At 48.9% G+C, this 140,679-nt stretch overlaps 5 protein-coding genes and 1 pseudogene across 14 annotated transcripts in view; 2 read left to right on the top strand and 4 right to left on the bottom strand.

Annotated features, from left to right (window-relative positions):
* The window catches only part of Lpo (lactoperoxidase), an 18,709-nt gene extending 17,859 nt beyond the window's left edge, over positions 1–850 (top strand). The window contains exons 13-14 of one of the 2 annotated variants that reach the window (XM_040747899.1): positions 1–2; positions 195–850. The exon at positions 1–2 is cut by the window's left edge and continues 236 nt beyond it. In XM_040747899.1, the coding sequence (XP_040603833.1) occupies positions 1–2; positions 195–402 (210 nt within the window). In that variant the 3' untranslated portion in view covers positions 403–850. 2 annotated transcript variants of the gene reach the window in all.
* Positions 851–2,721: 1,871 nt separating this feature from the next.
* On the bottom strand, positions 2,722–12,543 carry Mpo (myeloperoxidase). Of its 2 annotated transcripts, none has more exons than XM_013117644.3 (14): positions 12,404–12,543; positions 12,148–12,261; positions 11,909–12,002; positions 11,431–11,606; positions 10,869–10,992; positions 10,642–10,771; positions 10,356–10,562; positions 9,218–9,536; positions 7,261–7,421; positions 5,812–6,067; positions 5,322–5,492; positions 4,347–4,584; positions 3,478–3,689; positions 2,722–2,810 (listed from the first exon to the last, which is right to left on the bottom strand). In XM_013117644.3, exons 2-13 carry the CDS (start codon positions 12,221–12,223, stop codon positions 3,485–3,487), a joined length of 2,157 nt encoding a protein of 718 aa, XP_012973098.1. In that variant the 5' UTR covers positions 12,224–12,261; positions 12,404–12,543; the 3' UTR covers positions 2,722–2,810; positions 3,478–3,484. The 2 variants fall into 2 exon arrangements, with proteins under 2 accessions (XP_012973098.1, XP_012973099.1); XM_013117645.3 differs by having other exon boundaries at positions 12,148–12,225.
* Positions 12,544–21,179: 8,636 nt separating this feature from the next.
* On the bottom strand, positions 21,180–47,675 carry Tspoap1 (TSPO associated protein 1). 7 transcript variants are annotated; one of them, XM_013117667.3, is made up of 33 exons: positions 47,506–47,675; positions 46,469–46,768; positions 45,672–45,779; positions 45,309–45,437; positions 44,599–44,778; positions 43,890–44,075; positions 42,564–42,641; positions 42,391–42,474; positions 42,067–42,156; positions 41,792–41,914; positions 41,488–41,592; positions 40,131–40,181; positions 39,834–39,854; positions 38,951–39,155; positions 38,265–38,437; positions 37,029–37,144; positions 36,656–36,765; positions 31,667–32,497; positions 31,390–31,541; positions 30,703–31,068; positions 30,380–30,619; positions 29,559–29,747; positions 28,193–29,035; positions 27,489–27,588; positions 27,240–27,391; positions 26,464–26,632; positions 25,893–25,964; positions 25,507–25,536; positions 25,235–25,338; positions 25,080–25,151; positions 24,765–24,869; positions 24,109–24,170; positions 21,180–22,346 (listed from the first exon to the last, which is right to left on the bottom strand). In XM_013117667.3, the coding sequence occupies exons 2-32, from the start codon at positions 46,748–46,750 to the stop codon at positions 24,141–24,143; spliced, it is 5,496 nt and encodes a 1,831-aa protein (XP_012973121.1). In that variant the 5' UTR covers positions 46,751–46,768; positions 47,506–47,675; the 3' UTR covers positions 21,180–22,346; positions 24,109–24,140. The 7 variants fall into 7 exon arrangements, with proteins under 7 accessions (XP_012973121.1, XP_005075845.1, XP_021086157.1 ...); XM_005075788.4 differs by having other exon boundaries at positions 46,469–47,675; XM_021230498.2 differs by having other exon boundaries at positions 25,507–25,533; positions 46,469–47,675.
* A 15,885-nt stretch (positions 47,676–63,560) lies between these two features.
* Positions 63,561–69,523, bottom strand: Supt4h1 (SPT4 homolog, DSIF elongation factor subunit). The gene is made up of 5 exons (XM_005075787.4): positions 69,366–69,523; positions 68,828–68,934; positions 64,839–64,894; positions 64,408–64,461; positions 63,561–63,947 (listed from the first exon to the last, which is right to left on the bottom strand). Exons 1-5 carry the CDS (start codon positions 69,432–69,434, stop codon positions 63,880–63,882), a joined length of 354 nt encoding a protein of 117 aa, XP_005075844.1. The 5' UTR covers positions 69,435–69,523; the 3' UTR covers positions 63,561–63,879.
* A 1,907-nt stretch (positions 69,524–71,430) lies between these two features.
* Positions 71,431–139,847, bottom strand: Rnf43 (ring finger protein 43). Of its 2 annotated transcripts, none has more exons than XM_013117582.3 (9): positions 137,568–139,847; positions 86,641–86,763; positions 79,160–79,234; positions 78,917–79,048; positions 78,296–78,400; positions 77,024–77,185; positions 76,287–76,389; positions 74,332–75,681; positions 71,431–72,768 (listed from the first exon to the last, which is right to left on the bottom strand). In XM_013117582.3, exons 1-9 carry the CDS (start codon positions 137,817–137,819, stop codon positions 72,725–72,727), a joined length of 2,346 nt encoding a protein of 781 aa, XP_012973036.2. In that variant the 5' UTR covers positions 137,820–139,847; the 3' UTR covers positions 71,431–72,724. The 2 variants fall into 2 exon arrangements, with proteins under 2 accessions (XP_012973036.2, XP_040605379.1); XM_040749445.1 differs by lacking the exon at positions 137,568–139,847 and adding an exon at positions 93,953–94,098.
* LOC121141621 lies at positions 108,240–108,340 on the top strand (annotated as a pseudogene).
* Positions 139,848–140,679: the final 832 nt, after the last annotated feature.

The raw sequence follows: 140,679 nt of genomic DNA, 5'->3' as shown, positions 1-140,679 counted from the left end.
AGGTGAGTGGGATCACTGTCTGGGCCAGGGTCAGCCCTTCCCTCCCTTAGGCAGGGTCCCCAATGTGCTTCGTGAGGTCTGACTCCACACCTCACCCTAGGAGGGGTTTTCTGCGTTCCCAAGGGTGTCCTATGGCAGTGCGGGGAGCAGCTAGCCACTGGACTGTGTGACACGACCCTGCTCCATCCCTGTAGGTTCTGGTGGGAGAACCCTGGGGTCTTCACAGAGAAGCAGCGGGACTCTCTACAGAAGATGTCCTTTTCGAGACTGGTCTGTGACAACACTGGCATCAACAAGGTCCCGCTGAACCCATTCCAGCCCAACAGCTACCCCCACAGCTTTGTGGACTGCTCTGCTATCGAGAAGCTTGACCTCACCCCCTGGGCCTCAGTGAAGAAGTAGGAACCTCCTGCCCACGGCTTCCTACACGGCAGATGCCCGTGGTCCAAGATGTCATTTCAAACAAGTTCAATAACCTGTTCCTTTCAAGTTGGGCACCCAAGTTCATTTCTCACACCCTCCAGATAATGATCAGAGGCCACCTCAGCCTTTCTTGCTCTCCCACTCAGGTCCCACCACTTCTAAGCCACCGTCACAGCCTGTGGAAACCACCTGCTCAAGACGCCCCTCCGGCTTGTCAGGTGTCACCTGCCCTCTGCATGAATGAGCACTGGCTGAAGCTGTGACCTCTGACCTTTATGTTTCCTCCTCTCCTCCAGACTAGAGGACAAGTACCCTGAGCCAGAGACTGTCACCTGCTTCTAGGTGTGGCTTGTGGCACTCAGCATGGCGTTCATACAAAGGGCTCAATAAATATCCAACTGTTCCTTCCCAGGGGCAGGCTTTGCAACCACTGCATATGAGTAACTACATGTTTAGAGTCAGACGTGTCTTGTTGCTAAGAGGTCCTGGGCATCAGTCAGTCTGCTGGGGAAGATCAGTAACTGGGTGAGAGGCTAGAGCTCTCAAAGCAGGGAGGAGGTGAGGGACGATGCCACAGAGCAGTAAGAGTGAGCTTGGGGTGACACTGCTGTGGGTACCACGGGTAACCAAGCCTGGATTTCCCAGGAACTAAAGCTGATCTTGTCAGTCATCTAAGAAACACCCTGTTCGGCCTGGACAGTCCTTGGAGTCTGTCAAGCTTCTGGAGCGATGGCTCCAAAGCATTCACTGTTCTGTGGCCCAATGTGTATTTACACAGCCTTTCATTTTTTTTCATAAGGTCTAACTTTATGTCTTAGGTGGACGGTGAACAGACTATGTAGCCCAGAGTAGCCCCAAATTCTCTGTCCACCTAAATTTAGATGATTTCAGCCTTCTTAGTGCTGCAATATACTGCCATGGCCTGGCTGGTAGCCTTTAAAAAAACAAAACAAAACAAAACGAAACGAAACAACCCTCCTGGGGCTGGAGGATGGATCAGGGGCTACTCTCTCAGAGGACTCTGGTTCCATTCCCAGCACCCAAATTGCTGCTCTCAGCTGCCTGAAATGCCAGTCCCAGAAGATCCTCTGCCCCCTTCTGGCCATTGAAAGTACTGCATGAGTGTGGCCTCTAGGCACAGTGCAGGCAAAATACCCATGATGTAAATAAACGAAAATCTATAAATAATAAATAAATAACTGAGACCTTTCGATGTACAAGACCCTAACTCAATACTAGCACTCTAGAAATTAAATAGCTAATGAACAGGTTAGTTGGCTAATTAATCGACTAATCAAATTTACCCTTGTCAGGCCAGATGGTACAGGAGAATCATGAGGTCAAGACTGACCCATGCTACATAGCAAGTTCAAGGTCAGCCTGGTCAACTTAGCAAGACCTTGTCTCAAATAAAAATGGACTGGAGACGGAGCCCAGTGGCAGAGGGCTTGCCTGTTACACACGGGGCCCTGGGTTCCATACCAGCATCACAGGGGGAAGTAGCCAACAGGCAAAGACCAAGCAATCAGAGACTCGTTTCCCCATCTTTGGAGATTCCTGGGGCAGCCTTTGATCATAACCTTGTTCTGCAACCCTCCCCACACCAGCCTGGGATGAGGCTCCCATCTGCGAGCGCACCTCTCCTCCTCAGTAAGTTAGAGAGGGGAGGACTGGTCCTGTTGCTCCCCACAGTGAGCCTTCTTTACCTCACCATCAGCTCCCTCGACGTATGTGAAAAGCCAGGAGAGGAGAAGGTGCATGCCAACCCGATACAGGCCAGCTGTTGGCAAGACCACTGACCAGACACTTCCCTCCCTTCCCGGGATACTGAGGTCTGAACAATGGAAGCCTGGCATGCAGAGACATCTGCCCCCTTGAGGACCCCTGAGCCACTCACTGTGCTAGTCTTCAGGGACACAGGGGCCTCCACTCTTCAGGCAAAGCCTTCCCAGACCTCAGCTTTCCACCCCCCTGGATCTCACTTTCTCCCTCTCCTTCCCAGAGTCTGGGTCGGAATGAGAAAACAGTGAACATGAGCCAGCAAATCTCAGGGCGTGGCCGCCACATTGCTGCTCCACACAGTGGTAGAGGAGGGGGGTGAGGGATGAGTGTCTGCTCTGTGTGGCCTGCCCTCCGAGCTCTAAGACCTAGTTGCCCTCCACACGTGCGCTAGCCAGGGAAGGGCTTCCCAGCACCATCGCTCTAGAAACACAGGGCGACAGATCACACGGGGTCAAGTTCACCGGCCAGAGGGAGCCTCCCCCTGAGGCTGCAGCCCAATCGCAGACACAGAACAGATCCCGTCCAGTGATTTATTCGTGCAGACTTCAGCTACAAACAAATGGTACAGGAAAGCCGATGACCTTAGTTCTCCTCCAGACAGACGCCTGTGAATAGCAAAAGAACAGAGTAAGGAAGAAGGAGACACCATGGGCTGAGCCAGGCTGGCCTAGGCCCAGAACATAACCACACAGGAAAACAGCCAACTGCATCCCTCCAGAGGCCACCTCCTTGGTTCCACTAACCAGAATATGGTCAAGGACTTGGCATTCATTATTTTGCCTCTGTTACCCATGCCTAGTACAGTGTCGGGCACATAGTAGGTGCTTAGTGAGTGGAGAAATGGAGGATGCAATAGGCCCCCTAACAAGCCATGGCTGCTTTTATTTGTAAGGAAAAGAATTCAGACTTAGATTAATTTGCTCCAATTATAGTATATGCTGCAGAGTTTAGACTTGACCCAGTCTGCTGGCTGCCTCCCGTGTTCTTATTATTGTCATAAGCAGTAAGCACAGACTCATGTGATTGACATACATACGGTACATGAGACAATTCCCATGCTCACAGACAATACACACATGAAATGGTAATGTACTTATGTTGCATATACAGACATGTACAAGCATCTATGCAAACACACATGCACACACACACAAGGGAATATCCAGTAATTTCTTTTTTCAGTTGGCACCCACAACATTCTCACTTAGGGAGGAGTTCCCTGTGGTCCCCATTGGCCAACCAACCACACCCTTCAGAATGGCATGCCCTTACCCAGGCTCTAAGCCTCCCTCCAGGAAGCCAGGTTCAGCTTAGGGATGGAGGTACAGTTGACAAAGTCTCGTGGGTATGAGTTGGACATGAAGATGTTGTTCTTGGACACGGTGGTGATTCCAGTGTTGTCACAGATGATGCGGGGCAAGGAGATGCTGGCCAGGGCCTGTCTCTGCTGTGCACTGAACACACCTGGATTCTCCCACCAAAACCTATGGGAGCATCATGGACACCATGTCTGAGGATGTCCCAAGAGACAGTACCCTAGGCTGGGAGGACATCACGTGGCTTGAGCTGCCTCCTGAGTGTGACAGGGCCACAGAAGATTCTGCTCCACAGCTCAGGAGAGCTCAGGAGAGCACGGAAGACACTTGCAAGGCTACTTGGTTATGTCCCTTGCTCCCGCCCAGCACTCTGGGCCCTGTGTCATCCATACAACCACAAGGGTAGAAGGGAATCTGTGCAGCATTTGGCATTTGCTCTCCTTGATAGAGACACAGTTTTATAGTATTCTCAAAGGTGCCATGTGAGTTAGATAAGAACCAGACACAGAGATAGTCAGGACCATGATGGAATGACATCAAAGGGAGACAGTGGGAGAGCGAAACCGTGACTATCCCGTGGTGACCGGCAGCTCCATAGTAACACTGAGAAACCCAGAGGAAACGTTAAGAGTGGCATTTTGAGAACAACAAGATGGTTCAGTGGTTAAAGGCACTTGCCTACCGCCAAGGCTGGCAGGCTGAGTACATCGCTGAACCTCACATGGTGGACCCAACTCCTGAAAGTTGTCCACGTGAGAGCTGTGCCTGTACCTGCCTCCCAGCCCCGCATGTGTGGGCCACCCTGCCAGCCTGTGGCTTCCTTACCGATCGCCGTCACGTAGCTTCCTAAACTGGGTGCCAATAAGACAGGCAAGGAGTTGACCTACTCGGCCATTGGGCTCCAGGGGTTCAGACACGCCACCCATCCAGATGTCGATGTTGTTGGGTGTGCCATACTGTGCCATCAGCTTCCGTGCCAATTCCAGGTTCCTTAGCACCGTGCCAAGCTCGCCCACTGTGCTGGGCTGTGGAAGGCCACAGAAGCGCCGCCAGGCATTGTATCCTGCATGGGGTCAGAGAACAGGTGGCTGTAAAGGGGCCCCTGTCCTGCAAAGTAGAGTGAGTAGTGGGAACAGCAGGGGAGCTCTATAAACGTTCAAAGGCCCTCACCAGTACACAGACCATAAGCAGAATGGATCCCTGAATGAATGAATGACTGGCTCAGACCAAAGCGGACATCTGGGAGTCTCCAGAACTTTCATTCTTTTTTCCTTTCTCCCTCACTCTGAGGCAAGCCCTATATTGCCACAGGTCCTGCCAGATCAAGCATGGAAACAGCATATTGACCCTTAGAACAGCCCGATGCATCTCTCTCTGACCCAGAGAGTGAAAGTGGGTCTGGAGGTGTGGTCATTGTGCTTCTCCACAACACAGGCATGGGCTTTGGGGTTAGGATGATCCACTTGGGTCCAAGCTCCAGCTCTGTCACTGAATTGGCTACATCACCTAGCCAGGCTCTGAGCCTCTAAACCCTAGTTTCCTAATCAGCAAAATGCCAGTGGTATCTCCTGCCCTCGAGTTCATGAATGAGTCAGAAGGAACTGATGAAGGAGATTTCCAGATCATAGAACGACTCCTTCTTCAGCTGCTAGTGCAGGATACAAGAGCCCGGCTCGTGAAGAAGCCAAGAGAGGCTGAAATTTGGCTATGAGAGCCTGAAAGCAGAGCCTGGCCTCAGGTGCCTCCTGAGAGTTGGAGAAAGGGCCCTGGGAGGTGGGTGGGGCTGGGGCTGGCCCTCACCTGGGAGGCCATGATCCCTGCTGCGCTGCATGTTCAGAGCCGGCAGGTCCAGCCCAATCCTCATGACCTGCTCAAAGAGTCGCTCCCGGATCTCATCCACCACAATCTGATTCTGGCGGTTCAGCTTGGCAGGGGTGGCCATGAGACCTCGGAGGATGGGGTCAATGCCACCTGGGCGCCGTCGAGCAAGATGAAAGGAAGATTAGCTTGCTATCAGATTCCAGGCACAGTCTAAGGTTCAGAGAAGAGGTCTAGGCACATGCAACACCTGAGGCCTAGGTGGCCCCAGTGAGCAATCCTCAGCAGCTACTCTCTGACCCTAGGGTTCACAAGGTTGAGGTGATCCCAGCCCTAACGTCCTGGGGCAATGAACTGCAAAACCAGGCCAGATCCCATAAAAGGAAAGGGAAAACTTCTCCCCAGCCTGGCTCCCCAGCACCACCCACGCCATCCCACCCTCCGCTGCTGGCCTCTCTCAGCTTCCACTCACCTTCCAGCACAACTCTCCAGCTGGCAAAAAAGACCTTGCTGAGTGGGACCCGGGGATTGGGCCCTGTGGGCCGGTACCGATTGTCCAGACGGAACATGAAGGGTTGGATGAGGGTGTGGCCATAGCGGAAAGCGTTGGTGAAGACGTTGGCGATGCGAGGGTCTACTGAGTCATTGTAGCCTCGATACCTTGGTAGGTACTTCCTCATGGCTGCTGGCCCTAACACCAAGGGCAGGTAGTCCCGGTATGTGATGATCTAAAACAAAGTCACTTGGAAGAGCTGTCTATTCGCTCCTCCTGCAGTCTCTGGGTCACCCCCACCTGTCTAGGGTCAGGGATTTATATCCCACAGCCTTAGAACTTAACGGAGTGGCACTGGAAGACAAAAAGAGCTCTGCTGTCCCTGGCTATGTGACCTCAGGACAGTCATTAAACTCTCTGAACAGCAGATGTAAACGAGGAATCAATTATACCATTGTGTCTCTCACAAGACTAAACATGTGCCTTGTTAGCCACTGTAATACTGTTTTTGCCTTTAGTTAGTAGTGTCTCCTTTTTCATGGAGAGTCAGGAAAGTTGAAATTACTGGGATAATCCACAGTTCCCTGCAATAACTTGGTGCAGGATTATAGCAGGACAGAGGTCTGCTCTGGTGTGGTGTCTTCCAGTGAAGGGAAGCTGTGGGACAATCTCGCTCTGGATTCAAGGCTAGAATTGCCTCTAGGGCTAAAATGAAAACCACTGTGGGTGTGAGTGTAAACCAAAACCTCGCCTTTAGCCCTTCACCTCTCTCTCTAAATTCAAACGAAGGTGTGTGTGTGTGCATGTGTGCATGCATGAGTGCTGTGTGCCTCTGTGTGTGTCTGTGTGTGAGCACACATGATGTAGATAATTATTTACATTCTTGGGAGAAAGGGAGTAGTCACTGGAACATCAAATGTTAGAAACCAGGTGGAGGAACACTGCCCCAGGGGAGAAAACACATGATGATGAGGGGTAAAAGCCAATAGTGACCGTGAAGTCTCTGCTTAAGACCATCCCTAGTAACAACCTGTAGAAATGATCCTTGAAAGACCATCCCAACACTGTCCCTGGGCCCTCAGGAAAGAAGTCCTGAGAAAACAGAGGGAAGGGAAGTGTACTTCTCAAGTACGTCTCATCTGCCTGCTGTTTCATTGGGTTCCTCTGAGCATTACATTATTGTGGATAAAGAGGCCAGGGTTCGCCGGGCGGTGGTGGCGCACGCCTTTAATCCCAGCACTCGGGAGGCAGAGGCAGGCAGATCTCTGTGAGTTCGAGGCTGGGCTGGACCGATAGCCTCCAAAACAATACAGAGAAACCCTGTCTCGAAAAACCAAAAAAAAAAAAAAAAAAAGAGGCCAGGGTTCAGCAGGGAAAGTAGCCTGCCCAAGAACACATGGCCAGGATGCTTACTGTAGGACAGCCTACCTGAACCATGGCTCCAACAATCTTTCGGGCCTCCTGGTAGAGCCTTTCCCCATTCCAGCGAGGATTCAGGCTCTTGAGCTGTGTGGCCAGCCGGTTATGCTCTCGAACGAAGAGGGTGTGCATGGAGGTGAGTTCAGGCATCTCACTGGAACGCATGTCCCCTGAAGGAAGCAAAGTCTTGTCATGTCTATGGGCCCAGTCCCTGTGCAGCAAAAGCCTTCAGTGACTCCCCTGTGCCTGCTCTCCCCCCCACCTTCTCACACCAGCCTCACATGTCAGCTCCAGGCTGACACAGGAGCTTAGAAACGCTGAAGTCCTTCCTGCAGCCTTGCCCAATAGCCATTATGCTTGATTTAAGGAACTCCTTAAGCACAAGGTCCAAGGCTTGTGCATTTCATATTTTACCCTTATACACACACACCTCACTCATATACATACCCACACCACACACACACACAACCTCACTCACATACATACTCATACCACACCACAGACACACACACCTCACACACATACAGAATCTTTCTCAAAACAGGACCCCAGAACATAGTTGTCAGTATCATACTTACTATAGGCCAATTTGGAGGGCACAGGATTTGTAGAGTCCACATCTAAGACTGTCCAAGGAAACTAAGTCTCTGATTTCTCTAGCTTCCCTAAACCTTCAACAGGGAAGGCCAGAGGGTGAGGCCAGAGCATTTGCTACAAGACATTGACTGGGTCCAGCCCTCACCAGCTCTGGAAAGGAAATTCTAAGAGGAAAAGATATCCCTGAGAGCAGCTTCTCCATCCAATAAACAACAAGAGGTCATGACTAGTCCAGAAGAGAGTGCCCACGCCCAGGAAATCCACCCCTACACTGACTATGACCCTCTTTTGGGACCCTTAGCAGGGAGAAGAGTCAAGAAGAGACCTCTGCCACCATCGTGTTTACATCAAAACATACTGGTCTGGGCTTGGTGGCACAAGTGTGTCATCCCAGCACTTGGAGGATAAGACAGGAAGCTAGCATGGGCTACAAAGCAAGTATCAGACTAGCTAAGGCTAGCTATACAACCCAATCTAAATGGCAGAGAATGGGAATGCATTTCTGGGTGTGACCACAACACCTGTCCCAATCCCATCCCCAAACTGTCTCCATTTGAAAGCCTGTCTTCTGTCTTCCTAAGAAACCAGATTATCACTAGAACTTTCTGGGGTGATTAAAACAATCACTCCTCCACCACCCAGTAGGGGACCATTAGCCCCTGGGACTAGTGAGCCCTTAATAAATGGGGTTACTATAGAAAGTTTGGATTTAGTTTTAAATCATTTATTTATTTATTTTTATTTATAATAAGACAGGGTCTCACTATGTGTAGCTTTGAGTATCTTGGAACTCACTCTAGACCAGAGTGGCCTTGAACTCACAAATACCCTCCAGTCTCTGCCTCCCAAGCGCTGGGATCAAAGGTGTGCACCACCACACCCTGCTAAAAGTAATTAAAATGATTAAATAACTATTAATAATAATTAAAATTATCCTGTGTGGCCACGGGCTCCAGATTGGATGGTATAGGTGGAAAGGGTGAGGCACCACACTCCTCTCTGTTGTTCAGTTCTCTGGTCTCAAGGGAGGACTCAGCTCTGTCCTCATAGTCTAGAGGAGGAAGGGAGAGACAGAGACAGAGACAGAGAATAGAGGCTCCTTGGAAGCCCTGTGTCTTCATCTTAGGCTGATGGGTTAGAAATTTCTGTGTGTGTGTGTGTGTGTGTGTGTGTGTGTGTGTGTGTGTGTGTGGTTTGTTTTTGTGGTTATTGTTTTCCTTTCTGTGTCTATCTATCTTGTTACCAAGGCAACTAAACTAATAAGAAGTTGGTGAGACCAGTGTCGCTCATCACAAACCCACAAGCTGCTCACACACAGGCTACCACAGGGAGCACCTCTATGCCACTCCAGTCCAGGCACCAGGCTTACCTGCCAGGAAACAAGGAATGCGAACAGAGCGGTTGGTGAGGAGGCAGGGGTCATCGTGCAGGTTGTCAAAGGGCATCAGGGCCCTGCCATTGTCTCGGAAGCGGTTATTGACCGCCAGCAGTCCGAGCTGGTTGGTGAGGTTGCGCAGCCTCCTGGCCAGGGGGTCCTCACTGCCATACACAGCGCTGGCATCCACGAAGGAAGTGAGCGCGTTGATCTGGTTTCGAATGGTGATATTGCTCCTGGTGCATGCTGGGCAGGAGCGGAAGAAGGGTATGCAGTCCTTTTGGTTCTTGATTCGAGGGTCATTAGGTGGGATCTGTGGCACAGAGAGAGGCTAGCCTGGCTTTTCTGGGTAGGGACAGTAGGTGGGAGTGGCCTATAACCTGCTGAAGAGAGCTCTGACTACTCTCGGTGGCTCATACAGTTTGTGTGGCTCAGCCAGGGAGATGCTGAGGTTTAGGGGTGAGAAAGAATACACTGAGCTGGAATGCAGAGATCCCCAGGGGTTGGGCAAAGCCCACCGTGCCTCTTAATCCTCTCCTCTCCACTTTCTGCCTTTTCCTCTTATCTGTCACCCTTCCCCGTCAGTCTCCTGTCCCTTTACTTCCCCTCAGTCTCCCCATCTCCTTCCCTACACAGCAGGTCTCTCAACCCTGACCCTGGCTACTGGGCAACCCAAACGCGCGCGCGCGCGCGCGCACACACACACACACACACACACACACGCACGCACGCACGCACGCACATATGCACTCGTGTGCGCCCACACACACAGTGTGAAGCAGGGTGTTAGGTAAAAAACCCCTCAGAGAGGGAGGGAACAGGTCAGTGCTCCTACACTGGGAGGTGTGAAGAAGACAGGTCAGGTCCTCATCCCAGAATTCTCCTAGCTCACAAAGGGCCAGTCACCCCACCACCACCATCACCCAGGGTAATGCCAGGCTAAGGGCACATAGTAGGCTGGGAGAGTGATACCCTGGTTGACAGACGGCTCTGCTGAGGGAGACAAGTATTGATTGACTCTGGACCCAGGAGTCAGGATCAGCAAGCAGGGGCTAGGAAGGAAGCCTAGTTCACCCGGAAGGGGCGTGGCCACTAGCGTGAACCATGCCTGGTGGGTGGAAGGAGGTAGCACCTTGAGGGGAAAGCATGGCGGCTGTTGCAGGCAGCTGGTCTCGCAGTTGAGGCCAGTGAAGAAGGAGGACCGGGTAGCTGGCTCGGGAGTCAGGGTTACATCGTGGTCCAGAAACTGTCCCCACTGCATGAACATGAGAGCACGCTCCTGGTCCCGGGTCAGCTGATCGTTAGGGAAGCGCACAATGGCGTTGGAGACTGCTCGAGCCTGCAGGGACAGCAGCAGTCAGTGGATGCCTGGGTCGCGCCCATCAGGCCAGGCTCTTCTCCCTCTATTGGCAGCTCACCAATGGCACAGTGAAGCCACTGCGCTTGACTCGGGGAGTCCAGCCGAAGGGCAAGGAGAAGCCGTCTTCGTACTCAGCAGGCAGCCAGCGCACAAAGGCACGGTTAGAGGCCCCCAGTGTGGGGCTGCGTCTGTAGGAAAGCACAGAGCACTGGCCCAAGGGATCTCCACAGGCGGGACCTAGCACTGCTACACCACACATCCGTGAACTCCTGCCCTGGGCCGTACCTGTTGTTACAGTGTCCGGTGATGGTGCGATACTTGTCCTGCTCGGGGCACGTCACCCTCACGTCCTGATAGGCGCAGCCACTTGACTTGGACAACAGATTCAGCTGAGCAGGTGTCAGTACATCTGTGAGAGTGAACCAGGATCTTAGACCTGAGCCAGGCCTGAGGAGCCCCGTGAGGGTGAGTGTGGGGTGGGCTCCCTAGCTGGGAAGTAGAAGGAGTGCTGGGTACCTCTGAGAATCTTTGGAGCAGGGGTTCTCATCCTTCCTAACTCTGGGACCCTTTATCACAGCCCTCATGTTGTGGTGACCCCAACCATAACATTATTTTCATTGCTACTTCATAACTGCGGTTTTGCAACTGTTACAAATCGTAATGTAGAGATAGATGTGTGTTTCCCTGTGGTCTTAGGTGACCCCTGTGAAAAGGGTCGTTTAATCCTCAAAGGAGTCGTGACCCACAGGTTGAGAAAGCACCGCATTAGAGGGAGAATTAGGGAGCATCATGGCAGAAGCTTCTAGGGGGTGAGGTGGTGGGGACTACAGGGGAGGGGTTACAGTACCAGTGACATTGAAAGGCCCTGGCCACAGGGGCTGCAACTTCCTCTTCAGCAGGTCTAGGGCCACGTGAAGATAGTCTGCAGCCCTCACAGCTGTTCTGGTGGCTGCCACTGGCTGCTTGAAGTAAGATATGAGCTCCATGGGGCTAGCGATGCCGCTTCGAAGACTCTGCTTGATGCTGCTTAGACAAGGGGGGTCACAGAAGGGGCACAGAGACACTCAGCAGAGCCCAGCCTGTGGTGTGCAGGCAGAACTCTCTATAGAACCACAGAGGAAAAGTGGCTTTCTTTTGTCAAAGGCTATGGACGTGCATGTCCAGACAGAAGCAAGCCATTGAAGGAGTGACTTTGAAGTTGTTCTTACGGCCAGACTCAAGTACAGACAGGCAGGTCCAGCATCACCTGAAGTCCCCACTGTGTGTCCCTTTTCCAAAAGATTAGGAGCAGGTTTGCCCAGGGCTAGCCTGTGCCTGCACCCCACCTTTCTCTCCGCTCCTTGTAGGCCTTGTCCACTAGCTGCTTGGCCTCCTCCATACACGTCAGGACCACCGAGTTCTCCACTTCCCCCAGGATAGCTGCCCGGAGCATAAAACACAAGGTCAGGAGTGGCCTGAGCTCTTCACCAGGCCCCAGAGCAAAGGAGGCCGCCCAGGGGAAAGGCAGACCCTGGGCTGAGAATCTCCCCAGTGGACCCGGTCTCCCTCCTTTTGGCACAAGTACCTGGAGTGGCACCACTGGAGGTCTGAGGCATGGCCAGAGGTGCCAGGAGGCCTGCCAAGGCCAAGAATAACTTCATCTCTGCAAAAGAGCCCAGCCCAGGAGGTATCAGAGCATCTGAGGACAGAGACAAGAGCATTGGGAAAGGCTTTCCACCCCTTGCCTCCCAAAGCCTCTGAGGACAGAGACAAGAGCATTGGGAAAGGCTTTCCATCCCTTGCCTCCCAAAGCCTTCCTCTTAATTCATAGGCAGCCCTACCTCAACGGGTCCAGTCAATGAGGAAGGCCTCTGTGAGGGAGGGGTCTACAGCCCAACCCCCTCCTCCAGCTATAGTCTCCAGTCCCCAAGAGTTCAGATCCACAGCTCACCTGAGGCACTGTCGTCAATGCCTCTCACTAAAACTGGGCTTTTATGTCCTGGAAGCTGGGGGCGGGGCAATGTAAAAAGAGATCAGTCCTAAGACTAGACTCCCCGCCCCAAGGGGGTTAGGAATTTGTAGTGGGAACTTAGGAGGGTCATTGTCTTGTATAGACATCAGAATGAAGCATTTGTTTTTTAGATGTACTCAGGTTTTGAAGAAATCTTTGTAGTAAACAGTGACTGTTTTCTGTGATCTGTTTTCCTGAAGGAGTTTTGCAGCCTTTGCATGCATGTTCTTACTCACAAGACCTTCTTGTAAACCAGGAAGTCTTGCACTATTGAGCACTGCAAATAGTGCACAATTAGAGGTTGAGGTTACAGAGCTGATATGATCTTTAAGAAACATAGATTGCTGGGAGAGAGTGGTGGTGTACGCCTTTAATACCAGCACTCAGGAGGCAAAGGAAGGTAGATCTCTGTGAGTTCGAGGTCAGCCTAGGCTACATAGTGAGTTTCAGGACAGCTAGGGCTGTCACACACAGAAACCCTGTCGAGAGAGAGACAGAGACAGAGACAGAGAAAGACACAGAGAGAGAGAGAGAGAGAGAGAGAGAGAGAGAGAGAGAGAGAGAGAGAGAGAGGTAACACATAGATTAAGGCTCTGTTATAAGGAACTTGTTTCACTCTGAAAATAACTTTTGTGTAGCAGTCAATAAATGTGCTTCTGAAAGGTTGCTTGGGGGTTCAGTCCACCAAGGCTGACCCCCCTCCCCACTCCTTCAAGGCCTCGCTGCATCCTCGAGTGTCTCTCTTCAGTCATCCATCCCTCATGAGTCACTTTATCAACAGGGATGCACAGAGTAGCCCATGAAGAAATGGAGGACATGGACAAGAGATGGATCAGAGCTGTTCCCAGAGAGCACGAAAGCCAGCCCCTCAAGAGTGCTGTTTAAACTGAGTATCCCAGATTCCTCTGGAAGTAACAGAATCCAGGAACCAAAAGTAAGAATTCAGGGGGAGTCGTGTAGCTCTGCACAGGGGGAAGGGAAGGTGGTAGGGAAAATGCAGCAATGCTGACTGACCCCTTAGGTGACCTCAGAGTCACCCCCACTCCAACCCTGGAGCCCAGTTCTCCGTGGGGTCAAGGGAACAGGAAATCTGGCTGGGGACAGTTAGACTTCACAGGAAGGGAGACCCTGGCGGCTGCAGGCTCAGAGCAAAGGCAACTTCCTCCGTCTCTCCACAGCCCCTTCTTGACTTCTGGTGGGGAGGGGTGCATGTCTGCTTCTGCAGGGGTAGAGCTGGTTGTGGTTAATGGTCAGTTGGTGATGCAGCCCAGGGCCTCTCCTAGACGAGAGCAGTCAGTTTTATTCAGGATCGTTAGGAAATAGGAAAGGGGGAGTGTCTTCCTGGAGAAAGGGTAGCTGTAGAACCGCCATTCTCAATCAGGGAAATTACGGTGCCTGTCCGCCTCCTGGGACCTTCCTCAGGTCTCGGGTAGACTGCTTGATGCCTTCTGGTCATCCAGTCTTGTCTATGCTCAGACTCCACCTTGGCTAAGGATTAAGGGACAAGTCCACACCCAAATATCTTCACACTGTGTCCCGGGATCCTGTCACCTGGGAAACTGATCCCAGACTCAGAAGAGAGAGAGAGAGAGAGAGAGAGAGAGAGAGAGAGAGAGAGAGAGAGAGAGAGAGAGAGAGAGAGAGAGAGAGAGAGAGTCATTCTTCTGGTCATGCTATGTGTGCTCTTGGACAAATGGTTTTGAGAATTTGGTTTAGGGTTTTAGAAGCTTTTGAATATACTTTTTAAAAAGAGTTATTTATTTATTATGTATACAGTATTCTGTCTGCCTTCACATCAGAAGAGGACACCAGATCTCATTATAGATGGTTATAAGCTACCATGTGGTTGCTGGGATTTGAACTCAGGACCTATGGACGAGCAGCCAGTGCTCCTAACCTCTGAGCCATCTCTCCAGTCCTTGAGTATACTTTTTAAAATCTACAGGAAACAAATCTTCATCGATGAGAATCTAGAGGTCATGAATAAGGAATAAATGAAAATAAATTGAGCTGGAAATGCTGGCAATGCTTATATTCTGAACACTTGGGAAGCAGAGGCAGGAGGATCAGAGGTCAAAGGCCAACCTCAACTGAATAGCTGACTTAAGGCCAGCCTGACCTGCATGAGACCTAGTCTCAGAAATAAAACAAAGTAAATAAAAATTACTTATAATCAATTGATTTTGTAGTTGATTTGTTTTCAAGATATGTCATTGTTTTTCACATAAATAAGAAATAAGAACAGAATTTCCCATAATTCTAGTACTCACCAATACTTTAATAATTTACTATCCTTTGCAAAAAGAAATGCTATTTCTCTTGAAAGAGTATTAAGAATAATTTTACATTCTCATATAACCTTTTTGACACAGGGTCTAATCGTATTGCCCAGGCTGGTCTTGAACTTGAGTACCTCTCGCCTCAGTCTCTGGATTACTAGGATCACAAACAAAACAACCACCCTGACTGTCACAACTTCTTATGGGACTCAACAGTTTAGTCTACACACCTCTTGTCAATACACATGCATTTGTTTCATTTTTAAAATGTGTTTCATTGAAAAATGGGGTACAGATCTAAACAGGGAATTTTGAAAGACACTGAAGGAGATGCTCAGCATCCTTAGCCATCCAGGAACACAAATCAAAACAACTCTGAGATCCCATCTTACACCTGTCATAATGGCCAAGATCAAAAACTCTGATGACAGCTCATGCTGGAGAGGATGTGGAGAAAAGGGAACAGTCCTCCATTTCTGGTGGGTGCAAACTTATACAGACACTTTGGAAATCAGTATGACCGTTTCTCAGAAAATTGGGAATCAATCTACCTCAAGACCCAGCAATACCACTTTTGGGCATATACCCAAAGGATGCACTCACACCACAAGGATATATTTGTTCAACTATGTTCACAGAAGCATTATTCATAATAGCCAGAACCTGAAAACAACCTAGATGCCCCTCAATCAAAGAATGAATAAAGAAAATATGGTACATTTACACAATGGAGTGCTACTACTCAGCGGTAAAAAACAATGACATTGAAATTTGCAGGCAAATGGACAAAACTAGAAAAAGCCATCCTGAATGAGGTAACCCAGACCCAGAAAGACAAATGTAGTGTGTACTCACTCATAAGTGAATATTAGACAACCAGCAAAGGACAATCAGCCTATACCACAACCCCAGAGAACCTATAGGACCCTAAGAGACACACATGGATTTGCCTAGGAAGGGGAAATAGGCCTCCTGCGTAAATTGGGAGTGTGGGGAGCAAGGGGCAGGGTGGAAGGAGAGGAGGGAAGGGGGTGGGAGAGAAATGTATAGCTCAATTAAAAGTGGCAAAATAAATAAATGCAGTCGTCAGAAGACAATTTTGCAGGTGTCAGTTCTCGCTTTCCCCCATTTGGATCCCAAAGACGGAGCTCGAAGCCTCGGGCTTGGTGTAGGTGCCTTCACCCACTGAGCCGCCCACTGGCCCCTTTGTCTCGGGCCTTTGTGTTTGTTTTGAGACAGGGTTTCTCTGTGTAGCCCTAGCTGTCCTGAAACTCACTATGTACACCAGGCTGGCCTCTAACTTACGTAGAGATCCATCTGCTGGGTTAAAGGTGTGCACCACCATACTGGGCACTATTTGCTTTATTTTTATGCCTGCAGATTCCGTATGAATAACTTATGTGCTTTATTAACTAGCCGTTTCTTGTTAGATACTTGGGTTGTTTCCAGTTTTCATTATTATGGGCAACATTTGGAGGAACGTCCTTGGAGATAAATCTCTAGTCACATCTTCAGTTATTTCCTTAGCAAGAAGTCTTCCCCAGAGGCAGCCCCAAATGCCCTGAATTCCAACACTGGGGATGCTGAGGCAGGTGGAACCTGATCTTGAAGTCAGCCTGTTTGAGATAAAGGAAGACCCATTCTCAATTTATTTTTTCAGAATATCTTAGCAGTAAAATTTGGGTTTGCACAGTTTTAGGACCTTAGAATCTGCTACCAAATGCCCCCCCATGAGGATTACACTCCATGCTCTCAGCAGCCAAGCATGGCAGCACCTGTTCCCCATGGCCCCCGTTAGCCTGTTTTAAGTGATTGGAAGGAAGAGGCAGTTAATGGCTTTAAAAAAAACAGAGATGATAAGAAGAAAGTCCAACAAGGAAATGCTGTTGCCATGGATACCAGTGTGGCACAGTTCAGAATAATCTGTCAGGTTCGCTGGCTTCCAAGCCAAGACTCTGTATCTAATGGCCTCTGCAGTTATTGCTGACCTTTCATCAGTGACTTATTTCATGGGTATTTATTAAGTCCTTGCATATGCTGAGTGTTGGGCTGCACTGGGCGGGGAACACACTCCATGGAGCGAAGTGTGGGCCTTGTCCTCAAGGAGCTCACAGTGAGGAAGCCAATAGACAAGAAAATGGCATCTTATACAGTGGGCACTAGAATGGCTGGGGAGACAGGAAGGACCCAGCATTCTTGTGAATCTTTGTGCTTAAGGGCCCAGGCAGCTCTGAAGGTCGTGAAGCAGGTCGTTGGTCAACCAGGCAACACAGGGCAGCCACACAGAGATTTCAGACCTCTAAACTGAGAGCACTGTGGGTTCCTACCAGCTGGAAGACTGGTCCTGCCTTTCCTTGGGCAGCAAGAAGCAAGGAATACCGCTGCAAATGCCTGAAACTCTCCACCCACAGGAGGGGTGAGTTCTCAAGTAGAAGCCTCTCTGCATCCCCAGCATGCACCTCAGGACATGGCCTAGTGTGCCCAGGGCCTGGAGATGCTCTGTGACTTCCAATGACTCTGACCTTTTCACCCTGCCACATTTGAGGCCACTGCAAGGCCAGCAGCCCCCCCCCGTCAGTTTCTCCCTCGCCTCGCTAGGCCCTGTATGTGTTTGGTGCTCCTAGGCCTCTGAGAACTTGGAAGTTCAGAAGAGGACTCCCTGGGCAGAGGATCCATGCCTCAGCCCCCTGTCCCAGGGGAGATCCCTGGAGGCTCCCTGGAACTGCCCTATCTCAGACTGCAGTCATCATGGGAGGGAGTACCCCACCCAATGCACCTGCCTCTCTGCTCTCCCTTCTCATCCTCAGACTTTCCCAAGCATCCCAGCCTCAGCGTTTAGCCCAGCTTCCTGTGTGATAACTGGGCAGCCACTGCTTGCAAAATAGATTGCTCTTTCTTAACACTGTTTCAGAAACAGTTCAGTTGGAATTAGAGGAAGATTCCTCTGGCCAGTGTGTGTGTGCGAGAGTGTGTGTGTGTCTGTGTGTGTGTGTGTGTGTGTGTGTGTGTGTGTATGCATGTGTGTAAGGAAGTGCCTCCAGCAAGCTATGGAAGCTGGATACCAGGCATTGACAGTGGGGATGCAAACACACCAATTGCTACCAACCTGCAGGAAGCTCTTGCTTTGACTCTCTTCAGAATATTCTTTCATTGAAGATTTAAAATTACACGAGGGGCTGAGGATATGACACAGTTGGTAGAGTGATTGATTGCCTACAACACAGAAGGCCGGGGGTTCAGTCCCCAACACTGCATGAATTTGGCAGAATGTAATGCACCTATAATGCCCAAGACCAGAACGTGGAGATGTTAACTCGAGATCATCCTTGACTACATGGCAGGGTGGCAGCCAGCCTGAAATGCACGGAGCCCTGTGTCAGAAACATTACAGATAAGGTTAAAACTCCCCCGTACAAGGTCACAGTGATGCTCCCGGCTTCAGCCACTTTCCTGCTTTCCTTGTTTATTTTTTGAGACGGGGTTTCTCCGTGTAACTTTGTAGACCAGGCTGGCCTCGAACTCATGGAGATCTGCCTGCTTCAGCATCCTAAGTGCTGGGATTAAAGGTGTGCGCCACCAACGCCCAGGTTCCTTCTCTCTTTAAACATAAACACTATAGCCATCTTTATTTGTCTCTCCAAGCCATTCACTGTACATTCATTCATTTGTGGATCTGTGGGAAATATCTTTCCACAGCTGACATCACTTTAGGTATATTTCTCAGCAACACGTTTCTTGCACTCAACAGCACATTTCGTCTGGGAGAGTAGCTCAGTGGTGGAGTGCTTGCCTGACCAAAGCCCTGGGCTTACTCTTCACCACTGAGGAAGGAGAGGGGGAGGGGAAGAGGGAGAGAGAGGAGGAGGATGAGGAGGGAACAGGAAAAAATAGTTCTTGCAGATTATGTCTTAAGTTACTTAAAAAAAAAAATGCCACTCAGCATGCATAAGCCCAAGCCAGACAAAGTCCCGGCGTGGAGAGGGCGGATGAGCACAAGCCAGACAAAGTCCCGGCGTGGAGAGGGCGGATGAGCACAAATCCTACCTCTAGCTGCTGTTGGCAGCTCACAGCTCCAGGGAGAGGAAGAGGGAGTTTTCATTAAGGGCGCGACCCTGATAGGTAGAACATGCCCAAGAGTGCATAAGCAGTACAAATTAGGCTCAGGAAGTTTAAGAGAGAGAGAGGGTGGTTAAGGAAAGGAACTGTGGCTATGGGAGGAGTCGGGGGAAGGGTGAAGATGATCAAACTACGTTGCATAAATTTCTCAAAGAATCAATAAAGACACTTTAACAACATCACTTTTTAAGTTGCTGTGTTAAGGGCTGGGGCCATGGCTCAGTGGTATAGTACTTGCCTTGCATATATGAGGCCTTAAGTTGAATCCACAGTTTTGCCAAAAGTCCTTTGACTTAATTATTACATTTCCTTCATTGGGCTATATGGCTTTTATGTGACCAAGTTTCTCTTAACATTTTTCCTGTTATTACAGACAATGAAATAGGAAGTCTCTTATGCACACATACCTGTTCTCTGGTGTAAAGCAACCACACGTTTTTAGCATTTGTGTTTTCAGGTTCTGGAGAGTGAACAGATGCCTCAAACATACTAGAGGAGCGCCCTGTGACTGAGCCTTGGTTTTGTGCATTTTAATTTTTTTTAGGGAAGGAGTATTCCCTGTGTATATCCTCTGCCTCTAAGGTATTGTTTTTGAATTTCCATTCCCTAGGTATTTCCAAACTGCTTTCCAGTAAGTTTTGCTTTCTTTCTGCAAAACTGAAATGGGATCACATAATATCGATTCAGTTTCATCTCTTAGATTAGAAGTGAGAGTGGGCATACTTTTATTTGCATTATAAACCACTGTGAGTTTTCCCGCTGGCTTTGTCCATTTTTCTCCTGAATTGTCGCTCTCTTTATTGATTTGTAGGAGTTGTGTTCTGTGTAAACAGTAAACCTTCAGTTCTTATGTATGTTACCATTGGTGAAGAAAAGATTGGCAACATGTTTTCTTCATCACCTGCTTTTCATCTGTTTTTCATGCCATTTGATAATCTTCTCCTCCAGATTTTGCTTTTGTCCCTTCCCCTCTTTAAAGGTAGTAAACATATATTCTTGTGTATGCTTACAAAACCTTAACAGCCTGGTCTACAAAGCGAGTTCCAGGACAGCCTCCAAAACAATACAGAGAAACCCTGTCTTGAAAAACCAAAAACCAAAAACCTTAACAGTTAATATTTAGGTTTTTAACTAATCTTAAAGTTCTGTGCATATGAACAGAGAGATAATCATAAAGATTTCTTTCTTCTTTCTTCCTTCCTTCCTTTCTTTATTTGTTTTGCTTTTTTGAGACAGGGTCTCACTAAGTAGCCATTGGCTGGCCTGGATCTCACTGAGTAGTCAAACTCATAGAGATCCTTCTGCCTCTGCCTTGAAAGTGCTGAGATCAAAGATGTGCATCTCCACACCCAGCAAGACCTCTTAATACTGATCTGTCATCTCTCTGTTGACTTGAGATACCACTTCTGTAACTTACCTATAAATTGAGTATTTCTAGATTGTTCTAACCTACAAGTCTCCTGGTTCATTTACCTATCCTATGTTAATATGTCACCATTGCAGTTACTATAGTTGCCTAATATTTTTTTTTTTTACGAGACAGGGTTTCTCTGTATTGTTTTGGAGGCTGTCGGTCCAGCCTGGCCTCGAACTCACAGAGATCCGCCTGCCTCTGCCTCCCGAGTGCTGGGATTAAAGGCGTGCGCCACCACCGCCCGGCTTAATATTTTTTAAGGATGGCGATTTGGGTTTGTTGCTGCTGCTGTTGTCTGTCTAGCCCGTCTCTCGGGAATGGGGTAGTGTGCTGAACTCTCCCACACACACCCTGCTCTGAGGTTTCTCAACATGATCCCCACCCATCCTGTCTTCTTACAATCCTGTTGTCTGTTTCCAGCCTAAGATGCCTGCTTCTTGCTTTCAAATAGGTCTCCGTGAGGTGCTTGCTGGTTGGTTCCATTTTCCTTGTGCCTGTTATTTCTGTGGATCTGGTGGAGGGGCAGGGAAGCAGTGCGTGGCCAGCCCACTGTCTTGCAATGGATGCCTTCTCTCTTCTGTTTCTGTGTGATAACTCAAGATGTCTCTCCCCCAGCCTTCCCTGTCTCATACCTGGCCCAGGGACTCAGGAAGGATGAAGAGGCACTTGGTGCTGACTAGCTTTTGCCTCAGCCACCCTTCAAGGAATGCTTCTGGGGACTGGCATCATGAATCCAAAGCCATCACCATGACCCATCACTCTTAGGAGTCTTTTGCCCAGGCAGAGGCCACCATCAATTTTGTGAAAATAGACTTTATTATAATAAAATGTCTTTTTAAACAAATGCCCCCACCATCCCACATCCCTGGAGACCAGGGTAGGGGTGGGGGTTCAATCAAACATCTCCCACCACAGCAAAGGAAACATGCAAAGAGACTCGCCTAGACAAGGGGTGAAGGATGGGATGGTTAGAGTTAGGGTAAAGAAACCCCTACCCACTCTGAACATGGGATGTATGAAAATAGCTGCATAAATCTGTCCTTTCCCTCAGCCCCTGGCCCCCAACAGGAACTGGAAGAAAATGATGCAAAAGAGAAGTTGAATCCAATGAGCAAAATAAGGCAAACCCAACTCCTGCTTTCTGCCCCCTGGTCCCCTGGGTTTGGGGGAACGGGATGACACAGAGGCCAGGTGGCCTGGGCAGGGAGGGGTGGAGCACTATGGGCGGGGTCAGGCAGGCTTTGGCATGGCCTTTCTCCTCCCCTGACTTGTGTGGTGAAGCAGATGGGAGGAGCTGGACTGAGGCACTGAGTATGTACATATATACATGGGTCTGCCCCCCGCCCCAGGGGACTCTCCAGTGCAAACGTTCCTTCAGGGGAGGGAAGACAGAGGGAAGACAGCCAGAGCCATTATTAGAATGGCCCATGTCTCCACCCAGGGAACCTGGGGAGGCCAAGAAAAGACCAGCAGAGCATGACAGGAAGCCAGGAGGAGGTTGGGGGTGGGGGCGACTGGGAATCCAGAGGCACGGGTCCAGCCCTGATCTGAAGGGGCTTGGTGCTTGGTTACTTACTCTGTGGCTCAGTTCCCTCCTGGAAGAGTCCATCTAGAGGACCCTCACTAAGGATGCATGTAACCCCACCCTCGCCAAGTCCCCTGGATCCCTCTGAGTGCCAGTGTCTTCTCAGAGAACAGGAGTTCTGGACTGGCTAGGTTTCACTGTCCAGCCATCCAGTTGATCTGGAGCTTATAGGGGCCACTTCCACCTGCAGAATCGATGACAGTCACTCTTTTCTGGAGCCCAGCTTTTTGAGGAGTTCCTTTCCTTTGGAGAGGAGACCCTGCTTCTTCTCAGCTATGCCCTGTGGCTCCCCCTGTTTGGTCCTGGAAGAACTCCCAGAGCTGAGGCCATAGTGCCAGTCAGGGGGCACTGGAGGCCTTTGGATGGTACTCCCAGGGTCCTGGAACATAAGACAGAGGGTAAGGCCAGGCCTGGCTCCCTCCCAGCAACGCCTTTGCTCCTTCATTCTTCTGTCACAGACCTTGCTGCTGTCCCAGGCACACAGACACACTCAAACACACACACACACACACACACACACACACACACATACACAGACATACACACACAGACATACATACACACAGAGACATACATACACACAGACACACACACAGAGACATTCATACACACAGACACACACACACAGACATACACACACACAGACATGCACACACACACACACACACACACACACACACAGCATGGAGGTGAAGGGAAGTGAAATGAGAGCCCTGCTTAAGGAAGGAAGTCCCATGGGACAGAGTTTGAGCTCTGCTCTGTCACTGGTCCTGGGTGTGTCCCTCCCCTTCCTGGGGCCTCACTGTAGGTGCCAAGATGGCTTCCATTTCCCACACATCATCTCTCTGCCCAGGGAGGAAGAGCAAGGACAAAGACACTTAGAGGCGGCACCTGCAGCACTTCACAAACAAAAACAGGGAGCATCCCCATCAAGGCAGTGAGCACAATGCCCCAGAGGTCTGAGGGAGTCATGGCACTCATGGAAAGAGAGACTGACACTCTACCCTGAATGGCCGCTGAGGGACTCTCAGACACTCCTCCCTGAGCACCTTCTTGCCATCCCTCCTCCCTGCTCCTCCTGTCTCAAGCCCACCAGGCAGAGCTTTTTGATGACCTAAGGGTGGGGAATTGGGCAAACATGGTAATTTCCAGGAAGCTACTCCCAACTGAACCTCACCTGGACCTGCCCACAGTCATGTCAACTCTTGCCAAACTGCATTTCCTGTCACCTCTCCCTCCAGCCCCCACTGCTGCCAAGAGTCTGGCAATCTCCTGGCCAAACCAACCACAGAGGCCAGGGCCTGGGAGCAAAACCAACCACAGAGGCCAGACCAGAGGCCAGGGCCTGGGAGCATAAACAAACCTATCACTGCTGCCACCACTATGGCCCTGTGGCCACCACTGTGACCCTGCTGCCACCACTGTGGCCCTGGGTGAGTTGGCAGAGGAAAAAAGGACAACCACAGAGGAGTCTCTGCCCAGGCCTAGAAGTCAATATGTTCACCGCCAAGGTTCATGGCCACTGGGAAGTCCAAGCCTTTCCCAGGAGGGAGAGGTGGCTGAGGAAACAAAATGAGGGGTTCCCTGAGCCCCAAGGAATAGCTGAACATGCCTGTTGATTTCAACTATTCAAGGCGTTCCTTTTACTCTCTAAGGAGAGAAACATAAGCTACAGGGATAAAAGCATTTGTCTGATATTGTAACGGTTCACATCACAGAGGACTAGGGTGGGAAGACTATTATTACTGGTGACATTACTGTGTCACCTCCTTGTCACCAATAATAATCATAATATTATAATACCACAGCCATACAGTATCATAATACCACTGAGTCGTAACATGAATGTCACATAATGTTCCATAAGTTGCATGTTACAGATTTGAGGCATCAGCTAAGGTACAATGTCATATATGAAGATGACATGTTATCCTATGACAACTAGCTGGCACTGCCCAGGGTAAAGGCAAGGCAGGAAGAGTGGAGGTCCCTCACCCACATCTGGCTCATGGCAAGATCTCCCTCCCCCATTCCTTGAAGGAAGTAGAAAAGCCAAGTCAACTCCATTTGAGACAAAGTCTAATCACGGTAAGGTGGGGAATGGAGGTTACATGAGACACGAGTGACAGTCCCCCACTTACATGTTGCTCTCTCTACAAATATCTATGTCCATCTAGCACTGGACTCTTCTCCTCCTCGTTCTCTGAGAACAGGGAACAAAGAGAGGAGATGGGTTACCAACAGACCTGCATACTCTCCGTCAGTCACCAAGTGGCCCGGGCAGCTGGTGGCTGCTGCTTGACATAGCCTTTGTGCTTGTGGCTGCTGTGTGGGGTTTCTGGCTGGAACTTGGTCTCTTGGTGCCCTTCCTGCTATCTGAGTCTGGATACGTAACTGTATCCCACCCATCCCAAGGAGAGGCACTTAAAGAGAACCCAGAAAACGGAGGCCTTGCAGGCCAACTGGATTCAAAAGTCACCTTGGAGACAGGAGGACATAGCAGGGTAGGAGAATCCTAATGATTGGCTAGTAGCAGGGGCCCTTTCCCATGAGGTTCCTCACTTGCATTGGTCCCTGAGTAGCATCAGTTGGGTCAGATGGCCTGGGAGTCAGGGTCTCTGCCAGCAGGGGCATACACTAGGTAAGAGTGGCCTAGTGGAACCCTCTCTGCTGGGACATACAGTGTTCCTCTGTGTCATAGACTCGGCCTCTGAGACTCTCCCAACATAACGTCCCAGTTCTAGAACACCCGCAGGGTAGGTAAAATGCTGAGTTGGTAAGCCCGCTCCTCACTGACCTGACTCTCAGCTTGGGATGTCCCAGACTCTAGGCCACCTGCCTCAGGCCCAGGGCCCTCCAGGAAGTTGGATGGAACCAGGCCCCTTTGTCCATTCAGCTCCCCCTGAGGAGGAGATGCTGATGAGATTGAGACTGAGAGGGCCCCAGCCCTGTCCCCTTGACCCTGAAACCCTGGGGAGCAGCCTGAGGCCAGCATCTCCGCAAGGAACCCAGTTCATTCCTCCAGCCTTCCATCAGACTCTCCTGCCTGTATGTCTGCCCAGCTGTCAAAGCCAAGTATAATACACCTTCCTTCCCCCCACCGGGGTCTTACATAGTAGAAACCATCGTCATCCATATTTCCAAACACAGTAATGACATCTCCTGCCCTGAAGGGCAGCTCTGCCTGTGGAGGGAGCAAGAAGCAGAGGTCAGACCTGGGAAGGCCTTGTCACCCCATCCCCCATCACTGGGTATGAAGGTCCTCACCTCCACGTCCATATTGGGGGAGTTCTCCCGGGGGTTGTAGTCAAACGCAGCCACCATAGGTCGGGAGGTTTTCAGGACAGCAGCATGGACCAGCTTAGGAGGACCTGTAGAGAGGAGGAAGGAAGAAGCTGCTCCTGAACCCCTCCATATACTGTCCTCTATACTGAAGCCCCATGGCCACCACACCAAATTCCCCACCACTCCTGACAAGCGGGGCCTCCCCATGCCAGCCCTTTCCCCAGACACCCTTGCCCAGAGATGGTTTTCCTCACCTGGACAGGGCTGTGGGTCTTCCAGCTCTGCTGTGGAAAGAATATGTCTCTGAGTCCTGCCTGCCTGTCCCTCTTTGTCACAGGCTGGGGTTGGGGTGGAGGGCAGAGAGGATGCTCACCCTCCCACGAAGGACTCAGCAAGAATACCAGAACAGACCTTTGGCTCAGTACTGAACAGAGACCCAGAGCCAGTAAGCAACACGCTTTGGTGTGCACAGAACTTACAGACAGAGCAAAGACCCCATTGGAAGTGATAGATGTGGATGGGAGTCGGCCATGATCCCTTTATCTGCCCAAAATCCTACAGGTGTCTCTTCAGAGAGTCACACACTGCCACCCCACCACCAATCCACACAAGCGGTCACAGAAACCACAGGATGTCTTACCTTTCTTAGACCGGCGAGGCTTGGGGGGAGGCCCAGTCATATGGACTGAGGAATATACAGAGGGACCATTCCCTGATGGAGGAAGACAGATAGATCTAAGAGAGAAACTGAGGCAAGAGTCGGAGAATAGGCCGTTCTATAGATTTTTCCCAGGGTTTGCTGTTTTTTTTTTTTTTTTTTTGTAGCGCTGGGAACCAAATGCAGGACCAAGTACAATAAGCAAGTGCTCTAAGCCATGCCCCTAGCCCTGAGCTTTCTCAGCCTCCTTCCTTTTTATTTTATGTTTTGCATTTCGTAGTGAGCTCGTTTAAGGGCCTGCACCTCTATTTGCAATAAGAGCGAAGTTGGCCCTCAGGACTTAAGTTATGTCTTTGCAATCTCTTCAACGGGCCATACCCTGGGGCCAGCTGCAGAAGGGTGGGGGCAGGGGTGGCTGCCAGGCTTGAGTGACCCTACTACACCCAGGACAAACGAGGCACCGGGAGCACCCAGACATACAAATTTCTTAGGATGGGGCTGGGTTAAAGCCAAGGGTGGGTGGCGATGGGTGAGGGACAGCAGCGGCTCATACCGGAGCCCTCAGTGAGAACATCTGGGGGCAAGAAACCCCACTGGAGCAGCTGTTGTCTCCCTGCTGGACTGTCCACCGCCACCTCAGTCACCATGTTGCAGGGGATGTAGCCTGTGCGGCCTCCACTTTCACCCCGGTAGAAGCCATCAGAGTCTTTGTCTCCAAACACCTGGAAGCAAAGAGCGGTTGTCTCAACACTAGTTCTGCTTATTCCTTTCACCCTGGCCCTGAGTCCTGGGAGCACCCCGCTGGAAACTGCAGAAGAATTCTCTCTTCTGAAGACTGGACAGGAGGGGGAAACAGGAAAAACTCGAAACTAAGAGGAATTAAGTTGCCTCTTCTGTACCCCGCCCCCCTACCTGCTGTCTATATGGTCTTTCCTGCAAAGTATCTGTGACTGAATCTCTCCAGCCCCAGAGGAAAGCAAAAAGCTTCCTGTCGATGCTTGCAGGAATAATGAAAATGCTAATATTAACAAGCAGATAGTCCCACCGTGCAAGCCGTGTGGCAGGAAGAATCATTCACTCTACAAGCTACCCTGTGAGGTGACAAGGACCATTCCCATTCTGCCAGAGAGGAAACTGAGGCCCAGGGAGGTTCTACAACCTACTCAAAGCTACACGGGAGGAAGCAGAAGAAGCAGGGTCAGAATCCCATGGTCCAGATCTAGAAGCTATGTCCTCTGACCCTCCCCCAGTTCTATGCAAGAGGAGTTAAGACAGGGCAAGACGATGGCTGGAGACTAGAGCTGTGGGCCCAGAGGGTGAGTTGGTCACCTTGAGGATCTGGCCCTCCCGGAAGGGTAGTTCCTCTTCTCCAGCGTCAGGGTTGGGTGACATTGAGACAGGGTCATAGTCAAACAGAGCCACAAAGACCCTCACAGGTAGGCTCTGGTGAGCTGGTGCTTCTGGTGGGCTCCTTGATGGGGCTGTGGAAGGTTGGGGACAGAGCAGTGACTCAGTGAGCTCCGTCCAAGGTGGAGAAAAGTTCCCTTGGATCTGGCCCAGCTGCTATTAAGTGCTCACCCAACTCAGTGGTAGCAGGCCTAGGCACCCGGGCCCCTCTCCTCTGGGGTCCTCTACGCCCAGAGTTGTCCTGTCCTCTGGACTCCCCAGTTTCTACTGCCTGCAAAGAGAGGGCAACAGATGGCAGAAGTGACCCACCATCCCCGTGGTGGCCCGCGTTCCCTGGCTCTGGCCCCGGGCGTCAGCGTAAGCAACACAGCAGAACAGAAAGGAGCACAGCATTCCTCTCCAGGGACCTGGCCCAGCCTCACTGAGCACCGGACATCCCCATGTGGGGGGCGGAGGGCGGGGGGCGGGCAGGAGGCCCTGGCTCCCCAATAGATGAGTGCAAGGAGGTGGCCAAGGAGAATGTGAGAGGACAGTCTCCCATCAGCATCGGGGCTGGTGACTCTCTGGATATGGCATCACAGTCAAGTGTCCTGAAGATAGAACTAGCTAGTCAGAGGAAAGGGCCACCCTGCCCAAGGTGGCATGTGGCGGCCAATAATAACAGAATATTGTGCATCCCAGTTCCGTTCAGCAGAAGCAGAAAGCAGTGGAATGTAGGTGGGGGGGAGATAGGTGAGGGAGCCCAGAGGCCCGGCCCCACCTCTGCTGATGGAGGTGGCAGCGTGGAATGGGATTGGCTGGTGGGCAGCAAGCAGAGCCACCAGGCGGCAGCAGCAGGCAGAGGGGGCCACCCAAAGCAGGAAGTGGGCACAGACCCGGGAGGGTGGCTCCTTGGTTCTGCCAGTCGCGCTGCGGCCTCTCCGCTCTGGCTCCCCTTTCTCCCAGGCTGGGAGGCGCAGGTAGGGGTTGGGCCCTGAATTGACCTTCAGAGGTCCCCTGGACCTTCCTACAGCTGCTGTGCCCCAGGGCTCCCCATCTGTGGGGTAGCAGGAGCTGGTGATGCCGATACCCCCGCTGCCCGCCTCCAGCTCATCCTCAGAATCATACTCGATGCTGATCTCCAAACACTTTGGAGAGAGGCAGCTGACCAAGCTGGATTCTGGAGCAGGGCCACGGGGACACCTCCGAGAAAGACCCGGCCGCCCTCTCCCACCAGCCTCCTGTCCAACCCTGATGCCCTCGATCACAGGGAGGCTGCCCCTCTCCCGTGGGGGGCCTGGCCGTGCAATGATCTGGGGCCCGCCATTGCCAAGAAGCCGGCTGCAATGTTCTCGGGGATCCTGAGGCCGCTTGCGGTTTGGGGGCTTCTCAGGGGAGCCACCGCCTCTCCTCCGACTGTTTCCACCAGATACTCCCAGCACATCCTCCGGGTGCTCCCTGGCCCCAGAGGGCTCAGCAGACAAAGGGCACAGGCTAGGTCCCTGGGACTGACTGCTGTCACAGTCCAGCCCTAGCAACGCAAGTTCAGGCTGGCTAGGGTCTTGGGAAGAGCTGGCAGGCTCTGATTGCTCCTGCCCTTCCTCTTCCTCCTCCTCCTCCTCTTCTTCCTCCTCAGGGATGCTGAACAGCTTCTTGCTGCAGAGCTGGACAGGGAGCTCCAAGATCTGCTCCAAGATCTCCTCATCGCTGTCAGTCTCACAAAGGGGGTCAGGCTGGGGCTGGGAGTGAGGAGAAGAGAGCAGCGAGAAGTCCACGAGGAAGACAAAGAGGTAGGTCTGGGACCTTTGCCCTCAGATGAGGACATGGGATTGGGGCCACACACCCAGCCCTCCCTCAGCTTCCTGCCAAGAAGAAAGAACCAGAGGGACAATGGCTGGACCAAAGTTACACACGTGTCTGGGCTGAACTGAGGATGATAACATTGGTCCCTGTCGGACAGGAGCCTGAGGGAGCAAACCGGGATGGTCAGATAGAGAAGTCTCCATCCCCTCCCCCAAGCCTCCTAGCAGAAAGCTCTGAGAAGGCTTCCCAGGGCTAGGGAGCTATATCTGGGAGACTGAGGGGAAGTGTAGAAAGTGTCCCCCCTCTGCCCAGCAGGGCCAAAGCCCCGAGCCCCTTCACATCCATTTCTTAGGATGGGACTCAGACCACACACCTAGACTTGCTGGAGCAGCCGCCATGGGAGTGGAGGCCCTTGGAGCCTCAGGTCTTGGGTCCAGCAGCTCCTCCCCACCCCATTACCTTGGCTCCATTCTCCCTGATGCTGTTGCCAGCAACCTGCTTCTGGGGGGAACAAGGCCTGGAACCCAGGTCCTCTTCCTCATCTTCCTCCTCTTCCTCTTCCTCCTGGATGTCTGATAGGTCTGAGTTGCGGCCATGATCTACAAGGGAATTCACCAGGCGAACTCCAAGCTCTGCCACATCTTCTTTCTAGCAAAGGCAAGACAGGTGCTTATGTCTGGATCTCAGTGTTCTGAAGGGTAAGGCAGGAGGATGATGGCCCACCTAAGCTTCAGAGTGAGTTCAGACCAGGCTGGGCCACACAATGAGCCCCTGTCTCAAAACAGGAATGTCAAATTAAAAGAGGAGAGGGAAGAAAGAAAGACAGGAGGGGTCAACCCCAGACAGAATCAGGAAGGACCCCTTAACAGAGGAGGAGAGAGCCATGGCCAGAAAGCACAATGGTAGTGGTGGAAGGTAAGGGAGAGAGTCAAACAGGACACACACACACACGCACACACACACTCACACACACACACACACACACACACACACGCACGCACGCACATACACACATTCACGCACTCACGTGCGCTCACGTACACGCACTCATGCACACACACATGCACGCACGCATACACACACGCACATACACACATGCACGCACTCATGCACACACACACGCGCACGCACACACATACACACATGCACACATGCGTGTGCACACGGGCACACACACACGAGAAAGAGAGAGACAGACACAACGCAAAGGTGTTGAGCAGAAGATGAGCACAGGGGGCTGGTGAAGTGTAGATTCTACACAGCGTGTCTCCCACCCCTACCTCAGCTCTGAGTTTGAGTCCCGAGCCCACATCTCCTCCATGGCAGGTCTCAGTACTCGGCGCTTTCTGGGCTGGCTCTCCTTGGGTGGAGCAAGGTACAGGGCCAGCCTCTCCTGAAGTCCACTCTACTTCCTGCTTAGCCAGGGAGGAAGCCACAGGGCCAGGGCCTTCCCAGCCCAGGGCTGGCTCAATAGCCCTCTTCTCCTCTGAGATGCCTGGCACAGCTGCCCCAGACTCTTCCTGGAATAGATGGCACTGAGGATGAGCCCAAACTCTAACCCTTCCTTCAACTTGAGCCTGCTCCCACCACACAGACAAAGCACCTGAGAGCAAGGGACTGGAGGCTCCTCCTGGGATCCTTTAGACGTCTCCATGGGAAGGCTTGTGGGGGGATCTTGAGTTCCATGGGGGGCAGGATGCCGGAGGGGAAAACTGGGATCCCCAAGCCCTGGGGAGACTGAAGCAAGGGGTGCTCGGACCTCTGGGCTTGGTCGCGGTGAGAGACAGGACATCCTGGCTGAGTGGCAGGCAGGAGCCAGGGCTGGGGCAACAGGGGCTGGGATGGAGTCAGTGGACTCGCCATGGGGTGACATAGTGCGCACAGTCACCTCGCGGCAGGCCTGCAGCAGCTGTAGCTGGGACACCTCCACCAGCACACTGCCTGCTGTGGGGGAAGCCACCTCCATAATCTATAGGGAAGAGAGAAGACAGGGAAGAGAGGCTAAGATAGCCAAGTGTGAGGTCAGGATGACTGGCGGCTGGCATCCTGCCGGCATTTTTCCAAGCACTCTTCTTAAGTCTTCTTGACCACATGGCTTCAGAGTAGAAGCAATTCAATTCTCCATGGGCTGCCAAGACTCATGCTCTTAACCAGTTTACTACGCAGTGCCCCAAAGCCAGGGGCTGAGCATCTCTGCCAGGCCAGGAAGACAGGCTTCTAACTAAGCATGGCAAGGAAGGGCCCACATGCTGCCAGATGGCTTTAAGTAGCTGGAGTCGCCAAGCCATACCTTCTGTCCATCGGCGTAGATGGTGTAGCCTGTGACCCGGACACCATTGGAGGTACCAGCAGCATCAATGGTGACAGGGAGCCAACTGATCATCAAGATCCCAGGAGAGGGCCCTGGTTCAACCTGTACATCCAGTGGGGCATCCGGTAGACCTGGGAGACATGGAGCACACGGAAAACAGAGAAGGGAGCGTGTAAACAAAGTCAGTCTCCCTGCCATGAGCCCTCGGGCAGGGCCCTCCTCGGTTTGGGAGACATCGTTGTCCACACCTACACACCTGCTGGAAGTGTGGTGAACTGCAAGGTGGCGGCTCGCTGCTCTGGTCTCTCCCAGCCTGGTTCCCAAGGCCCCTGAGATGGGATCTGAGCCTCCACTCGGGCCTGGTAGAGCGTGCCAGGCCGCAGGTGACCAAAGGTTGCCCAGTAGGTGCTGGGGCGAGCGGGTGCACATTCTTCTCCATTGAGGTAGATGGCATGGGCCAAGTTGCTGTTCCCTGGTACCCAGGTGATCTCAGCAGATGTGGCTGTCAACCGATGGATCCGTAGCTGGCTGGGTACCACCCCAGCCCGGGCCCCCACAGCCAGGCAACAGCGCAGAGGATCTGAGCTGCCCCGGCTGGTTAGGGCCTGGACAGACACATGGAGGGGCCCAGCCTGCAGGTCCATATTTTCAAGCACAGCCTTGGGGGGCACCCCGGGCCCCAAGACCTGACGAAGTTCCCCGTTGACAAAGATATGGAAGCCACGTAGATCTACTCTCTCAGGAGGTAACTCCCAGGCCATCACCACACTGCGGGCTAACTGCTTGAGGACCGTGAGACGTCGGGGGTAAGGCACAGCCAGAGACTCTCCCAGTCCCTCGGGTGGGGGGCTCAGACTGAGTTCATCTCCTGTAGCCTCCTCCTCTGGTCTGGGCTGGCTACGTCCCCCGCTGCTCTGGCCCCCACTACTGCAGCCACCCCCGCCTCCACTCAGGAAACTGAGTTCAGGACCCGAGCTGTGCGATAGATCAGCCAGCTCCCGAGGGAGGGAGGTCAAGAGGTCATCATCAGACACACGCTCTACAAAATTGGAAGGGACCAGGCCCCTGCGGCCATCCATGAGCTCCCCTAGCAGAAGGAGGACAGGAAAGATGGGGGAAAGGAAGAGGACAGAGATGTAAAGAAAAGCTTATCCGGCAACGCATTTTTCTCAGTGGCTACCTCATAAGCACCTAGTTCCAGTCAACCTTTACCTGTTGGTGATTTTAAGACAAAAGGGCAGTCAAGATTTTAATTAGAGAACTACCATCGGGTTTAATAACGGGGTTTTTTGTCATACAGGACAGTGCCTCTTAAATCTTAATGTGCATCAGAATCACCCACAGATTTTTTTTTTAATGCAGGTTTTTAATCAGTCCACTCTGGGACATATTGAGTGACAGACAGTATTTCTAACCAGCTCCCAGGTGATGCTGGTGCCACAAGAACCTATAGGAACACCCACATTCTAAAACAATGAATATTGCAGTATTTCTAGGGGAAATGCCATGATGTCCACAATCCATTTTTTTTTTTTTTTTGGTTTTACAAGACAGGGTTTCTCTGTATTGTTTTGGAGGCTGTCGGTCCAGCCTGGCCTCGAACTCACAGAGATCCGGCTGCCTCTGCCTCCCAAGTGCTGGGATTAAAGGTGTGCGCTACCACCGCCCGGCTCCATTTTAAAATGGTTTTCTTTCCCCCACCTATATACGGATCAAGCAAACATGGCAGGGTAAAATCTAGGCATGTAGACATTGGCCTTCGATTCTCTGTTTCACTTTCTCTGTTGTGATTTCATGTTGCACGGGTTGGCCTTGAACTCACTGTGTAGCCAATGATGATCCTGAGCTTCTGATCCCTCTCCCTCCAGCTCACAAATGCTAGGATAACAAATGTGCACCACCTACGGTTTTACACAGTGATGGGGGTTGAACCCAAGACTATGCACTTGGTTGGCAGGTGCACTACCAAATGAGACACACCCCTAACCCCTCTTGACGTGTTCTACATATTTAGAAACATTCGCACTAAAAATATGGGGATGCTGGTATATGCAATCTTGGCTCTCAGCAGGTCAGAGACAGGCAAGCAGGAAGTTGGGGCAAGCCTGGATTACACAGTGAGAATTTATCCCAAGCATAAGGGTGACTTATCAGTTAAGAGCACTTTCCTGCTCTTGCAGAGGACTCGCATTCAGTTCCCAGAACACACATCAGCTCCAGAGACTCTGCTGTCATCTTCCAGCCCCTGCAGGTTGAGCACGCCCGCGTACTCATACACACGCACACACAGAAGCATTAAATTTCTTGGGTCACAGATGGATGCTGGAGGATAGGAAGCCCCTGTCTCCAGTGGTGTAGCCACTGGTGAGTTACTCATATGCTGGTGGATAGGGTCACACCCATGCCAACGTGAGTGGCCCTGGCTAAACACAGTGGGCCACAAAGTGAAAAGAAAAAGACACGAAAGTGAGATAGAGACTTGGAAGACGGAAGTGGGGATTGGTGGGGACAGGAGGAGGAAAGGGTGTGGCCAAAGAGTATTGCATGTATGTATTAATTGTCCAAGAATAAATCAGTATGTATATATTTTAAGATCTGGGTACAAGTCTCTAAGACAGTATATGAGAAGTGAAAGCAAGAGGATTAGGAGTCCAAGGCTGCCCTGAGCTATTGGAATGCATCGGAGGCCAGCTTGGGCTACAGGAGATCCCGCATCAGAAGGGAGGGAGGGAGGAAACCGTTCAACTGTAGTAAATTTTACACAGGCCTGAAGAAGAGAGGCTGTGGAGCCCCTCAGCTGCTCTTTGTGAAAAGACATATCCACAGGGGTAGGGAGAAACCCATCAAAGAAGTGACAGGGAAGAGCACTTGGGGGACCTAGAAAGGGGCAGGAGCTCCAAACATCTATCCAGGAGCACAGCTGGCATCAATCCAGGCAGTGACCAGTGTGCCTTTGTTATGGGCATCAGTCCTGAAGACATGATGAGTTAAAAAACATTTGTCACCCACTTAATCAACTTGTGGGGTACACACATGGCATATAAAAGAAGAAGCAACTCTCGGGGAATAGGCAGTGGGCGGCTGTAGGTTCTCTCTCTCTCTCTCTCTTTTTTTTTGGTTTTTACGAGACAGGGTTTCTCTGTATTGTTTTCGAGGCTGTCGGTCCAGCCCAGCCTCAAACTCACAGAGATCCGCCTGCCTCTGCCTCCCGAGTGCTGGGATTAAAGGCGTGTGCCACCACCGCTTGTAGGTTCTCTTTGTGACAAAGTTGGAACACAGAGTAAGCTGAACTTCGGGGTGCCAGGGGGATGCCCCAGCCCCTTTCCCTCTTCTCTTTTCTGCTTATATTAGAAAAAAAGGATACTTGAAAAAACAGGGATTCCCCATAAGTAGATATAAGTAAATAATTTGTTCCAATATTATCTGCATGGGCCCTAATTTAACAGCAAGTATCCTTATAAAAGACACAGGACAACAGAGAAGAGGAGGCAATGTGACTGCAGATGCAGACATTGGAGTGGTGTGGTCACAGAAAGTGAGTCGGAGGCCAGCCTGGTCCACATAGTGAATTCTAGGCAAGCCTGGGCTACCCAGTGAGCCTCTGTCTCACAACCAACAAACATCCTATCTCAATCTCCTGGAGACTGTGTAATTTAAAGTCTAGTAAACTAGCGTAAAATGTTTGTTTGTGCTTTTACTATCCCCTTTAAAAAACTGCTAGTGTGGACTTGGAGAGGTGGTTCAGTGGTTAGAACCCTTGCTGCATTCTGCTGGCTGCTCTTGCAGAAGACCCAGGTTTGGTTCCCAACACCCACGTGCTGGCTCACAGCCACCTGGAACTCCAGCTCCAGGGGATCTGTTCTCCTCCATGCATGTACAGACATGCAGGCAGGCACATACACACAATTACAAAGTTACAATTTGTATGTGTATATATATTTATAATACATAAATATGTATAATATATGTATATAATTCCTAACATTTGTTCTCATTAAAACACATAACAGCCAGGTCTGGTGGCACAGGCCTGAAATCTCAGCTACTTAGGAGGCTGAGTCAGGAGGATTAAGAGTTCAAGGCCAGCGTGCATACAAACTAAGTTCAAAGCTGGGCAGTGGTGGCGCACACCTTTAATCCCAGCAATTGGGAGGCAGAAGCAGGCGGATCTCTGTGAGTTTGAGACCAGCCTGGTCTACAAGAGCTAGTTCCAGGACAGCCTCCAAAGTCACAGAAAAACCCTGTCTCAAAAAACAAAAACAAAAGCAAACGAGCAAACAAAAAAACAAGTTCAAGTCAGTCTGGAAACAGTAGTGAGACCCTGTATCAAAAAACAAAAAGAGGGCTAGGTTTATACTCAGTGCTAAAGCACCTGCACACACAAGATTCTAGGTGCAAACCCCAGTAACAACAAATATCAAAGCAAGCAAACAAATGAAGACACAAATTAAGTGCCACCCTCCTGGAAGTCACTAGTCTAGCTCTTCAGCGTGTACCCTTAAGTGGAGTTTAGCTGTTTGGGATACAATGGCAGATACCAACATTTCCAGAAGCTGCTATGGGGTTCCAGGAAAGGAACCAGGCAGGCGCCAAAGCTCTTGACGTTCACTCAATCTGATCCATTCCCTAAACCTCTAGACACAGCTGTGGTCTTCACCATGCTCCAAGACCCCTCCCCACTGTCAAAGGATGCGGCTCAGAGCACCAGCCAGGAGCACGCCGAAGGAGGCTCCTGCGGCCACACACTCCTTCTCCAGGATCTACCAGCTGGCCTAGTGTCGGTGACACATGTGTCTGCTGCATGCTGCGCCCTGTGACTCCCTTCAGGACCTAGACAACCTCCCTGAAGCTCAATCCTGCCCTGGCCCTGGTACCTACCTACCACCTGCTCAGACTGCAGGATATGAACATGAAGACCTCCTCCTCCTCATATCTGACTGGAGTCCAGCACCCAATACAGACAGATGCCTAACTGCAAATAGTGTCATTCTCTATTATCACAAAAATGAGTCTAGCCAAAGTATCCTGTGACATTCTTTCTAGCATCTGGACTTGTTAGACCCTGACCTTCTCCAGGCCAGTCACTTTTTCTTTCCCTGCTGGCTGTCCCAAATCTCAGAGCACCCCTTAGCTGAGTGTGCTGGGGTGGACGAAGCGTGCTAAGGAACAGGACTGGAAGGACCTAGGTCTTTGGGAACAGTAAAAGGCTGGAGAATGGACAGGGTGATCCCTGCTACTCTCCTACCTTCAAAAAAGCCATCCTCATCCATGTCACCATAGATGTAAATATACTCGCCAGCTGTCAGTGGGAGCTCAGCCTCCGGATTCTCATTGGGACCCTCAAGAGGGTTGTAGCTGTTGGCAGAGTAGCAGAGGAGGAAGAACACAGTGGCTGGCATCTCACATCCATACTTAGCTTCTTGAGGTCACACCTCAAGTCGTTCTGGAGATGCGGTTACTATGGTAGCCAAGTAGAGCACTCATGGTACCCACCTTGGCTCAACCCTGCTATAATCAGTGTTCAGCCAAGACCCTTGTACCACCCTCCACTATGTCCAGGGGTCTCCACACCTGTCCTCTGTGTATGCCAATGCTGAGGGTGGCAGAGTGGGACCCACCTATAGCGCGCTAGGAAGACCTGGACCCTGGCTCCTCCTGAGTTGCCCTCTGGAGCTGCTGGAAGCAGGGAGACACTGTCTACCTCCAACTCCTCCACCTCACTGGCTGTGTCCACCTGGGTCAGGAAGAAAGTAGGTTCCTCTCAGGGTCTGTGGTCCAAGGTCCAAAGCTAAAGACACTGTAGGCAGGAGTAGCTGGGGCTTTGAGAAGGGAACAGGAGACACACCCTGCAAGGCCAGTGGCAACAAGGCCTGGCATTTTCCAAACCACACTTGAGACAGAAGGTCTGCGATGCACACAGATGTCCTAATTTGGGGGTGTGAGGACAACTTGGACCCTTCCCTGAGTCCTGGCTCCAACCCAAGAAATAAGACAGTATTCCCCAACCTGACTGACAACCAGGTCAGAGGGCAGCAGGCATCAGTGACAGTCTGGCTCCCGAAGGTAGAAGCTCAGTGAAGCATCTTAGTTGTAAAGAGGTGGACGCAAGGAGGAGGAGGGTCTGGAGACTCCTCCGTTTTAGCACTGTGCCTGAACCTCCCGCTTCAACCCTACTGGAACTCAGCGCTTCAGATCCACTGAGGCCAGCCCAAAGCCAGCACCATCAGTATATCCCAGCAGGGGGCAGCAGAGGCCCAGAGCTGGGTTGTATCGCTTTGTGATGGTGATTGGTTTGCTCCTGGCCTGCCACCTCCACTTGGCAGGGTTCACAGGTAGAAAGAGGGACAAGGTGATCGGAAGAACTGCGAGTAAAGTTAGTAGTGACTACAGCTGCCACAGGTTGGGCATCTCCTGCATGCCCCTCGCTGAGACATAACCCTCACAGCAATTTTATAAGGCCTGTGTGTAACCCCCGGGCAAACAGATAAGGAAACCAAAGCTTAGAGACATCGTGAGTGACTTCCCTAAGACAAGGCTGGGATCGGAATCCAGGAACCTGTGCTCTTTACACACAAGCAACTGCTTCCACTGCCGCTGTTCCTATGAACAGACTCATTATGCCGATCAGGCGCCAAACCGTCTCCTCCATCCTGCTCAAGACTCTAGGGCCTCCCTGGACCCCAGAGAGATGCAGCTGGCAGGCGAGCCCTGGAGAGCAGGCTCCACTTCAGCTCCTGGCCACACGAGGAATTCACAGGCCTTCTATGTCCCAGCTTGGGATCAATAGTCACCTAACTCCTTCCACCTCTGCCCCTCCCCTAAGCCAACACCCGAGTCCCCGGCCCAGAACTCACCTCTGGTGTGGGACATGACTTGGGGCTGTTATGGACGGACTCCGAGCGAGAAGAGTTGGAAAGAGACTCCACCTTCTTAGCCGTCCTTCGGGGGACCCCAGCAAGGGTAGCAAGAGCAGGCTCAGAAGATTTGGGGGTACAGCGTCCTGGGGAGCCTGGCGGGAGGTCAAGGTCTAAAGAGAAGATGCCAAGTGGGCTTGGGATCTGTGGTCTGAAGGGACTGGGGAGATAGGAGGAGCTTCTTGTATATGGGCGGCTGGCCTTTCTACCCAGATTTCTTAACAATAAGGGAAATATTTGGGGAGAAACTCATTGTGATTCATATTTATAAGAATCCTCCGAGCATTTGATGAAATGCATTAAGATTTTCTGGCTTAGGAAATTGACACTTGGAGAGGTTAAGCAACATGCTAACTTCAATTGGCAGGTAAGAGAATAGAGTTGGGACCACCAGATGTGACTGACCTTTAATTCTCAACTCTTCCTAAGACCCTGATACTGACCGCTAGGGCCTGACTCTCAGTTAGAGGCAGAACAGCGGCCTGAGGTCTTGACTTTAATGAGTTGTGTCTTTAACTTGCTCTGTGACTTTGGATGACTGGCTGCCTGTAATCTTGAACACCTTGCACTATACAAAAGTTCCAGATCTGAGGATTCCAGACCATCGTCATTAGGGGACACCTTACCTTTGGGGCCAGATCCCTGGCAGGGCTGAGGGGCAGAGCAGCAGCAGTGGGGTGGTGGGTGATCCCCAAGGGCACTACAGCCCAGGGCAGAAGTAAGCAGATCCAGGGGGCCTGGGTGCAGTCGGAAGGCCTGGAGCTCCTGTGCCAGAAGGCTGAAGCGCTCAGTCTGGCTGCGGCACTGGCCCTCCAGCTCTCGAACCCGGGCCTACAAGAAGACCCATGGTGGAGCTGTGCAGCCCTAGCCAGCTCCACACAGCCCCACAATGGACTTTAGTTTACACACTGCGCCCCCCCACCAGCCTGGGCACCAACCTATGGCACCGGACCCAGGCCAGCGCGCCTGGGCACCAACCTATGGCACCGGACCCAGGCCAGCGCCACTCTCGCCTCAGAATACTTTATAGGATAGGGACTTCCTCAGCCCACCAACAACTCAGAATTTTCTTAGCTCTGGCCACTAGTTATTCTCCCACAGGCAGTGGCCCTGTCCTCAGAGACGGGGATAAGAGGTTCCATGGCAGGCTAGGGATGGCTTTGGAGAGAATGAGCCAGTTCTCATGACCTTTTCTCAATTACCAGGCAAGTTTCTAGACTACGGGCTCTCCACTGACAATGTCATAAGGAACGTGAGTCAATGGGTGATGAACTTCCTCATGGTCTAAGACAACAGGAGTGAAGGCCCTGGGTCTGCCAAGCTCAGATGCAGGTTCGGGAGGAGGGGATAGCCCATGTGTCCTGTAAGTTGTCCAGATATCTGTGGAGTCCCAGGTCTGCCATCAGTGATGGCCCCTCTGTGGGAAATCAGAGTTGGTCCCTGAGGGAAGAGATGTGAGCGGGTTGGGGAGCGGACACCCAGGAGATAGAAGGCATAAGTAGACTGTACCTGCATGGAATCCAACGTAGACTGGTGGGGAAGAAAAGCACAGGGGTTAGAGCATTTAGCTCTGTTGGTCAATAACCCAGGGGGAGGGGATGAGGATGGACGCCACCCATCAGTGCCTTGAGCGGAAAAAGAATATAAAGGACATCTCAAGGTAAAAGCAGCCTCTGAGATGGGTGGCACTGGGGGACCACTGCCGCAAAGACTCAGGAGCCCCGCCCCTGTGTAACCCAGCCTAAAAAATAGGCCACATTTAAGGTCCCTCCTTCCACTGTCTCCTGTACAGGTCGAGGCCCCTACCTCCAGCAACTGCACAGCTCCTTCATGTTCCCTCTTGGCTTCCGCCTGCGCCTACAAACAGGAAGAGGCAAATGCTGGAAGGGAGGTTGCACAGCAGAACCAGGGTGCAGAATAAAGGTATGTGACAGAGGAAAAGAAGGAGGGGCTGGAAAGACAGCGGGGACAAAGAGCAGGGAGGAAAAGAGGGGTCTGGGGAGCCAGAGACCAAAGGGTTTCCTTCAGACCCCCACCCTGAGCTATGCCTTAAACAGGAAGGCAGAAGGGACAAGAAGAGGTGGGACCAGGTGCGGTTTCTCTCTGGGACGTCTACCCTTCTTCTAGATGAATCTTATTATCCTACCCATCTATGGCTCTTTCTGAGCCTTTTCTCTGCCCCCTGCCTTCTGTACCTTGGAATGTCAAGGTGCCCCTGGACACAGGCCTCTCTGCAATCTTCGGGGCATTGATGACCCCAAGTACCTCTAAGGCAAGCTACCTCACAGCTCCAGACTCATGAGCAATTGTCTGGCACGTGTCCATTTGAATGTTTTACCAAACCCCTCAAATTTCCAAACAGAACTTGAAACTCAAGGTGCCCCGTCTCCCAGAGCTGTTGCTCTGTCCTGGTTAGTTTTCGTCAACTTGACACAACCAAGAGTCACTTGGAAAGAGAGACTCTCAACTGAAGGATTGCCTTGATCAGATCTCGTGGTCTCATGTCTGTGAGGGGCATTTTTGCTTAATGATTGATGTAGGAGGCCCAGCCCACTGTGGACAGCACCTGCCCTAGGCAGGTGGCCCTGGGCTGTATAAGACAGTTAGCTTAGGGTCGAGCAGGGTAGTGCCCACCTTTAATCCCAGCATTCCAAGGACAGCCCCAAGAGGTCTTTGTAAATTTGAGGCTATGCTGATTTACATAGAACATTCTAACCAGCCAGAGTAATGCAGTAAGATGTCTCAAAAACAAAAACAAAAACAAACAGGGGGATGGTGGTGCATGACTTTAATCCCAGCACTTGGGATGCAGAGGCAGGTGAATCTCTGTGAGTTCAAGGCCAGCCTGGTCTACAGAGCGAATTCCAGGACAGCCTCCGGCCTTTGGAAATTATGAGTTGTATCATGTCATTCTCTTGCATAGAATCAATCTTACTTTCCTACCTTTTGCTTTCTGAGACAGGGTCGCACTACACTGGTCTCAGACTCAGGATTGTCTGGTCGGTCGCTTGACCGGTCAGGAAGTCATACTTTCTTTCCTGCAATCTCCCCGGTGCTTAGCGTACAGTAGTGGGTAAACCACATACGCTTGTTGGATGAATGAGTGGCAAAGCTGGGGTTCGGCCGCCCAATGCTCCTCCCCCCCTCTTGCTCCTGCTCCCACCTGCTGCAGCCTCCGGACCTCCTCCTGCTTCTCCTGCAGGCTGAGCCTCGCCTGGTCATGCTCCACCTGCAGCTGCTGCCGCCGCTGGGCCACCTCCCGCATATGCTGAAACACAAGACTGTGGGTCAAGGCCAGAGACCGGAACCTCAACTACCACCTGCTGCAGGCACCCTCCGCTAAAAAGAAAACCAAGGCTGGAAGTGACAAAGGTCTGGTAGCACCAGCACCAGCACTCCCTCAGGCCCTGCCACTCCACATCCAGCTTCCCCGCCTTCTCCTCAGGCCGCCTACATGAGCCTCTCACCTTCAGCACCTGCTCCAGGCTCTCCAGCTTGCTTTGCAGGCCCTGGCTTCTTTGAAGGGCTGAGTCCCTCTCCTGCTTCACTCCCAGGAGCTGTCCCTTCAGCTCCGCATTCTCCCACTCCACCTGGAGACAGGGCATTGACAGGGAGGAGTGTGTGTGAGCTTTGTCCCACCTGCAACATGCCAAAGGGGGACAGCTCCCTTCAAACCACACCCCAAGAGGAGGCCTTCAGGCCTCGCTGGGGGCACAGCTCTCTCTGGGGACGTGGCAGAAACCTGCTCCTTCTCTGTGGCTCTCCCACTGAGCCGGGAGTTCTCTTCCACCAGGCGGGCATTCTCGTGCTGGGCTGCTCTTAGCTGTAGCTCCTGTGGGGTGAGGTCAGACAAGCTCTGAGCACCACTCTCACATGAAGGACCCAGCCCTCCCAGGCCAGGCCTCCCATGGAACCCTGCTGTGACCAGGAAACGAAAGCTTAAGAACAAATGGAAACTGGTGTTCCTGAGGATGGGAAGATGCCAGGGGAGCGAGGGAGCCCACCACCATCTGGCTGGCCTGGGAGAAAGAAGGGAGCTGGCTCTTGGGCGGCCTTAAGAGCTCACCAGTTCCTCACATCGCCTCTGCTTTTTCCGGGCTTCCTGCTCTAAGCTCTCACATTTCTTTCGCTTCTTGCAGAGCTCGGACTCCTGTGGAGGTCAGAATGGACAGCTTCTCATGGGGAAAGGTAGAGCTGCCCATGTGGTAGGCTGCCTCCAGCCCTCAGTCTAGGACTTACCAGCTGCTGTACCCTCCGCTGTTTCTCTGGTTCCCCTAGGACTACCTGTGGGCTGTCCACATCATCCTGGAGTACGGCCTGCAAATACCCAGGAGCAAGGAGATGGTACCAGAGAACAGGGCCCCGGAGCAGCCTGCCCCCAGCCTACCCTACCCATGGGAAGATCTCACTTCATGACCAGGTCAGCAATGGCCTATGGGTGAGGAGGGGTGCTATCTGCCCACCCCTCCCAATATCTCCAGCTGACACAGAAGGATAAAGGTTGCACCCCTGTATCTGTGAGCCATAGTGCTTTGAGATCCCAGGACCCACGTGTGCCCTGGGAGATGGGTCCTTTATCCAGGCCAAAGCTTTCCCTTTTTAGCTCTCAGCAGCCGCCCTGCTCTGCACTCAATAACTGTCCTGGACGTCCTTCAGTGACTAGCAGAGAATTAGGAGGCTGCTTGGATCCCCAGAGATATATGTGTGGTGTTCCTAGGGCTAGGGTTCTGGATCATCCTGTCTGAGCTTGGCCTATGGTAGTGTAAACCTAGCCAGACCTCTGCCCAGACCACCCCCATCAGCTTCCCATTTATTCCTGCAAACTTTGGAGGACAGGTCTTGATGGCAGGAGCATCTTCCTCCATGGATCAGTCAGACTGAGGGGCAGAGTCTGAGCAAAGCACCACCACCCCTTCCTGCACCCCCACCCAGCGAGGTTTGTGTCACTATCAGATCCCTCCTCCCTCCCAGGCTTCTTCCCAAGAGGCTAGTCTAAACGCTGCCCACCTAGAATGAAGGAAGAGGAACCAGGCCCCTAGATTCCGGGGAAGTGGGGGAAGGGCGGGGGGGGGGGTTCAGGCACTCTGGCCTGGAGCTGCCTAGTCCCAGCTCAATGAAGGTCGCCCGTACCTGGAACTGAGTCGTATTCACCGCCCCCCAGGGTAACCCGGGCCAGGTCTGGCCCCCGGGTGGACGCTGAAGGGGGCGTCCCCGCTCTACCGCAGCTGCGGGAGGAGGCGGCGCGGGCTGGGCCCCGGGCGGCTGCCAGGGCAACGAGGGATTTGCGGCCGGGCCGTACCACTAAAGACACGGCAGGGGCGGCCAGGCTGGCCCCGTGGGGTGCAGGCCTGCTGAGGGAGAAACTCCGAAACCCCCAAGGATAGAGCGCGGCACAGGTATGAGCGCGGGAGTCTTGGACAAGTCCCGGCTCCCTGGTCAGGAAAGCTCCCTACACCCTGGGAGAGCGTGCATGTCACTCTGAGCATCGTACAGGGGGTGATCCCCGGATTGCCCCGACCCCGCATCTGATTACACTCACACACCTGCCCTTACGCAGGCGCTCACCTCTCCCGGGGCCCCGGGGGCCGGCGCCCCTACTCTGGAAAGGGCAGTGGGACCCGGGGGCCGGGCTGACCGGAGCGGCTCCCGCTGGTTGCGCAGGGCGATCTGCCTTTGCAGCCGCAGCACCTCCCGTTGGGACTCCCGCAGCAATCGGTCGAAGTCCCGCACATGCAGCCACTGGGGACCTTCCTGGGGTGGGGCGACCAGGAGCCGAGTCAGTCCCAACCCCTGCGTGGCTCCTGATCATCTCCAGCTGTCTACGGTACTGGATTGGTTCGGCTGCGCGGGAAAGTGCGCATTTCCCATGCATATATGGTTGGTCATATAAGCATGAGTATGCAGCCACATGCCTTCCCTGGCTCGTGGGCAGACATTCACCACAGCTCGTTCCCTGGGCGCTCGCAGTGTGCCTGCCCTGTGCTAAATGCCTGTGTGAACTATGTGTGGATTCCTACAGTCAGGTCCACTGGCACACAGCCTCAAGCCTGGAGCACAAAAATGTCCACCTCTGAGACTCACGGCTCCACCCCCTTCGGTTCAGTCGCCCTCTCGGCTCTCCCACCTGGGCCGTTGCCAGGGGAACCTACTCCCCAGCAGCCTCCACCTCTCCGTTTCAGTTGCATCTCATTAACATCTGGTCCGCATCCCACACTCTAAGCAGACGTACTTGTGTAGGGTCGAGCAAGAAGAGACGCCCAGGTCCCCTTCACACCTTGCCCACCAGAGCGAGTCTGGCCTGCAGCTCCCTGCACTCCCGCTGCAAGGCAGCAATCTGTTTGTCCTTGGCCAGCAGTGCACTGGCTGTCTCACTGAGGTCCCGGGCTCGCTGGCGGGCGAGGGCCTTACGACACAACTCCAAACTGGATCCAGGTCGGGGCACCGGGGCACTCACCTAACCAGAGGAGGGGTAAAGGCTGTGGTCATATGAGGACTGGGGGCACACACACCCCCCACTCCTCATCTCCCAGAGGGAGAATTAGGATGAAACCCAGTCTGGGGCCTCAGAGGAACTGCACCCTCTCGCATCCCGGCAGTCCCCCAAGCAGGACGGAAGGCGTTAACTCAACATCTTAGTTTACCCCCAAAGGACACTAATTCAGGGCTGCCACTATGATGGGACTTCTCCCTGCCCCCACTCCCGCTCCACACCCCAGATGAGCTCAGCAGGAGGCTGCAAACAGCTCCAGCACATGTTAATCCGTAATATTGCTTCCTGACTGTTCAGGAGCCTCCCCACCGACCCTTTCCCCCTGATAGCTCCAGACACCTCCAACCTCCTCCAGGCCAGCATTTGGCCTTACACAGCCCCTGGACTCTTGCTTTCTGGATAGTAAGTCTATGACTCTCAAGCCCACTTCCTGTGGCCTAGCCTTGGTTCTCCTCCCAAGTCACCCAAGCCTCCACCCAGCAGTCTGTCCTCACCACCCTCATGTTCGTTTCCTGCAGCTTCTGGGCCCTCTCCTCCAGGCGCTTGGCAATGACCGCCAGCTCCGCGTTCTTCCTCTTTAGCCTCCGCACCTTCTCCTCAGTCTCTGGGAAGCTGCTTTTTCTCTGACAAGGGGTCAGCCAGAATTGGACTGTGTAGGAAGCACCCCACAGCCCCATTTCTACTCCCCAGACCCTAAGTTAGAGCCCGGGCACACAGCGAGACCCTTGGCAGTGCTTAAGCAAGGGTCTTCAGGGTGTGGGGTGCATGATTATGTCTCCCTTGGGTACCTCCCTCCTGGAAGAGATGTTTATGGGGTGATCAGGGTGCTGAGGGAGACCCCACTCTCCAGGCCTCACCAGCATCTGGTTTTCCTCCTTAAGGATGGTACAGCGCTGCTGCAGCTCCCCGAGGGCCCTCAGCAGCTCCAGATTGGACCTGACCCCGAAGCCCACGTTCCACTTGGCCTGGCATGGGGGAAGGACCAGTACAGTGCCTCAGAAACCTGCTCAAACTTGCCAGGATCATCCACATGAAAAATGTCTTCCCTCTACAGTCCAAGGCGTTAAGAAGGTTCCCTCTCATGACCCAGGCCTTTAGAGAGGGGTACTACCAGGACCTAAGGAGAAGGGGTGCCCAGTGCTCATGCCTTCAGTGGCAGCCCGGCATGCACCACCATACACCATTCTGGGGGCATTTCCTGCTGCTCCTCCATCCTTACCATTCTGCCCACTTCCTGGGTAACGCCAGACCAAATCCCTTCCCTGTCCCTCTAGACATCCTGGGTCCATGGAGTCCCCTGCCCTCCCCAAAAGTCCTGTTTCCTCCACAGTAGATCACTTACTCCCACCCACATCAAGGTCTTCCTTGGCTCAACCCAGCACCGAGCCCACCTCCACACCCCAACATACCCAAGGCCCCCCAAACCAGACAGATTCATGCAGGAGGACACCTAACATAATCAGAGAAGCATGCAGACACACTGAGGGCAGGGGCACAGAGAGAATGAAGCCACTGAGATTCCTGCCCAGTGAAGGGAGGACAGATAATCACATAGACAGACTCACAGACGGAGTCAGGCCCAGACAAGAAATGTGGGCAGTGGGGCTACAGGTTCTGGCTGGCTAATCTTACAGCCCTTCTCAGCCTCCCTTACCTTACAGACCTGTGCCTCCTCATCTTCTGGTCGGGGGCAGCTGTACCCACGGCTCTCTGCTTGCTGTCCCAGCTTAGGCAGCCCAGCGGCCGTTTCTTCAGGGTCAGTATTCCCAACAGGCCCAGGACTATGGGCTCCCTCAGGCTCAGAACTCTCTTCAGACGTCAGTCCTCTAACCTGCGGAGCTGTCGGAGTACCAGCAACGCTTGGAGCTGCATCTTCAGGTTCGCACCCCCGGCCCTGAGTCCAGCATGGCCAGGCAGGCAGTGCCCACGGCTCCATAGCTCCAGGGTCTCCAAGCTGTGGAAGGGTTGTCAGTTGCTCCATGGTTTCGGCAAGGGGACCCAGAACCTGGACCTGGGGACATCACCCAGCCAAGTGGGGAGACTGACAAGGGTCATGCCAGGCTAGACCCTCCTCCCCGTAAGCGCTTGGCTCCACCGAGGCTCCATCAGAGAGAGATTAGCTGAGCTCTTCCCACCCACGAAGGAGGCTTCAGAAGGTATCGGGGTTGCCAGACTGGAGCTGGGAGGGTATGTCAGGTATGTTTGCTCATGGTTCCGTGTGTGAGAGGGAGTATGTAGAGAAGCAAGGGTGTCCCTTGTGGAGGGAGGGAGGGTCCAGAGGCTACTACCAGCAGAGCCTGGCTGAAGGTATGTGTATCCAGGTCTGTCCCTGCAGGTCAGTGATGTCTTATATGTGTTTGGAGGATGGGTAACCCCACTTGTGTGTGTTGAGGAGGGTGGTGCTGTGTGTCCCTGTCTGTGCCTGTTTTAGAGTTACCAGTTGTTCCTGCGTGGGGTGGGGGGTGTCTGTATTGCAGGGCTATGGCAGTGTGTGATGCTGTCGCTGGTCCTATCTCAGTGTTGTAAAGCCCTGTGTATCCGCAATGGTGTCTGTCTGTCAGTGTCTGTGAGTCTGGCTATCCATCATGACCCCTCAGCCTGGATGGGGTCCTCAGGAGTTGCCGGGGGTGATGCCCAGTGGTCCACTGTGGTCCTTTATCTCCAGCTTTTCTTTCGGCTGCCGCTGCTCACTTGCTTGCTGGGTGGCTGGGCGGTCCTAAGGAGGCCTGGGTCGATGAGCTGCTTGCCTCATAGTCTCTGCCCCAGCTAGTCTCAGCTCGAGGGACTGCGGGGGTCCCTCATGGTCCCAGAGCTCCCAAATGAGATGGTGGGCACGAAGGAGGGCTGAGCTTCAGAGTGGGGTGGGGGGAGCAGGGGAAAAAAATCATCAGCCCTCCCTTCCCCCTCCTCCTCCCCTCCTGCCCACCAATAGGAAGTCAGCTGCTGGTTTCCATGGCGATGGCGCTGGACTGGTGGGCTGGACCGGCTGGCAGGGTCGGGACAGGGAAGAGCAGGTTCTTAGACAACACCCCCCGCCCCCAATGTGTCCTCTTCATCCCTTGATTCCACACCCCCTCATCTGCCAGGGTCCAGAGGAAAGGGAGCGGGGCAGTCCTCGCCTGTCAGGCAAGGCTGATGGAGACAGAACAATGTGACAGAGACCTAGCCGGAGAGAAGGGCAGAGCTGGAAAAGATGGGGCTTGGGGTAAAACAAAGAAATGAAAGGCTCAAAACAGAAAAAGAGAGAAGAGACAGAGGCAGAAATAACCTGAAAGATCACGTCAGCTTCGCCATGTAGACATCATATTGGGGACAACCCAGCCTTCCCAGGCTAGCAGACCACATTTGGGGGACATCCAGCCTTCTCAGGCCAGCAGGGTAAACCACAAGACGTGACCTGTTGGGCTGGATTTTCCCTCAATTGCTTGGAAGTTCATCTTCAGTCTAGCCTTAGGTTTTGTTTGCTTATTTATTTGCTTATTTAGTTATTTATTTTAGCTATGAGAAATGGCTTTTGGGAACAAGGACATAGGAAGTGCCCCACCCAGATGCCTACCTGTATGTGGGGCACCTAGATCCCTAGAGGTAAGAGTGTTGGGGAGAGGCAGCCCCTGTTCCCTGGACTCAGCAAGACAAGCAGTCTCAAGCCAAGGTCGGGGGCCCTCGTGTGGCACCCCTCTGGAATAGCAGCTAAACCATAGAAAACACTCCCCCAACCCAGACTGTAGGCTCCAAGGCCAGAGCTGGTGAAACTAGGGGAAGGGGGGGGTGACACATTCATTTTTCTCAAGCAGTGTATACATCAGTATGCATGTCACTATGTGATGTGTGTCACGTAACTTTAGGTCAGCATGCATATGCATGCCATTATGTATATAGTATGCATGTATAAGAGATCTATTTATGTCTGTGTATATGTGGAGAGGGTCATTGTATGCATGTGTACTATTTCATGTCTATGAATCTCATTGTGTATTTATCTGTGTGAGTTTCTGTGTCACTGGAATGTCTATTTGACACGTTTGTATGATTTTATTATTGTAAGTTTGCAAATTATAACATCATAAGTCATGCATGTCTAATGCCATTATAACCCATTGTCATGTAATGATGTGTAATGGCATAAAATGACATATGTATATAATCATATACTCCCCAGGTCTGATAGTGCATGCCTTTAATCCCAGCATTTGAGAAGCAAAGGCAGGTGGATCACTGAGCGTTTAAGGTTAGCTTGGTCTACACAGTAAGTTCCAGGATAGACAGTGTTGTTGGAATTTCCTGGTCCCACCACCCTTCAGCCCTAAATAAGCACACAGATACATATATTAATTATTAAACTGTTGGCTAGGGCTTCTTATTGGCTAGCTCTGTCTTAATTTTTAACCCATTCCTATAAATCTATGTATTTCCACATGGTCTTGGCTTATCGTAGAATGTCTGGACCTGTTACTCCTTTGCTGGCTACATGGCATCTCTCACGCTCCCTCTGCCTACCTTTCCCAGAATTCTGGTTTCCTAGTCCCACCTATCTTTCTGTCTCTATTGGTCAAACAGTGTTTTATTCATCAACCAATAAGAGAAACATATACAGAAGGACATCTCCCATCAAGACAGGGCTACACAAAGAAACTGTCTCAAAAAAACTAAAACCAATCTTTAAAAAAGATGATATGGAGATGTATATATACATGCCTTTTCTTTCCGCTCTTCTATGCCTAAGGGTGATTGGTACTAGGATCATCTCTGGATACCTCACCAAGTTCTCAGACATTTAAGTCCTTTATATAACATTGTGAAATATCTGCACACAACTTATACACATCCTCCCGTTTACTCAAGGTCTCTTGAGTGCCAGGTGAGCACCCTACCACTGAGCTATATCCTCAGCCCTCTCATATGCTTTAAATTGTCTCTAATTGTAATACCTATTTTATTTGTTTGTTTTTTACGAGACAGGGTTTCTCTGTATTGTTTTGGAGGCTATCAGTCCAGCCCGGCCTCGAACTCACAGAGATCCGCCTGCCTCTGCCTCCCGAGTGCTGGGGATTAAAGGCGTGCACCACCACCGCCCGGCAATAATACCTATTTTATAATACAATGTAAATGCTAAGCAAATAATTACTGGGGAAACCATGAGAATAATGACCAAAACCAAAAATGTCTGTAAGTTAAGATACAGCTTCCAGCCGGGCAGTGGTGGTACATGCCTTTAATCCCAGCACTCGGGAGGCAGAGGCAGGCAGATCTCTGTGAGTTCGAGACCAGACTGGTCACAAGAGCTAGTTCCAGGACAGCCTCCAAAGCCATAAAGAAACCCTGTCTCAAAAACAAAACAAAAAAAACTTCCTTTCTTAGATCACAGACATCCTGACTCTGTGTTTGGAAGTGGCATTTTATATTATCATCTATAAAAGTGTCACTATGTCCATGGAGACACTGTATTCACATGAGTGTCATTACATATTCTTGGGCATGACATGTATATATACCATTGTATGTGTAAGTACTATGAGCATGTGTTTGTCCTAGGTAACTATATACCCATGTGATATGCCAGCCATTTCACATGTCTGTCTTGGTTTGTACCTGTTGCTGGCATCTGTGTACAGGGCCTGGTAAAATGCATATGGATGGTGATGCATGTGTGCTTTGCTAATGAGTACCTGTGACCTGTCACTGTGGAAGGTGCTGGTGGGTGCAGTGTGCCATAGTGGTTTTGCCCAACCCTTATGCTACCAAGGATCCTCTAGACCCGTGGTTCTCAACCTGTGGGTTGCGACCCCTCTGGGGATTGAATTATCCTTTCACAGAGGTCACCTAAGACCACCGGAAAACAGATATTTACATTGCAATTCATAACAGTAGCAACTCTACAGTTATGAAGTATGCAGGAAAATAAATGTATGATTGGGGCATCACCGCAACTGTCTCAAAGGGTGAAGCACTGGGAAGGCTGAGAACCACTGCTCTAGGCTTTCTTAGACCAGAACCGGAGGCAAGCAGCCTTCATTTGGAGCTGGAGAGAGTAAACAGAAGCTGGAGCAGGAATTAGGATCAAAAGCAGAGGCCCCCTCACCCTAGCCCTCTGATCACTGCCAGGAGGTCTGCTTCCAGTGACCCGAGCTTTTCCATCCCCAGGCTGTGGCCTAGTCTAGCCTAAGTGTTCTTGTATGTCAGCAGTCTCTTAGGTGGTGATTCTGTTCCCAGGCACCCGGGGACCCCACCAACCCCGAACCCCCAATAACAGAGTCTCAGACAAAGGCGAAACAAGTCCATTCTTTATTAGAATCGAGGGTCCTGTGACCGCTGCAGGTTCCCGTCCATCTGGCCTGCCCTCTGGAACTCCCCCCCGTCTGCCTGCAGGTGTGGCACCAGGTCCCACACACCCGGCCCCACCCCATCTCCTCGGACTTGAATGCCGGGAGAGCTGCTGTGGTGTCTCCCCAGTTGTCTGGGGTCAGGAAGCACAGTGCGTGGGAAGCAGTGAAAGTCTCTGGGGGCTGGCAAAATGGGGGAGGCAAAAGAGATGCTCACCCGTCTCCTAGATCCTGGGTGGGGGCGGCCGGTGGCAGGTGGCCGCTGCGTGGCGCGGTCTCCGAAGCCCACAGTACACTCATCCATAAAGTAGGAAACACTACACCCTCCAGTGCTGTTAGTAGTGCTTTCTACTTTATGGGTGACTGCACTGTCTGTCTGTCCACAGGCATTCTTCAGGCCACCTGCTTTTCCTGCTGACTCCTGCTTTGAAAAGCCCTCTGCCCCCCCCCACCTTCCTTGTAGTTTCCCAAGGACCCCTACACCCGCTGTGGCCCCTAGAGGGCCCGCCCTGGGCCTTGTGGGTGGTGACTCAGCATGGCGCCAGACTAGTCTCTTCCCCGCCACCAACAACTTCCTCTTTAGGTCCTTCTTTCCCCCCCCCCCCAGGTTTCCACCCTATTCTCTCCCTTCTGGGGACACTCAGGTGGAGACCACGGCTACTCCAGAGGCTCAATCCTATCTTTACAACGCAACCCCCTGGGTGGTGCCTCCCAACCCTATGACCCACGCGGTCTTGAACCCACCTGGGGCAGCCACGGCCTCCTCCCTCCCGTAAAAGCCTTGGTGCCCGGCCTGAGCATTAGATAGAGGCTCTGCCTCCCAGAGGCCCGTGTGCCTCCCGTCAGACCAAGGCCCTGGGCCCCTCACTCGTGGCTGCTCCCCACGCTGGAGTCCTAGGATGTGCCGGTGGAAATGGAGGCCATGTTGGGCGGAAAAAACACCTGGGCACAAATCGCTGAGACCGGCCCCGCTTTTCAGCCTTCGCCCCCTCTCCCGTTCCCACCCCGCTCTCCAGCCTTCCTTCTTCAGAGCCTTGGGTGCCTCTCTTTTTTTTCGGCGGGGGGCTGCAGAAGTCATTTTACCCTTTAACCTTGCCTTAGAGGATTTAAAAGGTTTTGAAAGCTGTTCCTAATGAAGGCCGGGGATCCTAGCGTCATTGCTCCTCTGCCTGAAGCTTTCAACGGAGCCCTGGTACCCACGCCCTTGGCCTCCTGCCGTCCGAGCCTCCACTTAGAATCTGAACCTCAAACCCTTCACCATCCTTTAGGCCCAGAGTTAAGGAGCCCTGGTTGGGGCTGGAGTGAAGAAGACTTAGGCCCTTACCTGAAGCTGTAGAGCTGAGAGGAACAGGCTCCAAAGTGGGGTTCCCTTCAGGGTGGGCAGGGCTTATAACCCCGAGGCCACGTGGGTCAGATCTCAGGGCGCCCAACGGTCTTGGAGCCCGCCTCCACAACGCATCAGAGATTAGCTACCCCTCCCCTCCCTGGGGAGTGCAGACTGACAGGAAGCCAGAGACAAGGCTGGGTATTGGCGGGAGGGGGCCTGAAGAGGCCATCTCGCATGCCCTGGGCAGGTGGCTTCCTGAATCCCAGACCTGCCCTTCCCCAATGGAACCAGCCACAGGAGATGGTTCAAGAGTTGAGACTGACTCATTGGAGGTGACTCCTGGAGACAGCAGTTCCCTGCTAGGACCTTCAGTGACTGCTCAGAGGAGCCCTGAACCCCAGCACTAGAAAAATACCATTCCCTAGCCCTACCCCCACCCCCACCGACAAGCCCTTTCTCTAGGCACTGAGACGCAGTAAGGCATGGCTGTCTATCTGATCTCCTGAGGGGCCACAGAAGTACAAAGACAAGAAGGGCGGTCAGAACCTATACACCAGCCAGTCAGTGTCCTCAGTGCCCCAGAAAGCCCACCTCCCCAGCCTGGCCCTCAGCATCATGGGCTGTGTGTGTCACCACAGGGTTGAGTCTTCACTCTGTTTTTAGGGCCTATAAGGACAGAATTCTGGACAGGCCATGTCAGTGAGAATGAGGGTCCTTGGGCAGGGCATAGGTACCGTGGAGCCTTGGGGGAGGGGAGGAAGAGAGGCTCTGACAGGAGGTTCTCTAGGCCACCGGATGTGGGCATGGCCCGCCCACCTGCATGTCACCCCCACTTTCCCCATGGGGAAGGCAGGAAACTACCCAGCCTAGGGCCCCTAGCTGGGGGATGGGAGCAAGGTGGGAGTCTGGGCAGGAGTTTAGGGGACTGAGTGTGGACCCCATATTTTCTCCAGGCTTCCCTCCTCAGTGAGCTTGGTGCTGGAATCCAGAATGGCCTTGAGGGACAGTTAGAAGAGGCAGGAGACAGGAAGGCCATGAGAGTCTTCTCTGGGTATCCCATCTAGCCACAGGTCCACATGGGCTTCAGGGAATACAGATTCAGGGCCCAGGAAGGAACTGGGGGGAGGCAGATTGCTCCACATCCCTTCCTTCTGCAAGAGGCACTGCCAACCTGGAAAAGTTACCAGTCCCAGTCCCCACAAATGGAAAATAGGAAAGCAAAACCTGACCCTTACCCCTAAGGTCTAAAGAAACAGTGGTGGACAGCCTTGCAAGGCTAGCTGCCCCCAATAGGACAGTGTTCCTTTAAGAGACCACCACCAAGCCTTAGACCTGGGTGGAGGGGAAGTGGCTGTCCCAGGAGATAAGAGGCTAAGAATATCAAAGTTGTGCAGTAACCGGGGTCCCTGGACCCCTATCCCTCAAGGACTTCACAGCCCTACACCTATCTATCACTGGGGGGGGCACTCTGCCCTCAGGAAGACGTGCCATGGGAAGCCAGGCGCCTGGCTTCTGAGACGTGCTATGGATGTCTTGAGTATGTGACAACCTGAAACAAGTCAGACCTGAGAGTCCAAGGGGCACTCCAGGCCCTCTTCTGTCCTGAGCAGGGTGTGGGTGCCACTGACACCTACCCCATTCTGAGAAGCTGTACTGCATTCCCTCAGCAGCCAATCATTAGTGCCCCAGACCACAGGGGGCCCGGCCTCTACCCATAGAGTTTTTGGGGTCAGGAAGTTTCTTGGAGGATCTGGAATTTTCTGTGGTTCCCATCTTGAGACTGGGGCTGAAGAACAAAGGAACCGAGGAGGATATTTTTCAGCAGAATTTAAATGGTGGCCTCATGTGCCTCGCTATGTCTAGAGGTGCTGCCAATGGTGGAGTTTGAATCAACTACTTGAACTCTCCTCACCTGAGGGAGACATTAAGACCTTCCCTTTCAGCCCCAGACCACCACTGATGGTTTTATTTCTCTCTTCCTGAGGAGCACAGGCAACAGGAAACTTCAGGGGCAGTGGTGGGGCTTAGGCCTGTCCTTCAGAAGTGCAGGTATGCTCCGGGACTTCTGTCAGTCACCTCCAAGTGAGGCTGCCTGTGTCCTTGCAGGTGGCAGATATGTCCAGGCATGGGGAGGAGGCCTTCCAGGGGAGCTGTCGGCCTGCGCTGGTTGTGTCTACCCTGTACAGCCCTAGCAAGTGCCGCGTCTCAACCGCTCACAGGCTCCCCAGGGAGAGAGAAATAAAACCATCAGTGGTGGTCTGGGGCTGAAAAATATCCTCCAAGGTTTTTTTCTGGTTTTGACTTTTTGTTTTTCAAGACATGGTTTCTCTTTGTAATACTGCCTGTCCTGTAACTCACTGTGTAGACCTCCGACTCTACCCACCCACCCCTGTTTCTTTGTGTGTGTGTGTGTGTGTGGTGTGTGTGTGTGTGTGTTTTAAGGCAGGATCCCGTGTAGCTCAAACTGGCCTTGAACTTGCTATTTAACCACAGATGACCTAGACTTTGGTCCTCTTGCCTCTCCTCCCTTCAGTGACGGGATGCGCTCCCATCACCACTCCGCCTAAGGCATGCTAGGCAAGCATTCTCCCAGTGCAGATGCATCTCCAGCCCCCCGTTCTGTCATTATTTCCTGGGTATCTCTGCTTAGTGGAAGCATGGCTGGAGATAACGGGTGACGGAAACAAAACCCTATTCACTTAAGGGATGAGTCCAGACCTGGGCTAGTGATTGCGGAGGGCTCAACAGTCTTTTCTCCCAACCCTTCCTAACTAACCCTGGGGGTAGCCATCTTGTCTGCTGAGATGTGTGCTGGTAAAGTTAGCCTGAAGGGAAGACATGGGACCCGCTGTGGGGTGCTCTCATTTCTGAGAAGGATGGGGTTGAGAAGGAACTCGGGGTCACTGTAGGAGGATGCAGGGGAATTCTGTGTACTGGTGTGCATGAATGGTATGGATAGGCACCAGGTAGTCCTCCCTTGGTGCTGAGGGGGCCAGAGTCACAGGGCGGAGGGCAGATGTCAGCAAAGGTAGAAGTACAAGTGGAAGAGAGTTTGGAAGGGGCAACTGGGCAGAGAAGCAACAGGGAGAAACGCCTTTTGAAGGCCTTTGCCTTACTAGGAGTGCAGGCCCAAAATGTGGAAGAATTGAGCCAAAAACCAAGACTTTACTTCAGCTGCACGGGCCTGGGGCCTCACTCAGTGGGCAGGCAGGCAGGCAGGCAGGCAGAGATGGCAGGCCAGATAACCTGCCTTCTGAAGAGAGAAGCCACAGGCGCTAACCACTCACAAACAGGAAGTCAGAAGGTCGAGAGGCCCACCCTTCAGTGCACTAGCGTTGGGACGGGCCTGCCACAAAGGAGGGAAACTGATCCCCCAGCATCGCAAAACCGGGTAAAGCAGATCACAATCAATAGTACCAAAAAACGTTGAGACCCTTCCCTGGAGGGGCAGTCAAAAGAAAGACAGGGTCAATGGAGGAATGCCACAAAGACCTTAGACTGCCAAGTCCCCAGTGGATTCCATTCCACCTCAGTGCCCTGGGAGCACAAATGATGCTTCCTACTGGACCAGGAGGGTTGGCAGGCCGTCTCCCTTGGCCTCTGCCTCCTCTGTTCTCCTGTCAGACAAGGGGAAGCTCCAACACGCCCGGTTCATTCTGGGAGACTTTTACAGGGAGGGCTCTGGCCCAGCTGTCCTGAGATGGGTTCTAAGATAGGGATTCGAGCAGCAAACTGACCCTTTGGAAGCCATGCTGCAAGCACAGAGACATGCAGAAGGCAGACTGAGTGAGGGCCAAAGGCAGGTTCTCTTCCTGCATGGGGAGAAGCAGAAAGTCTGGGTAAGCAAAAGGGGTGTTTGTGGAAGGGCCAAAGCCACCCTGACCACCCCTGTGGGAGTGGTAATGAAACTGGAAGTATTCCCCTCTGGGATCTCCTGGGGACACAGACAGGAAAAAGAAAGTTCCCTCTGATCATGTGTGCCAGGCCTAACAAGCATAGCTGTTCCAGCTCCCAGCTCCCAGCCTAAATCCCCCTCCCTTTTTCCCTTTCTTTCCCACTGTGTGTGTGTGTGTGTGAGAGAGAGAGAGAGAGAGAGAGAGAGAGAGAGAGAGAGAGAGAGAGAGAGAGAGAGAGAGAGAGAGAGAGATTGCCATGTGTGGGAGCTAGCCTGGGCTCCACACGTGCACCTCTTCATCTCTTCATGCTGGAAGAAAGTTCAGAGCGTGTACACAGTGCATGTGAGGGTATACGTGGTCTGCATCTCCATTGATCATGCTGACCCAGGAAAGCAAATCAAGAGTGAGGTTGGGGAGAGAGGGAAAGTGTGTTGCCCACTATGATCTCTCAGTCACCTGAATCCTACCCCATATAAGGACAAAACGGAGAGACAAGATTCTTAGGCCTCTTTATAGTGTAACTTTGAGCCTGTTACTGAATCTGCCCCAAGCCCCCATCCACCCGCTGCTTCAGCTATAGAATGGAAGTGATAGTTGACCAAAGGACCTGTTTTTACTCTAGGGTATCCACAAGGACAAAGGTCCAAGGACCTTGGTGGTAGGAGGAAGCAACAGTGCCATGTTCTAGAAACTGCCAAGGCACAGGGCAGCTGAACATCTCCCTGGATGGATCCAGGGAAGACATCCTAAAGACCAGAGAGGGCTCCTTAGCAGAACTCTCCTCTTACCTAGAACAAGGGACAAAGGGATTGTCTAGTGCTCCTGTCTCCTCCTGGCCCCCATAGGGTTCCTCATACCCAGGCACAGCTGGAAACACAAGATAAGATGTGGGAAGAGGAGACGGTTAGTGGGGGAGCTAGCCTGGGAGACCATCAGTGCTGCAGGAGCTAGCCTGGGCTCCACGTATTCACCTCTCCATGCCACCGAGGTTCCAGCGGGGCACCCAGTAAACGGTCCGCATCTCATTTGATCGTGCTGACCCAGTAAGGCAAATGTCAGTAACCCCATGTTGGACTGAGGAACCAGAATCTCAGCCAGGCTGTTTCTTCTTCCTAAATATCGGCCAACAGTCTGCACCCCGTTTCTTTTATTCCTCCAGAGAAGTCAATTCTAGCTGCCCCCCAAAGAAGCAGCTCTTCCATGAGGACCTATCTGCCCCCGAAATCCCCGAAGTCTGAGGAAGGAGCTGGAAGAGGCTGTGGAAGGGACTCAGGGCCACTTCCCTGCCCCAGGCTTGTGGGGAGGAGCAGGAGATGTGACTAAATGGGTCACCAAGTGGTCTGCAAAACCTGTCCAAGGTCACCGTTCACCCAGCCCTCTTCAGCAATTCAGGAGGGGGAGGGTTAGCCACCAAGACTAGAGGGCGTCCAGGAGCGGAGCAAACAGCCACAGTAGCAGCTCACAGCACTGGAGCCGTTAAAAGTGACTCAACCAGAAAGTGACGCCCACTGGGCCCCACAGCCAAACCTCAAAAAGACGAAGTGAGAGAGAGAGAGGCCTGTGGGGGCTGGGCTGGAGATGGAGGCCCAGCTTAGAGCTGGCCTGGCCAAATATGGGCAAATGTTCTCCACATAGACCAATGGAGCCTGAGTGTCAGGGTCATGGGGCTGTGGTTCCACGCGGGGGAGGTGAGAGGCTGGGGACAGATGGAAGTACGAGATGGGGGCAGGGGACCCAGACCCTCCTCTTCTAAGGGTCTAAGGGTTAGTGAACACAGTGGGACATTAAGGACATCACTCCCAAAGGGACCTTGGTGCTGAGGTCTGTGAACTTGCATTCACATACTCCTCCAGCCCCGCCTGCCTGCTGAGGTTTCAGGAAGCAAAAGGAACACATGGAGGGCTGCCCTCCCCTAACCCTGTCCCTGCCCCTTGGGTGGACATAAGCATAACAGTGACAGGCAAAAGAAAGGTCAATCCAGTGCTCAGGGTTCCTATCTGTGAGAGGGGAACAATGCCTCAGGAGATACCAGTGGGGACCAATGATGCAATGATGACTCCAGCCAGTTTTGAACCTGGAAATCACCGTATAATTGCTAGGCTAGAACCACAGGCCACCAGAACTGTTGCAAGGACATCAGTTCAATTCTGGGCCCTGGTACTGCCAAGGGGGTAGAGGAGGCGCTTCCTCTCTCCTGCTGTAGAAGAGCAGACAGTTGCCTGTTCCAGGGACACGCCACCTCCGCCTCATCTTCCCCAGCAGGAACCTGGATCCCACACGCCACACCTCTCTGTCTGAGTCCTGCCCTCCATCTTCCTGCTTCTCTAGGGTGCAGGGTTGAGGAAGTGAGTCTACTCAGCTGCCCAGAGAAAGTGCTGCAGCTGCCTTCATGGGGTGAGGAAGGTGCCAGCTTGTCTCTGGGTTTCCGATCACTTCATTGTCACTGCTAGGATCAGAGTTCCTGAGGAAACTAGGTCGTTACTGGCACCCTCTTCCTCCCAGAGCACTTTTCCCTCCCAAGTACGGATTTGTGCTCCCCCCCTCTGACTTTTGCTATTCAACCCCCCCCCCCATGCCCCGGAAACAATCAACAGTTAGGTAATACCATCATCACAATCACACCTTTCTGGCTAATGGCCCTACAGAGCGCACTCCCAGGTATTTTCCAAAGCAAGAAAGGATTCAGAGGGTGGTGGGTGCTGGGTTTGAGAAGGAATGATACCTGGAAAGCATCTAGGGGCCCTGCCCTGTGACTGAAACTGCTCCCCCTCAGTTTTCAGGGAGGAGGCATACATGGAAACAACAGAGCTCTGGAAATGGGCCTGCTAGAGCCCCGACATGTATGCACAGGCATCCATCGACCATGGGATGGACCCAAGGAAAGCTCTGTGGGTCTCAAGTCCTCTGTATCATGCTGCCCATCCTCTCCCCAAAGGGACTGTTGAGACAGTGCCAAAAGACAAAGGGACAATAGTTTTCACCACAATCCCAGGATCTAGTCATCTTGGTGTCAACAGTACAGGGCAATTTGGTGTACACTCGGTTCCTGTTCCCAGGGACATTCACAGAGCTCAGCAGCACCTTGAGGCCAGAAGCCCTGAGCCAAATCTGTAGGACACACCTCGAAGCCGTGGTTCCTCTTGGAGTAGGCTGATGTGGTCTTCCTGTCACTCTGAAGGTGGTGGCCTTAATATGATCCCACCAGCGCCAGTGTTTTGCCAGCCTTCCTGCTCCAGCGCGCCAGTCGTCAGGAGCGTGCCTTCCCACAGGTGGAGGCCTCTGCGGCCAACCAAAGACCCAGCAAGCAGCCATGTGCTCTCACTCATTCACCAGCCACGCTACAGTAAGGACCAGATGTAGCTGTCGCTTCCTTCAGCTCAAGCAAGACTAGAAGGGAGACGGCCGTGAGCAAATGACAGACGTGACAGCTGGCAGGCTATGATTCCAAGAGGTAGAAAAATAATTAGTTCTAAAGCCATTTTACCAAAGGATATAAAACTGAAGGCTCATAACAATGACTTAGAGCTAAGTAGAGGTTAAGTCATATCCTGACTGTTGTGGGTGGATAGCAAAGTGGGTAATACATTAAAAAATAAGACCAGGCATATATCTCAATGTAGAACAGTGCCTATTATGTATGAAGCCCTTGGTTCAATCACACACACACACACACACCACACAGGGAGGGAGGGAGGGAGGGAGAGAAAGACAGAGAGAGAGAGAGAGAGAGAGAGAGAGAGAGAGAGAGAGAGAGAGAGAGAGAGAGAGAGAGAGAGAGAACAGGCAAGTCTAGTCGTGTTATGAGTTCAAAGCACACACCTTTAATCCCAGCACTCAGGAGGCTGAGGCAGTTGGATTTTTGTGAGTTTGAGGCCAGACTGGTCTACAGAGTGAGTTCCAGGATAGCCAGTTTGTCTCGAAAAAAATAAAACAAACAAATCAAAACCAAACAAAGAGTTTAAAGCTTGCCTGGGCTACAGAATAAGTTTCTAGATCAGTATGAATAATTTGGTGAACTGTCTCAAAGTTTAATAAGAGGGGGTTGGGGATGTAGTTCAGCAGAGTGCTTGGCTGAGAAAAAGGAAGAAGGAAGGAAGGAGGGAGGGAGGGAGGTAAGGAAGGAAGGAAGGAAGGAAGACAGGCAGGCAACCGTAGACAAGATGATTTAAAGTCAGAGGCAGCAGGCCTGGGGTGCAGCACTGGTGCCCTTAGCAGGAACACGTTTTCGTGGCACACAAGCATCTGTTCCGTCAGAGTGTGATGGGGCCACTACCAGGCCACAGGTGGAGGGAGGTAGGGAGGACAATGTGAAGAGGATTGGAAATGTGGGGCACAGGCTGGCGGGTGCCTAGGGCTTGGGGATGAGTGGACAATGGGGCTGGAGAGAACTGAAGGGCTGGCCCCATTTCCTTTTGACCTCCTTCCTGGACCATCACCCCCCACTGTCTCATGTGGCTAAGTTTAGATCGGGGACTGGAGGCGTTAAGAGTGGGGTGGTTAGCAGGGTCCAGTGCAGAGGTGTTATGACTTCAAACAAAAAGCTAATGCCTCACAATTCTGTGCAGCCCTCACATGAGAAACAGCAGCCCTCAACTGTGGACATTGTATCGCTCCACTCTTAATCATGGCTAATTTAACCCTTAGAGAGTGTCTCCTTGTTGCTAAATAAGGATATGTCCCAGGAGTTTTGTAAAGATCAAATGAGACAGTGGGTGTCAAAGACCTCTGTCAACTACCAAATACTATTGACATGAAAACCTTTACTAAGTGGGAGCTAGATTTCCAAAGTAAGGTATTATTGGTCTCTTTTCACCATTACCCACCTGCCTCTTATATGCTCAGAGATTGGGAGTCTGAGAGGTTCCAGACCTGAGCAGCTGGCTATCACAGGTTGAGGGGAACAACGCAGTGGCGACGTCAAGAACAGTCTCAGCCCCCAACCTGGCAAGCCCAGCCTGCGGCCAGAACGTCACCAGCCTATCACCCTATTCTTAGAGAACTGCTCTGTGGAGACACCAGACTCATGCTGTATCAGCTACCAGCCTCACTGCGCTGTTGCTTAGCGCCTTGGTTATGGGATACCAACACCAGGGGGAGAAAATGAGGACAAGGCAGCATTCTGAAAGCGGCTCAGCTGCTGCTGTTTCTAGTGTTTTGTCTGAGTTGAATCTGTCCTGTTGAACAGGAAGGGTATTGTCCCCCTGAGGGACAGAAGTCAAACCACTGAACAAGAGGCCAGGAGGATCTAGGCCTCATGGTGTACACCTGTAATTCTAGTTATTCATGAGACAGGGGGATCACAAGTTCAAAGTCAGCCTGGGTTGCAGGGTGACTTTCAAAATGCCAGAGTATAAAATTAGTGCGATCTGATTCAGAAAGTGTGGGGGCCGGGGATAGCTCAGTGGAAAACTGCATGTCTAGCATGGAGGCTGGAGTTCAGTCCTGAGCACTTAAGTGGGGACGGGGAGGTCGTAAGACCTGGGCTGACTCAAACCTAAGCTGGGACAGTCTAAACTTCAGCAAGCCCTGGACTGAGCCTTACTACCCTGAGGTAGAGTGCAGACAGCAGTCCCTGCCACAGGACAGCCCACCCTGAGAGCTGGTCCTGTCTCAAGGACCTTTCGGCTCACAGACAGGGTGGGACTCTAGCACTTTCTTGCCTGTCCGGGCTGCTACGTTTCAGCACCAGAAAATCGAATAGCAGCTCTCCAGTGGAGGGGGCTGCAACAAGACCCCTGCCCTGCCCCCAACACTGACAGTGGTGTGCCTTCCACTTCCTGTGAGATTGACAGTTGGGGCCCAGCTAGGTGTGGGACTCAAGCAGCCCCAGTGTGGTTATTGGTGCAGCTCTTTTGCCTCCCCTCCCCACAACTGTTTCCATTCTCACCACGCAGTCACGTCCGGGTCATGCACACAGGACAGCGGCTGGGGCTTTCCAAGGGACTTCTGAGAAAGCCAGTGAAAGCTTAGGCGTTGGCTCCACAGACTAGGCACACTCTTGGGGAAACCTTGCTCCCTCCCGGAGTTGCTATGGCCATCCACCAGGGTCCCTGACTGAAACTCGGCTAAAGAACTCAGCATCCATGAAACTCTATGGCTAGAGAATGCCTTCAACAGCGCAGTCTGGAATCGAAGATAATGAATTCCATTCCCTCAGAGCACAGGTCTCCTAGTGGGGACTTGAGTGGATGTGAGCGGCCTGGTCACTACCAGCTTGCTTCCCACAGGCTGGGCCGAGACAAGAGGAGTCAGGAGACAACCACAGGGTCAGCTACCCTTCCTTCTCACACTTTATACCTGAGACAGTAGCTCTGACAGAGCCTGGCACAGGTGTCTCTGCTAGAAGGTGATGCTCCCCCAACAGGGAGGCTCTGGGCATCACAGACAATTTTGACTAATTGTGAAGATGGTGTAAATATCAAAGAATAGCTAATAGCTGGAGAGCAAATTTTACATGTTACTCTTTATTATTATTTGGTTTTTTTGAGACAGAGTCTCACTATGGAGACCAGACTGGCCTTGAGCTAACCCTACCTCAGCTTCTGGGTGCTGGGATTTCAGGCATGCACCACATCTGGCCCTTTTAGACCAGCTACATAATTTTCTTATTTTTCATTTCTAGTCCTTACAACCCTGAAGCCAACAGACAGGGCGAACAGGAGTTCACTCATATTTTACGGATGGAAACTAAAACAAGAGATACAATTTCTCTGATTTACATGAGAACATATGGTAAACTTTTTATTATAAAAACTACCCATCTTGGTCAATGTGACATTACCTATGGCTCCCTCCTAGGCCAGAGAAGGGCCTGCCTTCCTCGGAAACACGAAGACCCAGACCAAGACCCACAGTCACAAAGGCTAGCAAGGGAAGTGTGAGATTGGCAAAAGTACAGCAAGGGTGGAGAAATGGGCAGAAAGTGAGGAAGAGAAGTAAAAGCAGGGTCAAGGGGTAAAAGGCACTAAGGCGTCCTGGGACTCCTTCAGAGGAGATTGTTGCATCAGGTGTAGACGGACACTTGACTTCCAGAGGGGTGACCCTGCCTCAGGACAGCAGGCCTTCCCACAATACACCAGCTAGCTCACAGAAAGGCTGTGCCCTGCAGCCTCAAGGCATCACTCAGCAGAACTGCCTCAGCACTCACAGGGCAAGTGAGCCCTCACTTTGAGAGAGACAGGAACACAAGGCATGGGCCACATCTTTGAGCACACCCCAAAAAGTTCATTTTATTGGTATTGAACTAAGTCCTGCCCAGGGACAAAGGCAAAGCATTGGGCAGAGGCATGAAAATCAGCATGTTACTCTCTCCTTCAGTCTCTTCAGTCCACCAGCCCAGACACTCACACTTCACCAGTCACCAGAGGAAGCGGAATGACTCAAGGGCCGATGTGCTGCTTTCACACGAGTTTGCTGATCCTGAGAGGAGGGCGGGGAGTACTTGGAGCTCTGCCTCTTTAGCTCCACAAGAAAATGAACACAGGCCAGAAGTAGAAGGCAAGACACTGTGGGCTGCACCTAGCTACGTCTTTATAGCTGTGTCTCTCGATTTGTAGGCCACTCCTCGACTTTTCAGCTCCCGAACAATTCCTGTGACAGGAAAAGAACAATCCTGTGAGAGTCACAAGGATAAAGCCACCCCACCTGTCTGCTGCTGTGAAGTGGGGTTCCATGAGTATTACCTAAGATCCAAGAAAAGTGTCTGGCAAAGCTTCCAGGGAAGAACAAACAGCAGGGCTCACACTCATCAAAACCAAAGGTCTGGCCGGGCAGTGGTGGCGCACGCCTTTAATCCCAGCATTCGGGAGGCACAGGCGGGCGGATCTCTGCGAGTTCAAGGCCAGCCTATCTACAGAGCAAGTTCTAGGACAAGCTCTAAAGCCATATGGAGAAACACTGCCTCAATACACTCCCCCCAAAATAAACAAAACAAAGAAAAAACAAAACTCAAAGGTCTGGAGTCAAATGTCTGGGTGGTATCAGTCAAGTTATTGTTGTCAATTCACATAAAAGACTGGCCCCCACAGAACCACTGCTACACTGTTATTACCTTGAGGTAGGCGACCAGTGACTGACACAGCATATACGCCTGGTTTAAAGTTACCTGAGGAAGAAAGGAGATTACAATGGGAATGAGTTAAGACTGGAGACCTGGAGACCAATGGAGAATTAAGCCAAAATGGAAGAGGGGTAGAGAGGAAGCTTAAGAGTGAGTGAGTGTGTGTTGCGAGCGCATGCATGTATAGGTGAGAAGTCAACCTGTGAAGTCAGTTCTTTCCTCCACCACATGGTTCCCCAGGATCACTCAAGCTGTCCAGCCTGGCACTGCTGAGCCATCTTGCCAGCCCCAAAAGACTGGACTTTCCTATAACTCCATCTTTCCATCATGGGAGTGCATCCCCTGCTGATTTAAGGGCCCCTGCAGACTCTTAGGCACATTCCCAACACTGCACAAGCCAGGATAAGAAGACCAACACTTACTGACTCGCTGCCACTTGGAGACCCAGCTGTCTTCTGGACTCATCATCGCAATGATTCTAGAGAGAGAAAATGCAGAGTTAGCCTGAGCTTACCCTATAAAGAGGGCTCTGAGCAAGCAACAGCCCAGGAGGGCAGTCTTTGGTGACAGCTGTCACCAGAAAGCTGGGAAGTAGTTCTAATGCTGGGAAGGAGCTGACTTAGGGAGGGAATGACAATGGTTCATGTCCCTGGCCAGCCAGTAAGAAGAGCTTTACACATGGATGATCAGTACTGACTATGACCAGCACAATCACGAGGTGCTGGAGCCTGGGGCAAAGGAATCAAAACAATGGATCATAGATCTCACTGGAAATGAGGGAGACTTGACCAAGCCCGTCCTCTAAGGAGCTGTGCAGTCTAAAATACACATGGAGACATTTCACAGATTTTCACCAGTGAGACTTGGAGGCTGAGGTAACATGCAAAGCAGCCAGTACAGAGACTAACAGAGTAGACCAAGGGTTGCTTCGTATCCAACAATCCCTTGGCAGGTGGCTCTGACCCATGCTCTGGTGGTGAGCAGAGAGCTGACTCAGGGCGAGGAGGGCACTGTGAGTAGGGAGGCGCCATGAGGAGCAACAGAGGCTATCTCTGTTACTCACCCATAGTTCCCAGAGTCTACACTGTCAGGTCTGCTCTAGGAACTGAAACGTCTGTGCTGACTGCCTCCCCAAGGCCATTTTGTTTTCCTGGCAACAACACTGGAGTCTATGTTTTCATTCATGGTTTGAGTGGAACTGAACTCACATCCAGGAGTGGCAAGAAGGGCAAGGACGGACCCCTGGCTCTGTAGACTGGTCCAGGATAGTTACAAAGAAAAGCTCTCCTCCCCCCAGCTGTACTTTCTGCCCTTCACAATCTACCCGTTCAGTCTACAGTCCGTTACCTAAATAACTGCATCTTTGACAGAGAATGTCCACACTTCTCCAAACATACCCAGGTGTTCCTACCCTACGCCTCTGCTTCAGTCATATGCCTTTATTTGAAATGTGATTTTTACCTCATCCTCCAAAATCCTGTAGTTCTAGTCAGGCCTGAGCAGGCAAGCCTACCATCCAAGCTACTCTGGAGGCTGAGACAGGAAGATTTCAAGTCCAAGGTCTCTTTGCCCAACTTAAAATGATGTTGTTTCAAAAATAAAAAAGTAAAAGGGAGTGTGCTGAAGATATTCTCCCTCTCTCTCTGAGGTAGAAAATTAGTTTGGCATTCACAAAGGTCCTATATTCAATTATCAACTTATATATAAAGTAATAAGCAAAAATGAAAAAAGAATCTTATAGTTCTTTAAGATTAACAGCTTAGCCAAGCAGTGGTGGCACATGTCTTTAATCCCAGCACTCGGGAGGCAGAGGCAGGCGAATCTCTGTGAGTTCAAGGCCAGCCTGCTCTATATATGGAGTTCCAGGAAGCCAGAGAAAATCTGTCTCAAAAAACAAAAACAACCAACCAAAAAAACACAAGAACAAAAAAACCCAGAAAGTAACAGGAGGTAGTGAGGAGGAGGGACATTGAAACCTTCAACTACTGTTTTTTTGTTCCACAAACAACTAAATAGTTGTTACATTATGATATAACAATTCTATTCATGGGCAAACAACCAAAAGCACCAAAGCAGAGACTTTAGCAAGTATGTGTAGATCATCTTCATAATGGCCAAAAGGTAAGAAACCATGGCACCAACAGATAACAAATTTTAAAATCTGTATTATACACATACATGTATAAAAATAGCCAATTTCAAAAAAAAAAGTAAAAAAAGAAAGAAACTTTTGGGAGACAGAGAGCAGCTCAGTGATTAAGAGTACATACTGTTCTCAAAGGACCCGCGTATAGTCCCCACACCCACACAGGGCAGCTCACAACCGCCTGTAATTCTAGCTCCAGGGCTCTGAGGACTTTGATCTTCTTGAGCACCTGCACTCATGTGCACATACCCATACACATACATGTAACTCCAAAAGAAAAAATGAATCTTTAAAACAATTTTAAAAGGTTAATCTGGTAAGAATTCAAAGTGTTTCCCTTTCTCATCTTACTATTTAATTCTCATCATCTTTCAAAGCAGCTAGCACAGACTTTCACTTATAGATGGAAGCACCTCCAGTTTAGACTTTATTTTCAGACAGGGTCTCATATGATACAACCAAGGGCTCCATGACACTTATGTCACCCCCTAACTCAGCTTGAGTGTTAGGACTGGAGGAAGTATATCAACACACCCAGCTTTCTCATAATCATCAATCTTGAATGGCTAATGAAGAAACGAAGGGGAGAGAGCACATGAGCGTGTATTTGGATGCACAGGAACTAAGGATTCCAAATCAACATCTTTTTTGGCCCAATGTTTTATTCTTCCCTAAAGAAATCAGGCCCACCTTCACTGAACTTTAACAAATACCAGGCTCAAGCCCAATTAATATGTAAATCTTTAACTGGCTTGCAGTCCAAAAATTCAGCAATGCCGCTGCCTTGGAGAAGACCAGGCCATCCATGCTTCTCTCTTTGTCCTTTGTCCACACTGGACCATGTTGCCAACAGGAAAGTCCTCTTACAGGTCTCTTCAAGATTATCAAATTTATTTTATTATTATTTTTCTGCTTTGTTTTGGTTTTTTGTTTGTTTTTTTCCTCGAGACAGGGTTTCTCTGCAACTTTGGAGCCTGTCCTGGAACTTACTCTATAGACCAGACTAGTCTGAAACTCATGGAGATCCGTCTGGCTCTGTCTCCCGGATTGCTGGGATTAAAGATGTATGCCACCACAGATCAGTGTCATTTTATTATTGTTTTTTAGTTGACTTATTTCAGGGGGGTGGGGAGGGTGGGGGTGGGTGCCCTTTCCTCACAGACGAATGCATACCAGGGCACATGCATTTCGGTCAGAAAAACAACTCTAGGAACTCAGTTCTCTCCTGCCACCTTGTGGGATCCAGGATTGAAGTCAAAGTTATCAGGCCTGCTATCAGGCATCTTCACCAATAAGCCATCTAGCTAATCTTGTTTGAAACAGGGTCTCACATAGTACAGACTGGCCTCAAACACATTATGTAGTTAAGACTTGGCCTGAACTCTTGATTCTCTGGCTTCTCCCCCCCCCTCAGGTGATGAGATCGGATGCAAGCCACCATACTGACTAAGATAATGTTGGAGGGCATAATTTACTGTAACCATACCTTCCTTTCCCTTCACTTTGAAAATGGATCTCCACGAATCTGCTTTGGGGGAAGCATCAGGAATTAAACTGAGGGCTTGGTTTATGGTAATCACATGTTCCAGGCTGGATTACCCTTCCAACCCTTCAACATTAAGGATCTACCACCACCTACTGTGCCAGCAGTAGTGTTCAAGATAAACACAGAGAGTGTCAGCTACCACTGAGCTGACAATGGTGGGGAAGCACTGTTAAATAAATACAGAAAAAGGGCACACCGTTTTGAATTTTCTCCTGGTCACTGTTTAAAACAGTAAAGACAAGATTAATTTCAGTATTTAACCAAATAAATCCAAAACATTATCTCAACATCTAACTAATCTTAAAAATTAAGATCTGGCATTCTTTTCCTTCAATTTGAATCTTTGCTCTCTGGTGTATATTTGACACTTAAACATATTCTTTGTTTGTTTGTTCTGAAGCCGGGGTTTCTCTGTGTAACAACTGTCTGTCCTGGAACTGGCTCTGTAGACCAGGCCTGCCTCTGCCCCCACCCCGGTGCTGGGATTAAAGGCGTGAACCACCACTGCCCGGCACGTAAACGTGTTCTAATTTGAACTAACAACATGCCAAGTACTCAGCAGCTACGGGCAGTTGGGCAGTTAACAGCTACTGCTCTGAATCACAGAATCAGTGGGTCTCAAAAGAACTGCTGGGACCAGCTAGTCTTAGGACTTCAAAAGTCTGCCCCACACTTACTTCTTGGGTCAGAAGCGAGCAAAGGAACACGAAGGGGCTTACCCGTCAAACGAAGAGCTGGTGCAGTCATACACCATCTCTCTGTTACCCTTCATTTGTAGGTAAGCTTCACAATTGTCGCACCCGTCATATTCGAACTGGTCTATAGTCTGGAGAGGAAAAACCATGGGGGAGCATGAGCAAGGTCTTCATATTTCAGCGAAGACAACCTCTCGGTTCTCTATGTAGTCCAACACCTACCGCTCTCCACTCCTGTTCCTAAACCCCACCCTCACAGCCTTTCTTCTGTCATCCCTAACCAGCTTATATGCCTTTTCTAGTCTCCGTGGGGCCGGCTACTCTCTCAGCTGCTTTGGCTCCTGGCGTCTTCCCAGTAAGTTCACCGAACTGCCCGTTGGGGAGCCTGGTGCGATCACCCCGCTCTCGTCCTTCTGACCTAAACAAAGGCTACCTCAGGCTTCCCACTCCCCTGGCGATCCCCGGGACCTCAGCTCTTCCTTTTCCGTCTGTGGCCCCATCTCCCCTCTTCCTCTCATTTTGCCTCCTCAGTCGCTCCTATAGCCAGGTCCCCGACCCACACCTTGACTAATGAACACAGCAAACAAGCCCGCAGATGCCGCAGGTCCTTCGGCACCGTCTCCAGGGCCATCCCCAGCGACACGACAAAATCCAGGGAAAGATGGTCTCAGGCTCCACAGCCGCAGGAAGTAAACAGACCATTACCCAGAATGCCCGCCACCTGCTGACGTAACTTCCTCTTCCGGTGCAGCGGTCGCCGGCCCCGCCCCTCTCCCCCCTGAAGGAGATGGTTTCTCCCGTGGGGCACGTGGGCGGGGCAGCCGGCAGCCACCTGGGCCGCGCGCGCCCGTCACCTGGACTCGAGTGAGCGAGCGGAAGACGGTGCCGCAGGGGGTGGTTGGGCCCGTAGGGGCGGGACAGTGGGGTGCGGTCAGCGCATGCGCAGGGGGTGTGGAGCGAACGGGCTTGCGGAACTGAGCTCTGCAACGCGGGACTTTTGATGTAGACGCCTGGCGGCAGGCCCCGGTTTTCTCAGGATCCCCGATGAGAACCTAGATTGCTCTGTCTGCTTGTTCTAGTTTGCTAATTCATTGCGACTGTAAATGGCAATTCCTAAGCTGGTCTCTCGGCCTGCAGGACGGTGACCTTGATCTTCCTGCCTTCCCCTTCCGAGTGCTGGGATTAGGGGCGCGTGCCACAGCGGCTGGGTATTTTACTCTCTCGAGACAAGGCTCTCGTGTCTCGGCCTCCCGAATGCTCAGAATACAAGCCTGCAGCTTCACGCTGGGTTGCTTTAAACCCGAGACAGTGAGTCCTTGGCTTTCTGGGTCGTCAGCAGAGGCAGAAATCAAACCCGGCAAGGCCCCGCCCCTTCTCGTAACTGCAAGAGCGTGATGGGTTTCGTTTGCGGTCCACAGGAATGCTAGCCCGAGCCGTGCCCACAGGGGCGGGGCAACGCATATGCACTTCCTCCTGAAAGCCTGTCGTTTGCGCGTCCCGCCTGATAATTTACGCTTTGTGAAACTCTTGGCACATTTAGACGTAATTCCATGAGAACCTCTGGAGATCAGGTATCTCACTTCTCATACACTCCCCCACCTCAGCCGCCATTGAATAGTGTATGACGCAAAATTCCTTGCCTTCGGAACTGGGCACCCAGACTGAGCAAACCACACAGAGAAGCACGAGGTATGGTGCGATGTGAACAGAGCCAAAGCCCCCTGCCGACCCCAGGGAATTTGTAGAGGGCACGAGATACACATGCCCTTGGAAGGGACCCCCACAGGAATTCATACAAAGTACCAGTTCTCTGGGAGTGTAGACCAAGTGCAGTCGTGTTTATCTGAATTGGAGTGCTGGGATATAAATAGTCGCAATCCCTGCTGTTCTGTCCTTCCAACCCTTCGAATTGAAACAACCACCGCAAGACTGACTTGTGGCTGTCCCACGCTGCGTTCAAAAGTGTGTAACTGGCTTTTAGATGGTTTCTAGCACTAGGAAATTAGCTTTCCAGTTTGGCAGACATTTTCACTGAGCTATCTCATGTAAGCCTTGTATCACCTCTGAAGGAGGATCCTTTTATTGATGGAAAGAGCTAGGTACCCTGCTGGGGAACTGGCTCGGGACCCACGGCATAAAAGCTGGGCCTGATGGTATGCAACTATAATCGCAGCACTGGGGGCCAGAGACAGGCAGATCCCAGGGGCTTCAGGGCCAGCCAGTCTAGTCAAAGCAGAAAGTTCCAGGTTCAGTGAGAGACAGAGTCTATTATGTAGCTCTGGCTGTCCTGGAACTTGACCTCAAACTCACATCTGAATACACATGTGTACACACACATACATACACTATATACATATTTGAGAACCCATGTTGCTCTCTCTGATCTTACGAAGCCCTATCCTTATGGGTTTTTGATGTCACAAGTAACATACAAAGCCAGACCTAATGACAGTACAAGCCTATAATCCCAGTAATTGGGAGGTGGAAGCAGGAGGGCCAGGAGTTCAAGGCTAGTGTCAGCTATGAAGTGAATTTGAGTCAGGCTGGGTCTCAAAAATCCGACAAAATGAAACAGAGAAGATGAAATTGTTATCCTGAGTGGAAAATCATAATGAAACAAGACCAGATCAGATTTATGGATAAATATATTAGCAAATAAATACATTTCTCAACATAGTGCCTGATTCAAGCATCTTTCTGTCTGGTTCAGATATAAATACCCATGTGGGTGCCTGGGTGCCAGTCTCCCCACTGACTTTGAGGAGAGAAGGTTCCCGTGCCCTTTTTGCCCCCACATTCACATTCCAGGCAAGGACAGTGCCTGAGGGGCTAACAGTGTTCAGGAGGCCCTGGGAGGAAGAGCTGCAGGAGGCCCCTCAGCCCTTGCCCACTTGGTACAAGTGGCCCAGGTCAACTTGTTGCTCCAATTCCAGGTGCACACCTTCTGTTGGGTTGTTGGTTTGTATGGCTTATAGGGGGAAGGGGGCCTCTGGGCCCTGCAAACCCTTGAGGTCACTTGTTTTTCTCCAACTTTGCTCTGAGAAGCTCCCCGAGAAGAATTCTGTCCTCGCTCAGCTCTACCTTAGCTCTCCCTGCCTTCGTTTCATCTTCCCCAGATGAAGTTCAGTGGAGATTCCTTTCTGCCTGCTGTGGGATTTTAGAGACAGGAGAGCTTCAAGGAGGAGTTATTCTCTCTAGTCCTGTTCTCTCTCAGATGAACTGGAGTTGCTGGAGTGACAAGGAGTTTGATAATCAAAAGATTCATCCCAGGTTTGTCCAAGTCCCCACCTCTGGAACCAAACCTGCACCCTGGCTCCCGAAGCTTGCAACTTAAGATCAGTTTAAGAACAGGGAGGAAGAACAGCTCCTCCCTGAGCACCAGGGCAGGCACCGGCTAGAGAAGGTGCAGAGACCTCCCTAGGGACGGGGCTCACCTCATCTCCTTGTTCTTTTGTGAAGAAGGAAAATGATGGAGCTGAAATAGCCTCCATAAAGCCCTGAAACGGTCATGAACTCAGCTGAACCCACAGACTTGTGTGAACCTGAAGTCAGGGGCGAAGGGGACCCAGCAGGGGGCCCGTCTGGGCTTGGGGAAAGAGCAGCACCTAGACATTCACCCTAGCTTCCTGTCAACAACTCAGCCTTTAGGGACCCACCCACAATTGCATAGTGGCTGGTGGTCTGGCTGGACACAAGACTTTCTGCCCAGTGGGTGTGTGTGTTCTACAGACGAGACCGGGAGCTGGCGGCAGGAAACAGCACCTCCCCGCCACCCACCATCACCACTCTTCTTCCAGTGGTCCCAGGAAGTGTGGCAAACAGAGATGCTTGCTTCCTAGGAGAAGCAGAACCCTGTGCCGGGTAGAGCCCTGAGTCATCTGGAGCACACTCTTGGTTGGAGCTACGTCTGATCACCTCACATCACACAGCCTGTTCACACAGCTCCTCGAGCTCCTCCTCCGAGCCTGCATGAGGAGAGAGGGGAGAAAAGAGGTCACTGAGGGTCCATCTGGTCTCCTGCTTCTCCCACCTGTGGAGACTGTGGCTGGGAAGGGACCACAGAGCGGGAGAAGTGGGGAATATGTCTGGAAAGGTGATTAGGTTGAAAGCTGAGAGGGGTCCTTTGGGAAACGGGAGAAAAACAAACCTAGAGAAATACTTAACAGCAACCGCTGCGTGACCAGCACTTACTATTCATTCATTCACCCAATTAATATTTATTAAGCATTCATTGTGAACTTGGCTTGCTATCATTTGCTGGACAGAATCTCCAGAAGGATAAGCGAGGAGAGGAAGCATGCATGCACAGGATATTATGACGACGGACAGAGCTAGGGACAAAGAGATGCATCATGGGAGGAGAGAGCACACCCAGACACAGCAGTGAGGAGTTGGAGTTACAGGACTGGTAAGAATGGGGTTTGTGGGGACAGGGGAGTCAGTGGGATACTCTGCACAGCAGGAACTATGATTAGTGTTTACCCAACATGACTGAAGCAGAGGGCAGGGGAAGGGACGGGGATGGAGCTACCTGGTGCTGGAGCCCCGAAGGCCACCTTAGCTTAGATTTTTCCTTCCTGAGAACCTAAGCAAGCATTTGACTCTAGACAGTTCATTGAAAGCTGGTGACCCTGGCAGTAGCGTGGAGGGGCCCAGGGAGCTGTGCTACACAACTGGATGGGACAGAATGGGGCAGAGCACTAGGTGTGCAGCCCTCATGCCTTCATGGCCCTGTCAGGGGAGGCTCCTGCTGTAACCTTCCGACTGTACTCCATGTGGGTGGGGACCATCAGTGGACTGGAGGAGGAGGTGACAGAGCAAGCACAGGCACAGGGAGCAGCGATGTGAGGATCAAGGAAAGGGGAGGCAAAAAGTGGCCCGACTCAGGCAACACTCAAAGCACATATGACAGAGTCCAAGGGGAACGCTGCTCACACCACACGACCGTGGACACTTTCATCCTACACACTGTTTGCATGCATGCCTTCCCATAGACCAGGGTCTCCTGCATGGCAAGCTCCGTGTCCACAGAAGCCTGCCTAGAATCTAACATATAACACGCATGTAATCAGGAGAAAATGGATAAATGGATGCCAGCAGCTCTCAGGCTCTGCCTGTAGGATCCCAGGCCCTCTGGGGGATTTCAGGACCTCTGGGGTCCTCCTTTGAGGTAGAAGGGTTCTTCTGGCAATGGCTATACTGTCTCCCAAAGGTGGGAGGGAGTAGAAGGCAGGCCACTTGGAAAGGGAGGATGGTTTGGGCAAATACATGTGCAAAGCTTTGGCTTAGAGCCAAGGATTTACAGTGGTGCCATTGGTTGAGACACAGACAAGCCAAGTTCCCATGAAAACGTGGCTGACCTTATTCACAAGGGTGTTTGGAAGAGAAGGGCCCCAAGGGAGGCTGGGAACGACCTCTGCTTTCTGTGCTTCACATAAGCTACATCCTCAGCTTTCAGCAACCCCTTGGCTGTTCCCATCCAGGTGCAGCCTCCTCTCCCCAGGACACCTGCTACCCTGGAAACTCACCAGGCTGGCCTGGTAGCACCTGGCAGTGTGGGTAAGGGCATGGTCTGCCCTCTGGCGTGTCAGAACTCCACTCGGAATGCCCCTCTCCAGGAGAGCATGGTCCCAGAGGCCGGCGAGGGGGCAGATACAACCACACTGGCTGTGAACTTGAGTAACAGGGGCCCCGAGCTTCATGTAACAGCCTCCTATCCAGGCCTGGAGGTCTGAAGATCAATGGACGAGTCTCTGGGGGCCACGGGTATGCTAGGCTGGGGCTATAGTGGGGAAAAACCTGGCATGCCGGGTGCACAGTCAAGGCCTGAGGCCGAGAGGTTGGCAAGGGTTCTGAGGGGCCACCCCGCCGTTTTCTCTGTGGGTGTCGGACAGGGAGGCTGGATTTCTGCAAGTTCAAAGGACTGTTGGGGTTGGGGCTGGGGCTGGGGCTGGGGCTGGGGCTGGCAGCTTCTGCTAGGCCAGGAGCTGGCTCTGTAAGGGACCTGGGCCGTTGTGTGTTGGGGAACATTGAAGAAGCTGATGGGTTGGGTGTGGTGAACTTCTTCTCCAACAAAGATGGCTCCAGCTGAGTCTGAGAAGCAGTAGGCCTGGGCTGAGTGACCCCAGTTTCTGGGCCGGGCTTCCTGCCATGCCACTGGAACCGCTTTTTGTAGTGGTGGTGGCGGTGGCGGTGATAGTGGATGGAAACCCGAGTCTCCCCTGTGGGCACCACCGAGTCCAGGGAACGGGGTCGAGGTTGCGTTCCTTTCCCTTGGAGATCCGCCTCAGGGCTGCAGTATACCAAGGGGTCGAAGTCACTGCTCAGGGAGCTGCGGAAGGTAGAGCTGCTGCCATGGATGCCCTGCAGACTGATGTCGGTGCAGTTGACCACCGAGTCACTGGAAGAGCCATGACAGGGCCCAGAGCTGGAGTCACTGGCTGGCCCGTCTGCCAAGTAGCCGCTGCGTTCTGTACAGTAACTTTCTCCAGACCCGCTGCTGTCATGAGGCCTGGCCCGGCGTAGGGCCACTGGGCATCCTGTGGGGTGCTGAGCAGCGCATCGGAGGTGGCTCAGCCCCCAGCCCCGTGGTGCGTAGGGGTGCTGAGGTACTGCCAGGTGTTGTTGTTCTTCTGGTGCCCGGAGGTGTGAAGCCCTAGGGAGCCGTTGATGCCGAGAGCCCATACTCGGCTCCTGGGAGGGTAGGAAGGGTCTAGGTCTTGGGGGCCTGTTCACTGAATTCCTGGAAGGGCCCAGCAGGTAGGCAGAGGGGAGATGATAGTGGGCATGACCAGGATGCTGGCGAATAAGGTGGAGTCTCCTGCCTGGTTCCTGGTAAGATGGAGAGGCTCCCAGGGCCTGGGAAAATGAATCTCCCTCTGGGAAAAAGAACAAAGAACATGGACATTTGACTTCACAGACACAGGCTTCATACAGAGAATGAACTCAGAAAGGAGTAGCTACCCTATCCAATCCTGCATCGCCTCTGAACTCAGTTTGGGGAACCAAGAACATCTAATCTAAAATTTACCCATGCCTGGACTTCACTCCTTTCCCTCCGGCTGCCAATCCCTGCTCCTCCTGGCAGCCATCCGGGGCGTTTCACCCAGGGCCACCATCAGCTCACATTGTCCCTTTGAACGGACAAGCACAAGGTTCTTTTTCCTCAAGATGCTGACTTCACATCCATCTTTTAGAAAATTGTCATACTAATTTTATTAGAATAGGGCCCTTTGTTGCAAGAACATTAGAATAATGAACTTGTAAATAACCCAGATTTAGAATCAACAATACTGTTACAAAAACACACTCTTTAAGAAAGTGAAGATGGCTTCCATATGGATTGCCCTCCCCAACAGACAAGGAGCTCTTGAGCAGTGCCAAGCTGAAGCCACCATGGTGGCAGCTCCTCCTCCTCAGCCTCACAGCAGAAACCCTATGTTCTGGATCCATCTGTGTGTGGAGCCCTTGGTACACCTCCTACCTACGATGTTGAACATGCAGAGCGGGCAAGTCCGATGCTGGTACAGCCAAGGGTCCACACAGGTACGATGGAACTCATGGAGGCAGGAAATGACCCGGAGCTCCTGAAGCAAACAAGAGTGTCCCAATGAAAGTTTACAAAGCTCTCCCTAACTCCCCTTGGCCTGGCCTTCTCGCAGTCACCTACTTGCAAAAGAACAGGGCAGTAATGGAGTAGCCATCCTATCCAATCCTGTAAAGCCCAAGGTGTGGGCTTTGGTAGTCGGTGGATTTGTGTTAAGCTGCCTGACTTTGGGTGAGTCTCTCTCTCTCTCCTCTCTCTCTCCTCTCTCTCTCTCCTCTCTCCTCCCCCCCTCTCTCCCTTCCTCTCTCCTCTGTTTTTGGCTTTACTTTTTTTTTTTTTGAGATAGTCTCACACAGTCCTTGAACCCTGGACCCTCCTTTTCCTATGGCCCGAATGCTGGATTAGAGTCATGCACCACAATGCTCAGCTCAAATTTCTCAACAGTTTCTGCTGTCAGTGAAGATAAGAACCCAGTCCACTCCCCACCCTCCTCTGCCACGGGGCTAACATGAGATAATGTGTTTGAAGTGCCACTGTGGCCTGACGTGAGGCGCCCTCTCAACGATACTGGTGCTTTTTCTTAGAAGCCAACAAAATGACCAAAGTTAGGATCGACACATGGGACCTCGATGTAGTCATACCCCCTCCTCCATCTCCAGCCTGGCCCACCTCACCTGCCCCTCTGAGAACTCCTCCAGGCAGATGGCACATATGGGGGCCGAGCCGCAGCTACTCCCTGAGTCTGGCCACTCAGCTCGAGCCCGCCTACAGCTGGCTTGGTACCTCCTGGTAGCCAGTTGGCTGATGGCCCAGGCTGTCCGTTGCTGAAGAGGGTCCTGGGAAGAGGAATGGGGTTCAGATTGAAGCAAGGGCTCTGTTTCCCTCTCCCCTGGGCCCCGGTTTGGACTCAGTTCCACCTTCCGCAGTCAAATGACTGCCCTTGAGGATGTATCCCTTCAAAGCCCATGCATAGCTGTGACCTTACATCCCAACACCTTTCTTCCTTTAATGACTCATGAGAGAAACCTTAAAAATTATTATTATTCGAGTCTGTGTGTATGGGCGTTTTGTCTGCATGTACGTCTGTGCCCCGTGTGCCTGCCTAGTGCCCACAGAGACCAGAGAGGTACTGATCCCCTGGAACTGGACTTAGACAGTGACTCCCATGCTCACCCACTCTGGTCTGTACTATTCTGTCATTTTCTCCATGCAGACTCACCTAGACTAGTTTAGAAAAGGCTAACCCTGTCTCCCCTGCCTGCTGGCTCCTCTGCTGTTTTGCTGTTCTCTGTGGCAAGCACGTGTTGCTGTCAAAAATATTACACATTTTACTTCTTTTATTGCCTGCTTCCTCCCACTAGAATGAAAGCTTTTTAGAAAGAATGGTTGGTGCTGAAGAGATGGCTCAGTGATTAAGATCATGGACTGTTCTTCCAGAGGGCATGAGTCCAATTCCCAGCAACCACATGGTGGCTCACAACCACCTGTAATGAGAGCTGGTGCCCTCTTCTGGCCTCCAAGGACACATGCAGGCAGAATACTGTGTACACTCTTTTTAAAAAGAGTAAAGAGTTGTCATTTTTACTCACAGTGCTGTTTCCAGAACCTGAAACTGATATATATTACTCAGTATATTGGATGGATGGATGGATGGATGGATGGATGAATGGATGGATGGGTGGGTGGGTGGGTGGGTGGATGGATGGATGGGTGGATGGATGGATGGATGGGTGGGTGGGTGGATGGATGGGTGGATGGATGGGTGGGTGGGTGGATGGGTGGGTGGGTGAGATATGAGGAAAGGTGACCTCAAACCATCAGTGAGCCTACAGTTTATCTAGATGGAGGCTGATTCAAGGGCATAAAGACACCTGTCTGCCTCACATTCTTTCCACCTCCATATCTGCACCCAAGCCCTCTTGGATCAGGCAGCTCACACTGCTCACCGGTCTGCTGTGGCGGGGGCGACACCTGATGCGCAGCACTGAAGCCAGGATGATGACAAAGATGGTGCCCACCACAGTCAGGAGGATCCACACATCATAGTCTGGCTGGGGATGTGGGGAGAAGTAGAGAGGAGAAAAGGTCATACTCTAGAAAGAGCCAGGCCAAGCTGGGAGGGAAGAGATGGGGCTGAAAGGTTCCCACCTAAGGGATGAAGGGAGGGAAATGGAAGGACCAGGTAGTCTCTCTGCCTTGGGCTGCAGAAAAGGGAACTCTAGATGCAGCTGTGGGAAGTCTCATTCAGGGAGACCTATGTGTTTGCAGGCAGAGGAGGAAAGGGTCCCTTTGTAAGGTGGGGGCTACTTGCTGGAGAGCAACAGGGAGTGGAGAGACACCCACCAGGGGTCAGAGCCTGGGACAGGCCGGCAGGCTTCTCTACTCTATGCCATGAAACCACAGAGCTGAAAACAACCTCAGGACTCACCAGACCCAATCTGCTCACCCTTTAGACGAGGCTGTGAGGGCAGGAGGAACTCCCAGACACATGGCTAGGGGCTGAAGTGGACTAGAGGGTTTCCATGGGGCTGGTAGACAGATGCAAGGCTGAGGCCAGATGTGCTTACCCAGGCTGGGGGCTCCTTCAGCTCGATCCTCACATGGGCCTTCCGATTCTTGTACACAAACTCCATCAGCTTCTGGGCATCATTACCCCAGATCAGCACCACTGGCCAAGTCAGCCCCAGGGGCTGCTGCAGCTGCAGAGAACAAAGCCCACAAGGGTTCTTGTGATTTCTGCTTCCTTCCCCTAGGAGCCCTACCTCCCTCCATCCCGACCCTCCCTGGAGCGCCCGCCTGTCCCTGGGCACCTGCTCAGCAGCTGATCGGTCCTCGGTGATGTCAAAGAGCACTGCACTGGCTCCCCGCTCGCCAGCCATTCGGGCCTGCAGAAACACAGCAGAGAGTAGTCTGAAGCCAGACAAGATCACAGCCCAGCTGCAGGTTGCTCTCAACCCTGAACACACACACACCTCCCTAGGATGTGCACCCCGTACACTACTCCCATGTATGAGGGCAAGGAGTCAGGGAGCCTGGGGCCCCTGGCTGGCCCAGTCCACTGCCTTCAAAGAACAGCATTCGGCCTTTCATTTTGAAATGGAACACTCACCCAGGTTTTACTGGGTGCCAGTAAACCAGCTTTGACTCTAGGGTAAGATAAGTTCCTGCTCAGGGGTCAAGCCCCACAGGGCAGGAGTGACCAGCAGTTGGAGGGAGACAGACTGGAAGCTGGGAGAGCGGAGGAGGACCCAGCCCTGTCTATCCAGAGGTGGCTGAGGAATGCCACCCGTCAGGAGTGGGGCTCAGGCACAATGCTGAGAGCCTGGGACACTGCTCTGACCCAAAGCCTCCATGGCAGATCCCCCACCTCAGGGGATCACACAGGGGCGCTCTGCCCGCCACCCACCCTCTAGCTTGCCAAGCTCTTTGGTTCCAATGCAGGACCTTAAGGAGACCTTGTCCAGTGCTTGGTCCCTTCATCCTCTCCCTTGGGATTACTGGACTGGGGAGGGACTAAATGGGCTGCTCCCACAAGGGCGTAACTGTGCACAGGTGCAGTGCACTCTTGGAGCCAAGGCAGAGAGTAGCCAAAGGCTCCAAGAGTGCATAGATGCTGTGCAATCTAGCCAGCATGCAGCAGCAGCAGGAACACAGCAGCGGTGCAGATAACAGCCAAAGACAGACAAGAGGAGGGAATCTGGGGCCTGTGTGGGGGTGACAGGAGGAAGATAAGAGCACAAGAGCAACAACTAACGGACAAGTAGGGCACTGGGCAGGTGCTGTTCCCAGCCTGGAATCAGACCCTCCAGACCAGAGGCTCACCAGGCTCAGATGGCCTCCCACCCAGGGACCCTGAGGAATCTCTGGGGTCTTCCTGCAGGCAGTGAAGGAGTTAACCCTTCTGCAAGTCACAGTGGCAGGAAGAGGAGCCAGGGCTAGGACTTAGTCACAGTCCCAGTGCTTTGATCTAAGCTGTCTTCCCTGGGAGAGCCTGTTGGGGCAGGCCCCCTGCCAGGCAGGCTGGGAGCAACTTGGGCCTCTGCTCTCTGCTCTCCACTCCCCAAGCAGTGGCAGGGGCTAACGGGCCCCTCAGAACCAGTTGCCTGCAGGGAGGGGACAAGGAGAGGGCAGTGAGGTCTTATGCAGGGCTCTCTTTTTGGGTAGGATAACTTTTCTTTCTTGCCTCTTGCTCCAGGGAGCTGGGCTGGTCCCTCTTCTGGGCCTGCCCAGAATAAATGACTACCACCCCAAGCCCTGAGGAAATTCATGGACTCCACAACGGACTGGGGAAGAAACTGAGAAGTTGCAGCTTCCGCTGTCCTCTTAACCACTTCCTCCCAGAAAGCACAGCCTACTCAAACAAGTCTTCAGGGCTTCCAAATTACGGCTTTCAAGAAGTGTTGGCGCCAACAAGTGGTGGTGGCCACAGTGCACACCTGTCTTTAATCCCAGCACTCAGGAGGCAGAGGCAGACACACCTCTGGGTTCAGGGCCAGCCTGGTCTACAGAGCAAGATCTAGGACATCCAGGGCTACACAGAAAAATCCTGTCTCATAAATAAATAAATAAACAACAACAACAACAACAAAAAGAAGTGTTGAGAAAGGAACCCAACAGGGGAATCCTACTGGTAATCTCATAGTCCGGGTGGGGAGGTGTGGGTTGGGTACCCAGGAGTCACAGAATGAGATTCCTAGAGCCTCAAGTTTCCCATACCCAAGATTCTGGGCTCAGTGTGGCCTAGAAGAGCATGGGGCTCCCTTCTTTGGAGATTTTTTTACTTCTTCACCCTGCTCTCTTTGAAGAATTGGGGTAGGAACAGTAGAAAGCAATTACTGTGAGGTTCAAACACCCTAGCCCATTACAGCCCATAATTACAAAGTTGTAAAAGTGATCAAAGAGCCCAGAGAGTTTGCCAACAGGAGAAAATAAACAGGACTTTTTGGCAGTGGGTTCCTGTGTCCGGAGTTCTAGAGACAGAAAGCAAGATTTGGGGATAGATGGCTCTCTGAACCTCCTGCCCATTTGCACCCAACTGTAGGAGCTTCGGAGTATCTCTGAGGAGTGGAATCTGGAAGGCAGGGAGGATGGGTAAACTCCCACAACCAGAAACCCAGCCTCATAAAGCTAGCACAGTAGCTCTCTGGATGCTACAGGGTGGGCCAGCAAGCAGCAGCTGCAACAGGAGCCAGTTCGGAGCATGAGGAAGGGGGGCTGGAAGCCTGTCTCTTGGTAAACTAGTAAGCTGTTAAATTTTCCTCTACAGACCGTGGTGGCTGTTTCTGTATATCATCTGCTCATCCATAATACAACAGTACCCACTATGCCTGAGCTACTAAGCCAGGAAGGTCTGGACTTTGTGTGCACATAAAACTAGAAAAGCAGCCGGGCGTTGGTGGTGCACACCTTTAATCCCAGCACTTGGGAGGCAGAGGCAGGCGGATGGATCTCTGTGAGTTCGAGGCCAGCCTGGTCTACAGAGTGAGTTCCAGGATAGCCTCCGAAACAATACAGAGAAACCCTGTCTTGAAAAACCAAAACCAACCAAACAAAAAAAAACAAGCTTGCTCTGGAGAGATGGCTCAGTGGTTAAGAGCACTGGCTGCTCTTCCAGAGGTCCTGAGTTCAATTCCCAGCAACCACATGGTGGCTCACAACCCTCTGTAATGATGCCCTCTTCTGGCCTGCAGGCATACATGCAGACAGAACACTGTATACATAACAAATAAATAAATCTTTAAAAACAAAACAAAACACCAGGAACAGACAATAGTCAACACTGTTCACTTCAGAATGGCCTCTCCTCTGCCATCTGGTCCCTAATCTGACACACTCAACACACAAAGCAGCAACTGAAGGGGGCCTGAGGGGACAGTGTCTTCTCCCCCCACTGACGCCCTCCCACTCCCCACCCCCACTCCTGGCACCTCCAAGAAACACAGACTTAGCAGAACACTTAGTTAAAAGTCCTTTTGGCCAAAGACTCCCATCTGCTGGGAGGGATGCTGGAGGGAGGGATTTCCTCTCCCACAGGGCTGGGTCAGGCAGGAAAGGTCCAGTGAGAGTGGCACTAGGCTGCTTGAGAGCAACTGGAGAAGGAAGGAGGGAGAAGGCGAACGATCCTTACTGAGATCTGCCCAGAGTGCCCAAGTGGGAATCCCAGCTCTGCTCCCACTATAAGCTGTGAGACTTTGGTGCAACACTTCCATGCTTCTGTTTTCTTTTCTGTAAACTGGGACAATAACAGACCGTGCCTCATAGAGCTACTGTGAGAACCACATTAATTAATCCATATAAAGTACTTGAGTATGTGTCTGGCACATGGTGTTATTATATGTGGTTTGCATACATGAGTTCACTTATTCCTTAATATTCCCTAAGACAGTAGGGAAACCAAGACTTAGAGGGCCTGAACTGGTCCATGGACACCAACTGAGAAACAGTGAAAATTGTACATCATCCGGGACTTCAGCACCCAGAGCATCTACTCTTTCTGTCTTATCTTGTTTTGTCTTAAAGCGAGGTCTCACTATGTGGCTCAGGCTGGCCTCATACTCACCACCCTACCCCTTCAGTATTCCTGCATGCTGTGACAAGCGTGTGCCACCATGTCCAGCTCTAGAGTGCCTTCCCTTAACCACTGGGTGGTGGCCATCTTGGTGCCCAGCCGCTTGTCTCTCTTTCGAATTCCTTCCGTTAGGCAAAAGGCCTCTGGACTTGTCCAGGCATGATAGGGGAATTGGAGCTGCTAAAAAGGCAGACACCAGTGCAGGTGACTGGGATGGAACAGTTACAAGAATGGAAAAGTCCAAAAGAATTACGGTGAGGGTTTCAGAGAAGAACAAATGAGGTAAGTATGGAAAAAAAAAAACCAGCTCTGTGAGCTGTAAAGCACGTGAGGAAGACTGGTGAGTGGTGGAACACACTTAGCATGTGCAAGGCTCTAGGTGCAATCCCCAGAAAAACCAAGCCAAGACGAAACAACAGAAACAAACACCTGGTAGTGAACTCAAAGCCTGTGACGACACAATCATGTCTGTCGTCATTTACTGAACAACTACTATTGTGCTGAGCACTGGACTACGAGTTGCATCTGTACTGTCTCAGTAAATCCTCATAACTAGGGCAGGAGAGATGACTCAGTGGTTAAGAACACTGGCAGCTTTCAGAGGACCCAGGTTCAAATTCTTGCACCCTCATGGTGGGTCACAAAGATCTTTAACTTCAGTTCCAAGGACCTGACGATCTCTTCTGGCCTCTGAGGTTACCAGGCACGCTTGTAGTACACAGACATTAGGCAGACAAGATACTAATACGCATAAAATACTCCTTCCTTCCCTGCCCCCATGCCTTCTTCTTTTCATTTATTCATTTTTTGAGAGGGTCTCTTCTATTCTAGGCTAGACTTGTACGGGATATGCAGCCAAGGATGACCTTGAACTCCTAACCCTCCTGCCTCCACTTCCTAAGTGCTGGGATTACAAGCATGTACCACCACTCTTGATTTACCATTAACATTAAGGGAAAACCAGAACAGAAACCAATTTGGGTCAATGACTTTGAATTTCTTTTCTTTACCAAAGATCTTATTTTTCCTTTACACTTCCTAGGAACCGTTATGTAGTGTGTGTGTATGTGCGTGCATATGCATGTGTGTGTTTGTGTGCGTGTGTATGTGTGTGCGTGTGTGTGCATGCGTGTGGGGGTGGTGCAAAGCTTCCTGGGCCACTGTAATCTGAACTTCTCTACCCACCATGCTCTCCTACATGACGCGCCACTTCAGAACAGGCATAGCAACACTGAAGCAGTCTACTATGTTCTAAAGCTTCTGGAAGCATGAGCCAAAACAAATCCTCTTTCTCCCAAATGGTTCTCTTAAGGTATTTTGCCACAGCAACCAAAAGTCTAATGCACTAGATAAGGGTCGCATACAGGGAAGGACAAGAGCCATGGTCACCAAGCAGTAGGCAAGGCACTCCGTTTAAGCCAACCATGCTTGTTGCTGCTGTTTAATTTTACCTTTCTTTGGGCATGGTCTTATGTAGCTCATGGTCTTGACCTTGCTATGTAGCTACAGCTGGAACTATAGGTGTGCACCTTCATGCCTGGTTTTTGTGGTGATAGGATCAAATCCGGGGTTTCATGCATATTAGGCAAACCCTCTACCAAGTGAGTTATCCATCCCCAGCCCTGGTCTTCTTTGCTTTTTGAGACAAAATCTCAGCATGGAGCTTTGGTTAACCTGAAATTTGCAATGTAGAACAGACTAGTTTTGAATTTGTAGCCGATCTTCCTGCCTGTGCCTCTTGAGTACTGAGATTACAGGCCTGTGCCTCATGCCTGGCTTAGTTTTGATTTTATGCTTGTTTTAGTTCAAGCACTGCTGATACTTGAAGCACATTACTTTTCATGCTTACAGTAATCACAGGGAAGAGCAGAGCCCTAACAAGCACTCCAAAGGGTAGCCCTCAGTACAGTGTCTATGCACGCTTGGGGCTGGAGAGATGATGGCTCAGTGATGAAGAGGACTCGCTGCTTTTGCAGAGCAACCCAGGATTGGACAAAGGCATCCACATAGCAGTCTACAACAATCTGTAACTGGCTCCAGGGAACTGGATGCCCTCTTTTGGTCTCCAAAAACATCAGGCAAGCTTGTAGTGTACACATATATACATGCAGGCAAGACACAAAAGATAAAAATAAATAGCTTTCTTGTTGCTTGAGATAAGTTCTCTCTCTATAGGTCTGACAATGCTAGAACTCACAGAGATCTGCCTGCCTATGTCTCCCAAATGCTGGGACTAAAGGCAAGAGCCACAATGCCCAGCTAAAATAAATATTAAAAAAAAAAGGTACCGTGTTCCTACAGAGGTCAAGGAGAAATCCTCCTGCACTGAAGCACCCTTAAAGTTGGCCACATGTGCACGGACAGTGCAATCACATACTCTGTTACAAGAACTGCAGGAAGCTGGGCATGGTGCGGGCCTGTTCTTCAGCCAGTCTGGGTTGTGAGGACCGGGACGGACCTGTGTCTTCTGCTTGAATGTTATTTTAAGTTTTTATTTTGTTGTTGTTGTTTGTTTTTCCCTGAGACAGGGTTTCTCTGTGTAGTCTTGGCTGTAGACCAGGTTGGCTTTGAACTCAGAGATCTGCCTCTCTATGTCTCCCGGTACAAGTACATCAACACTGTCTGGTTTATTTTCACTGTTTAAATGTGGCAATTAATTTGCATTTTAGTGGGAGGTATTTTGTTTTGTTGTTTGAGTATTTGTTTTGTTTTTCTTTTGAGACCATATCTCATACACCATAGGTTGGCCTCCCACTCACCAGGTGACAGAGGTGACTTTGAATTTCTAGTTATCTTGCCTTCATCCTGGAGGGCGGGGATTATAAGCATGTACCACCAAGCCTGACTTTATGAATGTTAGAGAACAAACCCAGAGCCTGTGCAGTCTGGGCCAGCTCAGCCATATCCCCAGTTCTAATTTACATATGACCCTTGTGCAAGTCGGAGTCATCTTGCAGGCCCAAAGTTAACAAACCTCACAGGAAATGTGCAAACACTGCGGGGAGGTTAATCGCTTCCGCCTGGCTGTTTTGTTTGAGTCAGGATTTTGTTATACAGCACTGGCTGACCTGGTACTTACTATACAGCCCAAGCTGTCCTCAAATGCCAGCTCAGCCTCTTGAGTGCTGAAAGCGCAGGCAGGAGCCCCAAGGCTTGGCTGTTTTGCTGTTGTGAAAATGTTCAGCAGATGTTTGTGACATGTGGAAAAAATCCTTCAAGTGACACCCCACACTGTACCTCCTCCCTGACTTGTTCTTGTGCTGAGGAAGGGAAAGTCCTCATAGATTTCTAAGAGATGGCGTTGGGTGATGGGGTGGAAACTCAGGCTACAATGAAGCTCAAAATCCTGGCACTGCTCCGTGGAGTAAGAAAAAGGTTGAGAGCTAACGGAACTTGAGGGAACCAGGCTTAGCATTCTTAAGAAATGTATTATTATTTTATGTGTATGGGGGTTTTGCCTGAATGTGTGTCTGTGTACCATCTTTGTTCCTACACCTGTGAAGGCCAGAAGAAAGCGTCGGGTCCCCTGGAACTGAGTTACAGATGGTTGTGAGAGACCATGTGGGTGCTAGGAATCAAATCCGGATCTTCTGGAAGAGCAGCCAAAGCTCTTCACCAACAAGCCATCTCTCCAACCTCAAAAGGATTATCATTTGAAGACACAAGGGGACAAGAGAGCACAGGGGCCCTGCAGCCCAGTGCTGAGTGCAGCTGAGAATCTACCTTACTGGCCAGTGACAGGCAGGGGCGCGGGGCCCGTCGAGGACTCTCCAGCTTGACGATGCTGATGAATCCAGGCTCCAGGTTGTCATCATCACTGGCATTACACAGGTACAGCGGGTGGGACTGCAGAGAGAGGAAGACCTGGATTAGAGGAGCCCTGGGGAGCGAGTGTGAGCTAGGGACAAGGACCAATTGTCTACATTATTGTCTACATTATTCAGGTTCCAGGGTGGTCTCTGAAAAAAACGTTTAGAAACAGTGTGTGTGTGTGTGTGTGTGTGTGTGTGATGATGTGTAAGTGGGGGTCAGAGGACAAGTTTCAGGGATTGTTGTTTTCCTTTCACCGAGGGATCTAGGGAATCAAACTCAGGTTGCCAGGCTTACACTGCAAGTACTTTTACCTGCTGAGCCATCTTGCTGGCCCCCAGTAAGTCTCTTGGAGCTATAAAAGAGCAGACCTCCCCTGGATATGGTGACTGATGCCTGTAACTCCAGAACCCAGAAAGCAGAGGCAGGAAGTTCACCAGAAGTATGACGCCAGCCTGGGTTACACAGTGAGTTTCAGGCCACCGTATCTCAAAAAGAGCGAGTCTTATTACTAGATAGTCTCATCATAAACTAGTAATCATTAGGTACTTTAAAGGTGCTGGGGTACAGGGGTGGGGTGGGTGGGGAGGAGGGGTGTGGCAGACAGGATCTAAGTGAAGAATCTGCTGTGGCATAGCTGCAGAACCCTTAAGACTTTTCCAAACGAACCAAGGCCAGATGGTCCCTCTCCTGACCAGTGTCTCCTGATCCATCTACTTGCTCCCAAACCTCCAGACTCTGAGAGTGCTCCCAAACCTCCAGACTCTGAGGATGCTCAAGTGCTCCCAAACCTCCAGACTCAAGAATGCTCCTGTGTGCCCCAACCTCAGTGCTCTGAGAATGCTCCCAAACCTCCAGGTTCTGAGAGCACTCCTGTAAGCTCCAGGCTCCAAGAGTGTTCCTTTAATCTTCAAGCTCCAAGAATGCTCCCAAACCTCCAGACTCTGAGAGTGCTCCCAAACCTCCAGACATGGGACCATCTCTGTCCATCAGCTCTGGGACTATGGAAGGTCTAATCCAAGACTGTAATGACTGAAGAGAAAGTGGGCCAACGGTGTGGACAGAGATCCTAAGACTCCTTCATCACAGAAATGAGACGGTTTACTAAACAATCTTATTCTACATTATTCTTTTAAAATTTATAGCATTTTATTTACTTTTGTGTGCATGTGTGGGATGCATGCCATGGTATACTGGAGGGAACCCATTCTCTCCTTCCACCATGGAGATCCAGGGGATTGAACTTGGGTCATCAGGCTAGGTGACAATCCCTATTGAGCCATTTCACCAGCCCTTCATCCAAGACAATTCTAAGATATATTCAAAACTAATTTTCCCAAAGTGGTAGGAAAACAAAGTGGTGTTTGTTTGTCCTTGGATAATCCTACAGGCCAGGGATTCCCATGTCTTGGCAAGAGAGTGATTTCCTACAGAGCAGTAGTAGATACTTCCCTCTCCAGTGATACTGAAGTTTGAAGTACTTCAGAAAGACCCATGAGAGGAACCGCAGAGAATTTGATGATGATGATGTCCACTATGGGTTTAAAACCACAGTCACTTCCTGGAAGCTTTCCCAGACTCATCTCTTACTGACTCAAACATAGTAGGTTCTCAATCCGTGTGTGCTATGCTGCTTTGCATCAAGGCCTTGATAGTGACATCTCTGGGTAAGTAGAAGGAGTTCTACTCTTATTTCCACAGCCTAAGGGTTACTGGCTGGTGGTAACAGAGGCTCAGTGTGGGAGAAAAGTTAAACACCCTTGTCTCCAGAAAATGAATGGCATGAGGCCCTGCCTTTACCTATCCAATCATTCATCCATTCCCTTCTCACGAGAGAACGCGCGCGCGCGCGCATGTGTGTGTGTGTTACACATATTTGTTTTTGTGTGTATGTACACATGCCAGTGAAGGTCACAGACTGATGCTGGTAATTTCAATCAATTGCTTTCTACCTTACTTTTATAGATTGGGTCTCTCACCGAACCTGAAGCTTGTCAGTTAGGCTAAACTGACTTGCCTTCCCAGCACTGGGATTACAGGTGTGCACTGCCATACCTAGCTTTTTTTTTTTTTTAAGGTTTATTATTTCTGTTTTTGCCTGTATGAGTGGTTGTCTGAGTGCACACAACTTGTGTACCTGGTGCCTGAGGAGGCCAGAAGAGGGCATCAGATCCCCTAAAACTAGAGTGATAGACAGCTGTGAACTGCCAGGTGGGTGTTAGAAACCAAACCCAGGTCCTCTGAACAGTGCTCTAAACTGTTCTCTCTAAACTAAACCCAGGTCCTCTGAACAGTGCTCTAAACTGTTCTCTCTAAACTAAACCCAGGTCCTCTGAACAGTGCTCTAAACTGTTCTCTCTAAACTAAACCCAGGTCCTCTGAACAGTGTCTAAACTGTTCTCTCTAAACTAAACCCAGGTCCTCTGAACAGTGCTCTAAACTGTTCTCTCTAAACTAGTCCTCTCTTCAGCCAGTGCCCAGCTTTTTACCATGGTGCTGGGGACCAAACTCCAGCCCTCACTTTGCATGGCAAGAACTTTACTGGCCAAGTCATCAACCCTGAAAGCTCCCACCGTGCCATGTAAACACACTGTGCTGTGGTGCTCTGCTTCTAGCGTGTTCAAGAGACTATTGGAAGATATGAGAAGCAGAGACCAGTCATTCCATATGAGGAACAGAATATTTATTGCAAGGCTGACTTGATAGCTTTATCAGGGGCCAACTAAGTATATGTTCACCTGGAAGACCAACAGAAGAGAAGAGAATGGAGAGGCCATTCCTGGCAGAGGAAGCCCCCTGTACTGAGAACACAGGTTGAGATGAGATTGTGGGAAGATGGGGCAGGCATGGGCAGGAAGGCAGGGGACGAGGCTGGGAAGAGCAGCAGGAGGCAGACCACGGTGGAGCCCACAGGCTCGTACACAGGGGGGTTCCCCTGCCGATTCAGAGGAGCGTCTGTGTGGAGCATGATCGGACAAGCTGTGCCCACAGAACAGAAACTCCTAGGACATAGAGATTGTCTGATTCTGAACCAGAAACCAAGGGTCTGAGCATGGGAGGCGATTGGCCATTGTCAGTGTCTCCGGCCTTCCAGGACTTCAGGCCTGGCATCACTGTGAGGCAGGCATTGCCTCCACGTATAAAGAGACTCAGAGAAGTCAAGGTGACACAACAGCAGAGCTTAGCATGTCAGACTCCATCCCCTGCAGTCATGGAGCTCAATATGAATGCGGAGGCAGCTTCACTTGTCTCTGCAACGGCAATCATGAGGAGGACAGCAGTGTGGATCCATTGTTCTGAGCGCACGCTGCTGGGCCATACGTCCTCTCACCTGTGGACCGCTATGAGGTCGAAGCTATTATTGTCCCCACTTTGAAGATGAGGAACTGAGGCACCAAAAGGTTAACAGCACCACAGCTGGTGACTGACAATGGGATCAGAGGAAACCGAGTAGGAGAATAAGTTAAAGGAAAAAAGGGGGGGCTGGGTATAGTGTCACATGCCTGTAATCACAGCACTCAGAGGGCAGGGACGAAAGGAAAGCCATGGGTTCCAGGTCAGCTTGGGATCCAATAGTGAGTTTCAGGCCAGCCTGAGCTACAGTGTTTACATTTGACTTTGAAAGCATGATATTCCTCCCCAACTCATAACCAAAGTATTTGTCTTGCCAATTATATGGGGCACTTTCTGTTGTTTGACATAGCAGCTGACTATGTAGACCAGAAACTTGTAGTAAGCCTCCTGTCCCTGTCTCCCAAGTCCTGAGATTATAAGTGTGTACTATCATGGCCAACTAATTCTATGTTTGTGAAGTCAAAAGGCCCAAGTACAAGTCTCCAGAGTGCTGGTGACCCAGGGTGTGGTCCTGGGTACTCTTCACATTGTTTGTGTGACCCAACAACCCCACAACCATGGCTCTTCACTTGCAGCCCCACCTTGAGGGCCAAATCCCTATGTCCAGTTCCTACATCCTTCTGTGCCTAGAATCTTAAATGAGATACCTCAAACCCAGCCTGCTCAAGACGGACCATATCACTGTATAATCTAGCACTGGGTCTCCCTTTCTCTGGTATCAGAAACAGTCAGGGGCTACCCACCCAGTCTCCTCCATTCCTTCAAACATCAACATGTAAGAAATCAACAAATGAGCCGGGCATGGTGGCACATGTCTTTAATCCCAGGACTCAGCAGGCAGGGGCAGGAGGATCTGTGAGTTCGAGGACAGCCAGAGGTACACATTGAGGCCCTGTCCCAGAAAAAGAAAGAAAGAAATCAAGAAAGAGAGAAAAAAAAAGAAAAGGAAGAGATAGGAAGACACCAGACTCAGTCAGTTCCTTACAAACACTTCTCCATTATGACCCTTCTCACTGACGCTGTTCTGAGATCCCTCTCCTGCAGCCACTAGGTATAGAGGAACCATCAAGTCATCATTCCAGGGAGGCACAGGGGTCCAGCTGTCTGTCTCTTTACTCCTGTTTCTTCCCAACTCTGCCAGCTCCTTAGTTAACAGTTGCCATTGTCATTGCTGCCTGAGTCACTAGAACTTAACTACCCCTACTCGTCTACCCACTGGTCCCTTTATACTGTGGCAAAGTGGGTTAAGTGCTAACTTGAGCTTGCATGCCTCTATGGAAAGCTCTCGCCAGGCTCCTCACAGCTCTTGGGGTGAAGTCTGCACTCTTAAATGCCTGGCCTGGGATTGGGGGTAGGGCTCAATGAGTAAAAGCACTTGCTGTGTGGGCCTTGATCTTGGAGCCCATATAAACCACATAAAAGTAGGAGGAGATAATCAAGTCTACAAAGTTCATTATCTGACATCCACATGTGTGCTATGACACGCATTCCCACACATACAGATCATGTGTGTGTGTGTGCACACCAGACACACACGGGCACAGTTTTTAAAAGCTGTCTCTGGGTTGGGCTTGCCTCATGACTTACTCTCTTCTTATTACCCCCGCCCCCGCACTCCATGTCCAAAAATAACAGTCTGATCCACTTCCCTAAACACACTTTTGGCATCTGCAGATCTGCTCTGCATTTCCCTAACCATAGTCTTACCACACTGTGGTGCATTTGTCTGCTGTCTTCCCTACCCATCCCTCAGGCCACCTGTCGTCCCCCAAGCCCCAAACAGTCCAGTCAGTGCCTGACAGATGTGGGGTACTCGGGATTTATTGATTAGTTAATTAGTTATCAAGGGTCTACAACAAGATGACTGGCAGATGCGGGGGGGGGGAGGACTCTGGAATTGGAAGAAGAAACAATGGCTTTCTGTATTTCCTTTTCCATCTTTTCTCTCCTTCATCTCTTTGCCTTAGGAGCATTTGCCAAAAGCCAACACTGGCTAAGAGATCCTTTCCTGGCTTTGGTGAAAAGTGAACTCTCTGAGGAAGTGCAAGTGTCCTGAAGGCAGAAAGAAGGTTCTAGAAGTGCCTCTAGAACTTTAAAGGGAGGAGGAGTCTAAGCTGGACCAAGAGTGAGAGAGAACCTGAAGCCTGTGCCCCAGAAGGAGCATGGCCTCTGCAGAAAGACTCAACTGTAGGTATGGGGAGACTGGACCCCCATAGAAAGGATGTATCCTCTCGGATTTCCCTCCTTCCCTTCCTCCTCCTCTCCTGTTTCTCCTTTCTTTTCAGAGACAGGGTCTCATGTAGCCCAGGTTAGCCTCAAATTCAATACGTAGTGGAGGATGACTACATTTCCAATCCTCCTCCTCCTTCTGCTGAGTGCTGAGATTACAGGCATATGCCCCCCACTGCCCCCCCACCCCCTACTGCTCTGGATGATTCAGGACTGGGGTGGAACCCAGGGCTTCATGCTGCTATGTGAGCACTTTACCTACTGAGCTACATCTGCATTTGCAGACAAGAAATACATACAAACTTTTTTCCCTTCAGTGCTGGAGATAGAGCCCAGGATCATGTGCATGCTAGACAAACACTCTTCCACTCAGCGACAGCCCCAGTGCTTCCTCCTCCGATCTCAAAGAGCACCTGCATCTGGATAACAGGCATCTGTGGTGCTGAGCGTGGGCATCGGGGTTCCCTGGGTGTTTGTGCTCCTTCCTTTGTGAAGGGAAGCTCCCTTGCACCAAATTTATGCTCACCTTGAGAGATGGGCCTTGGAAACAGATTTAACAGAAAATACTCGAGTTTCTTATACAGTCCAAGTGGTAGTGTAAGAAACACACTCATCACACTCTTGCATGGTTTGACTTGGTTACGATGAGAGCTTTGCAAGTAGCCTCAGATTAAACACGCAAACCAGTCATTCTGACCAAGACTGTTCATTACCTAGCTAGGAGGCTTGTTGCTGGGTGGGCACAGAGGCAGCCTTCACCCTTTACCCATCCTCCCAGGCATTCCAGCCAAAAGCAAGGCTCCCAGGGAGAGAGCAATCTAGGGGCACTTGTCTCCTTAGAATGCAAGGGCTGCTAATCACAGAAGAAACTGTTGGCCCACCCATTCTTTCAGTGGTACCAGAGGAGGATCATCAAGTGCTTTTAAAATTCAGTGAGGGTGTGACTGGGCAGGGCTCCCAGAATCTGGAGGAATTTAAGGTCTGGTGGGTGGTGTGTGTTTCCTAGAGAAGTCATGGGTTGGGATACCCCATCCCAGAGGTACCATGAGGGCGGTTCAGATCACGCAGGTTTAGAATTGGCTTTACATGCACTTAGAGACCTTAGCAAAGAAGTGAAAACTGGTGTGTGTGTGTGTGTGTGTGTGTGTGTGTGTGTGTGTGTGTGTCTCAAATGGACCTTCTGCTTCAGCCTCTGGAAGAGCTAGGACGTCAGCTGTGGACTCCAGCTCCTGGCTCCCATTTTCATACTTTGTTTTAGAGATAGGGTCTTGCTGTGTAGCTTAGGTTAAACTCCTGTCACACTTGCTTCAACCTGCTCAGTGATAGGAATACAGGCATGAATGCAGCACCCAGCTGTGCTTCACGATTCTAAGTCCATTGTTCTTCCTTTAACTTGCTCATTCTGGTTTAATTCCCTTCCAAGATACAGGCACAGTTCAAATTCACACGATCTCACTATTTACCTGGGGGACCTTGGGCAAGTTATTTTCTGAGCATCATATCACCTCAGGATGGGCACAACAACAAAAGAATGGTTCCTGCTCATCCCGAAGACTAGAGATAATGACTCGTAAGCACCCAGCACCGACCAACACCTAGCAAGTGCTCACTAAATGGGAACTGGCTTTATTATTGTACTTACGATAACAATTCTCTTTTTATTCCTGGAAGAGACAAGGCCCTTTCTGACTCCTTCCTCCCTTGGCGGTCAACAGTGCCTCTGAATGCCAGCAATTTGCAGGGCACAGTCTGGGACAGCTCATTATCCACGGTCACTTCCCTCCTGTTCTCAGCCCTCCAAACCCCACTGAACAAGCTCTTCCAGTTTCCAGCCCGCCTCCTTCCCATGTGACCTCATTGCCGCCACACAAAGGGCATTCCAGGGCTCAAGTGAGTTCTCCGGGCATCTATCACCTCCTCTTGGGCGTGGGCTTTTGCAAGCCATTCTGCGCCAGCTCCCATTTCCCAGCCTCTCCTGCCCCACCTCCGCTGCAATCACCTTTCAGTTCTCTGACTCCACATTCAGACCTTCACCCAGGCCTTGGACAGGTAACTTTACTGCCTGCTACAATTTTACCTTTGTAATCAGAAGCACTGGTCAGACATCAAAGGCGCCCTTCTCCCTATTTCCTCTTTCCAGATTTTATAGTCATCCTCTCCGGTGCACCCTCCATTACTTGAACTTAGAACTACCTGACTTTTATCTCGCGGCAGGACACACCAGCATCATAAAATAAAGCTCTTGCTACTTGGGGAAAAGCAGACCAGCATGCTAGTCTGGCTCCTGGCTCCCAGCTCCCAACTCCTGATTTTTCGAGTCAGGGTTTCTCTGTGTAGAACTGGCTGTCCTAAAACTCACTCTGTAGACCAGGCTGGCCTCAGAGATCGGCCTGCCTCTGCTTCTTGAGTATTGGGAGTAAAGGTGTGTGCCACCACTGTCCAGCTTATTCATCTATCTATGTATCTATCTATGTATCTATGTATGTATGTATGTATGTATGTATGTATGTATGTATGTATCTATCTATCTATCTATCTATCTATCTATCTATCTATCTATCTATCTATCTGAAACAAGGTCTTACATAGCCTAGGCTGACTGGCAAAGCAGAAAAGTCTGAGGAAAAGCCCAGGTCAAAGGAAGTCTGCTTAGGGGTTCTGCATAGCACAGGCCTAGTGCTTTGTGAAAGAGTGAAACACGGGGCTGGAGAGATGACTCAGTGGCTGAGAGCACTGGCTGCTCTTCCACAGGACCTGGGTGTGTTGGCCAGCACCCACATCAGGTAGCTCACAATGCCTGTAGCTACAGTTCCAGGGAATCCGACACATGTAGTGCCCGTATATACATGCAGACAAAACACCCATACACACAAGTGATAATTTTTTTTAATGAAGGAAGGAATGAACTGGATTTGAATCCAGTTGCCATACAGTTTATAGAAGAGATATGAATTGCTAAATGCCTAGCCTGGCTCGTACCTATCAGAGATTTTCAAAACTTGCTTTCAGCTTGGTGTGGCACATGTCTATAGTTCCAATTACCCGGGAGGATAGAGTGGGGGTATTACTTGGGTCTGAGTAATACAGCAAGATCCTACCTCAAAAACAAGCGCTTTTTCACAGAAGAAGAAAATGGAACTCTAGCTAAAGGAGGTTGAATTCTCCTGGACTGAGCCCCCACGTGCACCACCATGCCTCTGTAATACAAGCTAGAGAGGCATATGGTACGGAACAAAGCACGTCAGTCCGCCTTCCCGGGTGAGCACACAGCTCCTCACAGGTGCAGTACAGGCACCTGGGCCAGAAATGCTCCAGAATCCATCACTGTTTCTAGGATTCTCAACGTAGCCAGCCAGAGCCTGACCTACCTGCTCCTTTGTCTGTGGGCCTTTACACTCTCTGCCTCAGCTCCCCTCTTCCTGAATGGGATTTAATAACATCTCTTCTTACTTATTATGGGTTTTCAATTTGAGACAGGGTTTCTCTGTGTATCCCTGGCTGTCCTGGAACTCGCTCTGTAGACCAGGCTGGCCTTGAACTCAGAGATCCACCCGCCTCCTGGGTTTTGGGATTAAAGGCGTGCCCAGTTTGCTTCTAGCCACAGTGGTGACGAATGAGACTTAGTGCAGAGGTATTTTTTCAGTAAATAGCCCCTGTTCGTTTGGGGAGAGAAAAGATGTGTCCAGAAACCAGAGGCCACAATGGTTCTTCTGCCAGGCTTCCATCCCGGGTCCCTTGCCCCATAGGAAAGATGTCATTCTTCCATTTGGGAATGTACCTGCCCTCTTCTCAGACAGTAACAAAGCTCCTCGAGGTACTTGGACCTCTTGCTGTGAAAACAGCTTCCGTGGGATTTCCTCACTCCATACTCTGTCTAGCTTCTTTGTTTGGAAGATTCAGAAGAATCAAGAGCTGACTACTCGGGGTTGCTTCAGAAACGCCCTGATCTCAGTGGAGAAAGTACGGCGGTGCCCGATAGAGGCGGAGAACTCTCAGCTGCCCCTGGCATGCAGATCTTTTATACCGTTACTTAGCTGTCCACCCACACACTGATGCTTTCATCACCGATGACTGCTGTGTGACAGTCATTCAATGAGACGGCAGTGGAGGTTACACAGTTGGAGCACAGCCCATTCTGGTGTTCCTTGTAATGCAGACGGGAACAAGACTACTGTGCTGACAGCTGTAAAAGGTGTAGCGCACATAGGCTGACACTGATGATAAACCACTATGCTAATGTAGCTACAATGCACTGGGTTGGGTTTTTTGTTTGTTTGTTTGTTTGCTTGCTTTGTTTTTTAATCATTGTTTTAACATCTTCTACTTACAGAAAGTTCAACCGTGTTACACTGGCAGCAGCTTGCTATATTTTGGGTTTACCTTGTCTCGCTCGAATGCATCAAGAAGCCATGGTGAGCAGGGCATGGTGGTTCATGCCTGTAGACTCCTCGAGAGACCTTGTCAGAAAACACAACACAAAGAAAGACAGAGATTGGAGGTGAGGCAGGGGGAGGAAGAGGAGGAGGAAGAGGAAGAGGGGGAGGAGGAAGAAAAGAATGTACCTCAAGGGACTGGCTTGGGTAACCATGTAGTTGTATAAGTGCATTCTGACGTTGGCACAGTGACAAAATTGCCATCACACTTCTCAGAATAGGCCCTCTGCTAGGAATGATCCCCAGGCCCAGGGACACTAGGAAGTTACAGAGTTATGAATAAAGAAGAGGGACCCATCAAGGACCAGTGGTTACATAAAGTACCTTTGGAAGGAAGGCTGAGAAAGAATACCAAAAATTAGAAGCTCACAAAGGTTAAAATCTGATACCGGTAGTGGCACACATCTTTAATCCCAGCACTTGGGAAGCAGAGACAGGCGGATCTCTGTGAGTTCAAGGCCAGCCTGGTCTAGAAAGTGAGTTCCATCCAGGACAGCCAGGACTGTTACACAGAGAAACAAACAAACAAACAAACAAAAAAGTCAAAATCTTTAAAGATGCTGGGCTCTTGCTGAGCAAGAGGATGGTTAGGTTTGAGGCCAGTCTGAGCTATACAGCAAGGCACTTTTTTCAACACACCCTAGTCATGTTATTTGGACGCCTGTCCTCCACCAGGAGAAGTACTCAAGGCTCAGCCTCCAAGAATCCCAGGAAGCCCTGCAGATGACCTGAGTTCTGACACTGTCCCATGGTTTCACTGTATAGAAAGCACCACTGAGGCCTGGTGGGTCTATTCAACTCTTAATCCAAGAAGCCCTTGCAGAGAAGCCAAGGTCTAGACAGATGACTGTCCTTTCCAAGGTAAGAGTTCTGGAAGTTCTGCCCAAGGTCCTTCTGCAGTGAGATAACTAATTGTCCTTTACACTTAACCCAATAAACTATTTTACAAAATAAACTATTTTACAAACAGCTTTGGCATGGTCTGCCTTATGCTTTTACTATTTCTATTCTGGCCAAACTGATGTTCAAGATGGTAGGGATTTAGAAACCTGATAGAAGCAGGTAATGTTTGCCTCCAAGCCATCATTAAGGTTAAGACTCTGAAGTTTAAAAGGCCCAAGACTAAAGTCAGACAGTTCTTAGGAAAATACCAAAAGAGCAGAGCATGGCGATGAGCATCTCTAATCCTAGCAGGGGCAGGGGCAGGGACAGGGGCAGGGGCAGGGGCAGGGGCAGGGGTAGGGGCAGGGGCAGGGGCAAGCAGATCTTTGGAAGTTCCAGGGCAGCCATAGTTACACAGAGAAATTCTGTCTTGAAAAGATGAAAAAACAGAGAAAAAGGAGAAAGAAAGAAAAGAAAAGAGGAATGAAGCCTAAGGAAAGTAGAGTATTTATCTAAATATGCCACAGGCTCGTCGGCACCACCGGTGGAGGCAGCCAACATCGCTGGTTGATGACTTCAATGCAAAGTTACACACGCTCAGGTCTTTCGGCCTTGTCTCCAGCTCAGACCTCAGGGAACATCAAGTTGTCCTGCCAACCCTGTGCCACGCTGCTGTCTTCCACAGCTGGCTTGTTTTGCAGCTGAAAAGCCCCACAAGAGCAGATACTGTCTGCAAAAGGGCCAGTCCAACTGAGTCTTCTCAGCCCAGGCTCTAAATGCCCAGGAGAGGGAGGACGGGTGAAACTCTGCAGCTTGCTTGGTTGATCACAGTCCCTGACTCCTGGCAGTTAACACGGATTACACTTAAATTCAAAAGTGGAAGAACTGTGAGCCATGGGATTGTGCTCACATAAAGAAACAATAGTTGGAACACAGGGTGGTTGCACTCAGAAGTTACATCAGGAGGAAATAAATACAATTATTCAAGTCACTGGTCAACTTGGATGCTCACTCTATCCTCGGAAGCTGGGGCGGGGGTAACAACAGGCCAAAAAGGCTTCCGAAGAGGCCGATAGCCAAAAAAAAAAAAAAAAAAAAAAAAAAAAGGCTCGTGCTGGCGACAGCCCAAAGCCTCCAGCATGACTGCTGACAGTCTTTGACCATAGCTCCGATTCCTCGTCCATGGGGTGGCCCTGGGGAAGAGGCCTGCTTTGGGGGGACTGTTTAATGATTTGCCAGCAAAGGACAAGGCAAACAGACAGCTGGCAGCTGTGTGGATGCAACAGGAGAGTAGATACTTTATTCCCACCCACAAAATAACCTTCCAGGCAGGGAGTAAAGAAGAAAGTGAGATGGTGTTGGGAAAGCCTGGGGTGTGGAGGCCATTTGGGGCTCAGCGTTTCACTGGGTCTCTGCACTTGGTGCCTGGCATACATCATAGCATTCATCCCAGCTAGTGTTTCCATCTTGTGAATATTTCAATAATGTTTAAGGGCATCTCTGCAGCTCCTAGAACTCAAATGTAACAAGCAAAAAGTTTTTACTTATTTACCCATCCCTAAGATGGCTCTTGTTTTTAAAAAGTGATGTGTGTGTAAGTGTGCATGAGGTCAGAGGCATTACATCCCCTTTCGGACGCCTTGTGAGCTGCCTGCTGTGGGTGCTGGAGATTGAACCTGGGTCTTCTGGAAGGGCAGTATGTGTTTTTAACCTTTGAGGCATCTCTCCAGCCCTGTGGATTTTTGTTTGTTTTTAATGGTAGAATCCTAAGCACTAAGGAGAATAAAACCAGAAAAAACCCTTAACTCACGTGTACAGAAATATATGTGAGGACTAGAAATGTCTCTGGAGTTAAGAGCACTTGTTGCTCTTGCAAAAGACCCAGGTTTGGTTCCCTGCACCCACAGGGTTAGTAGCTAAATAAGCACCTGTAATGCCAGTTCCAAAGCACCTGATGCCCTTTTTCTGACCTCTCCAGGAACTTGCATTCATTCGAACCAGAGATGCTGACCCATATGCATAAACTTAGATTATCTTTTGTTTTTTGAGGTAGAATGGGAGAGTTTGCTGTATAGTAAATTCCTTTTTCTTTGTCTTCCCAGGTATCTTTCCCTGACTCCTTTTGTCTACAGATCAGGGGACAAATGGCACCTCTGTTACATCCTATGAGTCAAAGACTCTAAGATCTTTAATCTTACACTGCTTTTTGCCCCCAACTCCTCAAAACAGGTTCCTTCTCTAACCCTCTGATGAACTCTCAGCTCCTAGGTTTAAGCACTTTCGCATTTATTTCCCGAGAGCCATCTATTTAAGATTCTTGGAGGACAGAAGGCATTGGCTCTCCTGGAGTTGGAGTTACAGGCCATTACAAACCACCTGGATGGATGCTGGAAGTTGAACTTGGGTCCTTTAAAAGAACACTTAACCACTGAGCCACCTGCCCAGCCCCTATGCAACATCCTTAAGTGACTATTAGTATTAATCAGCATTCCATTGTGGCCCCTCCCTTGAGTGACTTCCTCTGTGAGAGTGCCTGATTATAGTAGGTGCTCAATAAAAGATTAGTCATGCTCTCCTTCCTGCAAAGTGTACCCTGAGCTCCTAATATCAGAGGCAAGGTCTCCTCACTGCTTTCATAATACCAAGCAGTTAGGGGAAATGCACGTTAAGTCACATTTTAACAAGCAAATACGAAATAAATTTGGTGATTGCATTTTCATTTGACCAGGGAATAACTATTTTCAGATTTCTGCTTTCTCTTCAGAAACCTTGTGCAAATCTCCCCAACACTCCACATTGGTGTCTGGCCTTGCCCTCCTCCCCAATGCTGGGATACAAGCACATGCATGATGTCTAGCTCTACAAACGCCTCAGTCACAGATGTTTGACCTCATAAAAAGGGAGAGTTCTTGTCCTTTCTTTTACCCATCATGCCTAAGCTACACCTCCTTTGTTATGTTGAGGAAGACTCACCTTTTCCAGAAAACCTCCATCCTCAATCAGTTCAGGGAACCAACAAACATTCCAAAAAGCCCTCCCACCACCATCTGCCAAAAGAACTACTCTGCTCACCAAAGACTAAAGTCAGCTACGACAGCTCAGCATATGCATGCATGCACACAAACAAGTTCTTACAGTCACATGTCAATAGCACAGGGAATGCAAATTCACAGTGTTACCCACTGAGGAATGTGGAATGTGTCCATACACCATTTGCTCTCAAGACATGACTTTTGGGAGGATGCTCTACTGTCATCTGGGGCCCTGATATGAATCTTCAGATTTGAAAAACAGTTATTTTTAAGAAGTCATTTAGATATTATTGAAACTAAGAAAACATCAGCCTTTAATCCCAGAGCTTGGGAGTCAGAGACAAGTGGATCTCTGAGTTCAAGACCAGCCTAGTCTACAGAGCAAGTTCTAGCAGGACAGCCAAGACTATACAGAGAAACCCTGTCTCAGTGCCCCCCCCCCCAAAAGCAGGGGAAAGAAAACCCCCCTTTAATATTACACCAAAGAAGTGCTTGCTTCTTTGGTGGGGATTGACTGGCTTTAGCTTTTGGTGCCTCAGTATTTCCAGTTAACTTCAATCCCTACCAAGGTTTCACTGTGATCAGGCCCAGGGGTCTGTACAGAGAAGTTCTGGGAAAATTCAGAGTAAATTCGGTCCCAGTGAGATTCTGTATTTTTTTTTCTGAGTAGCTCTTTTTGCTTCCTTTTGAGAGGTGAATTAATTTCTTTTCTCTATCCTTTATACTCAGAAAAGTTGATACACATGAAGCCCATGATTACCACTACTGTTCTTTGTTCCAGCTTCCCAAGGACCTCCTGACCAGGGTGCAGCCTACTCCATCCCTGAGGGTGTCTGTAAGCTGCCTCACACCAAAGGCACATGTGCGTCCAACTATTCCAAACATCCCTTGACTCACTCTTTGTGGACTATGAGCTCTTTGTTATTTCCTAATTGCACAGACCTCTTTGTTTTTCTTGCTGGGCATGGATAGTTAAGGGACACTGAAAAGATAATCGAGGGCTGATAAATGGAAGAAGACTCCTCGGTTATCAAATTGACAATGCAAAGAAGTCCCTATTGACATTGCCCCAGAGACACCGAGAAACGCCATGGGCACACTGAGTGGGTTGGAGAAGTACTTGAAGAGCCAGGGAGGGGAGTCAGATTCCTAGGTTGGAGAGTTCACAGGGCAACCACGATCAATACAGCGCTTTTGAACTGCACGGTTATCAAGGTACAAAGCACCACTACCCTTTGTCCTTTTTCTTTTTCATTCCGCTAATGGAACTCTTTGCCCTAAATTAAGATTATTACTTAGCTTTGATGTTGCTTTTATGTTTGCAAAATGTTTTACAATCCTTCATTAGCTGTTTTATTCTCATCTCATTAGCATCACCCATTTCACAAAGCAGGTAACTCAAGACTCAAGAGACAAACAACACAACCGGTGCTGAGCTTGTGACCTGAGTCCTGGCCATAGACTTTACAGACCCAAGCTAATGGAGACTTGGTAGACCACAGGGAAACTGGAGCAAAAGAGCCAAAGTCTTTACAAGAGTTTGCTTGGAGGGGGAGAGACCCAAAGACCAACTGCTCTCCAATGACTTGATGAAAGCAGCACGTTGTTAGGTTAATTTGTTGGCAATAAAATTGAAAATTCTCACTAGCTCAAATTAAAAGTGTGGCAACTAAACGTTTCTTTAATAGGAAAACAGTCTTCTTGATTGACTAACGGCCTCTATAAGCAGGGCTGAGGAGAGGAAAAAAGAAAGGGTCTGAACTTAATGGCGTCTGCCATTTCTCAAGGAGAGGATCTACACTAAAAAAGCAGTGTCCCTCAGTGACCCTGCCCTGGGCAGTCTCTACTCTCCTTACTGCGTGTGACACACCGCTGTACAGTGCTTCGCTTCTGACTCCTCCATTTGCCATGGTTTCCTCCTCTTCTCGTCCTTTGCCTCTCATCTAATGTGTACACATTTCCTAAGAATATATTCTGTCACCTCTCTTCTGGAGCTCCTATACACTCTAGGATTTTCAGATGATCCCTAAATCAGGTCTCTAAAGTCAGATTGACCTGTAATTCCATAGGCCCATTAGACATTATTTCTCTGTTGTCCTAAGGGTACTCCCCAAACTCAAAATATATGGAACCGAAATATCACCTTCTGCCAGCATGAATCCTAAGCTAATACCCATTTTTAAGTTGTTGTTTTGTTTTGTTTTTTTGAGACATAGTTTCTCTGTGTAGCCCTGGCTGTTCTGGAACTCACTCTGTAGACCAGACTGGCCTTAACTCATAGATCTGTCTGCCTCTGCCTCCCAAGTTCTGGGATTAAAGGTGTGCACTGCCGCCGCCACCACCACCTGGCGCCAATAGCCCTTCTTATCTGACTTATCTTTGTTGGGGTCACCACACCCCAGAGTCACTATGAATCCTTGCTATATGTAATCACTAGTCTTAGAAAGCTACCTTCCCTGTTGCTAGAGTCAGAGGCATTAGAACAGACTTCTAACTCCTCTCTCATCATTCTAACTCTCTCTGGGAATTCTGTAAGGACAATATTCCTAAACAAAATGCTGTTATCATCGTTCTGTTCAGAAATGGACAGTTTTCTGAATTAAATTCACTCTTTGGCCTATTAAATGGAGACACTTCTACACAGCCTTTGGGAACAGTAAACTTGGTTTTGCATTTCAACCCTGGCACTTCTAAGATGTGAGTGACCTAAATGGGAAAACAGGGATGGAGAGATGTTCTAACAGTTAAAAAGTCTGTATTGCTCTTGTAGAGAATCTGAATTAAGTTCCTAGCACTAGCTGAGTGGCTCACACAGCTCAAGGGAGATCCGATGCCTCTGGTCTCAGACAGAATCTGCACTCACATCTATGTACCCTAGCACATACATACAATTAAAAATAAAGTTATCTGGTTAGAAGTGGTGGCGAAAACCTTTAATCCAAGTACTGAGGAGGAAGAAGCAGGTGGAGCTCTGTGAGTTCAAGGCTAGCCTGATCTACATAGTGAATTCCTGGCCTGTTTCAAGTAAAACAACAACAATAATAAATGATAGTAGCAATAATATATTTTAAAAAAAGAACACTATCTAAAAAGATGAGCGTAGAGATGAAATTGCATATTTAAAACATTCTCTATTCTTACACATAGTATCAACACAAAGTATGACTTCTACTCATCTCTTCAGTGTGGTCCCTGTTTCTCTGCTAAATGCAGATTGTTCAAAACAAACAGCATCACTGTTTGAATGTTCTCTTGGACTATGCATCATTCCCGTTCTACAACATATGCAAATCCATGCCACTTAGCCATCAAGGACACCTGTACATGCTGTTTCTTTCATGGAGAATCTCTTCTTTAAAGAAATGCCAAAAACATCTCCTTGTGCCCTTTGTCAATTACACGAGAGTATAATTGTCTTCATATCTCACAAAGCACAATGTCCTAGCACAACAATCCATAAATGGGTGCTTTATTGATAATAAAAGCTTGAGCTTTTGGTATCCCAAGAGAGTGTTTGGTTGAATTACACACTAAGCACTTTTAAATAGCAGACAACTGAAAAAGAAGCTGAGTGACTCTGGAATTAGATCCATTCCTAATTCAGCCAACAGGGATTGTCCAGACCTTGTTCCTACTTAAGACACAGTAAGGTGGCTATTGGGTGAGCCACAGAAATCCATTTGCATACTTTTACTTTTATTTTACTTTACTTTGTGTGTCAAGGTCAGAGGTCAATCTTGGGTACCTTCCTTGGTTACTCAAACCTTATTTTTTGAAACAACATCTCTCACTGAACCTGGAGCTAGACTGGCTGGTAAGTGACCTTCAAGACGTACATTGGTGGTGCATGTCTTTAATCCCAGCTTTCAGGAGGCAGAGGCAGACAGATCTCTGTGAGTTCGAAGCTAGCCTGGTCTACAGAGCGAGTGCCAGGATAGGCTCCAAGGCTACACAGAGAAACTCTGTCTCCGGAAAAAAAAAAAAAAAGAATTTACCCCTCTCAGCTCCCACCTCGTCTTCTGGTGCTGGGTTCTAGAAGCATACCGCTGCATGCTGCATTTCATTGATGCTGGCATCCACCGTCAGGTTCTTATATTAGTGGGTAAGTCACTTTCCCTACCAAGCTATCTACCCAGCTCTACTTGGATATATTAAAAAACTATTTTTTAGATTTACTTTGTATGAGTGTTTTGCTTGCATATATGTATGTGTACCATGTGTGTCTGGTGCTCATGGAGGTCCCCTGGAATTGGAGTTTGGAGGGTTGTGAATAACTGTGTGGGTTTGGGGAACTGAATGCTCTTAACCACTGAGCCATCTCTCCAGCAACTCTCTCCCATTTGAATACATTTAAATGAAAACATATTTGTCGTAGAAATAAGCAAGACAAGTCACACAACACCTATATTAGGAATCAACCTCTATTAGGCTGACAATGACTCCAACAGTCATGTATTTCATGGGTTCTGATGGTGGTGGCTCAGCAAAGATGTAAGTATACCTTCCTCTGGCTTTCTTCCAATGCGTCTCTCTTGGCCCAGCTAACAAATGGGTAATGATATGACATCAGCCATCATGGAGTGGCTGGGACATAAGGTGGCCTCATAGTGCCATATAATGTGGCACCAAGTCTCTGAATCATCAACCGCAGGTGCATCGACCCCCCCCACATCCCTGCTTCATAAAAACCGCCTTATCTGCTATGTGTGTTGACACAGTGACTGTGCTAAGAGCACTTTCCTTTGCTCTTCTTAGTGTTTGTTCTCTGTTCGGGTGGGTACTCCAGTGTGGAAGCCTATAAAGGAGTTCATGGGGTGTAAGACTGACACCCGGCCACTAGACAGTGTCTCTGTCCTCGGGTAGGCTCACCTCAGAAAACAGCAGCAGATCTAATTGCTAAGCCAACACCTACCTAGAATACTTCAAAGGTTGAATCCCCCTTCCTAGCCAAATAACTAACTACTGTCTGTCACTAAGCCTGGGCATTATCAGACCTGTGCCTGGGGCTGCTTTTCTCCCCAAAATAAGAGCTGCTACACTTTCCTCCAAACCCTTTGTAGTAGACAGAATCAATGGCACCCAGAGCTCTTTGTCAAGATACAGGGAATCCCTTGATGTGACCCCTGAACATGTAGAGATGGATAGACATGCATAGATACATTCCTTCTGGATGCATCAGAATGGTACTGAAATATGGCCTTTTATAAAGTTGGCAAGAAGCCGCGCGGTGGTGGAGCACGCCTTTAATCCCAACACTCGGGAGGCAGAGGCAGGCGGATCTCTGTGAGTTCGAGGCTGGGCTGGACCGATAGCCTCCAAAACAATACAGAGAAACCCTGTCTCGAAAAACAATAATAAAAAAAAAAGTTGGCAAGAGCCGGGAAGCTGTGGTTCATGCCTTTAACTCCTGCACTCGGGAGGCAGAGGCAGGCAGATCTTTCTGAGTTCGAGGTCTATTGAGTGAGTTCCAGAACAACCAGGGTTGTTTCACAGAGAAACTCTGTCTTGAAAAAAAATAAGATATTATAAAGTTGGAACATATTTGATGAACAACTACTTTCTTCCTAAAATTGTGGTAGGTTGCTCATTGAGGAGAACACACACACACACATACACACAAGGCTAACCGTGATATAAAAGGGTATGTTAAGTGTTACACTGTGTTTCAGGCCCTGTGGATTGTGAGTGTCTTCAAATAGCTTTTACAGAGGGCAGGGTTTAGACAGGAGAAAAATAGCCACATTTGAGGGGGGATAAAAAGCGGGACCTTTCAAATGAGGTTTTTGGAACTTCTTAGTTTCAGCCTTGAGATGAAACGGAGAACTAGGTGAGGGAAGTGACTTTGAAGGCTGTTTCCCTCAGTCTTCAAAGAGCAGGGAGACCTGTCTGACTGAAAACCAGATCTGAAAGCAGCTTGGCTAGGCCCCTGAGATGGCTGTGTAGGTAAAGCCATTTGCCATGCAGGCCTGACTACCTGAGCCTGACCCCCAGAGTCCCCAAGCGGAAGGAGAGAACTGACGCTTGAAAGCAGTCCTCTGACCTCCAGACACTTGCCGTGTGTGCGTGTACACACACACATATGCACACTTACACACACACACACAGTTACTCTTTGGCTCTCACACACACTCACTCACACATGTGTACACACATGCACAGTCACTCTTACACTCACACACTCTCACACACACTCATACATATTCATACACACTCAGTAGTAATAATAAAAGTAATAATAAGTAATTTCTAGAGTTTGGAGAGCTGAGAGAGGGTCAGAGTTTGACCTGCACATGAAGAGTCAGAGTTAGCTTGTGGAGACAGTGAGAAGCCCTGGAGCACTCCCTCCTAAAAGGGATGCCTTCATCAACGCCCTCCCCTCAGGGCTCAAGGACCAGTGTGCAAGAGGAGGCAGAAAGATCGTAGGAACCAGAGGTGATGGGTGATTTCCAAGGCAACAATGTATTCCAGACACAACAGGGCAGATGCACATACAAACTCACAGACGGTGCAGCATGCACAGGACATGCAGGGGTTCAAGTCAAAGGGTGTCCCAGCTCTGAGAGGAGGAAGTAGACATGGGCTCCCATTCCTAATTAAGAAGCTATCTGCAATGAACAACTGCTTGCAAGGGAAAAATTAGTTTTCTCCAATGAAGTCTCACTGGCATATCAGCCGCACTTCAAGGCAGGGCCCACACTCATTAGCTGGCCAACACAAAATGAACTAATCGGAGTTTTTGTAGATTTTCATCTCATTTTGCTTCATTTGGGCATGTTTTTGTCCTATTTCGCTTGTATATTTTGTTTTCCACTTCTGTGGAGTTTTGCATTTATTGGGTTCTTGTGTTTTAAAGAAAGAGGGAGGGCAAGGAACTAGGGAGGTGGGGGAGGGCCTGGGAAGAGCTGGGGTAAAGAAAGGCAAGTGTGTCTTTCTATATGAGGAAAAAGACTCAGCCTAAACTTCTGAACAAAACAGTGTTGTGAAGGGCGATGTGGCTCATGCCTGCAATCTCAGCACTCTGGAGGCTGAGGGAGGAAGGCTGACCATGAGCTGGAGGCCAGCCCAAGCAACATAATGGGTTCAAGGCTAGCCTGGGTGCATACAGCAAAATTCTGTCCCAAACAAACAAACATCCCCTCCAAAAACAAACAAGCCCTCAATATTGTAAGCATCTTTTTAAATTAATTAACTTATTTATTGCGTATACATAATTCCTGTCTGCACACCAGATCTCTCTCGTTGACAGTTGTGAGCCACCATGTGGTGCTGGGACTTGAACTCAAGACCTCAGGAAGAGCAGCCAGGGCTCTTAACCTCTGAGCCATCTCTCCAGCCCCTATTGTAAGCATCTTAATTTTACTCTGAAGAAACACTGGTGTCAGAAAGAAACAAAACAGCTATCCCAAGACTCTAGGCTGGCTCCATGATGGTGTGACCTCTGACAGCGGCCATTATAAGGGGTGAATTGAAGACATTATGGAGGAAATGGTGAAAGTATTTGCTGACAGACTGGGTCATAGGGGTGAAGGAGAGGCAGAGCTGATGTTCTAAACCTGAGAACTAGGGTGCACGGGGAATGTTTGTCTCACTTCAGTAGCTCATACACTAAAATTGGACCGATGCAGAGAAGATTGGCCTCTGTGCAAGGATGTCACGCATATTCGTGAAGCATCCCACGTTTTTAAACCAAAACAAAAGACGTTCATTAACAAACAGGGAAACTGAAGGTGGAAGTTAGCTTTAACCAGGGAAAAGCTAAGTCAGTCTTGAAAGACACGGAACAAGAGATGAACACTTAAACCTGGTGGGCAGCTGGAAATGAGAAGGGAGTTTGAGCCAGGTATAGTGACTCATGCTTGTAGGACTCATGGGGGTGAAGCAGGAGGATTGTCAGCCTGGGCTACCTGGGCTACGTAGTGAGTTCTAGGCCAACCAGGACTACATAGTGATGTACTATCTCATAGTGATGTACTATCTCAACAGCAACAAAGAACAAATGAAAGAGATGAAGGTATACATTTGCAAAAACACTGTTTATATCTTTAGATCTGGCCGCAGGATGGAGCATTTTTTTAAGGATGGAACACTTTAAATGCTAAGATTCATATATGGAAATGCTCAGAAGGAAAAACATGCCAGGAGTCTGTGGCTAATTCTTGGTTCATCCGAGCTGGTTTCACCACAGTAAGTCCAGAGAGATGATGCTGTGCTGCTTGCCATGCCACAATGTGACTCAGACTGGCTTAGTTTTTATTTTAAAAATTTAATGTAATTTATTTTTATGATGATTGTGGTGATGACGTGTGTGTGTGTGTGTGTGTGTGGTGTGTGTGTATGTGCGTGCGCGCAGTCACATATCATGGTACTCATGCAATGGTCAGAGACTGACTTTGAGGGATCAGTTATCTCCCTCTACCTTCATGTGGGTTCTGGGGACAGGACCCGGGTGCCAGGCTTATAATATCAAGTGCCTTTCCCCACTGAGCCTTCTCACTGGCCCCAACTAGGTTTTATTTATTTATTTATTTATTTTTGAGTCAGAATCTCACCAAATAGCTCTGCTATTCTGGGACTCAATGTGGAACAATCTGACTGCCCAAATACTGGGATTGCAGGTATATGCCATCATGCCCAGCCATCCAGTTGGTTTTAATATAACCTAATGTACATACTAAGGGGGTCATTAGTTCAGGAAAATGGAAACACCCGAAGCCAGGGTAAACTGCATGCCTACTCTCTAAAGATGCCAAAGAAACTGAGCAGGAACCCTGGTTTTACTCGCTCCCTGGGCCACACCGCCTGTTCTGTAGTCAACTAACTTTTTTTCCTAAAGCAAGCTCCTACCAGCTGTTTCAGAGCTAGTAAAACATTGAATGCCTGTTGGTTGGAAGTAGGAGACTGACCTAGCCTCAGGAACACGACCTTATGGCTGCATTTTGTCTTTTCAAGCAAGACAAAAATCTCCCATAATCAAGTGGTCACGTATGAAAAATTAAAGTCAATCTTCACATAAGCTCTGTTTGTCTGTTCTGGCCATGTGGTGACAGCTGCAACTGTTAATGTCACAATGACCATAGGTAGGAAGTAGCCTAGAGCAGTGTTTCTTAACAGGTAGACCAGGAGCACCAATGACACCTGGGAAGTTTCAGAAGAGCAAGTTTCAAGCCCTACATCAGACACACTCAAAAATCATTGAGGGGAGCCTTGCTGTCTGCATTTTAGTGAACCTAAAGCTGATTCTGATACACTTGTGCAGCATTGACTGGAGGGAGAAAACAATTCCAGGGGTTTTCTCCAGTATTCACAGAAGAAAAGCAACCAGAATGGGAAGCCAAAAGTCGAGATGGATCATGTCTCAAAAGGCAGATTCTATATTCATGAAGAAAACTGGAGGCTTCCTCTGTTGCCTCCCCATCACATTTGGGTTGTACGTGACCTCAGAATTAACCAGTGCGTTCAACTGAGCCAGTCAGAGAGCACACCTCAGTGCTTCCGTGTACGAGGACGGTGTGGAGTCTGTATTTCCATGACTCTGCTCCACAAATAGGATCTAACGCGTGCTTTCAGATAACCACCCTCCATCCACCATGAACAAATAACAATGCTGAGCAAACTGGATTTGTTTGCTTTAGTGCCTGTGTTCTTTCTTCTCAAGGGACGAATTTCTTAAAGATTGAATCACCACTTTTTCCATTAAGTGGGGGAAATGCTAGTTGTCTGGGATGAAAGGACAGACACCCTGCTCTTCCTCAGCAAGTCAGTGAGCTGGAGGCTGAGCCCATGAGGGACGCTAATGCTAAACATCTCCTCCCCCACACACCCCCCCCACATTTACCGAGTACACCACAGGGCAGTGCTCTCTCTCTCTGTCTCTCTCTGTCTCTCTCTATCTCTCTCTCTCTCTGACACACACACACACACACACACACACTGTGTACACCCAAGGCTCTAACAAGAACACTGTCAGCAGCCCTCTCTGCCTTCTTTTTTTTTTTTTTTTTATCTCAGTTCCCCAAAGCTACCTTCAGAATCCACACAGAAAATTCAGATGGGGAGAAACAGACAAACCTCAAATCCAAAATAAATAAGATGACCCAGAAATCCGAGCAAAAAGCTAAGTAAACAACGGAAACAGGAGGCATCGGATCAGGAGCTGCTGGTCTAAAGGCAGCCTGGCCTTACCCAGGAAGGGTGTCTTCATGACTCTCGTTAATTTCCTTTAGTTAGGAGGGTAAGGTAAATGCTGTAATACTGTTTTGTTGAGGAAGAATCCAGCCGCTTACACTTGGGATGTAGAAGAGGCAAAACCTGGAGATGTTGTTCAGCTTGAATGACACTGATGTGGAATTTTATTACACATTTACACAAAACTTCTGGCTAGAGCAGGTATGTAGCTGGGTCGGTAGAAGTTCAAGATCACCCTTGGCTACATAGAAAGTTTGAGGCATAGGCTAGAGACTCTCAAAACAAAACAAAATAATAAGCAAACAGAAACTATGGTCTAATCTAAATTCTAGTACTCGACTTTACCAAATAAACTGTTTCTGCCAACATTAGCCTTTATATTTAATTATCTTCAAAAACATTAACCAGGAAAGGGTTTTCTACATTGGGCATTGTGGCTCAAAACAATAATGCCAGCCTTTGGGGCATAGGCAGGAGGACTGCCTTGAGTTTAAGGCTAACCTGTGCAATGCAGTGAGTTCCAAACCGGCCTAGGCTACGATGCGAGTCTCTGTCTAAAATTGAAGAGATGAGGCAGGGGCATAGTGTCATTGATAAAACACTTTGGTAAATCCGGTTGGTATTCCTATACCATTTAGGGACCAGAACACTCAGTGGGAAAACAGGCCTCACAACTGTACCTCTACAAAACTCTAGCCCATGCTCTGAAGGCTAAGACAGGGTTAGGGGCTGCTTGAGGCAGCTCAACTGATAGAGTGCTCCCTTAGCACGAACAAAACCCTAGACCTGATCACCGGCACTGCACACCTGTGTGTGGTGGGCCACATCACACCAGTGACTCCAGCGCTGGGGAGAAGGAGGCAGAGGATCAGGAGCTCAAAGTCATTCCCAGACTGGACTCGGTGAGACCTGGTCTTATAAAACAAACACCTCACAAGTTTAATGATTCCAGTGAAGTGGCTAAAACAGCCCATTGCTCAGAGATTTTCGTTAGAAAAGGGAAGGAAGTGAAAGAGAAACCAGTTTTTTAAACACACTGAAACATATTTTACTTTTCACAGAATGCGAAGGGGTTTCCCCTCTCCCTTGTGAGTACGGCGGCTCTCACTGTGGGCGTCTGCAGAAACCCATTGTACAGTTCACTTGGCACTTATAATAAACTCGGACAGCTTATCTCTCCTGTATATCTAGCATTATCTTAAGGTCTCAGTCGGCAAGCACCTTCGGGGCAGGAATGTTTGTTATCTTCGGCTCCTGGCCGGATGGGGGCTCGCTAGTGCCGTATGCCCTGAACTAGGGTCTGGGAATATTGAGCAATTGTGTAGCTAATAGGACACATGGAATACTCTCAGGAGCAAACTCAGAATCAATGTGGAGCGAAGGGGCAAAGAGAAATGTGAGGGGTAGGGGTCCAAAGTTTGCAGATGTTAAGTGTGGGTGGGAAATCTGAGTGAAAAGAGAAATTTCTTTTCTTTCCTTCTTTCTTTCTTCCTTTTTTTTTTTTAATTTTTTGAGATAGGGTTTCTCTGTGTAGCTTTGTAGGCCAAGCTGGCCTCGAACTCACAGAGATCTGTGCCTGCCTCTGCCTCCCAAGTAGGCATGTGCCACCACTGCCTGGCTTGGAAAGTGAAATTTCTAATTCCTTCCCTGTTGTTTGTTCCTGGCCCCACTCCCCACATTTTTCCTTTCCAGAATCAGTCAGGTGCAAAACAAAAGGGAATGAATGGCTTAGTTATCGCTGCAATGTGTAAAGCTTGAGAGCCAGTCACTTGGAGAAGGCCCCATTTTATGTCCCTGCAGGTCCTGGGTCTCGGTGCTATGCACAGAGTGTCACGGCTGCAATGCCATCGTGGAGGCCGATCCTGGCCGCCTGGCTCCTGAGCAGCAGAGACGAAAGGCTTCTTCTAATGTAATAAAGGACGGCCTCTCGGTGCCGTTTGAACTGTTTACAGACTGAGTTAACGATTACAGGCAGTGTGTATCTTGGCCAGGTGCCTGAAATTCTTACCCACCCGTCAGATATTATCAAAGAGCCCTTCCATGCTTGGCTGGAGTCCTTCCAAAGTACCTCACAGAGATGCCGACACAAAAGGACTGTTCAGAATCATCTCTCTCTCTCTCTCTCTCTCTCTCTCTCTCTCTCTCTCTCTCTCTCTCTCTCTCTCTCTCTCTCTCTCTCTCCCTTGGCCCTTTCTCCTTTCCTCCGTCTTCCCTTCTACTCCCCTCCCTTTCCTTCCTTCCCTCTCTCCTGGATCAGAGCGAAACAGTCAGAAACTGGGCATGAATTAGATGCTGAAGACACTGGATGTTCAGGGCTGCTTGGACGGAGGAAAGCGTGAAGGCCAGTCCTGGAGCCAGGAGCCTTAGACTACCTGTAAAGCACTTTAGGACGTATGGGTAAGAGCCTTTGCAACTGGCAGCCAGAGAATGAGAGGCTAGAGAAATAAAATCCTTGTCATGAAACAAAAATATATACCGTGTGACATGGCCAACAGTCCCTAAGACAAAAGACCTAGAAGAATTGACTACATACAGTGGGCAGAGAAGTGCAAAGGGCAACACACAAGTCATAAAAAAGAAAAATAACCTTGATGCCATAACAGAACAGGGAACTTCAAAAATGATATCACAGCCCAGCATGGGTGATGCTCGCTTATAGTCCTAGCACTTTGGAGGGTGAGGCAGTGATTGAGGCAAGTTCATCGCCAGCCCAGGCCATAGGAAAGAGCACACCTGGACTACACAGCAAGACTTGACTCAAACAAGAAAAAGGGCCGGATGTGGTGGTACACAGCCAGTGTCAGCACTTGGGAGGTTCGGGAGGTAGAGGCCAGGCTACATGAGACCTTGTCTCAGAACAAAACAAAACAAAAATAAATGAGGGAGAACTAAGATGCCCCTTATTGGGCTGAAGCCCCAGAGACGGATGCACCTGGGAGAATGATTAGAAGGCTTCTTGGAAGCACACACTGAGCAAAAAGCATTTGATCAAGGGAGATCACAGAAACCTGTTGGTTCCTGAACACATTTGGGAGGGGAATTAATGATGGCCACTGCATCAAAGATAGAGATATTTAAGGTCAATATGAAAGGCAGTTATACACTCCAAAACTTCCTACCACAACTCCCTCAAAGGGGAGTGTCTGCTTTCAAAATTTAAGGAGAAATTACATGGTTTAAAAAAATTTCCAGCCGGGCGTTAGTGGCGCATGCCTTTAATCCCAGCACTCGGGAGGCAGAGGCAGGCAGATCTCTGTGAGTTCCAGACCAGCCTGGTCTACAGAGCGAGTTCCAGGACAGCCTCCAAAGCCACAGAGAAACCCTGTCTCGAAAAAACCAAAAAAAAAATTTCCATACACAAACTCATGTCGACAACATAACTTTTCACCAAATCACCTTAGAAGAAACTCTGGGATTGAGGTTATAGCTCCATGGTAGATGCACACTCAGCACAGATCAGGCCTTGAGTAAAAACAAAAAGAAATGAAATGCAACGCCCACCCTTTTGTCTCTATGAGAATACAATCATCACTATGCCGTTACGTTTGCTTGAACATCTTTTGTAGCTGCGATGGGATACGACTGTACTAACTTGTTGGTAAATGGAGCTGTTTTGGGAGCAGCTGGGGGCCTACCCTGTGCGGCAGGAGACAGGCCCTCATGTCAAGACTACTCTTCAAGTCATCTGCCTGGAAGAGGAGATGAACTGGAATTATTGTTCTTTTCTCAGATGGGAGTCTCGCAAAGCCCAGTTTTTCTTTGAACTCCTTACGTAGTTGAGGATGACCTTCACTTCCTGATTCAGCTGTCTCTGTCTCCCAAGCGCTGAAACTGCTGGCCGGAGACACCATGCCCATTTGCCGTTATTATTTTCAGTAACTGATTTGATTTTTGAGGTTTGCCGTGTGCTTTATGCAATCTGTGCCACACCACACTTAATGCAGTGCACCTTTTTGTTTTCCTTTCTTTTTTTTTTCCAGTGCTGGGAACTGAACCCAGGGTTTCCGGCACACTAAACACATCCTCCATCCCTTAGCCACTCCAGCACTCAGTGTGTAGTTACTTGGACTGTAGCCCATGAATAACACACTAATGCAAACAATTACATATTGCTGGAGTGAAGCACTCCCCACAGTCTCTGGGCCCCTATCTGCTGGGTACCCTTCTTTTTCAGACTAAGGTCTCAGTTTGATTTTCAGAATACAAGAAGTCTTGGTTGCACTGAACTTGTGAAAACTTTGTGAGTTGACAGTAAGCTTGACAGATTAAACTACAAAAGGAAACCTTAAGGAGATGATGAGTTTTAGAAGAAATCCCAGGGGATACCATAGAATTTGGCCCTGTATCACTCTAGAAAAATAACCTCAAAGGAGGATGAGAACGCGCCTCAAGCCTGAGACAGTGTCAGAGTGAATGGAGAACAGCTGTGCTGTAGATTTTGTACAGATGGAGAGGCATCATATAGAAAGTTCTTTGGGGAACAGAAGAAGTCAAGTGAGCTAGAACGTGATACCATTGTAATTGTGAAATATGCAGAAACCAGATATTCAATAATCTTCCTCACACAGTGTGTACTTACTCCCCACTGCTCGGAGCCCCTGCTTGGAAGACAGATTAGTACACAAGAGTTCAAAGAGGCCTAACAAAAGGACAGGACTTGAGCCAATGACCCACTGGGGACCGGCAAAGGACTTTAGAGACTAACAATGGAAAGGGCACAGTGTAGCAGCTCCTCCTCCACTAACTGGGCTGCCCCAGATGCACTGGCATCACTGAAATGCCAACTGTGTCTTTGAACTTTAGGACTAGTAGGGGAAAATAGCCCCTTTCATCCTCCCATCCCTTTTTTCCTCTAGAGTTGGGAAAACCCATGGAGGCCCAGTGGGTCCCTGTGTTTATAGACAGTCCTCCTTACCTAGCAAGCTGTGTTTATAGACAGTCCACCTTACCTAGCAAGCTGTGTCTACAGACAGTCCACCTTACCTAGCAAGCTGTGTTTATAAACAGTCCACCTTACCTAGCAAGCTGTGTCTATAGACAGTCCACCTTACCTAGCAAGCTGTGTCTACAGACAGTCCACCCTACCTAGCAAGCTGTGTTTATAGACAGTCCACCTTACCTAGCAAGCTGGGACTCTAGCAAAGATTCTCCAAAGTAGGGCATGGTGCTGGACAGACAAGTGTATCAAGAGGGAAACAGGGCTCCTTATCAGTTCTCCATAGACTGGGTTTGCTTGGACAGATTGGCAATATATGAAAATAGATAAGAAACACTGATTTCCTTCATAAGATTGCTACTACAACCTCACTCTGCCTTCAGTAACTAGCAGGGCCAGCAAACATTAAATAGGATCTTTAGTTACTTTGGGGAAAACGATATAAAGTGATGGCTTACCAAAAGTTGAAAAGTCTGGAACAACAGTCCCTGTCTATCCAAAACCTATGGAAAGAATAAGGCCCATATGAGGCAGTCTGGGGTGGTGGTGAGTTTCCTAGCTTTAAACATACACGCATCTCAGTTATGCCAGATAATTCCCTACTGAGAGGCACTTAAACCTTCCAGCATAGCAACAGCCGTGCCGGCTAACCCTTTTGTGTGAAGGATAGTTTATTATTACGTACATACACGTATGCTCCTATAGATGGTCAGAACTCCCTGCTAAGTAAATCTATTATGGCAATAAAGTCAGAAAGCTATAAAACACAAGAGTCTGAGATGTTCCTCTGGAAGAGAGATTGTAACATCTCTCACTCTAAAAATCTTGTGTTAAACTTCAAAAAGAAAAAACTGCTGCTCAGAAACAGCTATCAGAGCAAACGGCAGAGGGATGTCTGCTTATACTTCACCTCTTCACTGTGAAGTCCCGTAGGAAGCAGCCTTACCACTGAGCTGGAGAAAACCACACATTTCAGTTCTCCTCTGTCATGTTCTGCATTTTCTAATTTTCTCCGAGATCTCGTTCTAATGGGGAAGATGCTGGTCAACATGTAGTCCGGCACGCAGTGCAGTAGCATGCTACTGCAGCCTGTGGGGAATCAGCAGCAGCAGCAAACCAACCAACTCAACAAAGACATTTAAAAACATTTACTGAAACTCCGGACAACAGGCCCGGTCGTCAGCCACCCCCAACTGATACACACAGTGGGTGGCATACACAGCTATGCCCTTTTCCTTTCTGAGAGTGAGGGAAAACAACTACAGATTTGTGTTTTTTTAAAGATGTATTTAGTATGTATCCGGTGTTCTGCCTGCTTGTATCCCTGCAGGCCAGAGGAGGGCGCCAGATCTCATTACAGGTGGTTGTGAGCCATCATGTGGGTGCTGGGAATTGAACTTGGGTCCTCTGGAAGAGCAGGCAGTGCTCTTAACCCCTGAGCCATCTCTCCAGCCCCAACTACAGATTCTTAAGAAGCGTGAAGAATGTGAATGACAGATGAGAAACAGGATGGATCATGATGTAGGTTAAAAACCAACACAACCGGAAGAGATGTGCACCAAAACTGAGAGGAAGACATTTGCAAAAGCATTAGACATCATTTTGTGAAACTGGCTAAAACTATGGGTAGGAGAAGGGACTGGAGGACAAAGGATCACCTATTTTGCATGTGACCAATCTCTGTCTCAGCAGGAAAACTTTCAAAGGACAGATAGCTAATTTTCCTGACGGATCTCCAAAAGCAGTTGTTTTAAGAAATCGGTCCATAAACTGGGCAGTGGTGGTGCATGCCTTTAATCCCAGCACTTGGGAGGCAGAGACAGGTGGATCTCTGTGATTTGAGGCCAGCCTAGTCTACGGAGCTCCAAAGCTACACAAAAGAAACACAAAGAAACACTGTCTCAAAAAAGGAAGAAAGAAAGAAAGAAAGAAAGGAAAAGAAAAAGGAAAGGAAATAAGAGTAGTAGTTTCTTTCCCCTAAAAGGGGTGAAAATTAAGCTTTTATATTTAATATTCTTGCTGGGGTGTGGCTCAGTTGGTAGAGTGATTGTCTGGCATGCACGAAGTCCTGGGTTTGATTCCCCCAGAACAGCAGGAAACAGGTATGGTGGTACAAGCCTTTAGTCCCAACACTTGGGAGGGCAGGCAAGAGGGTCAGAAGTTCAACGCCAGCCTAGGATACATAAGACCCTATCTCAAAATTCTCTCTCTCTCTCTCTCTCTATATATATATATATATATATGTGTGTGTGTGTGTGTGTGTGTGTGTGTTTGTGTGTACATATGGTGTGTATGTACATTTTATTCTCTAAACTGGGCATGGGGATGCATTCCTGCTGTAATCTCAGCATAATCCCAGCACTTGGAAAGTTAAGGCAGAAGGATCATAAAAAGTTGGAGGTCAACCTGGGCTAAGAGTGAAACTCTGTTTTAAAACACGGAATGGGGATGAGTATTTATTCTCTCTACAATATATGCAAATACATATGTGTTCATATGTTTATGTTCAAGATAACCTAAATACTTCTCTTTTTAAATCATTGTTTTTTAATTATCATGGTAGAGTCATAGTTGTTTTAGTATAAAGATAGATATGGTGACAATTTCAATTTTTTTCCTTTAAGTTACTGCCACGACACACCCATCCTTGACCTCAGAACTTGAACTCTTTTGGTGCCAGTGGAAAGGTCCAGGTATCATTGCTTTTTTCCCTCCCAGATTGCACTTATGTGGTGAAAGCTTAGAGGGAAAATGAGTAAATATGTAGCACACCTGTGTCGCCTGTGACCGTCGCACTCAGGAGGCAGGTGCAGGAGAAGTGGGCATTCACTGTCAGCTGCATAACAGGCTGCAGTCCAGCCCGGGGTACACAAGACCCTGCCTCAAAAAATCAAATTGTGCCAGGTGTGGTGGTGCATGTCTCTGATTCCGCACTAGGGAGGCAGAGGCAGGAGAATTTCTATGAGTTTTAGGTTAGTCTGGTCTACAGAGTGAGTTCCAGGCCAGCCAAGGCGACATAGTGAGACCTGATCTAAAAAAACCTAAACAAACAAATAAACGCAACTTAAAAATTACAGGTTAACACGTGTGCGTGTATTCAACGCTATTGTAGGACAACTGTTTAAAAATCTAAAACAGACAAGCCATCAATTAGGACTATTAACAACATGCCCTTTTGTATAAAACACAACAACACCACAAACTTAAAATCAATGAACAACATCTAAAAAGAAAAGAGTTGCAGGCGTTGGTGGCACATGCCTATAATCCTAGCAAGCACTTGGGAAGCAGAGGCAGGCAGATCTCTATGAGTTCCAGGCCAGCCTGGTCTACAGAACAAGTTCCAGGACAGCCTCCAAAATAATACAGAGAACCCCCCCCCCAAAGTATGAAATAAAAAGAGAAGAAAGAAGAGAAGAAAAGGGTGAGGTGTATGATTCAGGCAGACCTCAGCAGGGAGTAATTACCCTGTACTCCACCCTGAGAAAGAAAAACAAGGGAAGAGAGAAACAGAGACACACACAGAGAATATGACTCTGATTCTCAAATCCACTTGCTAATTAGGGGATGGGATATTCTAGTTAGCTCAGGTCCCTGACTAATGATAACATTGTGATTTGTCTACCTAAGAACCAGGAAGTACTTGAAAACTCAATTTGCAGTTTTGGACCCCTTTCTAAAATACGTTGGTGCATTTTTTTACCTAAATAAATTATATTACACATAGTTTAATCTACACATCTTACGATACTACAAGAATATTAACATGGCCATTATTAGCATGAAATAATGGGCTACACTTAGAAGCTATCCAGGAGATTCTTAGGTTTTTATCTGCAGGACAGAAGCATTCTAGTTAATATACTATTTGTTTTTCTTTTGTATGCATATTTATTTTACTTAATGAAAAATCTATAAAACACCAACTTATAGATTATTAAGAATGAGACACAAACCCTCAAATGAACAGACTAAATTAACCTTGCCACTAGGATTATCAGACTGGAACAACAAGGTATCTAAAGACAGAAAAAAAAGGTTTTAAAAAATTCCACCCATAGACCTGGAGGCTAGCCAGCTCTGGCGGCACATACCCATAACCCCAGCACTTAGAAGGCAAAGGCAAGAGGTTTGAGGCCGGCATGTGCTACATTCGCAGATTTGAGCCCATTTCTTTGCTATGAGCTACATAGCAAAACTCTGTCCCTAAAATAAAAGCAAACAAAAACAATAAGAAGTAGAGTGTAGCAGCCATTCATTCTTATAATCTTACCACCCTATGGCTTAGGACTCAAGACTTTGTCCAACAGCCTCAATAAATGTATAAAGATATCAAGAGGTAAAGGTCACAAAGGGACATCAAACAAGGCCGCTGGAACTGCCCCAAGGCATCACACTCTGGCTTTCCTTTTTCATGACAGTGACAGTGATGCTGAGGGCTTGTCCCAGTCTTTATTCCAGGAAGCTTCAAATGCCCTGCAAACCTCACTCACTCATCTTTATTAGGCCTTGGGAAGAAAACAGTTTTCTCCCAGAAGTGTCTTCAGGGAGGAAAGATGCTACTGAAAGCCAGTAATACAGAAGACATTTTCTCCTCTCTACCCCACCCCACCCACCTCCTCTCCTACCCCCCACAGTTTTGTGCGGGTGATTGAAATGAGTTATAATACCATACAAGTGCTGAGAGGTTAATAATAGTAACTGAGCTATAGGCTGTGTGTGTTTAATCATGACAGTGAAGGAATAAGTAGAAAAGACCAGGAAACCTATAATTATCTTTATCCCATTATCTATCTATTTGGGGAACAGGACTCAAGTTGGTAAAGCTACAAAAACGTTGACTTTTCATCCCGCAGAAGACCCATCTCAGGGAATGGTCTTCACCTGAAAACAGTGCCAGGGCCCCAAATGTTTGATAGGTGCTAAAGCTGGAGTTCTCCTTTGTTCTTATTTTCATCTCGTTCTTCTCGGATGAGGCGCAGGAACTAGCCAGATTCTTTCCAAGCAGGATAAGAATTTTATCTGCTGAGCCTCAGAGAACATGTTGGGACCAGCACGGCATAATGAAGCAGGTAAGTTAGTCCCCTTCACAATCCTGAATGCCTTACAGCTCTTAGGAGGCAGCTGCAGGCTACACAGGAAACTGAAGAAGCTGAGGCATTCTAAGCAGATGCTTCAAAGCAATGAAGTGAAATGCTCCAAGGGGGAAGGCAGAAGAGTGGTGTTTATGCAGTTCTAGGCCCCCTCAGGTCACTATGTGGGAAGGCAGAACACATCTGCTTTGTGCCTTGATCAGCTTATTAACCATGGACAGAATGACCACATGTGCAAAGGTCCAGGGCAGAGAAGTGATTCACCACAGCACGACCAAGACAGACACAGAACTCACAGTTAGTCATTCTCCAAGCCAGTGCTTGCACTACATAACCGGAACATTAATCAATCCTTAGACACACAAAAATGTAAAGCTAAAGCTTCATCTTTGCAGCCACATTAAAGCACGGTTAGCCTAGGTGACCATTTAGGGATAATACCCAACAAGTTAACTGCCTCTAAGTAACTCCCACTGTCTTCTGACAGTTATTGGATGAATGAGAAGGCGCCCAAGTCTAACTGCTATTAATAGTAATACTGTACACATGCAATCTTCAAAGACCGCTCTCACACATGATTTCATTCCAGGCGATCAGGCCTTTTATTACTATTATCCCTATGTCACTCATGAGGACACGAGCTCCCAGAGGTTAAGCAATCTTCCTTAAGGTCATGAAGCTAAGCAGGATCAGAGATGAGATGAAATCACAGGACCACTGAGAGCTCTACTGGCTGCAGGATGTTCCCCCTTACCACAGAGCACCCTTCACGCCTTATTATCACAGTGTACCATTAGATGCGGATACTAAGCAAATAGCACCGTTTGGGGGCATATTATCTTCAATTATTTCATCAGTGATAGAAATTATGTTCTTAGGCTAGAATGCTCCCAGTTATATACAAAAATTAAAAGCCAAGGAGGTAATTCTGCCCTAAAGGGAACCAAGAAGCACTCTGATAATTCAAAAGAGGAAAAAAAATAGTCATGAGATTGTTTTGTGGCTTCCAAACAACTGCCTAATTGAAGAGCTTTCATCTGGTGGCCAAGTAGCTATAACCTGCACTACTGGAGAACCCAGCAAGGGGAAACAGCAGTTTCTCACTCCTGAGAATGCCACAGGGTGGCCTCACTCTGGAATATGTGCCTCCTGTATTCTCAATAGCTCATACTCGTTCCTCTATTCTGAATAGACCATACTCATTTGAACTCGTTAGATGCAGAACTGCACGAGGTAAGTTTCAAATGCCAGGTTACCACATGACCCTTAAAGTCTTGAAAACTAGGTGAGCCAGAAACTTTCATCTCCCCCGTCTGGCAAACAATACAATGATCACTGAATGCCACTCTAAGACTACACAAGACGTCAATGGGAGAACTAGCTCTGCTCTCTCCTCTTGAACTGAGGGTCTCAATTCAGCCGTGCACCCTCTGTTTGGGTGCCAGGAACTATTACAGTTTCTGAGTAGTTTATAGCCACGGTAGAAAATCAAATCTCCTGCAGTATTTACAAGGCAGGTGCAGTTGTAAAGAACTTGACTTTTGATTCCATTGTCTCTGCCAGGGCAGGTGGTACAGCAGGGGTGTGGAAACCTGCCAGACAGTCTCCAACTCAAACTTCCCTTTAGAAAACAACAAAAATGGAAACAAGCTGTGAAATCCTGTCCCATACCTTAATGAATGACATTACTTGGAAGCATTTTATATAGCATCATGAATTTGGTTCAAGTGTACAACTCAGGAGAAATAAGACTGTGAAAATGAAGTCATCTGCAGGGTGGCTTCTTCCCAGATAGTTTAATTTGCTATGTCTTTATTTGGACTAGAAGGACTCATATTTTCAGTAAACTTTACTCATATAGTTTTAAAAAACCTCTATAATCTAATACTTGAATAGGTAAGGTTTGTTTGATTTTGGGGGGGGGTTAGTCTATTGGCTTTTTGTTTTGTTGTCACTGTTCTGAGACAAGGTCTCTCCATCTAGTTCTGGCTGGTCTGGAACTCTCTTTGTAGACCAGGCTGGCCTTGAACTCACTGTGATCTGTCTGTCTCAGCCTCCTGAGTGTTGGGACTAAAGGTGTGTGCCATTGCACCCTCCAAATGCTAATGCTACTGTTCTGAGTTGGAGGTCTTCCTGTCACCCAGAATTTCATGCCTTGGCATCTCTTCCCTACTCCTGCACGCCCACACTGGTCTGCTTTCTCTCATCCAGGTACTAACTAGGCCCAACCATGCTTAGCTTCCTCCATCAGTCATGGTCAGGGTAGTGTGGCCATACACTGACCTTGAACAGGTAGGTTTTCACTGCTAAGTAAAATAAACTGATAAATCCCATTTATCTCAGAGTCTGCAGTACCATCCTAGAGCAAACTAGTGAGTGCATTTACATTTTGGTTGTGAGCCTAGCCTTTAACAGCTGAGCCATCCCTCCAGCCCTTGAGTGCATTAAAAACTTTTGAGAGGGCTGGTGAAATAGCTCAGCAGTTAAGATTGGCTCACAACTGCCTGCAACTACAGTTCTAGGACATATCTCTTTTGTCTCCTCCACAGACAACTCCACACATGTAACACTTGCTGACACAAAATTTGCACACACAATAGAAATTAAAAAAACAAAAACTTTGGGGAATAGTCTGTGATGAGTCCATGAAAAAGACTTTAAGAAAAAACCCACAAAACTATAACACGTGAGTTCAGAAACAACTAGAAGCATAAAAGGTTACTTTTAGTGGCAGAGATAGACAAGCGATGTTTCTCTGAGGTTTGTCTTTAGGGCAAACCTTTGGAATTTATGATGTTGATAACCACAGGGACACCACAAAGAGGCTCTGAGGGTGCTCACTGAACCCCTGTGGGGGTACTGGGGACTGCCACTGTTGGAAACTGAGCATTTTTGCGTGCTCCTGGAATTTGATTTCCAACCACTGCTCTGTCTCTGAGGGCAACACTCTCTTGAGTTCACACCCACAAAGCCAAGAGTAAGGTAGCCCTGTGCTTTGCTCTGGGTAGAAATTCAACAAACTTGCTTAAACCGTCATTTCAGTTCTCCTTTTTGGCTGGTGATATTAATCTGTTCTGTGAAAGAAACTGGATAATCTATAAATAGGTTCTCAAAAGCTTAGAAATTTCCTGGATTAAGAGGGTGTTTAAGAGGGAGTAGAAAGCTCAGAGAATGATGGCCTATAGATGTCACAAGCATAAGTATCGAAATGTTAAATGAATCTTGGTTGTCACGCAGAAAAACAATTCTGTAATTTATAGTCTTAATTCTGGTTAGATGACAAATAAGCCAGGCTATGGTGACAGAACCGAAGATGCCTTTGCCTCCTTTTGACAGACGACAAATCAGTTCAAATCTACAAGCAATTCCTCCTTCATTTATCTGCTAAAACCTGAGTTCAGGCCCTCAGGGTGCTGAGGTTTTCCTCTGTGGGAGAAAATGACATCATCATCACCTCAGAGACAGCAGGGAATGCAGAGAATGTGGCTCCCAAAATTTGGTGATGTCACCAACTGCCCAGAAAGAAACACCAAATTCCCAAGAGCTGAAGTACTGAAGGTTAAAAGATGGTTTTGTTGTTGATAGTTCTCTGTAGTACCCGATGTTTCCCAGTATAAGTTATAAAACAGCAGATGCATAGGGGGGTGGCCTCTTCTAGGAAGTCTGCAGCTCAAAACCCAAACATTCCTGGGACAGGTCCAAGCTCAGCGACAGAGGAACTCAACTCATTTGTCCCTTTCTGTGGCACATCTAACTTGAGGAAGGATAAAGACGTAGTTGTGGAGGGTCTCTTTCAGCTCTAAGAATGTTCTTTGGGGGACTTGCTAATGTTGCAAGTTTGCATTCAGAATAAATTCTGGCCACTCACATAATCCCCCAGTCTGCTCCAAACTTCCTTTGATGTCCAACAACTAAGGACAAAGATCTTTGATTATAAAACTTTTGGTTGTTGTTGTTGTTAAAAGAAAATTCTTTGCAGGGCGTGGACAGCGGGAGAAAGAAAAGATTTTTCTGAAGTGCAAACTATCTGGAAACCCCCCTGGGGAAGGAATCTGATCCCAGTCTCTGAGAGGTGCAGGCCTGCCTGTACAGGCTGCCTCTGCCGCCGACTGGCCTCTAAGAAGGCGCTTTTGTGTCTACTGTGGGTCCCACCAGCAGGCAGCCCCTCTTTTCTGCAGGCGGAAGTCTTCTGGGGACTCACAATGCAGATAGTCACGCTTTAGTGAGAAGGCATAGTAACTGACCAGATGGCTCCGTCTCCATCCTCTCAGAATGCTTACACACCAGAGCGTGAACACGGACCAAACGCTCCGAAACCCGAGTTCTTGTGTGATTGTTTAGCTTTGCTCTAATAATCCACGCTCACGAGGTTTTTAAGGCTCAGACTCGAGCTTCTTTGACTCCCATCTGGTTCTAGGTTATCTCTGGCTCTTCCGGGTCTTTCTAAAGGGTCCATTAGATTCCCTCAGGCATTATTTAGCAATTGAAGACAAGGGGGGGAGTTCAAGGCCTGCCTGGGGGACATAAGACTGTGTCTCAAACAAACAGCTGTTACATTAAGAAACCTTTTGTTGTTGCTGTTAAAATACCTCACTTTCTTTCTTTTTATTATTATGTTTTTGCTTGTTTTTTGTTTTTTTGAGACAGGGTTTCTCTGTAGGACTAGGTTGGTCTCGAACTCACAAAGATCCATCTGCCTCTGCCTCCCAAGTGCTGGGATTAAAGGTGTACACCACCACCGCCTGGCTCCAAATACTTCACTTTTTGTATAATAATTTTATTATATATTTTTCCATAGGATTCAGGTTGTGAAGAATCAAAACCGAAACACTTGAGATTATCAACTCAAAGCACCCACTCTATAAAACTCCATTTAAAGCTGAATGCATCAACGGGACTTCTTGCACATTTTAGAAAGCCAGTTTGCGATCTGAATGAAAGCCAGCAAGCATTGTTTAGTTATTTGGACTTCTGAAGAGACTGTTACTGAGGAGTACAGTGATGCAAGACTATACAGGGAACATTATACTCTACATCTGTGAGTGGCAACTCATCAACTTGGGTTGCAATGGTCCCCCATATTTAAGCTACTTAAAACTGCTTGGGTTAAAACTTAATATTACTTTGTCTTGCTTCAGTCACAGAGGACTCAAGTCTGAATTACCATAGCCTTTTCTTTCATTTTTGTTTAATTCTGCATTCACTTTTAATTACCTACTTGGGTAGAGACTGAACCCAGAGCCTCATGTGAGAGGCTAGTGCCTTACTACTAGAGCCACAAGCCCAGCCTACTATAGTCATGTGACCAACTCTGGAGAAAATAAGTCTGGCGCGCTGGTGCTTTTATGCCTGTAACTTTACTCTGTCATCCATCACACACTGCCCTTCTGGTGTTTAAGATGCATCTCCCCAGCTGCTGCAAGGTAAGGGGCTGTGCTCCTGTTTCCCATAGTAACGGCCTCAGCACACAGTCAGGGAACCACCATGTTAACATCCAGGGAAGCCAGCCAGCACAGCCTCCACTTAGGACGAGTTTCCTCAGCCTAGACTTCCAAGGGCTTTCCAATGATCCAGGCTATACACCACTTGGTCTACAGTGATTTTTATGATAGAATAAATGACAAGAACATAATGCTAAATTGTGACAAAGTATTTTTTCCCTGAATTATTTGTTTTTAAAGCATGCCTTCTAGCTGACTAGGCATCAAAGATGAAAGACATTCAATGAAATCTGTAATATTTTCTTTTCTTTCTTTTGAGACAGGGTCTTACTCTGTATCTCATTAGTCTCAAACTTAAAATGCCCCTGCTTCAGTCTCCTGAGTACCATGACTATCAGTCTGTAGTACCGTCCCTTGAGGTACTTAAGCTCACACCAAGGGCCATATGTATACAAGACAAACACTACCACCGAGCTCTATCCCCATTACTATATCCTTTAAAATTCAACCAACCATCATTACTTTTTAAAATATGATTTTAATGTGTTTAAGTGGTTCACCACAAACAGTCAGAAGAGGACATCTCTTCCTTTGGAACTGGAGTCACAGATAGTTGGGAACTGAACTCGGGTGGTCTGGTGCTCTTAAGTACTGAGCCACCTCTCCAGCCCTGTGTTTGGTTTTTGTTGTTGTTGCAGCTCTTGTGAGATAGGATCTCACTCTGTTACCCTGGCTAGCCTGGCCCAGGCCGGCCATTCTGCTTTAGCCTCCTTTGGTGCTAGGATCACAGATGTGAACCACCAGACAAGCTTATTAAAAAAAAGTGTTTTTTGGCTGAAGGTCTTACTATGTGACCCAGGCTTGCCTCAAACTTGCTGTGTAGCCTAGACTGGCCCTCAGATCTCAGTTCACTTGCCTAAGTTTCCTAAGTTCTAGGATTATAGGTGTATGCCACCATGTCCAGCTATAGTACCTTCTCAATAGTGTGTCTGGTTTTTAATTCCAGCAATGACAACACATTGTTTAAGATGAATAAACTTGGCTAAAAATATCAGTCAATAAAATATACCAGATCTCTGGCTGATAAATATTAATCTTCTTTATCTGTAAAATGAAAAGAATGGACAAGTGTTTTAGTCTACCTTTAACTTAATGACTTACCAAGTGCAATACCTGGTGCTTCCCCTTCCCCTCCCCACTCCCACACCAAAACTATTTTACTGCAACTGAAGATGAGAGCAGACCTGGATCCAACATCAGGCTAACAAGCCCCGCACGAGGCTAAAGAAGTGGCCGTGAGAATTAGAGAAAGACAGTTTAGTATAAAATTAAGAGTGCACAAAACCCAGACCATCAAAAGATTTTCTTTTAGAGTGGTTAATTGACCAGACTACAGAAAGTGTTTTTAGACAAACAAAAGAAGAACGAGCATTCAAGTGCATGTTTTAGGAAATAGCCAAAGTGGTAGACATAAAACACAGGACCAAATTATTCTACAGAAGTAACAACAACAACGTTTCCAGATATCAGCACGTACAGAATTGACAGGTAGCTTGCCTAGTCTACAAAAGGCCCTGGTTTGGGTCCACAATGGTACAAAATTGATAGGTGCCTGATAATTCAACTTAAAATTGTACTTGTGGTCATTCCCTTCACATACTAGTCTAGATTTAAAAATAAACAATGCTTGAAAAATTGTCAGTGTTTTTAATTCAGGGATCAGAACTTCTGTTTTATCTAATTTGCTATCTTGAGAAATAATATGGGCCTTTAGGTTTACAATTTTTTTGGGTTTTTTGTTTTTTTTGACACAGGATTTCTCTATAGCTTTGGAGGCTGTCCTGGAACTTGCTCTGTAAACCAGGCTGGCCTCAAACTCACAGAGATCCGCCTGCCTCTGCCTATCGAGTGCTGGGATCAAAGGAGTGCACCACCACTGCGACTAAGTTTACAATTTAGAAAATTAACTTTTAAATCATTTTGGTGTTTCTAAAATTGCAAATTCAACGAAAATCCTAAGATACTAAAAACCATGGGACAAATTTTCCCTAACTATAATGCTTAGAATATGTACAATAGCTTATCTGCTATTTAAAAGCAAAACAAAACAAAAGCTAGTGAATCTATATTTAAAAATTCCAAGGCTAGAGGTGAGTATATAGCTGAATTAGAAGAGCACTTGCTGCCGGCCGCTGGTGGCGCACACCTTTAATCCCAGCACTCGGGAGGCAGAGGCAGGCGGATCTCTGTCAGTTCGAGGCCAGTCTGGTCTACAGAGCTAGTTCCAAGATAGCCTCCAAAACAATACAAAGAAACCCTGTCTCGAAAAACAAAACCAGAAAAAAAAAAACTAGAAGAACACTTGCTTAACATGCACATGGTCTTGGCTTCAATCCTCAACAACACACAGAGACAGACACAGAGGGAGAGGGGGGGAAGGGGAAAAGAGGGGGAAGAGGAGGGGAGGGAGAGAGGCAAGAAAAACATTATTTTATATTTTTGGTTGTGAGCCTAGCCTTTACCGGCTGAGCTATCCCTCCAGCCCGAAAAACATTATTTTAAGGTATTTTAAAACCAGAATTAGGAATCCCAAGTTTAAGAGCTAAGAAGATGAGGTCCTTTGGACATAAGTTACCATCCTGTAATCAAAGGCTTAAATTCAATACCCAATACTCTTCCTGGGAAAACAAGAATTTCCTAAGAAGCCAAGGTTGAATTATCTATGAAATAATGCAAAGCCAGAAGCTGGGCTTTGTAACCCTAGCACTTGTGAGGCAGAGGTAGGAGGATAGCAACAGGTTCAAGGCCAGCCTGCTCTACACAGCAAACTCCAGGCTAGCCATGGCCACACAGTGAGAGCCTGCCTCCAACACAAAGCCATATAAAAATAAACAAAACAGATACAAAACAAGTAAGAGGTGGTGCTTGCTCAGCATGCTGGGACCCATCTCCAGGGTCAACCAACCAACTAATGGAGAAATGAACACAGTCAAGTGCTGTACAAAGGAGCATACCGAGACATATTCATGACAGCCATGCTTGATACTGAAATAATCAGGGAAATAGCTGGCTGTTAGTAAGTCAAAATAATTAAAATATGATGAGATAAGTAAATCTGTTTTGTCCTAGAGTTTTATCTCAGCTCCGAGTTACTTACGTTCACTCAGCAAATATCTTTTTTTTTTTTTTTTGTGGTTTTTCGAGACAGGGTTTCTCTGTGGCTTTGGAGGCTGTCCTGGAACTAGCTCTTGTAGACCAGGCTGGCCTCGAACTCACAGAGATCCGCCTGCCTCTGCCTCCCGAGTGCTGGGATTAAAGGCGTGCACCACCAACGCCCGGCTACGTTCACTCAGCAAATATCAAGAGCTAAGGTACTACCTAACATAATAGACTATTTCTAAGGATGCAGCGTTCAGCAAAAGTGTTCATAGTTTACTAAGAGAAGATGGCAACTAGAAAAAACATGTCATTACAAACGATAACGTGGAAAAGAACCCTGAATCATGGAGGGGGAATATGGGCTGAGAGGGAACGAGAAGCAGTGTAAGCACAATGGTGGAGGAAGGCCATGTCCACGTTCATTTGACACCCGGGGGTCTAGGAGAAGAAAGTGTCCGGCGTATGATTGGTTACGGCTGCGGGCCTAACAGAAGACAACCTGGGGTGGAAGTATGCCCAGTCTACTGAAAGGTTGAATGTCTGGAGCCAAATGTTGGGGGGAGGAGGAAAGAAAGGGATCAGGGTCACCGAGGCTCCTAGAGATCACTGTACAGACTTGGGATTCAACAGTTCTCAGGACAGTAGTTAGTGAGGTCAGGACACAGCTCTAAGGGCTTTTTGGGATAAAGTTGGGAAGCTGTTCATCAACATTTGTTTTTGACTAATTTATCACTCTGGGCAACATATATCCAAGTAGGGACTGCCTCAGCCATTAACAAAACTTTAGCCCTTCACATAATACAACTGACCCATGGAAATCTGCTTCCTCAGATGTCTTTAAAAACATATTTCTCATACCTTTATCATAACACCCAAGCGGGGGGCAGAGGCAGGCAGATCTCTGTGAGTTCATGGCCAGTCTGGTTTACACACTGAACTCAGACCAGCCTGGTTTACACATGTCTACCCTGCCTCAAACTATCAAATAAAAATAGATTTTTTTTAACTTTTATTTTTTTTAAGAATTTTTTTGGAAGGTGTTTTGTTTGTTGGTTTGTTTTTTGTTTGTTTGTTTTTCAGATGGGGTTTCTCTGTGTAGCCTTAGCTGTCCTGGAACTCTCTCTGTAGACCAATCTGACATCGGACTTTCAGAGACCTGCCTGCCTCTGCCTCCTGAGTGCAAGGATTAAAGGCGTGCGGCACCATTGCCCAGCTAAAGGCTTTTAAATTACCATTTCATGTCTGTGTGTCTTCCCTGCACATCTGTCTGTGCATTGCATGTATACCTGGAGCCTGCAGAGGCCAGAAGGTGTCAGGTCCCCTGGAACTGTGGTTACAGACAGCTGTGAGCGTCCACGTGGGTGCTGAGAACTGAACCAGGGTCCTCAGCAAGGCTCCTAACCCCAGCCTTCTCTCCAGCACTCACACTTCTCTTCCATCCCCTGCAAAGCACAGGGTTTCTTCTGCCCCGGTGCCTCTCTGTTGTTGCCTCTGTGTGTTTTCTGTAAAATGTTACCTCTTCCTACAGGGCTAGCAAAACTTAGGGATCAACTTCAGTTTCATGGAAGAAAACTGCTACATAAGTTTAATGAATACCATTCCCTATAATACCTCACCACCATTTCTGGATGCCAACACTGTAATAATAGCACATTGTTATTTTATAGCATTTCCCTCTATTGTACTTTCCAACCGAAGGGAAGAAAAGATGAAACCCACAAAGGCCAAAGAGCTTCATTAGAAATGAATAAATGAACCCTGAGCTCTAAACTCTAGAGACACTTTCTTCTTCTTCTTTCTTCTTCTTCTTCTTCTTCTTCTTCTTCTTCTTCTTCTTCTTCTTCTTCTTCTTCTTCTGCTTCTGCTTCTGCTTCTTCTGCTTCTTCTGCTTCTTCTGCTTCTTCTGCTTCTTCTTCTTCTTCTTCTGAGACAGGATTTCTCTGTGTTGCCTTGGTGTCCTGGAACTCCCTCTGTAGACCAGGACAGTCTTAAAAATCAGAGATCTGCCTGCTTTTACCTCCTAAATGCCTGTATTAAAGGCCAGAGCCACCACCACCTGGCTCTTCAGGAATATTTTTAATCCTTTATAAAATAGTGAACTGAGTAATTCATGTTAAAGAACATGATCTCCACTTGAGTACACACCAGGAAGATGCCTGCACACACAATACATAGATAATGGGAGCAATAGTTGAAGCACAATTCATTTATTAATTCTTATTAGTGAAAAATAAATTATAAATTTGAACTTGCATTTTTTTCATTTTTACATGAAGTACAGAATAAACATACACACATCTACTTTATAGGTAATTATAACAGGCCTATCTTTTTTGTTTTTTGTTTTGTTTTATTTTTTGTTTTTTTCGAGACAGGGTTTCTCTGTGGTTTTGGAGGCTGTCCTGGAACTCGCTCTGTAGACCAGGCTGGTCTTGAACTCACAGAGATCTGCCTGCCTCTGCCTCCCAAGTATGCCCAGCTTGTTTTTGTTATTTTTATTGTGTTTTGTTTATTTGTTTGAGACAGTCTCACCAAATAGCCCAGGCTGGCCTTGGATTCATTATTAGTCCAGGTTAGTTTCTAATTCATAATGTTCATGGCTTTAGTCTCCTGAGTACTGGGATTACAGTCCCGTGCCACCACACTCAGCAAGACATTCTCTCTTAATCTGGAAAGTACCATTAAAATATTCTACAAGGGGCTGAGGAGATGAGTCATCCGTTGGTTAAGAGCACTGACTGCTCCTTGAGAGCACCAGGATTTGATTCCCAGCATCCACATGGCAGCTCACAACTGTCTGTGACTCCAGACCCAGCAGATTCAATGCCCTCTTCTGACCTCTGCAGTCCCAGGTACACAAGAGATACATAAACACACACAGGCAAATCACACACACACACACACACACACACACACACACACTAAGGATTTTAAAAATACTCTGTATCTTCTCTCTTCTGGGTGCCAGGTTTGTAACAAAAGGCCAAATCTAGAAGTCCCTGAGCAGGGCTCATATCTGGGCACACTTTGTATCTGATAGTGCATTTCTGACTACATTCCAAAGTCAATTATTAATTATATTTTCTGCACCTCCATTAACATGAATAACTGAGAGTTGACTGTACCTTGAATATTTACTCTGTAGTTCTTTTAAGGCTGGCAGCAAAGCAAAAAAAAAATCGTAAAATCTACTCTGAAATCTGTATCCAAGGAACTCATTTAAGCAACATCAATTAAATGAATGCTATTTCAAAATTTATTATTTGCATTCCTGTGTTAGTAGTCATATTTTAAAAAAAGCAGAAAGGTAATGTAATGCAGATACTAGATAAACACTCTGATTGACTCACTTTTCTGCAAATCAAACTCAAAATGAGAAAAAATAGAAATACAGAAATTATTATTAGGTAGTAGAATATTGTGTGTCCAGGCTCAGCCTCTAACAGTGGCACTCTGGAGTGTATCCACCTTTGGCATGTATAGGATTTCAGAGCTGATCAACCACAGCTCTACAGTTCAAGTTCCAGCTATGCCAATTATTCACTAGTTATTTATTACCTTAGAGATATTAAGTCCTCAGTTTCCTTGTCTGTAAGAAGTGAGAAAATATGTATAGAACACTTTCTCTCATAAAGTTATCGTGATAATTCAATGAGCTAATACTTGCAAAATGCACAGTATCCATTTGGTAGCTATTATATTCAAATCCCTCAACGTCACTGGCAAAGAATCTGACCCTCACCAAGGTAAAAGCTATTTTGTTCCAATCCCACAACTCTGTGGGGTCAGTTAGGTTCACAGCTTGCAACAGAGGACTGTCTCTCTGACACTGGCCCAAAATTTCAATCAGAAAGTTTCAGGTGTTCAATACAAATAAAGTGAAAATGCAAAAGGGGGCAGGCGCGTGCTGACAGGTAGGTAAAACGAGAAGGCAAGTAGAGACACTGGCACAGGGAATTTGTCCTGGAGGTGCTCCCTGTTTGGGGCCAAATGTGAAACCACCCCAGGCTCGGCGCCCATTGCAGGTCTGCTGCCTCCGGGCAACACGTTCTAATCTTGATCATAACTTTATCCTGGAGACTAAGAAAATCCAGGACAACCAGCTGAACAGGAAAAATGCGACAGCCAAAGAGTTGGTGACCTCTCTAGTGCTACACTAAGATCCTCATATTCTTTTGCTTAGAGATGACTTGTTGCGCCAAATACGTAATAGAAAATATGAAAATATGACTACAGTTGTGTATAAACGTGGCAACAAGAACATCACTAGATAATAACAACAGACACAAACATTAATTAATTATAAGTAAGACAGAAAACTGGAAATCAGACAGTGCTCAGTTCTAGGATATTTTCCATCAGCAATGGTGGACCCAGGAAACAAAGAATATGTTCAAATGAAAGTATCTATATAGGTTGTAATCACCATCATGTAATAGTATTCTTTATAAATCACCATCAAATATTAGGAGGGCTCAAAAGTCTCCTTGGACTGTGTTTTGTTTTGTTTTTGATGGCTAGTTAAATACAACGACTTTTCAGGTAGCAGTGGTAAGTTACCCTAAGTAGACAAACTGAATGGAAGACAGAGGGAGAAAGGCAGAAAGGAATGAAGAAGAAGAAGAGGGAGGGAGGGAGGAAGGAAGGAAGGAAGGAAGGAAGGAAGGGAGGAAGGAAAGAAGGAAGGAAGGGAGGACGGAAGGAAGGAAGGAAGGAAGGAAGGAAGGAAGGAAGGAAGGAAGGCTTGGCAAACACAAAGGGAACCTGAGAGTTGGACACTTCAAAGAGGGTGGCTAACATCAGGAGGGTTAGGAGGGTACAACAACTCAAAGAAAAGACTCCAGGGCAAAGTAGAAATGTAATTGTTCAGGACTAAGATGAGAAATTTCAGAAAAAGAGAAGAAGAGAGATAGAAGGCAAAGCAGCAAAGACAACTCCTCTTTCAACATCCTTCCAGGACTTGAAGAAGAGCATCAGTCAATGGCAGAACATCTACCTAGCGTGCGGAAGGCCCTGGGTCCAACACACTACATACACACACACACACACACACACACACACCACAGAGAGAGAGAGAGACAGACAGACAGACAGAAACAGACCCAGACTACTGCTAAAAAGGAAAAATCATAACATAAAGAGTGAGGAATAAGAATCTAGACAAAAATTCATCACTGCTTGGCTTCCAAATGCTTACGTATGAGAATTATAACCATCAGAAAAAGCCAAGAAAAAGAAAATTATTTTAAAGGCAGTTGCATGGACTATATTATTATTAAACAAAAGGGGCTACATTGCTATGGGATGGCTCCCTTTGTCTAAGCAAATTTAAAATGCAATACAATGAAATCCAATAAATACCATGCAATAGAAAGCAAAGCAATGAAATCCAATTAATTTGGTTTTCATGAAAGTGTATGCATCCTGGATTAATCTGGGAAAATGGAAAGAAATGTCTAATGTTCAAAGTGATAAGGTTATTCTTTTTTAAAGCCACTGTTTTATATAAATTTTCCTATGTATAGTACTGCACTTTTACAAAGACCCAATTGAATCTTTAGAGATTAATAGGAACACTTCATAGGCAGAAGGTCACAAGAAATGATCCATCTGTGTTATGGGGACACAACATCTATCAACACAGCTACCATGCACATGGAGGACCAGAGACAGAACTTCCAAGGGAAGGCTTGATCAACCAGTTCCATGAGTTAATTGAGTTGCAGTGGAATCTGATAAGGAGCAAACAGCATGGATTCTAGACACACAAACCAAGTGTCCCTACCACCAGAGCTCAATAAAATAATGTATAAGGATATGTCTCTTAAAAGGTTTATTAAAAATAGTTTTGTCTTCAGGAGTGATTAAGAAAATTTAGTTGGCTGGGCGTTGGTGGCACACGCCTTTAATCCCAGCACTTGGGAGGCAGAGGCAGGCGGATCTCTGTGAGTTCGAGGCCAGCCTGGTTTACAGAGCGAGTTCCAGGACAGCCTCCATAACAATACAGGGAAAACCTGTCTCGAAAAAAAAATTTTAGTTAACTGCTACGGACTAAAAAATTGATTCACAGAGAATACACCAGGCCCCAAACTGACATACTCAGTGATTAATACTGAACCACCATAAAGGTTATTTAAAAACCTAAAAGAAGAGCAGATGGACAGAAAAATCGTCAATGAGGTAAAGCTGTGCATGGAGAAATTTGAAAGTTCTTACAAGGATATAACAACAATCCTGTTCACAGAGTGAAGATGCTTAGGGAAACCTGAAGGTAAATAGCTTTCTTTAAGGCAGACGAAGAGAAGATACAATAAAAACTGACAAAACAACGGGTGGCAAAGGCACGCTTCCAGCTACCTTTTCCTTTGTGAAAACACAGAAGCTTTAGGCAAGAGTTTTACCGTAACAGAAAACAAGCAATGAGGACTGACAGAAGACGCTGTCTCTCAGAGCAGACCATTAAGCTGCTGAGCATGCTACCACAGATCTGAGTGTGGCTCCTGAAGACTTCAGAGACACAAACACATGGCTGAATGCTAAAACTGTCTATGCTACAATTCACAATGCAGCAGGCACCTCAGGAAGGCAAGGCCAGGGGGGTACATTCCCTCCTACACTGCTCTATTCCCAGCTTTTAAGACTCCTAATCCCATCCTGGAGCCTAATTTAGATGATAACCCCTCATACGTGTCAAATCTTATGGCAATTTTGCAGTTTGCCTTTCTAACATTTTACTTCAATTCTTTATCCTCTTCATTTATTTCAGTTTCAAAATACCGGCAAAGTAGTACAACGTAACTGCTAAACTTTATGTAAACATTGTCTCTCTCTCTCTCTCTCTCTCTCTCTCTCTCTCTCTCTCTCTCTCTCTCTCTCTCTCTCTCTCTCTCTCTCCCTCCCTCCCTCCCTCCTTCCCTCCCTCCCTCCCCTCCCCCTCTCTCTCGCTCGGATACATGGTCTCTTTATGTCTGCTGGATGTCCTGGATTTGTTATATAGGCCAGGTTGGCCTGACACTCAAAGAGATCCACTTGCCTCTGTCTCCTGAGCACCCAGTTAAAGTACTAATGTTTGAAAAATAACTCTGTAATTTATTTTGTATTCTTACCTTCTTCTGTTTTAATTCATATAGCTATGAACCACAGTCTACGCATATCACAAAATAAAAATCCGACATTATATGCTGAGATTGCTTGTATAAACCTGCTTCCAATGACTTCAGCAAGAAGTGTCATTTTACAAGAAAAATTTTAGTAAACAAGCGACATCTTTCTATGAAGTAAGATAGTAGATTGCCCATTAAAAGGGCACAGCTCAGCAAGCTCTGTCTTCACCATAGGAATGAGCAATTTGTCTAAAGAAGGCTGGCCCCAGTAAGTTAATAAATCTAACACATAAATCATAGTCTGCTACAGTCCGAAAGTCTAAGAAATTGTGTCAGGAAAAACTGTGAGTTCAGAAAATATATATCAAATAAACCTTTAGTTTTGAACTGCACATTTTAAAACTGGACCAGAAGGTGCAGGGACAGGTTCAGGCTTTTGGGTCCATTTTGTAACCTAGTCCTCTCCATTTGGAGGTTAGGGTTAGGGTGCCACACGGGGTAGAAAGCCAGTCAGAGCATCCAAGCTTGACTGAGTTTTAAAAGTGACACTGTAATCAAATGTGCTCCAAGGACAGTCTAGAATTTCAGGGTGTTCGTGACCATTAAAATTAATATTTACATTTTAACAAGATGTAAGCTAGATTTCCAAAGTCAATTAAATATACACTTGTAACTTTGACCTATCAAAAGTAGTGCCCCAAATACATATTTGTAAAGAAAAGTTTTACTATGTATACCCCAAAAGGTTATGCAATACCAGTTAAAATAATCAAATTACCCCCTAAAATACAGAATTTATATATTGCTTCAAGAATAAAATAAAAATTTGCTTTAGACTGCCCATAAAGCAATACCCTCACAAGAATGAAGGGATGCAAAGCTAAGCAGTAAGATGAAGCAAAGCTAACCCTTGCATGGGCTCTGGTTTGTCAGACAAAAGAAAAAAGGCACATTTCAAACAGATGGAAAGGAACAGAATGAAGTAGTACTTGCCTGCATTAATTTCCCTTCTGCTGGAGTTACTTCTGCAACACCGGCAAACACACCTTCCAGAGTGAGGTTCAGTTTTCCCGTGGGGTCCACTTTCAAGGGGATCACTCTGATAATAGCTTTCTGCTCTGCTGATCTTTCAGACTCCACCGCTGCTGCCAGCACCAGGCCTGTGCGTCCAAAGCCTGCGTGCAGCGTAGCCATCAGCAGCCAGGGCCAGAGGGCAGCCAGCTGCAGCTGCTGGCCAGCACTCATGCTACCAGCTGCATCCGTGCTCTTCGGCCATGCATACTGCTTCCACTAGCTAATCCCAGACGCAGGTTCTCAGATCCAGAGAATGGAGGGGAAAGAGGCTGTGCTTCAGTTTCAGAAAGCCAGGTCACAATTCTCTACAGAGTCTTCCCAAGCACCGGTGACATTCCAGATAGGGAGGAGGAGAGGGATTTTTTCAGCCCACTTCTGGGGCAGGTATGTCATTTTCTCCCATCGTCACTGTGGACACAGAAACACCACCACTGCCCGTTGAGATTTCCAAATGTGCTTTAGATCCAACACGAATTGGTTTTGTGTCCGATCACTTGCTGTTGGTCTCCCATATGTATCAGATTTCCGAGGCACTAAACCCAGTGTTGATGAACAAAAGCCAAGGGCAGTGCACCGACCGCAGCTGACAGTGAAGACTCCAGCCCAGAAGATGAGCGATGGCCCCTTACAGCCAGAAACTGTCAATCTTAGAGACTAAAGGCTGTGACAGGGTTCCTTTTTAATAGGAGAAGAGTGGAAATTAATCAGGCCACACCTGGAGGGATGCATAAGGTTGCTACAGCAGGAATTCATTAAAACGTCCATGCTAGATTGAGTTTCAGCATAGCCCAGAGTGCTAGGCCTACTGAATTTATATACTTTTTAAGATCTTCAGTGTATTATATTTTTTTGTGTTCCACCAAAAGTGCCTGTAAAATTAGGCACAGATCCATATATCTTTGACATACAACAGAATAAACCTGAATACCAAAATCTCTCCCAACTTCCATATTGAGATCCTCGATGAGGTTAGCTTTCCAGGTATTTTCCCAGTTAAAATTCATATTTCTGTTTCCTTTCTTGCGTATGGATTCGAGATTTTATTCTCCAGTCTGAGAATATCAAGCACTTTGACTTTCCTTAACATGCCGAGGAGACTAATATCAAGACCTTAGAATCTGTAATCTTCCAGATTCAGAAGAAAAACAAAGAACTATTTCTAACACGTTTTCAAATTCCTTGAGGGGGTGGGGATGGGGAATAAAACACAGAGGGGGGGTGGCCAGTCATAGGCTCTAAACTGAAGGGGGAATCAACAGAGTAGAGGAGATTGGGGTTTTTCTAGGCTCCTGTGAAACTTCAGATTCTTGTATAAACATCAGATTTTTAAAATGTGCACTATTAAGGAACTATAAATGCACTTTACTCACAAAGCCTACTGCCTTCTGAGGCCACATTTAAAAATCCTACCAAGTCTTCAGAAGTGCTGAAAAGCCCAGCAACTGAGCACGAGCCTGCTATAGATTCCTTACTTTGCTGAAACAGAGGGAGGGAGAAAACAAAAAAGAATTTCAAAAGAAATCTGCAAACCTGTTGTGCTGTCGGGCCCACTGGAATCCACGGGGGGGTGAAACAAATTCAATTATGCTTTTATAAATCCTGCTTTAAAAAAAGATCTGAGCCGCTTAACCCAGAGCGGCTCACTCTTCACCTTCTCACTCGGCAATCAGACCAAGTGTCCGCACTACAGGTAGGTACGCAGAAATTCCGAAGCCCGACAAAGCAATCCACGCAGGTCAAAGGCAGAAACTCATTCCAGGAAGAGAGCCACTGTCCTCAAGAACTCTGGAAATGCTTACAGAAGATCCAAAATAATCTCTGAAATCTAGCAAAAGTCCTTTCCCCCCGCCGCCTCTGCACAGAATATTAAATCAGCTCTTGAAAGACAACAAAGTAGTAAATACAACAATTCACTACCAGAAACACACACACACACACACACACACACACACACACACAAATCCCAGAGAAGGCGGTATCTCTGAATCATGGATGGGCTTGGGAAGTTGAGAAGAAGGAAGGATTCAGCGCTTCCTTTCCAGAACGACAATTCTGGATCAGCTCCCTACACCAGGAAGCCTGTGGTTGGTAATTGGTGTTCTAGCTCTGACTCCCTCCCCTGGGAGTGCAATCACGCTCTCTACCTGCTGACAAAGTGAGGGTGGAGCAGCTACACGCAAGCTGCCCCTCCTCCTCCTGGTGCACGCACTCCGCAAACTTACCTAAGTCTTCTCCCGCTCTCTTCCTGTGTCTCGCTCCTTTACTCCCTCTAGCGAGCCACCGCCTAACTGCATGCAACTCAACCAGTTAAGTCCTTACCTTTCCCTACAGCATATATATAAATCGGGCCACTCAAACATATCTAAGCAGATTCTAGAAGCAATAGGGCACAAATACAAGTTCAAACAGATTTCTATTTTTCCATGTTTATAAATGGCACAAAGACAACGTTAGGAGATCTTTTTTGTTTTTCGAGACAGAGTTTCTCTGTATTATTTTGGAGGCTGTCCTGGAGCTCGCTCTGTAGACCAGGCTGGCCTCGAACTCACGAGATCCGCCTGCCTCTGCCTCCCGAGTGCTGGGATTAAAGGCGTGCATTAGGAGATCTTATACGGCAATACTCAATGCTTTTGTCTGACACCGTGGGAAGCGAATGTTCACTTTCTGCATAGCTTTTCTTCAGTTCTTACCGGTGTAAGTTCACTAGTTCTGTCTAAACTGTATCTGCAAGGATCTTGCAAATCAGGCTGGTGTCAGAAGTCTGGAATCTGTTACTTTCTTCTTGCTCTTTGGATCAGATCTATTCTTCCAATGCAAGACTGTAAGTCTGTCAGAATACAGGTCAAGATGCTTGGAACTGGAACAATGGCTCAGTGGTTAAGAGTGCTTGCTACCTGCTCTGTAAGAGTCCTGGGGTTCAGTTCCCAGCACCCACGTGGTGGCTCACAAATATCTACAACTCCAGTTCCAGAGGACCCGATGCCTCCACAGACACTGTAGGGAAACACCTATACATGTATCTTTTGAAAAA

The sequence above is a fragment of the Mesocricetus auratus genome, unplaced genomic scaffold, assembly GCF_017639785.1.
Source record: "Mesocricetus auratus isolate SY011 unplaced genomic scaffold, BCM_Maur_2.0 Super-Scaffold_100007, whole genome shotgun sequence".
NCBI classification, from domain to species: Eukaryota; Metazoa; Chordata; class Mammalia; order Rodentia; family Cricetidae; genus Mesocricetus; species Mesocricetus auratus.
Note: the sequence above shows the minus strand (reverse complement) of the source record. Positions and strands in the feature narration are given on the sequence as shown.

What these genes read in the sequence shown, in the direction of transcription:
- Supt4h1 (XM_005075787.4), bottom strand. Translation starts at nt 69,434, where the DNA reads ATGGCCCTGGAGACGGTGCCGAAGGACCTGCGGCATCTGCGGGCTTGT. An exon ending in ACCAGCTCTTCGTTTGACGG is followed by an intron (nt 64,895 to 68,827) that starts GTAAGCCCCTTC and finishes TTCTCTCTCTAG; the next exon opens with AATCATTGCGATGATGAGTC. An exon ending in CACTGGTCGCCTACCTCAAG is followed by an intron (nt 63,948 to 64,407) that starts GTAATAACAGTG and finishes TTCCTGTCACAG; the next exon opens with GAATTGTTCGGGAGCTGAAA.
- Tspoap1 (XM_005075788.4), bottom strand. Translation starts at nt 46,795, where the DNA reads ATGGAGCAACTGACAACCCTTCCACAGCTTGGAGACCCTGGAGCTATG. An exon ending in GCCTGGAGCAGGTGCTGAAG is followed by an intron (nt 41,593 to 41,791) that starts GTGAGAGGCTCA and finishes CTTGTGTTTCAG; the next exon opens with CATATGCGGGAGGTGGCCCA. An exon ending in AGACCCACAGCCCTGTCCAG is followed by an intron (nt 25,339 to 25,506) that starts GTGAGGAAAACC and finishes TCCTCTCTACAG; the next exon opens with GTCCTCCTAAGCTGGTCCAT.
- Rnf43 (XM_013117582.3), bottom strand. Translation starts at nt 137,819, where the DNA reads ATGAGTGCTGGCCAGCAGCTGCAGCTGGCTGCCCTCTGGCCCTGGCTG. An exon ending in CAGAAGGGAAATTAATGCAG is followed by an intron (nt 86,764 to 137,567) that starts GCAAGTACTACT and finishes CTCTCTCTGCAG; the next exon opens with TCCCACCCGCTGTACCTGTG. An exon ending in TGAAGGAGCCCCCAGCCTGG is followed by an intron (nt 78,401 to 78,916) that starts GTAAGCACATCT and finishes CCACATCCCCAG; the next exon opens with CCAGACTATGATGTGTGGAT.
- Mpo (XM_013117644.3), bottom strand. Translation starts at nt 12,223, where the DNA reads ATGAAGTTATTCTTGGCCTTGGCAGGCCTCCTGGCACCTCTGGCCATG. An exon ending in AGGGCCTTTCAATGTCACTG is followed by an intron (nt 10,993 to 11,430) that starts GTACTGTAACCC and finishes TCACTCTCACAG; the next exon opens with ATGTACTGACACCTGCTCAG. An exon ending in TTGTTGGAGCCATGGTTCAG is followed by an intron (nt 6,068 to 7,260) that starts GTAGGCTGTCCT and finishes ACTTTGTTTTAG; the next exon opens with ATCATCACATACCGGGACTA.